Consider the following 142,657-nt stretch of genomic DNA (forward strand, 5'->3'; position numbering starts at 1 on the left):
AGTACTCAAATCACTTGTCTTTGGTACGGTGGCACAATGGCTAGAGTTCTGGGTCTGAAGTCAGGAAGACCCGAATTAAAATCTGGTCTCAGACACTGTGTGACCCTGGGCAAGTCATTTAACTTCTCTTTGCCTTAGTTTCCTCACTGTAAAATGAGGATAATAATAGCACCTATCTCCTAGGGTTGTTTTAAGGATCAAAAGAGATAATAATTGTAAAGTGCTTAGATAGTATCATGGAAACAACAAACATGAGTAGACTTCCTTTGGAAGCATTGATGACAGTTCTTAAGTCTTTCAAAATTATTTATCTCTATACCATGTTTTAGGGAGGAATTTTTATAAGCCAGAGAATATTCAGAGGAGAGCAGTTAAGATAAGGGCCTTGGGATCATGTTGTATGATGATGTATTGAAGGGTTTGAGGATATTTAACCTGGAGAAGAGAAGCTTTTTACACATATTTATGTGTACACAGAGATATAATAGTTATGCTCAAATATTTGAAGAATTATTATGTGAAAGAGAGATTAGATTGGTTCTGTTTGGTCTCAGAGAGTAAATTAGAAGCAATGAGTGGCTGTGACAGAGGTAAATTTAGGCTTGATGTCAGAGAAACCTTCCTAACAATTAGTTATGCCAAAGTAGAATGAGCCGCCTCAGGAGGAACGGCCCCCTTTACTAGTGGTCTAAGAGCAAAGGCTGCTTGGACTTGCTGGCAGTAGAAGTCTCTTCTAGTTCTTAGATTCTCTTATTCTGTGAATGAATGAGATCTCTGAGGAAGAAGGTATGTATAAAGAGGATGGAGGGACAGAGAAGAAAGAATTGGAGAGCATCTAGAGTTAGGGGGCAGGAGTAGTCATAGAAACCAGGAAAGGAGAAGTAAAAAGAAGAGGGGGAGAGCCAGGAAGTTTTACTTATTGGGAAGGAAAAGTTTGAAGGAGATGGAGAAAGGTGACCAACAGTGTCAAGTACCAATACTACTATTACTACTACTACTACTTGCCTGCCTGCCTACTAATATTTATATAGTGCTTCCAAAGGATTGATGATGAAGCATGTTACCCACCTCCTGACAGAGACATGATGAATTCAAGATGCAGAATGACACATACATTTTTGGATGTGGGCAACATGGGAATTTGTTTTGCTTGAATATGCTTATCACAAGGAATTTTTTTTCAACCCCCAATGGGGATTGGGGTGGTGGGCAAGAAAATAAGTGCTTACTAATAAATAAAAATAACAACCACTTCACCTAGAATGAAACACTCTTCCACATGAGGTCTGGCCAGGGCAGAGAACTGCAGGATTATCACCTTCTACTCTTGGATACTGTATAGTCAGTCCATGACTACATTAGCTTTTTGTTTGCTATATGACACTATTGACCGATCTCATCTCATTTTGATCATAGAATCAAACAAGCCTAGCTAGGCATCTAAGCATTGGTTTTGAGTTCTGTATTTCCAATTGCCTATGGCACCTTTCCATTTGAATCAACCTCAAACTCAACATGTCCCAAATGGAAAGAAATTATTTCTCTCAACATAGATTGTCTTCCTAGGTCTCATGTTTTGATCAATGGAATCTCCCTTCTGGTGTACTGGGAAAAGGGCTGGATTTGTAGTGAAGAAAGACCTAGGTTCACGTCTTATCTGTTACAGTTACTAGCTGAGTGATGATTCAGCAAGTTACTTACCTTCCAAGTCTCAGATTCTTCACCAGTAAAATTATAACTATAATACCTACCTTAGAGGGTGGTTGTGGGGGTCAAATGAGATCATGTGAAATGATCTGTAAACCTTAAAGCACTTTAGTCAGCTTTTACTATTATTATTTTTGCTATAACTGTCTTCAAATATTCCCTGTCCTTTATTCTGTCTAGTCTGTTGCTAAGCCTTGTCATTTTTTTCCTCTGATATCTCAAGGGTGACTTCAGAAGATATCTTGCTCAATCTGTATCTGAGCAGGGATCCCCTCCCTGACACTCTTGACAAGTAGTCAAATAGCCTTTGCTTGAAGATCTCTTGTGGTAGAGAACTCACTACCTTTCAAGGCAGTCCATTTGCAGAGGGTTCTAATTACCTGCCCTCTGGAACCAAGAAGAACAAATCTAGCCCATTTTCATGAAACAGACTTCTCACTATGTTGGGCAAGTCATTCCATCTTCCTCAATTTCTTCCATTGTAAAATGGGAGCTGTAATCCCTGCCCTACCTACTGGCCTCTTAGGGATCTTCTGAGGAACAAATGAGATAATGGATTGAGAAAAAGTTCCTGGAAACTGTAAAGCCCTGCACAGATGTAAATGATTATCACTACTCAGCCCAGGGGAAAATGACATAGACTTGGGCTAGAGTTATTGTAAGGAAATCTTTTCAACTAGTTAAGGCTATGTTTCCCCCCTCCCTGCAAATGTTTAAAAAGGGTAAAGGTCTGGAGCCTTTAGTAGAAGCCCCCAACATCTCATTTACCCATTAAGGGGCAGCTGACAGGAGTTGAATGGGGAAAAGCTGGGGCTGATACAGTGGCATTATGTACTTCCCCTTTAAAAATTCCCTTGGAGCTAACTGGGAAGAGAAAGCAGGGGAAAAGAACCAGGAGGGCCTTGAGAGGTTGAATCTGAGAAAGAGGAGGGACCAGTCCATCCCCTTGGAGAGCAAGGCAGAGAAGTAGCCAGAAGGGGAGAAAGAGACACGAGCCAGTCATTACTGGAGGAAAAAAAAATGGATCAAAGGTCAGGACCAATAGACTGCGTCCCTTTAGCGATGTTTCTTTTTAGAATTCTACAATCCTAAAAGCTCAAAGGGAGAAAAGAGATCTCAGAGGGCATCTACTGCAACCCATACCTGACTATGAATCCCTTGGACAATAGCAGAGGCAGCGTGGAGAGTTATGCTGGTTGGGGAGTCAGAAGACCTGGAGCAAATCCATGTGGAACCTTGGGGGTCGCTCTTGGCACCTTGGTCTTTTTCGTATATGAGTGAATAGGAATAAACAATCTCTGAGGTCCCTTACAACTTTAAATCCTATGTCCCCTGACATATGTTCTGCACTTGGTGATGTGCACATAGGAATCTCACTATTTCCATAATCCTTTGTGCAGTTTTTTTTTTTAAGCAATCGGGGTTAAGTAACTTGCTCAAGGTTACACGGCCAGTTATTTCTGGGTGTGGTGCTGAGTATCTGAGCCCAGATTTGATCCCTAGGTCATCCCAACACTGGCGCCACACTGGAGCCAGTGTTCTTATTCGCTGTGCTACCTGGCCGCCCCTCTGAGGGTTTTTTTAAAGTGTTGTTTCCTTTGTATTGCTATTATAATTTATATATTTTTTGGTTCTATTCTGTATCAGTTTCTACAAATTGTACTGAATTTCTTATATGTGATATTACTTATGGCAGAATAATATTGCATTACATTAATATACCATAGTTTTTTAAGGCCATTGCCTAACTGATAGGGAACCACTCTATTTCTAGGTGGTGTGTGTGTGTGTGTGTGTGTGTTTTCCCTTACCACAAAAATTGTTACTATAAACATTTAGGCATACATGAGATCTTTTTCTTCTGTCTTTGACCTCCTTGGGCTATCTGCCCAGTGGTGCTATCATTGGGCTGGATGGTATGTATGAACCGTTTAGTCACTTTCTAGCATACTTCCAAACTGTGGAATTGTCAAAAAAAAAAAGTGAACAAATCACAATCCATGGAGCATTTGTGAGTCCTTATCCTTCTTCTCCAAGATAGCCCTTTAGATACTTGAAGGCAGAGATTAGAACCCCCCACAAATCTTCTCTTCTTCAAACTGCGCATTGCCAGTGTCTGCATCTGACCTTCTCTGGCCTGTCTCCATGTTCTCCGGGTCTCTCACTGTCCCAGTCTTCCACATCTAGACTCATTGTAACTAGTCAACATTCCTCCCCAAACATGGCATTCAAAAGTGAATACAATCATCCAGATATGGTCTGATCCTTTTGTTTTATTTGTTGTACTTTAGAGCTTCAAATTAGAAAGTAAATTTTGTTACTGTTTCAATTTCTTATTTTTCCTTTAAAGAAAAAGTGTATTAAGGGGGTATATCTCTGTTGTTCTTGATTCACCATGCTTGAATAGTGGAACTGCAAACTATCAGAACCAGAAGGCATCTTCTAGATCATCTACTCCAAACCCTCAATTTATAGGGAAATTGAGGTCCAGAGAGGTTATTGGAGTAGTGAATGTCAGACCTGGGAGGGGCTTAGGGAAGCTGATCCAATTAGGAAGTCACCGTCAGGATTCAAACCCAGATTCCTTGACTCTAAATCTTTGAGAGACAAAGCCACCTCAACCATCCATCCTTTCAAAACCATGTAGTGGATGTTGATGTCTGGAATCTTCTCTACCCATCCTTCCTCCTCCTCTTCACTACCCTTGATCCTCTATTTCTTTTGGATTTGCTACAGCTTTACTTTAGTCAGTCAGTCAAAAAACATTTATTAAGGGCCTACTATGTGCTAAGCTGAAGTTCAAGCTGCACATGGAGTGCAGTTATGCAAACACTACATTCTGCAATTATCCTTTGGGGAGTGATTGCCCATACCTCTGGCACTATAAACCATAGCTCTTGGCTCAAAGGAGACAGCAGAGTGGAGTAGAAGGATCTCTGGACTTTTGTGTCAAAAAAATGACCTTTGGCCATATCAAGGAGGGAAAGAAGGAAACAGGCATTTATTAAGCATCTACTAAGTGCCAGAGACTGTACTAAGCCCTTTACAAATATCTCATTTGATCCTCACAACACGAGAAGCAGATGTGATTATCTCCATTTTACAGATGATGAAACTGATCGAGATTAAGTGAAAGTGGCTTGACCAGGTTCATACAGCTGGTAAGTGTCTGAGGTTGCATTTGAATTCAGGTCTTCTTGACCCCAGTCCCAGTGCTCTCCCGAGCCTTCTGGCTGCAAAGGGGTGCACTAGTATTAACTCTGTGTGTCCCTGAACAAGTCATTTAACACCCCTCCCTCCTGAGTATACTCATCTGCAAAATGGTAACAATGATAACATTACTTACTTCACCAAGCTGTTATGAGGAACATTTTGCAAACTGTCCCCTAAACCATCACAGTACATCACAGTGCTCGGAGCTGTTACAAGACGTTACTTGGTGTTACAAGCACAGGGAACTCAGCCAACATGGGGATTTTGTGTAACTGGGTAGGTATTGCCATTCCCTGGAGTCTTGGAACCCTCAGAGAATTCTGACCTTGTTCAGTACCACTGTTCATGGTGCTCACAGACTATGATACAGAGACTTTGTGGAACAGTGAGGAAAGCTTTGCTCTGGGAGGCAGGCCACCTCAATCTACCACTCACTAATCAAATTCACCTTGGGCAAGTCACTTCTCTTTGAGCCTCTTTAAAAGGAATGGGCTGGATGAGATCAACTTACTAGTTCATGTTGTGAGACCCCTTCTTATTCTGCCAGCCTTTACTGACCCTTCATTTTATTCCCTTTAACACCTGATGACATTCTTCTACTCCACTCTAGTTTGTCATCTGCCTATGGGGAAGAAGCTACTTCTTGTCAGATCTCCCTTGTGGAACAGCCTTGCACAGGTCAGGGCAGATGTGCAGGAAACACTGGCTGGACTAATTTCAAACCCATGTCAACCTGAATTTCCTGTAGTTGCTTCTCTTAGCGTTTGGGTTTTCTTAATCACTGTTAATTACACAGCAGAGATCCCCAGCAGGCATCCAGAAATGCTCAAGAACATTAGAGGTAAGCTAAACTTGTCTGAAGTTTCTCAGTCAGCCCTTGGAAAGGACCTTAAAAAACCAGATTAGAATTGGGGAGAGACTTTAGGATACAGGACATAGAATGGCAGAGCTGGAAAGGACCTCAGTGATCACAGGACCGAAAATCTGGGGATGGAAGGAGTCCATCCAGCCTTCTCATTTTACATGAGGAAAGTAGGGCACTGAGAGGTAAGAGGTGCCTCAGCAGGATTTGAACTCAAGTCTTTCTGAATCCAAGTCCAGTGCTCTCTGTCCTACACAATGTCTCACCCAGTCCAACTCCTTCCTTTTACAGAAAGGGGAAATGAGATTCAGCGAAGTGACTTGATCAAAGCAAAACAGCTGATAAAGGGAGGCAGGATTTGAATTCAGGTCTTGTTTCAAAGCCCAGTGACTTTTCCCAGCTCTCTGTGTTGCCTCTAACCTAATTCCCTGCCCCCCAGTGGCAGGGGGAGGGATTTGTGGGTGGAGAGCAGACTACCTGACCTGGATTCCCTGTCTACATGTGTCTTGCCTACGAGTACCACTCTGGACCTAATCCACATAAAAATGTTGGCACTGGGCTATTCCAAATGAAGACAACCAAGGAATCACATCACCAGTAAGTCTTCATTTAAATCCTTTTTAAATGAGCCTAAGCTTCCTATGGTGTTTAATGCATTGTGGTGTGGAAGGAACATTGGATTCGAAGAACTGAATTGGAATCCCACCTCCAGCACATATTCTGTAGAACCTTGTAGCCTCACCTTCCCTATCTGTAAATGGGACATAAGACACAAAGTCCGCATGGGGATGACACATAAAGCAGTGGTGGAAAGAGTGCTGAACTTGGAGTCATGTGGCCCTGAATTCAAATTCTGACTTGTGTGGCCTTGGGCAGTTACTTTCCATCTTTGGGCCCCAGTTTTCTCACCTAGAAAATTAAGGGAGTAGAATAGATTGTCCAGCTCTTCCAACTGTGGCTCTATCACACTATGATCCACTCAATGGGAAGTGGATAGAGAATTGCCCTTCAAGTTAGGAAGAGCTGGGTTCAAGTCCTGCCTCTGACACATACTGGGTGTCTGACCCTTGGACAAACCATTTAACCTCCAGAGGCTCTCAAGAAATTCTTTAAGACAATATGTAGTAGGACAGACTCTGCAAACGGAGTTTCCTTGAAAAGGGCTCCTTACCCCAAAAAATCACAGGTCTGAATTCCCTCCCCCCAAACTTTTACTACCTGTCTCATGAGGCTATTGCTTAAAAAAAAAATGTGGTAATCTTAATGCATCAAGTAAATGTGAACAGTTATCACATCATTACCATTCCTCCCTCCCTTCCATGATCATGATTATTTGTCATATCACATTCTCTACCACCTAAAACTCTCTAGCAATTGTTTTCTTGGCAAAGATACTGGAATAGTTTGTTACTTCCATCTCCAGCTCACTTTACAGATAAGGAAACTGAGGCAAATAGGGTTAAGTGACTTGGCCAAGGTCACACAGCTAGTATGTGTCTGAAGTCAGACTTGAACTCAGGAAGATGTCTTCTGACTTCAGGCCTGGTGCTTTGTCCGCAAAATTCTCTAGTGGCTCATCATTAAGCCAGATAAAACGCCAAGCATGACAAGCAGAGCTTTGCTAGGAGGCAACAGCTCTGGGTTCTTCCAGTAAAAAAAAAACAAACAACAACAACAGATCATTAAACTATATTAAATGTGAGGTTTCATGGATCATGTAGGAATGAAAAAAAAGCTGCCATTTCTAATCTGTAAAGAGGGAGAAAAAGATGTGTTGCTGTTGTTGCTAATAAGTAGAAAGGAAGCTGATGGTTGAGCGTCTGCTTGTAGACGACACTTTGAAGACAGATTTCCTGTGAGAATCCTCCAGTCCAGGTCACTTAGCATTCAGCTCCTATCTCACAAGGTCTGATTCCAACCACCTCCAAAGTAATGGTAGTATAGATGAGATACAGTGCTGGACTTGGAGTCAGGAAGATCTTTGTTCAAATCCAACCTAAGACATTTAACTATATGACTCTGGGCTGGTGGCTCTGCCTGCCTCAGTTTCCTCATCAATAAAATGGGTATAATAGTACCTACCTCCCAGGATCATGATGAGGATAAAATGAAATAAATGTAAATATTTATGGAATACCTTTTTTTTTTCCTTTTTGGAGGGCAATTGGAGTTAAGTAACTTGCCCAAGATTACACGGCTAGTTTTTGTGTGTGTGTGTGGGTGTTGTGTCTGAGGCTGGAACTGAACTCCAGTTGTCCTGACTCCCGGCCGGCACTTTACTCACTGCGCCATATAGCCGTCCCATATGTAATACCTTTTGTAAACCTTAAAATGCTTTACAACTAGTTCATGTTGTAAGACCCTTTCTTACTCTGCCAGCCTTTACTGACCCTTCATTTTATTAATCTGAGGAAGCACTTCATAATAGCCTTTCTTAATCTCCCAACTACTAGTACCTTGTTCTTCCTCCCAAATCATCTTGTGTCTGTTTTACCTATCCCTATATATGATGGGGCTATTATTAGTCCCAGTGCCTAAACATAAATAGGTGCTTAAGGGTTATTGACCATCATCCTTATAAGGGACAAAACAGGACATTTACATGTGCAAAATTACACCAAACCCTTTATTCTTAACAGACCAAGCATGCTTTTAGCTTTCATAACAAAAACACATTGTTGTATGTCCTCTACTAAAAGACCTAATGATTTATTTCTTTGTGGCTTGGAGGTGACTTGGTTTCTCAAGTACATTGCCAGTGAAATGTGTAAGGCCTCCCAAGCTAGAAAGGTTTTGGGTTTGGGGTCAGGGGAAGGGGCTTTGACTACTGTTCTGGGCCCATCTAAGGGTAGAAAGTCTCATCACCAGAAGATTGACCCCTGGGGTCAGCCAGAGTCTCATGCTAAGTCCTGAAGTCTAGTGTGGTGGGAAATAAAAGGTTTCTTTAGGTAATGAAGTATATTTGTGGGGTGCATGTGTGTGTGCATATCTGAACAGGTACCTACGTATGTGTGTATATATGCATACACAAATACATATGAATGTAAAATACTTCAACTGAATCACTGATTGTTCCCTAACCTCAACATATTGTCCTCTACCTTCCATGCAAGTCATTCCCCACGCCTGCCATGTTCTCCCCCTTCCTCCTCAGCAATGCCTTTCAGAATCACATGCTTTCAAGGGGCAGCTCAGATGCTGTCTCCTCTCCTGATGCCTCTAGCTGAAAGTCAACTCTCCCTACTCATATTCTCATAGCCCCCATTGCTAGATCTTGTTGCCTCTAATTCTCTTTTTTACCTTATATAATGCTCCTCTCCCAACAGTAAAATATGTTTCTTGAGGAATGACATACTGGGCCATTTTAAAAACCTTTGTATTCTGGCATGTAATACTTGCCGAGTGGCCAGTTTCATGCACACATATGTAAAAATAACATGTATGTAACTGTCACATAATGCATAAACAAGAAAAATATTTTTGATTATTGGATGAAGAAACCAAGTTTTCTTGTATCCCATTGGGTTCGATTGTTTGGGGGAGGGAGGGATGTAGATGGCAAAGAGTAATCCTAAACATGTGATTCAGAAGCTAGTGGGTGGGTCTTTTGAACATGGAATGTTAGACTATAAATCATAACGTTTTAGCTGGAAGGGGGGAGAGAGATTTCAAAACTTACAATGTAAGGGCTGAAAGTGACTTTAAAATGTAGAACAGCATCACAGCTAAAAGGGCCCTTAGAGCATAGATGATCACAAACAGGAGCCTTAGACCTTTCAGTCCAAACCTCTCCTTTCACATAAGGAAACGAAGGCCTGGTAAAGGGCTGATTTGCCCCCCAACATCACACAGTGGAGGTGAGGCCTCACACTCTTTGTCCTGCACCACTCTCGTCTCCTCCTCCTGTAGAGTAGGCCCTATCACTACACCTGAAGGATCAGGACAAAACAAAGGCTTAGTGGAATTGCAGAGGGCATCATGTGGGCACTGATCTGCAGCATTAATTTTGGAAGATGGGCTGAATGTCATCCACTGTGGAAACAAAAAAGCACAGGAAAGAAAGGCCCAGCCTTCTTGGCTGTCTCCTCCATTGTTTTTCTTAGGGAATGAAAGTCCGCTGCAATGAAGTCCTTTCACTCCAGACCCTTGCCTCACTCCCAGGCCTCCCCCACCCCCTACTGCTGTCCGGGCACATCGCCCCTGGGAACTCAGGGTTTTCCATGTTGCTCTGGAGCTGATCCCTTGGAATGACTCATTAATTGGCTCTTGCCCCTTTTGAGGCCTTCCTTTGGCTGAACTGTCAGCGTTGAGATTTGATGAGGGAGGAGGGAGTGCAGAAGAGTCCAATATAGTCTTTTTGCTTGGAAAAATGAGATGGAAATCACGACCTCATCAGTGGGCTTTGGAAACAGGGATTCTAGGAATTGTAGTGAAATCAGGAGGAAAGAACTTTTATATTCTACTTTTAAAAATTACACTAGGGACACCTGTAGCCCTTGCAAAAGCAACACACAGCACATGGAGATATTGAATGATAGAATTTCCAAGTTGGGAAGGACCCTACAGGTCATTTAATCCAACTCTGACCTAAGTCATGATTCTTATTCTCAACATCCCAATTAAATACTTCCAGTGACAGGGAACTCACTGCCTTATAAGGTAGTCTAAATCACTGTTGGCCAGCTTTGTTAGAAAGTTCTTTCTTATACTAAACCAGAATCATTTAACAAGTACCCACTGTGATCTGACACTGTGCTAGGCACTGGGCGATACAAAGACAAAAATGAAATAAATCTCTGCCCTCAAGAAACTTACAGGCTATCTGAGGGAGAAATACATACATATATAGGGATAGATTGAGAGATTAAGAAAGGCTATTATGAAGATTAAGCAGAAATCTGCCTCCTGGCAATTCCACCTGGGGTAGTCATAGTCTACCTTGAGAGAAGGAAACAATTCCTAATAATTAGAGCTATCCAGTTACAGAATGGGATGTTTTGTAAGGTAATGAGTTCCTCATCAGTACTGGAGTTCAAGTGGAAATACAGATAGGGGTCATGCTTTAGGACTGGACTAGATGGGTTGATGCCTTCTGAGGTTCTAATGATGAAATTCTGTGATTGATCATCTTTTCAGTTACTTGGGAGCGTTGACAGGAAGTATATGAATCCCAGAAAGCAAGAGAAACATGTAAGCTCCTATCCCTATGCAATACGGAACAAAGCATATTTCACAATTTGGACTCAGAGCCCATTCCTAATAGGACTGGTCAAGCCTGTGTAATCTGAAATGTTTCTAGTTCTGTTTTATTAGTTACCATCAGAGGCCCTCTTTAATTAGGGTTTAGCGTTAGCACAGGGGGAATATCAAAGGACAAACACTCCATGCCAAGTTAACTGTCCCCAAAGAAAAAAGAAAAGTCTGCTGCAATGCAAACTTCTTCTAATGTCTTGGGCTTAGAGTTTCCTCCCTCTCCTGGCACCAAGTTCCCATTTGTATTTAAACAACCCACAACTGGAACAAAAGGGTCAATGTCTCATGGGTTGCACAAGAACAAGTCTTTTGGTTGGCTTGCTGCCGATGAACACGTGCCCAAGAGTCTAGGATGAAAGGTGGGCTCAGTCTGGGACTTAGTGCAATGGAGAACAGCTTCACGATGACACTTTTCAAGGTGGGAACTGAGAGGTCGAGGAGCAGGAAAAAACTATGCACATCGGCCCAGAGAGATCAGAAGTGCCAAATGGAACCCTTGCCCAGGACAGAAAGCTTCTCTCGTAGTCCATTCCCATGCTCCTCCCGAGTAAGGAGGTCCACCACTCTCCGGTGGCTCTGTCTTCTCTTGCTGCTCCTTAGGACGGGCAGATGGGAAGGAGAAGGCTTGTTTTCACCAATATTCTCAGTTCATTTTGTTGCTTGTGCATGTAATCCCAGCCAGCAGGGAAAAGGAGGAATGAAGTCTATGTGAGGTCACTTTGAAATGTTTCTTGCTTGAAACACGAGTTTAATACAATTTTGCTTATTTAATACAATTTAAAACAACACATTAATAATAGCTAGCATTTATATAGTGCTTATTATGTGCCAGGCACTGTGCTAAGTGCTTTACAATTATTATGACATTTGATCCTCACAACAACCCTGGGAGGTAGGTGCTATTATTTATCCCCATTTTTACAGATGAGGAAACTGAGGCAAACTGATTCAATGACTTGCCCAAGGTCACACAGCTAGTAAGTGTCTGAGGCTGGATTTGAACTCCAGTCCCCATGCTCTGTCCAGCACATCCCCTGGCTGCCTTAAGTCATTAGCTCTGCAACTACTGCTAAGACTTCTCAAGCTGACTCAGCAACTCTCTGAGACACTGTATCCTGTGCCCTGATCCAAAAAAGTACCTCTGCTCATTTCCATAGTGGCCTTTTTCTCATTGGTCTTTCCTTTAAGAACTCCTTGGTAAATAGGGTTGAGGATGTGCTTATTTATGATGAATGTCCTTCACTCCTGGGGGGGGGGGAGGTGGGGGAGAAGTCAATGGAAGAAATGTAGAGAGTGCCTCTGGGAGGAACACAGCAGAGCTTTAACATAGGTTCAGAATAACATGCAGGAGAGATGAAATCAAGGACTCAGGTAGGGTGGGCAGCTAAGACCAACCATCCAAATCTTCCTTTCCTCCTTCTGTCTCCAGGTTCAATTATTGCACCAAATCACTGGCTCAGGCAGGTGTCACCTGGGCCCTGAGTAGCCATAGGGATGCTGAAGAAGGAGGCTCTTGTGCCCAGGCAGGACATGGGTGTAATAGTGCTCAACCAGGTTTCCGATGCTCACAAACAGAAGCTCTCCCTCGAGGTAAAATCTGGAGTCCTAGGGTAAGAACAAAGACAATGTTCATCTCTGTAATCGAAAAACATTTATTTCTTGGCCTAGATAATTATTCACAAGATAATCCCTCTTATCTATCCAAAGGCAGAAATTGAAGTGTCAGTTTAGGGCTGGGTTAAAAAGTTCTTTTTAAAAAACCTTTAGCTATGGGTGAAGCATTGCCTGTCACTGGCAGATTTGAGGCATAGACATGATTGGAAGGAAACAAAGGAGAGGAAAGGATGAAAAGGGAGGTTAGGAAGAGGAAAGCGACAAGGAAAGGAGGAAAGTAATGTTACAAAGGGGGAGTAGAAGAAGAGAAATGGAATAGAAATGGGGGAATAAGGCTTCTTAGCCTGGGATCTCTATGGATCCAAAAGGGAAGAGGATGGGAGAAGAGGAGGGAGGAAGAGAGGCACAAAGAGGGGAAAAGAGAAAGAAGAAGAAAAGAGTATGTTATCAACAGCAGAGACTTCAGCATACTTTTCTCCAATTCTAAAAGCTGCCCCAGGATCACCTGCATAGCACCAATCCCAAGGACTTCCTTCCTTTGTTCTAGTGGGAGCCCAGACACCAAGGTTTTTATTCTGGCTTGACAGTCATGTGATTTAGGGTAGACCAGTGCTCCCTTCTGCCTTAACTTCCTTAAGCTCTAAAATGGAGAGGATTCCAAGGGTACCTAGTTGATCTATGTGGGCATAATGGGTAAGAGAGGAGACACCATAGGTGTGATACAGCCCAATACAGAAAGAACCCAAAACCCAAGTTATTTCTGCTATAAGATCTTCTCCAAACCCCAGCACAAGAGATCAACAGTTCTTGCTTAAAGCCTGGTCACAGGAAACAAGAGGCCTTGAAATCTCAAGGCTTGTGAACATCTCTCACCTTTTCAAAGATCCGGTAGTTTCTCACTTTGTTAAAGGCTTCATCCCACACAACTAAAACCTGAATTTAAGAGGGAAAAAAAAGGATTATCAAAAAGTCAGTTCATGTAAGTCCTAGAGAGTCCAATTTGTCCACCAGGGTTAAGGGTTTGTAGGAGGAATAGGCCAGGAAAAATATTAGAGAAAGAGCTTTTCCTAAAAGCTCTGCTGCTTTTCCTTATTTTGTGTGACCTTGGATAGAACACCTAACAATTTATATTTGTAGAGAACTTGCAAAATGCCTTCCCTAAAATATCTGTTGAGTTAGTGCCAGTATTATCTCCAATTTAAAAAATGAGGGCATCAAAGTTCTAGGAAATTAAGTGCCCCTGGCCACTTGAGTAGCAAATGCCAATAGGAACAATTAGAACTCAGGTGTCTGGACCTCAGTCTTTTTATTTGTCAAGGGAAGGGTTTGGATGAGATAATCCATATGGTCTCTCTTTAGCTTTGAGATTCTGTGTTCTAGCCTTTAAGGCTGGCAGAAAGAGGCAAAGACTGAGATTTCTGCCCCCTGCCCCATCATGCCCTGCCAACTTTGTTCTTCATTTTTCTTTTTATCCCCTCCAAAGCCTGGATGGCTGGGTCACTAGAAGTTACAGAAAATCGTTTTTGCTCCTAGAAGGTAAGGGGAAAAGCTCATTGCCTTACTATGAATATTATCATCGATAACAGTATTGCCCTATTATATTATAATTGATAACAGTAATAGTATAAAGATTATCTTTCCAATTAGATTAACTTCTAAGAATCTCAGTTTCCCCATCTGTAAAAATGGGGACAACCCACTGTACTTGCCTTCATAGGGGTATTGTGAGAAAAGCACTTTACAAGCCTTAAAGTGAGCTTTAAATTTTGACTATTAAAATGATTAGACTATCTTGAAGAGGCACAGTCTGTACTTTATTTGTCTTTGCATCTCCCCCAGTGTCCAGGCACTCTGAACACCGCAGGTATTTAATAAATCCTTGGTAAATGAACAAATATATTGAATTGACATCTGTCTGTGGCAAGTTACCTTTCCTGCCTTCGAAGAATTCCTAATACAGTAGAGTCCGTCTTGTGGCTGTCCCCTGGGATCAGTGGCTTTGAACAAGCTAAAACAGAAGATGGCAACTATAAGGACTTCATTGAAGAGTTCCAAATGCAGCTTCCTTCCACTGCCCTGCTAAAGCTGAGGAGACAGGCCGGAGGCCCACCTACTGAGTGCCACCATAACATTTTCAGATAGTACCACAGTTGGTAGTTAATACCTTTACTTGTCTGGTTAAAGAAAAACAAAAACAAAAACAAACTAACAAGTGTCTGGAACTTAACAGGACTGTGATACACACTCTCAAATACTATTTTAAAAGTTGAGTTGGTTTCCATGATAATGGCACCATCCCATTTCCTAATCTCAACTACAGAATTGCTTCCCACCAAGGTTTCCTGTGGAAAAAAAGCAGTTTATGGAATTTTCATCTGTTTTTCTTTCCAAAAAGAAAAATGATAGCACCCCAGAGTTGGAAGGGACCTTAGCGACCCACCAAACTATACCTGAGCCTTCATGAATCCCTTCTATCCCTGGCATCCAAAAACAGTGGAAAGACTGATTTGAAGTCAGGGGATCTGGGTTCAAATTGTAGTTCTACCACCCAATACCTGAATGACTTTGAACAAGTTCTATTCACCTTTCTGAGCCTCAGTCCCCTCAACTGTAAAATAAGATCAGGTTAAATAGCCTCAAATGTCTCTTTCATCTCTAAATTTTCAATCCAACCATGTCCAACAAGTGGTTACTCAGCCTCTGCTTGAAGCCCCCCCAAAGTGATGGGAAGGCTAACCCAACGCTGTTGTGTCCACTCTCTAATTGTTTGGAAATTCTTTCATATATTGACTCCAAAATGACTTCCTTACAACCTCCATCCATTCTTCTTATTTCTGCCCAACAGACTAGCATCCCACATCAAAACCTTTTAAATACAGTAATTGGAATTAAGCGTACTTTTCCACTTCATAGGATTCAGTGGTGTTGACAAAGATAGAATTAGGCAGCGGCACCTGAAAGAAAGAGGAAAGCAATGTATACAGTGCCTTAGCATATGCACACATTTAAACACATCCACACTGTTGATAATAACCTCCCCCCCACCTTGGCTCTTATGTTCTGTATTTCACTGATGCATTTATCACATGAGATTCTGTATTACTGGTATTCTGTTTATATCTCATACTCCTACCAGACTGAGAGTTTCATGAAAAATCTCCATCATGACTTTTAAAAATTTTGCACTTCCCCCAATGCCTCACACAATATTCTGCACACAAAGGAAGCGTAATGACTATTTGGCAAAGGTTTTCTTGAATGAATGCATACTGATGATAGAATTCAGGAAACTCATATTCAAACACTTGGGACCTATCCATTTAGTAGTAAATGCTTTCCTCTGACTGCCCCTCCCTACACCATCAATCTATGCCTAACTGCTAAAGGAACCAACTTCTTAGTGAACCATTCCCAGACTCTCCAAACTGCTATCTCCCTTCCTTGAATTTTCACAACTTCTTGTTCATTCAACTCTTTTAGACAATGATGTTCTATTTTGTCTAAATGTGTCTTAGTCTTATTTTCTGTATTAGTGTGTAAATTCATTAGGGTAGGAGATGTGTCTGATTCATTTTTATATCTCCTTCAGTGCTTAGCTTAGACACAGAATAGGTGTCTAAATGTTTGATGAGTGAACATAGTTGTATGTGTGTCACACTCACTCACACACGTCATTTATTTAGAAATTTCATTTTCAAGATTTTCTCTGCTGCTCTATCCACTCTATGAACAGAGACGATAAAAGTTCCCTTTGGATGAGAGGGCAGGCAAAACAGAATAATCTTCTAATGCAAAGCTCTGACTGCATTATTATTCTGCTCAATAACCTTCAGTGTCTCCCAACTGTCTACAGAATAAAGTTGAAATTCTTTAGGCTGGCATTCAAGACTCTCCCTGATCTGGGAGTACTTTACCTTTCCAGCCTTATCTCACATAACTATCCCATCAATCTATGGAACTTGCCAAACTGGACTACTAATCATCCTTTGATCCCATTCTACCCAGCCCAGGTACCATTTCTGGTCTAACTGCTCTGCTAGGAGTGCTGTTCCCTCCCTTTCATGAATAAACTGTACCTTTTCATAGTCTTCATCCGAGTCCTCAAAGCTGGTATCTAACTTAGCTGAGAGTGATGGTTTCTCAAAGGAAAGGTTTCTGAAACTCTGTCCATCTGGTGGGGATCTCCTGGAAAGAACAAGTTAAACTGTGAACACTGCTGGTTACCATAGCTAACACTTTCCCCAACAAGTCCACTTGTAGGATGCCAGAGCTGGAAGGGCCTTGTAGAGATGATTTATTTCAACTCTCCTCTCATTTGGAAACCTGTCCAAGATCATGCAGCAATGTCATGGCAGCCTGGGGACTAGAACCCAGGTCTCCCAGTGTTCTTTCCTCTCCTCCATATTACCTCCCAGAGCAAGAGTCTTCACTGAGTTCTGAGATGGCACATTATATCCCTGGCACTTGTGCTACTAACCACTAAGTGTCCCTTTCCAAATAGTGCCTCTTGCAAAGAAAGCAAAAAACTCCATTTTCTTCCTTCTTTAAATAGGTGCTAGAAGCCAATCTAATGTAAACTGTTTGGAGACAGGTAGGTGGTACAGTGGAGAGAACATCCAACACAGGAGTCATGAAGACCCAAGTTCAAATCTGACCTCAGATACTTACTACGGTAGCTATGTGACCCTGGACAAGTCATTTTAAACTGTCTGCCTCAGTCTTCTTATCTATAAAATGGAGATAATAATAGATCCTGTACTCTCCAAGGTTGTTGTGAGAATAAAATGAGGTAATAATTGGAAAGGGCTTTGTCAACCTTAAAGCACTATATAAATGCTTCCTATTATTAATACTACTAAGGAGAATAAAAAAATTTGCTGTTGAAAACTTGAATTCAAGTTACACTATTTTGATGGCAATCATTATGGTGCAATTTCAGGACATACAATAGGCTTTGGCTGTAGGGGCTATGGATCCAATTCTCTCCTGTGCCTCTACTAGGCATATATGCTCCCTCTACCAATTTAATTAAGAATCCTTCTATGTTGGGGGACGCTAGGTGGCACAGTGAATAGAGCACCAGGCCTGGAGTCAGGAGGACCTGAGTTCAAATCCAGCCTCAGACACAACACAAAAACTAGCCATGTGACCTTGGGCAAGTCACTTAACCCCAATTGCCCTCCAAAAAGCAAAAAAAAAAAAAGAATCCTTCTATGCCTTAATAGACAGGGTTGGTGAGTTACTTTGATTGGGAAAACAAAACAAACAAAAACAAAAAACTTCAGCTAGAGACTAAACTACTGAGGATCAAACAGGCACAGGAAAAAGCAGTGCTATGGGGTGGAAAGAGCACTTGGAGTCAGAAGCACTTGGGCTTAAATAAAGCTTTGAGTTTTCTTCCAGTTTTGACGTTCTGCGTGAGGATCCCTGGGACTCCCAATTCAAACACTAACCACTGTGGGAGTTGAAAAAAGGTCTGTAAGGTCCTTGACTGCTCTCATTCTTGGTGATTCTGTGATCTTGGGTTCCACTGGCTGTTTACTTACTAGTCAAGTAATCTTAGGCAAGTCACTTTAATTTCCTGAACCTCAGTTTCCTCATCTGTAAAATGAAGATGCTTGAAAGTTCTTCATGGAATTACTGTGGGGACAGAACTTTGTCAACCACAAACCTACCATGTACTTCAAAGATCTGAGATTTTTGTCAGAGTGGGTCCACTCAGGCAGATCGTAATCCTTCTACAACATTAGGGGACAGTTTTTTTGAGTTGCTCTGGCAATAATCAATTTATCCCTGGTAGCTATGGCAAGCTTCTCTGAATTTAAGTAGGCTGTTCCCTGCAAGACAGGTGTGCTCCTGGATTCGTAATTGATGTCTTTTCTGCTAGGCAGAACCTGTCAGAACTTGTACTCTACTGGGAAATCTGTAAGCCATAAAGCCCTACACAAACCCATGTCTTCATTATCCTAAGTTCAGTGGGGTTATGAGAGTGCCAACCAACTTCTTGGTGTGGTAGAGGTTTCCATGTGAGAAATAACTAAACTATGATTGTGGTGGGCAGTTATCATGTTTCTGGATGACTATTAACTAAAGTAGGAAAGTCCTAAAGCTCTCTTTATGGTAAATAAAAGTATTTGTTTTTGGAAGGCGGAATTCATTAAATTAAGACATTATACCGAAGATTGGCGTTTAGTCTAGCTTTTTTTTTTCAGCACAGACTTGTAATTTCATTAATGTGGAGAATGCCCAGCATGGAAGCCCCTTCTGCCAGTGCAGACTGGATTAGCACCTTGTCTGCAATTTAGAGCCTCTGAGTTGCCTGGGGTATTGAAGGCTTAAAGTGATTTGGCCAGGGCCAACACAGTCATGCCAGAAGGGGCTTTTAGTCCATCACACCATAATCTCTACACACAAGCAAAAGGCATTATCATTATGGATCACAATAATTTCTGATATATGTCCCATTAATTAAAAAATTAGTTAAATTAATTTATTTCCAATAACTAAAAATATCTAAGTCTAAGAAGTACACTCTGCAAAGTGTTTCTAATAGGCTTCCAGATACCAAATGTTAGCATACCAAATTTTTCTGATTAGAAATTAAATAATGGCAATACTAATTCTTTCAGAAAAACCCAATCAATTATATCCATAGATGCTAAGAATTCATAAAATTTAGGTTAATCATGGTGTACCCTTCCCCTCCTCTCTCCCCCCACCCAGTATAAGAGAATTAATGATGGTCAGAAAAAGATTTCACATTGAAAACATCAGACCATGTGCCTGAAAAGACTACATCCCTCCAGTTTTGACTGAAGGTGACAAGCCTTCAATTCAGAGGGGTGCAAACTTACTGTAGCTGGGGAAGTGAAGGTTTTTCAGTTCTAGGCTTCAGTTCAGGTACGGGGTGTTTAGGTGCCAAGGCTGGTGGCCCAGGCATGGGGTGTTTAGGTGCCAAGGCTGGTGGCCCAGGCACGGGGTGTTTAGGTGCCAAGGCTGGTGGCCCAGGCATGGGGTGTTTAGGTGCCAAGGCTGGTGGTTTGGGTGTCACAGGGGGCACAAACAGTCCGGGTTTGATAGCTTCTTTTATAGGCTGTAACTCCCCCACCTTAATCAGTTTGGGTTTGTTGGCTGGGATTGGAGGGGGCTCAGTCAGAGGTGATCCTTGAAGTGATCCTCGAGGAGACAAGTGGATAGATTTTAACTTGTCACAGCTTTTGGAGGTATTCACAAGATGACTGACAGATACGACCTCAGGAGAAGCTGGTTTTCTGAAACTGGGCATGGGCGGCAGATTTCCCAGAGGTGGATCGCTCTGTCTCCTACTGGGTGAGGAGGACACTTTCAGATTAGGCTCTGGCTTCCAACAAGAAGAGATCACTTCTCTTTTAAGGTCCTCAGGATTGATTTCCGGCAGGCCTCTTTTGGGAGGTGGGGGAGGATGGAGAGGTGTGGAGCACTTGCTGGAAAAAGAGTGTGACCGCTGGGTTTCTGAGTAGGCTGGTTTTCTTGGAGTGGGGATAGGAGGTGGGGGATAAGTTGGTGGATGAATCATGATATCTGCAAAGTAAGAAGCAAACACCCTTTAAAAGAATGTAACTGCCTGGTTCACTCAAGTTGCTATAGTAAAAAGGGCACTGGATGAGAAGCTGGAAGACTTGGTTTGAATTGCAGCCCTGCCATTTACTACCTGTGTGACTTACAAGGTCCTTTCCAAAGTGAAATCTATGATTCTATAAACTCAACAAATTTAAACCCTTCTTGAAGGAGACACAAAGTTTACATGGGACATAGTCTAGTCTCATGGGGCTTAAAGTCTAGCACAGTGGATAAGACACACGGATAACTATGATACGAAATAATATAAAAGTACATTAATGGTGGTCCAAAACAAAGGGTTACGAAGAGATCTGAGGAGACAGATACAGGGTGGGGACAATGTATCAGCAGAGGCTTCCTAGAGGTTACGGCATTTGGATTGAATTTAGTTTAGAGGATAGGTAGGGATTCAGAAAGTAAAGAACAAGGTGAGACATCCCAGGCATAAGGGACAACATGAGCAAAGATAGATGTGTGAGAGACGACTGGGCTTACATATCTGGGGGATAGTTTGGCTGGAGGAACACAGACAGATATATACATACATGTGCATGAATCTATATATCTCTATCAAATAGCCTTATCCTGGCAGGTTTGAAGACTAATAATGATGATGATAGTTAACATTTATATACTACTCTAAGGTTTGCAAAGCACTTGATCTTGATCTCTACCAACCCAGTGAAGTGGGTGCTCTTATTATCCCCATTTTACATTTGTCCCAAATTACTCAGACTCACAGAGGTGGGGAGATAGCTTCTTGGACTTTAGAGATCCATGACCTCACCTACTTGGTGAACAGAGAAGAAATGTGAAGCCCAGAGAGGGGAGGGAAGGTGTCTGCAGATCACAGGAGGACAGCATCTTACAAGGCATCTCACCATAATCCCTCTTTGTGGAGATGAGCGTACCCAGGCCAGGGCCACAGGCAGACAGGGGGCTAAAGCCCAGCTCCCTGAACCCTGCCACAAGTCACCTAGCACGCTAATGCTCTCCCACGCCCGGCCCCCTCCACACTTCACACAGTCTTCTCCACAAGGGCCGCAGGAACGATGGGCATTTCAGATGATTAAGAAAAGGCCAGGCTGATATTTACCTTCAGCTTTCACAGAGTCCGGGCTATCTGGCTCCATGTACGAGTCGTCATCGTCATCATGTTCATAGTCTGTTTACATGAGCATGAAGGGAAGAACATTTTTAATAAAGAATTCAGTACCAATTTTGTGCGAGATGAGACAGACATAATCCCTGTTGTCAAGAAACCCAAGAGTCTAGTACAAGAAAACCAGCATGGATACAAAGGAATAGGATATAAATTAGGATATGGTAAGTGAGTATAAGAGAAGTAAAAAGTGTGGTGAGATCAGATGGAGGGGAACTCACTTCCTGAGGCCCTAAAGCTCCGCGAAGCTTCCTAGAGAAGGCTATATTTCAGCTGAACCCTAAAAGAAGGAGGATCTCACTAGGTGATGGTAGGCAGGTGAAAAAAGGGCATTCTAGGCATGAAGAACAGCCTTAAACAAAGGAAAAAAGATATGGACAATCTTCATTTCTCTGAAGCAGAGAATAAATTTTATCTAGGAGCAAGTAACCTTATCAAGTCAAGTCCTAGTAGGGCTACTGGGCTTAAATCAAGGTTTTAAGAGGGAGTTCAATTTTTAAAATGCTAGCTAAAAAAAGTTTGCAAATGCATGCGCACGCACACACACACTCTCACATACAGAACAGAAGCCGTGTATAGGAATCAGTCATTTCTTCTTTTTTCTCTGTTGCCAGAGGACACAGGATCACTTTGTTTCATCAGGATATACATGCTTCCAGAGAAGGGGGTGAAAGCCCAGAACTCTGAGCTCAGGAGGATTTCAGGGTGTTCAGGAGAGAGCATGTAAGAGAGAGATGGAGAAGGCACATAATGTTCTAAGACTCACCTTCATTGTCAGTGGGATATGGGGATAAACTGATATCTATGGGACGTTCCACAGAGCCGTAGAAGCTATCTGTGTCAGAACTCGAGTCACTAAGTAATAAATGAAGAAAAGAAAGACAAAAGATTTAACACACACCCATAAGCCAGTTTCCACCCCCAAGGAGTTTACAGGCCCAGACAAGGGGAAGTTTTGAACTGTGATATCCCAGATACCTTGCATGCTATTTAGAGGAAAGAGCATTGAATCAGAAGTCAGAAGATCTGGCTCTGACTCCTGACTCTGACCCTGACTAGCTATGTGACTTTGGGCAAGTCAATTCATGCAACTACCAGTTTCCCCATCTGTAAAATGAAGGGGTTGAATTAAATGATCCTTAGCTCTAAATTTCATGACTTTATTTTCCTGTGAACTAATTTACTAGTTGATATTTTTCATGTCACTGCTGTATTATATTCTTAATATATCATCCTATCCATGTGGTCACTCCCTTGCTCAAAAGCCTTTTATGGCTCCCCATAGCTTAGAGAATAAAATCCAAACTGCTTAGTCTGGTATTCAAAACCCTTCAAAATTTGGTTCCAATCTCGTCTGTGGCCCCCTCTTAGACTATTTTTCTATGAAGCATAGCCAAATGATATCATGTAATTTTGTATGATGACATCCCATGCTTTGTCCCTTCTCTGTATCAAGTTGTTGAAATCTATCTCATTGTTAAGGACCTAGTTTAAATGCCACCTCTTCCACAAAGACTCCTGGATCTCCCCAAGATGGAAATGATCTCAAAACTCAGAGGATGTTGCTTATACCGTTATTTCTGTCCAATATTATACTCTCTTTGGTATGAGAATTATTTGTTTCTCTATTTCATCCCCCCTCCCCTCCACTAGACTGGGAGCCCTGTGAGGACAGAGGCTGTGCTCTGTCTCACTCATGTCTGTTTCCCACACAGAGCCCAGCACAAGATCTCACAAGTGCTACTTTAATTCAACTCAACAAATATTTTTTAAACGCCTGCTACAAACAAGCCTTTTGGTTTTGAGCAAGGGATACAACATTGTCCTGGAAAGATCTTGGCATCTACTACAGAGATTGTGATAGCTACTTGATTGTTGTGCAGAATGTAGAAAAAGGCTATTCCTGAAAGGATATATCTCTCTAGCAACAAAGTATAATAGGGGCAAAAGGAGAGATTAAAAAAAGTATTCTCAGAAGATCTGAGGAGGAAGAGGTCACTTTTAGCTAGACAGGAAGTTAGAAGAGACTTCTGCAGAAGGCAGCAACTGACCTAATCCTTGAAGGAAGGGAAGGATCTTGATCAGAAGTGGAGATGAGGAGGGAAGTATTTCAGGCAAGGGAGATGTGAATGTACAAAGGCCAGAGCACAGAATGAAATGGGGACAGAGTTCATCAGTAGCCCGTAGTATCATAGATTTGGAACTGGAAGTGACCTTAAAGGCCACCGAAGGTTCAACAACCTCATTTTACAGATATGGTTAAGTGACTTATTCTGGGTCACATAGCTAGTCTGAGGCAGGATTCAAACTCAGGTCTTTCTGAGTCCACTCAAGTCTCAAACTGCAAAACCTAGTCTAGTTTGAATGTAACAAGGAGTGTGTGAAGGGAAATAATGTGAGATGAGGCTGAAAAAGCAAGCCGGAATCTCACTGTGGGAGCACTAATTACCAGGGAGAGAAGCCTGAATTTTCTTCTATGTGCAACGGGGAGCCTCTAAATGTGTGCTACATCAACAAACATAATGAGGGCAAAATATGGCTTCCTGTAGGAGCACTCTAACAAGCTCCATTTTGGAAAGAATGTGACCAAACCCCCAAATAGTCATTGAACAGCTACATACCTGAAATCTAATGATGGCTCTTTCTTCTCATGGTAGTGGCCTATTTCCTTCCTTAGCAGGGCCATCCAACTCTGAAAGAAGGAGAAAATTAACCTTCTTGTTATAAATATGGATTAAATACTAAATACATACTGTAGGAGGAGACTGGAAGCAGATCATGCAGAGAGGGCCACTAAGTTGATTTGTCTTTGTAGGCTCATAGGGCATAGCGCCATAAAGGATGTTAGGAATTATCTGGTTTAATTCTCTCCTTTTACAAATTATGAACTGTCTTTTGACCATGGAGACATTCTTATCTGAGCTACTGCTTGAAAATCACCTTTCTTTCATCTTCAGAGGAGGCTGAAAAGAACCAGGTTCGGTGCTTCTTGCTGATATGGACAATCTTGAAGGGAAAAACGTTGTTTGATGTTGTTTCTTCAGCTGCTCTCATTACCCTGGGAGACAAGGAGTACAATATCAAGAAAGTGTAGCAATATGATGGAGTGGAAAGAACCTTGGTCTGGACAGCAACAGACCTGAGTTCTAGTCTCAGTTCTGTCATTGACATGTGGTGTGGCTTTTGGTAAATGGTTTAACCTCTTTGTGCTCCCACAAGAAGACTCTGTCAGGAACAACGACCCCTCAAACCAGGATCTCAGAAGTAGGAAGGACCTCAGAGGCAGTCTACCTAAACCTGAACAGGAATTCTTATTATAACGCCCCCTACAAAGGATCACCTAACTCTGGCTTGCAGACTTCTGGTAGAAGTGGGTAATCTACTGCTTTCTGAGCCCATTATGAAGTTTCTCTTTATATCAAGACAAAATATGTCTTTATAACTTCAACCCAGCTCCACATCCTAGGGCCAAGTCCAACAATTGTAATCCTTCCACACAACAGCTTTTTCACAGATGCAATAGTACATGATAACTGTCTCCTAATATCATAATTATCAATGTTAGTGTTTTATCCCCACAACCAGGCTGAGCTCCATGAAGGCAGAGAGAGAGTATCATTTAAAATTTGTAATTTCCTCAGGTTCCAGCACAATGGACACAGCTTTTGATTAATGTTTGTTGAAATGAATGAATACGTTGCCACGTGAAGCTCAGTGACATTTAAGAGTCTGCTAGGTGCACAAATGACTCCATCCAGTTTTTGCTAACAGCCTGTTGCTTGTTCTTGCAAAGCCTCTTAAGTGAAACGGCTGGTGTGGTCTCCCTGCTGGGCTCAACTACCTAGAGGTGGGTCTGATCGCTTCACAAGTTCAAATGACTCAACTTGTCCTCTCAGATGAACTTGTAGACCAACCAGGATGTGGGGTTATTTATAAGAAATTAGGAAGCCAAACAAGAAAAGGCTGGTATTGTTACTTCGAGAGCTGTAAATGCTGTCGGCCCTTTCACAAACCAGTTAAGGGGCTTATGTATTTTAGTACTGCACCTGACTGCTCTTACCTTTTTGTACTTATCATGCCCTGTTCTCCACTTTAGGTCTCCCTCTCCTGGTCTTATCTGTTCCCTCTTCCTTGCCCCTCTATGGACTCTAAGTGCTCTAGAGTACAGATTGTCTCCAGTTCACCATTCTACCCCTTGGATGTTTTACAGGGCCTGGTTCATGGGTGCTTGGTATATGTTTGCTAAATGTTTCATAGTAAGGCTCTGACATTCAAATGGTGCAGCCTTGAGCAAGTCACTTAAGCTCTCTGAGTGCCAGTAAAATGGCAAAAATGATAATAATAATTAAATAATAGTTGATCTTTATATGGCATGTTAAAGTTTGCAAAACACTTCAGGATAAGAGTGCATCCTGATGGCTGTCAGTCCTAGCCTTGGCTGGGCTATCCATTCTCTCCTTAGCATTAGGATGTTCTTCTGCCTATAATTCAGGGATAATGATCCTTTCCCAATACCCATTCTCATTGGGCTGACAGGTTGGGGGTGGGTTGGGAGTGGGTACTGATTTCCAAGAAGGTGCTACATGGGCCTGAGAACTGACTGAGAACACATGGGAACAACTCGGTGGGATGTGGTGTTGGATAGTCTTGTCAGATTTCATAGAAAAGGGGGGTTGGGCCAAGAATGCCTGCCTACCTGCAGGTACAAAGTCAACTCACCGATTATAGCCACTCAGGGAGAAGGCCCCCTGGGGAGACGCTGATGTGCTACTCTTAAAGTAATAAATACATCTCTTGTGGATAATCACAAACCGCAATGGCCCTGGAGACAAAGAAAGGGAAAGTTTATTTGAATATATTTTGCTGATTTAAAACACTCTTTGATCCCAAAACACTCTTTGCCCTTGTCTCCACCTCACATTTCTATATTGCTATAGGCCTGCAAAAGACTTTACCTGGGGTAGTTCATTTGCTCCTCAAAACTACCACTGGAGGTTGTGCTAATGCATTATTTTCCCCATTTTACAGATGAGGAAACTGAGGTTCAGAAAGGTTGACTTTTTATTCATAATTAGTAGCCAGTAAGTATAAGGAGTTAAGAGTCACACTCCACTCTGGTCTGATTCCTTGTCTAAACAAAGGGTCATCAGTCAACTGATATTCATAAGCCAAGTGTTATCTATGGATTTCCGCAAAACAAAAACACCATTGTTACATACATGTTCTTTGTGCAGACCATTCAAAACAAGCAATCCCAAAACAGAATAAGATTCTCTAATTCTATTATATTCCATAATTCTAACAGAATGATAAGGATTCAGAGCTGGAAGGGACACTAGAAATCATTTAGCACAATGCTGTTATTTGCTCAGAGAGTTGTTTATGATAACCAAGAGTCAGGATTCAAACCCAGGTCCAGTCCTCTTCCTAGTTTTAGAGGGCAGCTTACTGAAAGGAAAACAACAGATAATTTGGACACCGACGGAGATCTATCCTTCTTTTTTGCACATTTTTTCTAACACTGCATGATCAAGAGCATAAAATATCTTAAGGGAATGTCACAGTACTGTGGAAAGGGTACTGGATTTACAAGGCAAAGACCTGAATTCGAATCCTAGATCTGGCTACTTATTCTCTGTGTGACGTTATGCAAATTATTCCAGATCTCTGAGCCTCAGTTTCCCCATCTGTAAAATGAGGTTAGACTAACTACTTTGAAGATCTCTTCTAGCTCTGAATCTATGACCTGTCACATGGAAAAAGGAATTATACTTGCTCTGCCTGACCCCAGAGGGCAGAGCTAGGAATAAAAATTAAGAATGCAGAGACAGACTTCAGCTTACAATTAAAAAACAACCCCTCTCCCCTCACAACTTCCTAACAAATGGAATGAGTTCCTTGTCACTACTGGTATTCAAGACCACTTGGGAGGGAATGAACGAGATGGCTTCTGAGCTTTTTTTCTAACTCTGGCATACCAACCACCCCCTACCTTCTCATCATGTGCCATTCTGAGCCATGTCTCTGCAGAGGATGATATTAATAATAAACAATAGAAAGAATTTCTAAAGCACTTTACATACATTATCTCATTTGATTCTCACAACAACCCTACTTTAAAAAAAAATTATCCTCATTTTTGCAAATGAAGAGAGTGAGGCTGAGCCTGTGACTTGACCAAGGTCACACAGCTGGTAAGTGGTGTTCCTGAGTCTAAGAGCAATACTGTGTGTACCATACCACACAGTTGCCTCAAGGATGCAACAATTCTTTGGTTATGAGTCTTTGTACTTGACTAGGCAGGTCCTCAAACTGAATGCACACTCCAGCAATAAATTATACTCAAAGCTGTCTCATCGGTACAACCTTTGAGAATGAAGTGTTTCTTCTGCACCGATGTGGAGCCTTCATGGAAGGACATGAGCTGGGTTCAAATACCACTTGTTTGGGCCATAGTCCCTCTTCTGTAAAATGAAGGCACTGAAATACCCCTTGAAGTTTCCTACTAGCTCTGAATATCCCAAGTGTAGAAACAGTCTCAAACCTTCTCTTTTTGGAAATATTAAGAAAGTATTTTCAAAGGATCCTGGTCTGCAGCCTTTTCAACTAATGGGGGCCGGGGGACGTGGCTAGGTAGCACAGTGAATAGAGTACCAGCCCTGGAGTCAGGAGGTCCTGAGTTCAAATCCGACCTCAGACACTTGACACACTCACTAGCCATGTGACTTTGGGCAAGTCACTTCACCCCAATTGCCCTTCAAAAAAAAAGCAGAAAAAAAAATATTAAATCAACTAATCGGAAATCTGTACTTGGCAAACAATGTCTTGCTCCCCTCTCTCTGACTAGCCCAGCAAGAACCTGAGTTAGGGTGCTAACAGGACAAAGACTAGGGTAAGAGGCCCTTGACTGATTCACCTAAGAGAAGTAGCCTCTTTCCCAAGGCTGTGAAGGAGATAATGACTTATCTATGAAAAGGAGGAAGTCTCTTTGATGACCTCAAGTAACCAGGTTGGAGTGTGTAGCTGGAGGGCCCTTGAAGAGAGTGATCACAGAGGGACTGAGTGGCTTTAAGAAAATAACTCTCCATGAATGTACCCTCAAAGATTAATTACTGTTCTGTTCTATGAAGCAATATTAATTTTTACCTGATCCTTTTACCTGAACTGTTTCACTGTGTTTTACTGTAATGGGAAATTCCCCTTGTTCAAAATTCCTGTAAATGTTACTTCAAAAGTGTGTGGTGCTGGAGAGATGTCTCCAGCAAGAGGGGACTCAGCCAGTTTGGACATTCCTCCCACTAAGCTAGAAAAATGCTTGGATAAGAATAACAATAAATTAACTAAAATGGTTTCTGCAGGGTTTGTACCTGCAATGCAAAGCACAGTATTAGTGTGTGTGTATGGGGGGGGGGGGTCCTTCAATACAATAGATACTTTATGTTTATAAAGCACTTAACACTTTTCAAAGTACTTTCATAAACATACTCTCATTTGACCCTCTTAAGGATGATCTTGAGGTAGGCAGAATAGGAATTAGCACCAACATTTTAGGATGAGGGATTTGAGATAGACACAAGTCAACATCCCACAGTTTAACAATAGTAGCTGAGTCTAAACTGGAAAGCAAAGTCCCCCAATCCTCAGTGCTAGCATGCTCTCTTGCTATGTCAGGTTGGCTCCGTGAATATCTCTAGACTATTCTGATGGTACTGAGGCCTACTGTGGGAAAGGGTGGGTGACTGGAAGGGCTTTAGGAGGCATAAAGGGAAAAGAAGTGCAAGAACTTACATTTTAGCAACTGCAGCTGGGTACCACCTTTCTTGTGAAGGTATCCAGACTTGACCACTCCCCCAGGCATCGTCAAGAGGTTCTGAGCTCCAATGGCCTTCATTGGCACAGGCCAGTGCTGCTCCTCTGAAGCCATCAGGCTGAAAATAATGGAAAAGAATGAGCTGGGTTTGGGACTTGGAGAAAAAAACAAGGAGAGGGAACAAAATTGAATGTACTTCTGGAAATAACAAATAAGATCTAGCAGTGTCTCAAAGATTCCAGGAAGTATATAACATGGCAGCTTTTGGGAAAATCCCCAGGGATTTAAAAAAATTGTTTGCTTTTGTAATGGCTTTGTGGATATTCAGATATTTAAGCCCTTAATATGAGCTAGAAGAACATGACTAATCTAAACTTTAGTGGCACCAACTTTATTAAAACATCTTTATTTCTTCCATCTTCTCCATCTATCCCAATTCAACAAAATATGAAAGATCAGCTTTTTGCATTACCCCTTATATTTCTGGTTTGCTTAATGCATCAGGGCTCCTTTTGCTCTAGTGGCTAAGAGGAAGCACTAATGACCACTTTAGCTGGCTGTCTTAACAAAGAGAGGCAGTGTGGAATGAGATTGCCAAGTCAAAGGACTCCAGCTGCCTGGGTACATTGGACAAATCACTTCTCTCTTGGTTTTTTCTGTACATTAAGGGGTTTGGGCTATTATTTTGGGAGGAGGGGTGTCAGATTAGTGATTTTATTGGTACCAGGAACTCCCTGAGAACAACCTCCTTTGACCAATGCAAATACCTGCTCTGCAATTTATAGTCTCAAAGAACCATCAGGGACACTAAGATTAAATCATCTGCCTATATTCATTGAGTCAGAGACTAAGCTATTTTTAAGCTTCCTTTCAGTTCTAAATCGTATGATTCTATATTACCATACATATAATGCTTTACAAAGCACTTTCTTTATAGCAACATTCGAGGTAAGTGAGCAGCCAGGTACATTGGAAATGATGGTGGATCTAGAATCAAAAGACCTGAGTTCAAATTCTGACTCTGACATTTATTATTTATGTGAATTGAGAAGCATTTATTAATGTCCTCCTACGTGTCAAGCATCTTACTAAGAGATGGGGATAAAAAGAAACATAAAAACAGGTCCCTGGTCCCAAGGAGCTCACATTCTAACAAAAAAAAAAAAATAGTGGTTTCTGAAACTTTGACGGAGACTTTCAAATAATTGGGGGAAACAAAAATCCTTTTGCTTTATGAAATGATAATCCAACTATCTTCCAGCTAACAGTTATACTCCAGGGGAGTATGATAGGAAGAAATCAGAGTTTGCAAAAAGTAGAGGATTTCTTGCCCGTTTAGAAAACTACTCCAGTTCAGCAGGAGAATGCTTACTACGCTCTCTTGGAAGGATACCTGTAGGAGGTGTATATTAGATAAAACACACTAGACACCTCTTTTCTCCTCCTCTCTGATCGCTACACAAGATCCATCACAGCAAAGCACTCCCCACTATGGCCGTCCATGTCAATGACAGCTGCTTAACTGAGAATCATGGAACCATCCTTTCATCTTTGGTAAGCTTCAGGGGACAGCAAGAGCATTTCCCTGAGAATCAGTTTCATCTGTCTGATGTGGCACAAAAGGTTCCTCTTTCTTTTCCTGGCAGTTAGAATCAGGATTACTTACTAGGTTGGGTGGGGGCATGGAGAATTAATCAGTACCTGTCTGCCACTCAGCCACAACCCTGTGACAGAGGACTGGTCTGAAATGCTACCTTTTTTACGTGAAAGAAAACCTACAGAGGCTAAAGGGATCCAGACTGACCAAAACACCCTAATAAATCATAATAGTGATAACAATTCAAGTTTCCATAGCGTTTTAAAGATATGGTATTTCACTTACAAAATAACTATAAGGCAAGTAAGTGAAGGCATTATTTTCCTCATTTGACAGGAGGATTACGAGGCTCAGAGGAGTTAAATGATTTGCCCATGGTCACACAGCTGTAATTGTTAGGAGTCCAGACTTGAACTAAGGTTTTATCTTCCAAAGGCCAATGCTTGTTCTACTATGCTCTTCTCCCCATTGACTGCTATTAACAAACCATTCAGAATGCAGAGACTGGGGGCAAAGAGGTTACATCTCATTGGAACACACTCCCCCCCCCCCCCAAAAAAAAGAAAAAACAAAGAGATACCAGCCTCTCACACACATACATACACACACACACACACAGCAAAATATGTGCTGGGTTAGATTTAGAAGATGGATAATGAAACATGAAAAGGAAACACTCCTCCCTCCCTCCTCCCAACCAGCCCTGTAGGAAAAGGCGAGGCATTTGTTTAACCCTCACTCCCAGTTCATCATCGGCTAAAAAATATGAGCCGGACACAGAAAGGCTCACATTGATATTCCAAAGAAAAGGAGGGGCTGCCTGGTTTGGCCAGATAAAGTCCTCTCAGCAGTTCCATGTACTCATGGCACACGTGGCCATACAATGGAAAGAGGCTGGGTCTCCATCCTGGTGCACTGATTTTATTAAAAAAAACAACAACAACAAAAACAAAACCCCGAGTATCCCTCTCATTCCTCAAATAGGTTAAAAACCACCCAGAGGTTTGGGAGCTTGGTGATCCTCAAGGCATTTAAATTCCAGGAAGACACAGAAACACAGAGCATTTACTTTCCTTTGTTTAGGAGAGGAAACCAGGAGGCGTGACCTGCATGACAAGTAACTTACTGCTCCCAGGCACCGTCCTTCCTATCCTGGACATGAAGGCAACTTGCACAGCCCTCGGTCGTCTGCTTCTTGGAGGAGCCGCCTTGACCAGTTCTCAGCCTCTCCTTACACCTGCAGGCTTCCAGGTCTCCCTCAAAGCTAGCCCCAATTCCTGACAGTCTCTTCAATGCCTCTACTGCTTTCTGACCCTTAAGGGTCCAGCCTTCCATCTCTCCACCTGATTCCCTTGCCTCCAACTGTTCAATGTTTTCTCCGTCCCAGAACAAATCCTCTGTTCAGCTGGCTCTTCCCAAATCACCTCTCGCTGGAGACTTCCTTCCTTTATTTCCTGGCATCCCCCGCTTCTTTTCTCAAGTAAGCATTTCTTGCTCTCTTACCTCCCTCCTCTCTTGCCAATGCTGCCCCCCAAAGTGGATGAGCACATCTGCTCTCTTATTTCCCTAAGGAATGCAGGGCTTTTCTGCAGAAGCCACCTCACAAGGGTTTTGACTTCAATGTGATTGTTTTTCTCCCCCTGCCCCACCCCCACCCCAGCTCTCCCACCTCCCAGAATTTAGATGAAGAAAGAGGAAGCTGAATCCATTGGGATGCTAGATGGCAAGCTGAGAGGAGGCGACAGCAGAGAAGTGATAAAGAAAGCATGAAGCAAACCAGGGAAAAGGAGGCAGCCTGCAGACCAACCTGGTGGGGAATAAACAGAGACAAGGTGGACCCTATTTATGAGCCAAGGTATCATTTGGCTCCTGAGACACACAGTGATAGACTTCAGCAATAGCAGCTATAGTTATAAGTCAAATGAACATGTTCTCACATGTACTCAATGCAAGCAGAGTTTTTTTTGTCATTTACAGATTCTTTGAGATACACCCACATCTATCAGTAGTAACACCTTTAAATAGAAGGGATAACACTCTATTCATACACTGGGTAGTATCAATACACACCCAACATTCAATAAATATTGAGTTCCTACTGTATACCATGCCAGGAGCTGAAGAAAACAAAGATGAAACAAGGGGATTTTTAAAAAATTCAAAACTACAGATTGTTAGATGTAGAAGGCAATTTAGAGGTCACTCAGTCCAGTTCCCTCATTTTGTAGATATGGAATCTGAGGCCCAGAGAGTTAACTATACAAGATCACACAGCTAGGCAGCAGTTGAGCTCAGCTTTAAAGCTCAGTTCAAGCCCTATCTCCCTCCAGGAAGTCTTTTCTGACTATGTCCCAGCCCACAACCATTGAGATTTCCTTTCTCTAAAGCTCTGATTATCCATATGAATCATTTGACATAGAATAATATATCCTGGAATGTTGTGTTGTTTTTTTTTCTAATTTAATTTTGCATGCCATTGTACCTCTGACTAGGCTCATGAACTCCTTAATAATAAATTCCTTATATTTCTCCCTATCCCCCTCTGTGCTATTGTGGCAAGACCCTGTATACATTATGTACTTCATAAATAAATATCTATGGAATGAATGGATCTTGCAAAGAGATACATAAGAAACCTATCCTTCCCCCCACCACCCTCCAAGCAGCTGCTGTTCCTAAACAGCTGGAGATAAAACTCTTAACTCCTGCCCATACCCTTCTGAAAAAGTCGAAGTGACAGGGGTTCAGGTAGAGATGCTCCAAACCCTATAACCACCAAAGGCAAGGTGGCCTTCTGTCATTGCCAGACTGCCTACTTCCTTAAAGTCACCTGATATATAGTAATTAATTAAATTAAATTCAGCAGTGAGTAAAAATGGAATTTTGGAGCTGAAAGAAGCTCAATTCTCTCATTTTATAGATTGTAAAACTGAAGTTCAGAGAGGAAATTACTTTTCCATTGTCACAGAGCAAATGACCTAGCTGAGGTGGCACTGAAACACAGTTCCTCTTTGACTCACAAGCCCAGCACAGTTTCCACTATAGCGAAAGCCTCTCGTCACATTTCTGAATGATTTATTTCCTAGAAAATTCCCATGTTGTCTCCCTAATTAGAGTTTCTTGAGAACATGTACAATTTTTTGCTTTTTTTTGTAGCTTCAGTGCCTAGCAGTTGAGGCAATGTGTAGGCAGGCACACAGTAGGTGCTTAATAAACACCTGTTGACTTGTAATAATAAAACCAAAGGCTGCAGAGGTGAAAGAGATCCTAATGATTATCTAGGCCAGGGGTCTGGTGAAATCTCAGAATAATGCTTATTACCTACATGTCTGTCTCTTCCTGACCCCATGTGGCATTTGATTGGCAAAGATGCTGGAGTGGTTTGCCATTTCCTTCTCCAGCTCATTTTAATTTTACAGATGAAGAAACTGAGGCAAACAGGGTTAATGAGTTGCCCAGGATCATACAGCTAGTAAGTGTCTGAGGAGTGACTTGAACTCAGGAAAATGAGTCTTTCTGACTCCAGACCTGGCACTCACTGTACCACCTAGCTGCTCTATTTAGAACTGAAGGAAATGCTAAATTCCAGTAAGAGGTTAGAGAGAGATGTAATTTCCCCTCTCATCTGACTCACAGTCCCCCTGAAATCTCTCCATGGACACTGGGTTAAGAATCTCTGTTCTAGGACAATTCCATTTTACACACAAGGACATTAAGAACCAGAGAGATTACCCAGGGTTACACAGGCAGCATTGGACAGCCAGGATTCCAAACTGGGTCTTCTACAGCTTGTACTGTCTCTTATCTTGACAGTGCCTGAGACAAAGTAAGTGTTTACTAAATACCTGTTGACTGTCTGACTAGACTGAGTTCAAGTCACAACTCCATGACTTATTTACTAGCTGTGACCTTGAGCAATTTATTACCATTGAGACCTATAGACTTACTATACTTGTAAAATGAGGAAAATAATGTCCTACCACTTGGCTCACAAAGTTCTCCAGAAAATACTTTAAAAATCTTAAAGTGCCATAGGAATGTGAATGTGTATTCTACGTGTCCTGTATTTTACAGTTTATCCCAGTGGGTAGAGTGCTGGAGTTGGAGTCAGGAAGACTTGAGTTCAAATCCTGTCTTGTATATTTTGAAGCTGTGTGACTTAGGGCAACCTCTTTCACCCTCAGTTTCCTTATCTGTAAAATGGGAATAATAACAGAACCGACTTCTAGGGTTTTGAGGTAATATGAGATAATATATAAAAGTTCTTTGTAATTCTCAAAATACTATAAATGCTAGCTATTATTGTTATTATTCTTGCCATTTCATGCCTCTCATGTGACTGACTTCACATCCCTCAGAGGTAAGGGGACAGGTGATATTACAGCCCTTTAACAAAGGAAGAACTGGGGCTCTGAGAAGCAGCAAAGTGATTCGTCCAGAGAAACATAATTTATTAATGGCAGAGCTATGACTGGAGGACCAGAAAAGACTCAATCCTTGTCTGTAAGACACATAACCAAAATAGAAAGGAACATATCCTACAAAAAATTAATAATAACTCAAAGAATCCTTAAGTATCAACCTTGGCACATAATACCTTACCAGCAGAGAGATTGGGAAAGGGGAAGAGGAAGAAGATGGAAAAGGAACCACATTAGACTCAGGAGAGATGGGACTAGTCATGAACCCCTCTATTTCCTCTGGCTGTGCAGTTAGGCTGTGGGCTCCTTGAAAGCAGAGACTACGTTCTGCCTGTGCTTAGCACAGTACTGACATACAATAGGTGCCTAAGAACTATTTACTGACAGTTCACAAAAGAGAGGCTATAGGTCCATCAGTCCACCTGAGAAAATCGGTGATGGGATCTTTCAAGGTCCAGCTCAAAGCTTCCTCCACTCTAAAGCCTTCTGTCCACTTTTAGTCTATAGATGTCTCTCCCTCTGAACTTCTAGTGATCATAGGCTATACAAGTCATTTATTTCATTTTACTGTAAATAATTATGATTTTACTTTATTTTGTTAATAAATAACCAATATTGCCAGTGTCTGGTAACACCCGAGGGGATTGAACTTTTCGTGCATTTATGCTGTTTCTCTACAAGTAGTACAGCTAGAAACTCCTTGAGGGCCATGACTATGCCTTGGTGCACACTCAACAAGATGCCAAACAAGATGTCTTACCACCAACAAATGCTCAGGGAACGTTTATTGAGTGAATAATAATAACAACAGCTCATGTTTCTTTAGCCCTTTAAGATTCAACAAAGCATTCTGCTCAAAACACTCTTGTAACGTCAGTTCTGTATGTATGGTTTATATCCTCATGTTACAGATGGGGAAAATGAAATTCAGAGATTAAATGACCTGTCCAAAGTCATATGGCAAGGAAATAGCAATGGTAATATTTTCTAGTCCTCTAGTTTAAAATCCATTTTTTACTCCATGCCACTTGTGGCAATTCAAATAATTCTGAAAGACATAGTTTCTGGATAATTTAAACATTTTAATAAAAATAAGGCCGGCAGATTATTAATAAAAGGATGATCACTTGACCATCTCTCTTAGACCAAAGACAATCATGGGGACTCAGAACTTATATGATCTTTTGGAACAGTGGTGGCAATCAATTCTGATTGGTTAACACAATAGGAGGTGAACTATATTACAATGAGAGAGAATTGGAGAAACTATCTCTATACTCAGACCACCTCCAGGCTGGGGCTATCTAGGCAAAAGGATCTGTCTCCATCCAAGCTTGACTGAATGGAATTCACCTAAGACTAGAGAATCCTTGTAGGTTGGGGTCAGGTAAGATAGAAAGTAGTTTAACTTGACTTTCAGAGACTAAGGTCTTAAAAATAAAAAAGAAGGGGGAACTCAGAATCTCTCTGGATCATTAGTTATTAACAATGATTTCTCTCACACCTCAACAACTTGCAATACGATACAATAACAACAATAATCAACATATTGTGCTAAGTACTTATACAAATATCATCTCATCTGATTCTCAGGTAACCCTGAGAAGTAGATGCTGTTATTACCCTCATTTTACAATTGGCTCAAAGACTCCACTCACTTAGACACCTGACTGTGCTACACTTCCCAAAGCTCTTGCATTACTGCTGCTTTCTCTGAATAAGATAAAGTTGAACCTTCCCATTGCCACAAAACAACTCTGGTGGTTAGAAAACAGCATTTGGAAGATGTAGCTTAATTGAGACCTTCCCAAATTCCACTTTGTCGCCAATTGGCCATCTCAGAGCACCAGGATGCAGTGTGGGAGGCTGTTGCCACCCAGGTGAAAAGTTAGACCCAACCATCCAATCCATTCCCCACTCTCCCTCTTCACACAAACTCCATCAAATTACATAAGGCCTGCTGAGCTGAACCTCTAACTGTAAGGCTTTGCCTTCCCTAAGTTAAGAGAGCTGAATTTGGCTGTCTTCAGAGGCTGCTCTCCAACACAAATGTTCCACAAGGAAGTGAATCCCTGTTTGCTGAGAGGACTCTAAAATCAAATTCTCACACGCAGTCCACCGAGCCGTGGCTGCCCTTCCTTCCCAGGCAGCTTGCCTGGTTCTAGAACAGTCCTCCTCGATGGGGCCTTGGGATCCTGTTATATTCACATCTGGTGATAACTCAGCCCAAATTCCATGTGGCAGCTAACGCTGCAGCTGTTATTTGTAATCTGATTCCCGTAAGAGGCAACCTCTTTCTGAAAAGAGCCAGGATCTGTCACAGCACAAGTGATCAGAAGACCCACTTCAACTTAACAGAAAACTTATTAAACACCTACCATTGTCCAAGGTCTGGTGCTCCACTTGGGGATACAAACCTGGGAAATAACACACTCTATACCCTCCCGGAGTTTGCTATTTGATGGGGGAATGACCAGTGCAGAAGATGACTTAAGGTGGGGTGTGATCATTGGGACAAAGGAGTGATCCAGAGACAGGTCTCTAGGAAAATTTGGGGAGGGAGAGGATTGGGGAAGATTTTATGGAGGACAAAGGAATCCGAATTGGACTCAAAGGACAAAATGGTTTTCAATAGGCAGACATGTGGAAAGAGTAAGTTTCAAGCATGGGGAATGGACTATGCAAATGAATGAAGGCCAGAGAAGAAATGTCTAAGATTAGAGAACAGATAGCAATCTAATTTGGCTGGATGATAACATGCATGTGAAGCAAAATAAAGGAACAAGGCAGGAAAAATAGAGGGAAACCAGATTATGGGAGGGGACCTGAAAAACCATGATTAGGGGCTCGCACTTTATTTAATAGGTAAATGGAAACCATAGTGGGGATCTGAGCAGAGGAGTGACATGGGCAGACTTGGGAAGATAATTTTGGTAGTCACATAAAAATGATGGACTAGAAAAGGGGTACAGTGATGAGAGGAAAGGCCCTTAACCTCCAAAAATGAAACTCCATTGAGTATGCCCCTGTTCAAGAACCAGGATGTCATCAGAGATGCTACTGGAGATGTCACTTCCCATGAATTTCTTGGTGCGCTGTTATGATGAGGAGAAAAAAGGGGGAAGTGGCATGAGACACAGCCCCAAACACCCAGTATTGCAAAGTATGGGGGGAAAAACAAAGCATGATGGAAATTCAATTGCTTTTGCACAATAACTGCATCATTTTGTATTTGCAGGCAAATTCAGTGAATCTTCCCAAGTCAAAGTCTGAGAGTTTCTTTACAGTGGGACTGACTTAAAGAAAACAAACAAAAATCAAGATTCTGCCCTTGGTCCTGACTGGCACTCATCTCCATTTTAATGGTTATTTAACTGATGCCACTTGAATTCCCAATCATAGGGAAGGTGGTACTGGTACAGTACTAAAGGTAGGTGGCACAGTAGTAATAGCTAACATCTATACAGAAATTTAAGGATAATTTTGCTAGCCACGCAAATGATGAACTGGGGAAGGGGTACAGTGATGAAGTCCCATCACCACCAAAAGTGAAATGTATCCACGCACCAATACAAGATTCATCCATTTATCCCAGATGAGATTTTCATCTCATGTGATCCTTCGGTAATCCTATGAGATAGGTACTATTTTTATCCTTACCTTACCTGTAAGGAAACTGAGGCTGGGAAAGGTTAAGTGATATGTCAAAGGTCCCACCAAGTATATGAGGGAGGATTTAAACTCAGAATCTTCCTAACTCTACTTCCAACTCTGTTCCCACAATACCTTGCCCTGGAGGGAACTTGAGGAAACTCCAGTTCCACTGGGGGTAGCAAAAGAGAGATTCACTATCACTTCCTAAAGTTAAGTTGGTGGATTCTTATTCCCCCTCTACCTTTGTCAAGTTCATTTTTAGAACTAGAAGAAACCTTAAAGATACATAGAAACTAGGGAAACCTCTAAATTGGTGAACAGGAAAAGCTACCATATGATCAGACACCAAGTTTGCTGAGAGGACTTTAAAATAAAATTCTCACATGCAGTCCACCAAGTCATGGCTGCTTTTCCCTCTCTGCCTGGTTCCCCAATGGAGCCTTGGGACCCTGGTATATGAGAGAATTCAATCCAAGGTAGTAGGAATTCTGGGGAGAGGAGAGGGTAGAAACAGCAGGGATAAGAGGATGCAGGGCTTTCTGGAGTAGGACGCAGGGTTTCAATTCAAACCATTCCTTGGGGTGGCTAGGTGGAGCAGTGAATAGAGCACTGGCCCTGGAGTCAGGAGGACCTGGGTTCGGATCCAGCCTCAGACACTTAACACACACACACACACACACACACACACACACACAAACCTAGTTGTGTGACCTTGGGCAAGTCACTTAATCCCAATTGCCCTCCAAAAAATAAAACTTCAATTCAAACCATTCCAAGGGATGAGCACATCAAAGAGGGACAAAGTGCCAGGATGCTGCGGCCAGGTGCTGTCTTCCGCTTTTGCCAAGGAAAGAGGACAGGTGCCCATAGAACTACAATCTAAAAATATGATAAGTACATAGGGGAAGGGCACAATTGAGCTGAATATAATAAAGCACAGACCACCATTTGTGAGAGGAAGTTTGGATCCAAGCTCTCCCCTAAACTGGCTGTGGGGTGTGGATCCCATTCTCTTCAACTAAAAATGGCATTCAAAAGATCATAGCTTCAGAGCAGGAAGAGACCTAAGAAGTTACAGAGTCCCACTGCCCCCCTCCTTATACATACATATAGACACATGTACACACACACACAGACACACCACTGCCATTACAATTTTAAAAATGAGGAAACTGAAACTAAGCTATCACTCTTTGCAGATAATATGATGGTATACTTAGAGAATCCTAGGGAATCAAGTAAAAAACTACTTGAAATAATAAATAATTTTAGCAAAGTGGCAGGATATAAAATAAACCCACATAAATCATCGACATTTCTATATATTACTAACAAAGACCAACAACAAGAGATAGAAAAAGAAATTCCATTTAAAGTTATGTAGACATTATAGGGAATTAATGAAAAGAAATGCTAGGGAAGGCGGCCTAACCATAACAGATCTTAAGTTGTATTATAAAACAGCAATCATCAAAACCACTTGGTACTGGATAAGAAATAAAGGGGTAGATCAGGAGAATAGGTTAGTTACACAAGACACAGTAGTCAATGATTATAATAATTTACTGTTAGACAAACCCAAAGACTCCAGTATCTGGGATAAGAACTCACTATTTGACAAAAAAATGCTGGGAAAAGGGGTGGCTAGGTGGCACAGTGAATAGAGTACTGGCCCTGGAGTCAGGAGTCCCTGAGTTCAAATCTGGGCTCAGACACTTAACACAAAACTAGCCTTGTAACCTTGGGCAAGTCACTTAACCCCAATTGCCCTAAAAAATAAAAAGAAAAAAATTTTTTAAATGCTAGGAAAACTGGAAAATAGGATGGCAGAAACTGGGCATAGACCAATGTCTGACACCATACACCAAAATAAAGTCCAAATGGGTACACAATTTAGATATAAAGGCTGATACTATAAACAAATCAAGGGAGTAAGGAATAGTTTATCTGTCAGATTTATGGAGAATGGAGGAATTTATGACCAAACAAGAGGTAGAGAATATTATGAAATACAAAGTGGATAATTTTGATTACATTAAATCGTAAAATTTTTGCACAAACAAAGCCAATGCAACCAAGATTAAGAGAGAAGCAGAAAATTGGGAAAGAATTTTTACAACTCTGATAAAGGCCTCATTTCTAAAATATACAGAGAACTGAGTGAAGTTTACAAGAATATAAGTCATTCCCCAATTGATAAATGGTCAAAGTATTTGAACAGGCAATTTTCGGAGGAAGAAATTAAAGCTATCTATAGTCATATGAAAAAATGCTCTAAATCACTGTTGACTAGAGAGATGCAAATCAAAACAACTTTGAGGTACTACATCACACCTATCAGACTGGCTAACATGACAAAACAGGAAAATAATAAATATTGGAGAAGATGTGGGAAAGTTGGAATACTATTTCATTGCTGGTGGAGTTGTGAGCTGATCCAACCATTCTGGAGAGCAATTTGGAACTATACCCAAAAGGCTATAAAAATGTACATACCCTTTGACCCAGTAATACCACCTCTAGGACTGTATCCCAAAGAGATCATAAAAATGGGAAAAAAGGATCCAAGTGTGAAATATTTATAGTAGCTGTTTTTGTGGTGGCCAAGAACTAGAAATTGAGGGGATGCCCATCAATTGAGGAATGACTGAAAAAGCTATAAGAAATGATGTAACAGGAGGACTTAAGAAAAATCTGGAAAGACATATGAACTCATGTTGAGTGAAGTGAGCATATGAGGAGAACATCATACATAGTAACCACAGTGTGCAATGACTGACTTCAATAGATTTAGTTCTTCTCAGCAATGCAAGGACCTAAGACAATTTCAAAAGACTCATGATGAAAAATGCCATCTACCTCCAAAAAAAAGAAATATGGAATCTGAATGCAGATTGAAGCTGACTATTTTCTTTTTTTGTTTGTTTTATGTTTTTCTTTCTCATGGTTACTCCCATTTGTTCTAATTCTTCTGTACAACATGACTAATGTGAAAATATGTTTAATAGGAATGCATATGTAGAGGAAGGGGAGGTGAGGGAGAGGGAGAAAATTTAAAACTGATGGAAGTGAATGTTGAAAACTAAAAATAAATAAACAACAAAAGAAGTAAAGAAAAGAAAAAAAATAAAAATGAGGAAACAGAGGCCCCAAAGTTCATCTACTTTGCCTACTTCATCAGTTTGTAAAACACGTAAAGAGTAAAAATGGGGTAATAATACATGTGAAGGGGCTTCAATAATTCTTTAGTAGAATATTCAATATAAGGACCGATTATTTTTCTTTTTTAAGTTCCCAGCAATAACTTGGTGGATGGATTTCTAAGACAGGAAGGTTTAGATAAGCTACCCCTGGACCCATGAGGCCAGGAGCTTCAGGGAGTAAGACGTCACATCTCTCAAGTCTAGGATCTGAGTCAACAGAAACTTTGAACCAGGTCCGTGTATGTATGTCTGTACACACACACACACGTATATGCATGTGCACATGGAAATGCACACACACACACACACACACACACACATACAAAACTGAAATGAGGGTTCAGGAGGAATTGTGTGGGTCAGCTGGCCAGAAGCTTTCTGTAACTCTGCGGGGGAAATGCAGTCCCACAGCTGAGCACAGGACTTCCGGCTCAGTCTCACCATAAGAAAGTAAGAAAAGAACACCTCCAGCCTTCACTGAAGGGAAGCCACAGTACAAGTCCCTCCCCTGACCACACTGCAACTGAGGTGAGGAAGCCAGCATTGTCTGGGTGAGAAGTTGGAGAAGCTCTGGTTCCACTGGGGAGTGAAAAGGAGAGAATTACTACTGCTTTCTAAAGAGTTAACCTGGTGGCTTCATATCCCCCCCTGCCTGTCACATCCGTTTTTTAGAGCTAAACGAAACCTTAGAGATGCATAGAGATTATAGACACCTGCAAAACTGCAGGACACCCCCCCCACCCCCACCCCTCACTTTGGAGTGTTAGACTTGGGATTAGAAAACCCAATTATAGACCTTGAGCCAATCAATTTCCATCTCTAGACCCCAGTATCCTCAGTTATGAAGGGTAGGGATTAGATGCCCTTTAAGTGCCACCCCCATCCCCAAATTCAGATACATTTAATGAGTGATGAGTCACAAAGAAGCAGTCAGGTGGAATGTCCATTCCACATGATCTATTGGTAACCGTAGTTCATATGGACCTCTTGCTTTCCTATCCCGAGATTCCATCCCCACCCTGCTTTATAGAATCTCTGATAGCATTTGTTACTTGAACCCATTCAGCTCAACAGCTTTATTCTCTGTGAAGTTACCCCTGATGCTCCGTCATGAAGAACTAATCTTCTCTTCCTTCAAATGCCTAGAGTATTCTATCCTTTCCTGTGGAACTTGTCACATTCTGCCTTGTCCTATAATTATCTGAATCTATACCCACTGCAGATTTCCCGAGGACAGAGACCAGGTGCTATCTGAATGTTGTATACTCCTACCCATTGGTTAAGAAAGATCTTTCCAAATGAACTTTATGTCACCCACAACATCTTGCACTTAGGGGCACTACATAAATGACTTAAAAAAAAATGAACTGATTCACTACCATATGACAGTAAAAGGTCTTAAATTATTTTCTAATTGATTCATGCTAGTCTTTTCTCCCCCAGAAAGGAAAGGCAAGGCCAAAGTTGTATTCTCTGGGCTCCCCACCACTTGTGACACTTAAAGGAAAAAGTGTCACATCAAAAAGACATCCTTGGGTTCCACTTCAGACCATCAGATTAGCAAAATGACAAAAAAAGGAAAATGACAAATGTCGAAGGACTGTGGGAAAACAGGTACATTGATGGTGAGCTGTGAATGGGTCCAACCATTCTGGAAAGCAATTTGGAACTATACCCCCAAAGTCACTAAACTGCATATCCTCTGACCCAGTGATACTACCACTAGGCTTATATAACTAAAGAGATCAAAGAAAGAGGAAAAGGACCTACACGTGCAAAACTATTTGTAGCAAATCTTTTTGTTGTGGTAAAGGACTGGAGGTTAAGAGAGTACTCATCAAGTGAGGAATGCACAGAGAGAAGGAAAGTCAGTGGGAAATCCAGATAGACAGGAAAACTTAGAAAAGATGTTGGATGTATTATATGGTTGGAGAGAGAAGCAAGCTGTATGTGGTATAAAGTCATGGTTGCTTAAGCGGTCCTGTTCTTTTCCTGTTCTGCTTTTTACTTAGAAGTGCTTATTTTATTTGGTATTTAAGATCAGAATAGAGAAAATAAAAATAAGAAAAAAACAAGACATATCAAGTTAAGGTGGGCTGTGAAAATTTAAGAAGGGAAGTACTTTTGGGAAAAATTTGTATGCAACTTTTCCCTGACCCAACCAACAAGCCTAAATATGGCTTCCTTCCTTTCCACCAAAAAAGAGAATAGGAAAAAAAAAAGTTATAGGATAGAGCACCAGACTTGGAGTCTAGAGACTTCAGTTTGAATTCTATTCCAGAACATATTAGTTATGTGAATCATGTGCAAAATGGGAATAATACACTCTACCTCCATCACAGGACTGTGCTGTGAAAAGCACTTTGGGAACCTGAAACTGCTATGTAAATGGAGTTAATATTGATGTGATTTTTCTCATTTAGAAAGCTTCTAGGATCTGATGGTAAAGGGTGCCCAGACCAACCCAAATGGAGATGGTGCCCTTCTTTTGGCTCTTCCTTCCTACCTCTCCTTGTAACCCTCCTGTGCCACCACAAAGACTCTAGACAGAGTACTCCATTTTAGGTAACATTCCCCCAAAAGTGAAATGAAAGAGAACTGTCCTTGACTCCAAATTTAGCTCTAGAAACACTAAAGCTGAAGTGCTCCAATCCCTTGCTGAGGAAGTCAATCAAAGTACAGCTCACAAGAGCCCCACAAATATGGAGGCAGCACATTAGGGTGGAAGACATGGTGGGCACTGATGGATGTGGAGTCAGAAGACCTGGGTTTAGAGACTCAGTTTCTCATCCTGAAAATGGCAAAAGTGTTGACACTAGCTATCTGAAGTGGCAGTTGTAGAGAAAGTATTATATAAGCCTCAGATCCCTATAGAGATGGAAGTTACCATGACCATAGAGACCTGCCCTCTTATTCACAACTGACTTAAATTACATTGGCTGGGTTGGCTGATGGAGGAAAAACTCTGCAGCTCTATAAAAATTCCTGCCAACCTTGAGAGGCCTTAGTTCTATCTGTCAATAGTCCAGGGAGATTTTCTATACAATCCAGATGTGAGGGCCATTCCCTTTTGAGAGAGGTTCATAAAAAGTTAGGGGAAGGAAACATGCTTTGGTTGCTATGTGACATTTCAACTCATGAGTTCACAGATTTAGATATAAAGATAGACAGATAGATGGATGGAAGGGCCCTTAAAGATCATCTAATCCAGATCTCCTAACCCCATTTAGCCAACAAGGAAAATGATGCTTAGACCATGACTAGTCCAAGGTCACATACATAAGGGGCAGAGTTGGGATTTGAATCTAGGTCCTCTGACTCCCAATACAGTACTCCATCTACAGCTCAACTCACTTTTGATTTCTAGTGTACTACCTGCTCTTCTAGAAATTATGATAAAAGCTACACTTTTCAAGGAAGAGGGAAGCACACGCAGCTTAAGTCACAGCAGGTCTTAAATCCCATGGATTTTATGGATTTGTGAGAGCAAAACAGCACAGGATGTGTAGCAGTAAATATTCATCCATTGAAATAACTGTTTTTAGTCCAAAGACACCCTCACCAAGATGTGGGTTTAATATTCATCAAGCTGGAGTCCTCTATAGTGAGAAGTGTACACATAGTCCATTAATGGTATTCTGACAGTTATTAGTCTCCTTGGTGTTTTGGGTTGTACCTATGTCCATCTATCTAGCACTTTACTGCTAAAAAACATTTTACTAACTCAGAGTGTTACCACAACTCATGAGGCAGGTAGTATGAGCACTATTACCCCCATTTTATAGAAACAGAGGCTCAGAAATGAACTGACTTTCCTAAGACCCCACAATTAATGAGGGATAAAACCAAAACTTGAACTTGGGGCTCCTGATTTCATGCCCAGTTTTATTTCTACTGGACTATAAGCTCCTTGGGGGCAGACACTATGTTGTTTTTCACCTTTGTATCCCCAGTGACAAATATAATCTATTGCCCACTGAAAATATTTAATAAATGTTGAATTGAATTTGGACTACACTACAATGGGTACAGTATGTCTGGATCTAGAACCTTATTCTTAACCAGTACCGCTAGGTCCCAATTAATTTGGATAATGAATCCACATGAAGTAGTACCATTATTTGAATCAGAACTGGATATTTCTATTGGGCTAGAACCAAATACCGTATTTGCATATAATTATACTTGCTAAGTTTTATATACAATTATATTTTATACTATTCAAAATATAATTATATGTAAAACATGGTAATCGGTTCCATCCCAATGGAAATATCCAGAGCAGATTCAAATAATAGGACCTCTTCACGGAATTCATTATTCACAGAAATTGGGACGTAGCTGTATTCCAGAGGAACTTTGTGCAAATCTCTTCCTCTTTTTTGGGCCTCAGTTTCCTTATTTGGGAAATGAGAGGGTTGGATGAAATCACTGCTAAGTTTTTTTTACCACTCAAATATTATATAATCCCATTTCAAATTCCTAATAATTAACTATGCCTACATTTCAGTTTCAGAAAGTAGTGAATTCTTCCATCTTCCATCATTGGAAATCTTCAAGTGGATAGTAGATAACTATTTGTTGGAGATTCCACTGAAGAGAGTTACTAGTCAAGGAAGGGTTAGACTAGATTAACTCTGAGGTCTGGCCCTCTACTACTAACCATCAGAACATGGGGGTTACTTATTTCATTTCTCTGAGCCTCAGTTGCCTGATCTGTAAAATGGTGATGGTAACACACCACTCAACTTTCAGGGATACTGAGAAGAAAGCACTTGATAAAATTCAAAGTGCTATGGAAATAAAAGTTACTTGTTTTATCACCATTATGCTCATCACTGTTTTAATCCAACTTAGAACAAGAGCCTTGGATTCCTGGTTTCCCACCCGAACTGTGCTCTCTCTTCACACAGTTGCATAAGGCAGCATGCTGTACTGGAGAAAACCCTGAAGTCAGAAGACTGGAGAGAATTCTGGCTCTGCTTCTTTCAACTTGTGAGAACTTAGGCAAATCAATCTCCCTGGGCTCCAATTGCTGATCTATAAAATGAGGACGGATGAGGCAATCTCTAGAATTCCTTCCAACTGGAAGTTCTATGAGTCCTTTGACCATAAAGATGCATCTTAAGGCAAATGTTATTATAAGTAGGAGAGAGAGAGAGAGAGAGAGAGAGAGAGAGAGAGAGAGAGAGAGAGAGAGAGGGTTCTTGTTCCCCAAGACACTAACCTGAAAGTATTTACTCTACACATGGCTTTCTTGCTGTAGGCTGGACCCAATAAGTATTTTCTTTGTATCGATGAATCCATCAATTTCTCAGAGTCTTGGAGAAGAGACAAGTGAGGGCATCCCCGATTCTCCTGTGGACTTGACAGGCCCACATGCCACGAAGTTCCCCTCAGGGGCTCCCCTAGCTAGGTTTTGGTCAAGTTGGGCTGTTGAGCAGTGACTAGTTTCCTTTGCTCTCTGTCTGACTTCCTGTTGCTCAGGGGGTATAAGGGAAAGGGGGCGGGGAGGGCCACTGGACAGCCTCACAAAAAGCCCCACATTTCCTGACTTTTCTCAGGCAGTGTGAAGAATCTGAAACTTGAGAGAATGCTGGCAGTCAAGGGCTAGGTCATTTCTACTTATGTAGAAAAAAAGAAAAAACTCAACAACCCCATAGCCAAAATCCAAACAGCTTTTGACACTTACTTCATTAGAAGAGTGGGGGAGAAGGGGGGTGGGGAGATGGTCAGAAAAGGCCAAAAGTTAATAGAGATTATAAACAGCTTTATAATGAAATGATAAAGCCATGGATTGAAACCCTAGTATTCAAAACTACAACCAAATGTTTCCCATTCTCGTTTTGTTTAAATATCAACCAGCTTGCCTTACCATATTCACTATTTTCCCCCCCATAAAATGAAAGTGAGTGGGAAGGGGAAATTGGCTAAATCCTATGCAGAGATGAACAGTCTGTCACTCATTGCTAGTTCCCAAACAGTAAAGTTTTAAGTGCTTTTCCCCCAACCAAACAACCAAACCACTCTATGTGAACCCTCAGGAAAAAGCCTTTAAGGAGAAAAAAAAATGTGTCTGTCCATTTATCTAATCCCCATATGACATTCTTTTAGGAATTTCATAAGCTAAAGCCTATCAAAAGGCATTAAAATCCTTCATAACCCATCTCCCTCTTATCTTCCTAGTGTTCATATACCACAACTTATTCAGTCATTTCCCAATTGATGGGCATCCCCTCGATTTCCAGTTCTTTGCCATCACAAAAACGAATTGATAGAAATATTTTTGTGGAAATAGGTCCTTTTTCTTTTATTTTTTAAAATCTCTTTGGGATACAGATCTAGTAGTGGTATTGCTGGATAAAAGGGTGTGCATAATTTTATAGTTCTTTGGGCATAGTTCCAAACTGCTCTCTGGAATGACTGGATCAGTTCACAACTCCACCAACAGTGCATCAATGTCCCATCATCCTCCTCCCTCATAATCTCTGTAATCTGGTGGCACTGCCATTTTTGCTGTTCCTCAAACAAGTTGTCCCTTGTGTCTGAAATTCTCTCCTTCCTCATCGCCATCTCTTAGCTTTCCTACCTTCCTTCAAGTCCCAGACAAAATCCCATCTTCTATAAGAAATCTTTCCCAATTGAACTTAGTGCTATCCCTCCTTTCTGTGGATTACCTCCAATTCTCCTAGTACTGTGTCCTGTTTATATGTTGTTGTTTACATGTCAATTCCCCTATTAGATTGCAAGCTCTTTGAAGGTAGGAACTGGCCTTTGTATTCCCAGTGCTTGGCACAGTGCCTGGCATATAGTAGCTGCCTAATTAATACTTGTTGACTGACATTAGTAAAACAAATTTTTAAAAATTCTATTAGAGTTCAGGAGAACCAACTTGATCAAAACTCCAGACTGCAAGAATCTCCCTACAACAACTCTGACAGACTCTGCTTGAACACCTTTAGTAACAGGGAGATCAGTCCCTAACAAGGCAGCTAGGTTCTCTGACACCTTTGATTGTTAGGAATGACATAAATATGAGCCAAAGTCTTCTGTCCTATAAATTACACTCATTAGTCCTGAGTAACAACCACTCACATTTCTTTTTTGGGGGAGGAGGAAGAAGCAATAGGAATTAAGTGGCTTGCCCAGGGTCACATAGCTAGTAGAGTCTACAGTCAAATTTGAACTCAGGTCCTCCTGACTCCAGGGCCAGTGCTCTATCTACTGCACCACCTAGATGCCCCTCACTCATATTTCTATAGCACTCAAAGGTTTATAAAGTCTTTATACCAACCCTAAGAGGTAGAAAATACAAGTATTGTCATTCTCATTTTACAGATGAAGACACTAAGGCTCAGAAAGGTTAAGTGATTTGCCCCAAGTCACTTGAATAATATGCACTGGATCTGGGATGTAAATACAGCTTTAATAACTTCAAGTGCAGGGTTCTCTCTGCCACACCAAGTTGAACAGAATAAACCTTCTTGACTTCCACATGAGGGTAATTCAAGTAGATGTTTGAAGAAAGTTATCTTGTCCTCCCTTATACCTTAACTAACCAATCACAACCTCTAGACCCTGGGCTAACAAATACTGCCTTACCATGTTAAAGTGATGCATCAAAAGATATTAAAAGAAAAAAAAGATATAGCCCCCACTCTAGGCAGCTTAGCGTCTAGCGAGAGAGGCAAGATGTATACACCTAACACAGGTAAGAAGGCAGTACCTCAGTTTGGCTTGGGAGCCACAGGGTCTTGTGTCATTGGACTCCTGGAGACAGTGCTAGCCTAGATATGGTAGGCTTCTCCCCTTCTCCCCAAGCCCTCATCACACTGCATGACTGGGTTCTGGGGCACTTTCCCACCTCCACTTCTTGACCCCCGATGGCTTGCATTTCTCGAGTACAGAAACAGAACTCAAGGACAGGTCCACATAGGAGACAGGGAGTAATAAGATCAAGCCCTCCCCTGCTGGAAGAATGACCTAATCCTTAACCCCCTTCCACCCATCTTTCAATGCTCTTGGAAACTCATAAGGATTTTACATTTCTTCTACAAGTTGAAGATTTCTGTCTTCTAAACTCACTCTATCAGCCAGCACACACCTTGTAGGTGCAAGGACTTTGGTGAGAACATCCCCAGCCATAAGCCAGCCCAAAATCTCCCACCTGTCACAGCAACTCCAGCTCACAGCTAGGGTACCCTTAGTGCTCCCACCTAAGAGCAGAAAAATGAGAAGTAAATTAAAACAAAACACCCCACCCCCAACAACTCTGCAACTAAATAAAGATCTTCAGGGCAAAAAAGACACTAAGGCAGGAAAGGGTTCTTTCCACCAAAGGCAATAAATGAATACCTGAGGGGGGAAAATACCAGATTTGGGAGATAAAGAAAGAAATATAAACATTAGTTTATGAAAAAGACCCCCACCTTCCCCCAGCCCCCTGACATATCTAATAACTTAAGTGGAGAAAATTTCCCACAGTAAACCAGATTAGACAACACTGGTGCAGTGGAAAGAGTGCTGAATCTGGTTTCAGAGGACCTGAGTTCAAATTTTAATTCTGTTCTTTATTCCCTGTGTCACCGTAGGAAAGTCACAGCCTCTCTGGGCTTCAGATTCCTCAACTATAAAATGAAAGTGTCAATCTCAATGACCTCTAAGGTTCCTTCCAATGATAAATCTATGATCCTAGTCAGAGAGAACATATAGGATCCTAGCAAGGCAAGACTGATCCTAGGCTTGATTCATCAACACAAAACTATAAAACTAAAGCATTACAAAGACAAAGGAAAAATTATCTAATTGTTAGGAAAGGAAAAGTCATTTAAAGAAATGCTCATAGGAGCGACACTGGGCTTTTCAAAAAACATCAATGAACAAATGTCAAAACTTAACAAAAAAAATTTTTTTAAGTATTTTTGAAAATAGGACTGAACCTCAAAATCATGTGCCCTGAAAATGACTGTATTATTTGAAAACAGAATCAATCAATAAGCATTTATTAAATACTATGTGCCAGGCACTATGCCAAGCCTTGGGCATATGAAAAGGGAAAAAAGCAAAAAACAGTTACAACTCATCAATATACTTATAGGTTAACAAAAACATCAATATGCTTTAACCCTATTACTTTTAGCTAAAATGTAATATGTGGAAATGTAAGAATGTTGTATAATACTGTCTATAGAAATAACTAAATTAGGATATATTATTAAAATCAGCACTAAAGGGTAAAGAACACTAAAAATCTGTACCTATCATTTTAAAAGGCACTTACCATAGATAATGAATGATGGAAATAGAGTAGGCGGTGGGGAGGAAAAAAGGGAGTCAACAGTGCCAAAGGCAAAACCTCTCTAAACTAAAAAAGATTAATCTTCGGGGAAGCATATGAATGAACAATTAAAAAAATAAAGATGCTTCTTCACATTGTCCATTATTCACATATTTTTAATACATCCATAAAGTCCAACTCCAATGGCTTATTGTGATATGGAAGTGACCCTCAAGTCTGAAAGACTATTCTAGTGGGAATAAAGCTTGGACTAGCAGGCATCATTATGCTTTTAAGCTATTTTGCTATTAAGCTAGTAGCATTTTACCACTAAGCAGGTGGCATCTGCCTTCCAAGAACCAGCTAAGTGTAAAAAAAAGCTCAACACCTGTATATCCACAGTAAGCCATGAAAAATAAAACTACCAAGTGACCACAGTTCTGTAGAGCTCACTTCCACTTCAGCAATGACTGTGTCAGTGGTGATGAAAAAGTGGGCAAAGGAGGCTCAGAATCTCATAGTTTGGGGACATATTTTATAAATACCAGCTTAATTACTAGAATTCTAAATGTGAGAACCTTGTCCAATGACTAGCATGATGACTTAATACTGGGGGGGACTGAATCCTACTGATATGAATATTCTTGCCACAAATAAATGAAACCAGAAGACAAAAGGAAGATTCAGCTAAATGGAAGGATGCCTGGGAAGTTCTCCTTAGAGAGACAAAAAATAAATTTGCTTGTGGGTCGAAAGGTAACAATATACAAAAGTATGAGATACTTGCTCAGCTTGTGCTTCAATGCTCAAGAAAAATACATTTTCAAGAAGACCACGAAGAAGATCCTTGTAGCTCTAATAATAACAAAAATAATAATAGCTAGCATTTCTATTGTTTTAAGGTTTGTCAAGAGCACTTAACAAATCCTATCTCATTTTATCCTCACAACAAACTGAGAAGTAGGTGCTATTATTAGAGGCAGTTTCCTCAACTGTAAATGGTGGGGCTCTGAAGAGGATTTTATATATATATATATATTTTTTTTTTTAATTTTTCAAATGATTTATTAACTTCTGATTTACATCATTAATTTCTGCCAGATTTTGAGTTACAAATTTTCTCCCCGTTTTTCCCCTACCCACCACCCTAAAATAGCAGCCCCACAGGATATCTCCTCCTCCAATCTGCTCTCTCCCATATTTTCTCCCATATCCCTTTTTACTTTTCCAGTGGATCTCTATGCTCCAGTGCCTGTATATCTTATTTCCCAATTACATATAAAATAGTATTGATAATAGTATACACACACACACACATATATACATACATATTTGAATATTTGATTTTAAAACTTTGAATTCCAGATTCATTCCCTTCCTCCCTTGTGACCCACCCTTACTGGGAAGATAAGCAGTTCAGTATAGGATGTACATGTGTGGCTAATGCAAAACAATAACACAGCAGATATATTGTAAAAGACTGACTAAATTTCCCTCCCTCCTATCCCACCTCCCACTTGTTCTGTTCTTGAAGAAGATTATATGAGGTATTATTTGTAAAATGCTTAGCACAGTATCTGCTATGTATGCAGTAGGCACTATATAAATGCTAATCCCCTTCCCTATTATTATTATTCTTAGATGGAGAAACTGAGGCAGAAAGCAGTTAACTGACTCGTCCAAGATGAGGTGTATAAAGAAATTCTGTGAAAAACTTGAAAAGACCCTTGAAGTTAAATCAAGATATGCTATAATATTCAGCAGATTTAGTGCAAATGTGGGCATTGTAGCAGCAAGCACCCCAGCGTCTCCAGGGTGGCTGCCAATACAGGTTCTTGGATCTGCTTTGATAAAGGAAAGCAACTCAAAATGGGTTAACAAGCTTACTTTAATCAGTCAAATATGTATCGTTTACCTAGTTCAGGGGGAAAAGGTCAGCACACTGAACTTCTGAATATACAGACAGAATTATCAAGACAGAGAAACAGATCAAGTAGACAGTTTCCAAACTGTCCAACCATTACATCCATACCAAATCAACATCCGGGTTTTTCAAAGCCAGGGGGCTCTCAACAATGGCTTCCCAGAGTCTCATCTGATCAAATCACAGAACACTTCTCAAAGTGAGCCCCAAAACAAAGCCTCAAATCAGGGTTTATATAGCCTTCTCCTGGCTCAGAGAATGTAACAACCTTCTGGACCCACTGGCCAATCAAAAAGTATCTACTGAAAAACAAGCCTCCCACCCCAGGCTCCAGGTGCACTTTAGCCTAGGGGCAGGGAAGATCTTAAAAATTTATATTCCCATTACAGGCATAAGGGAAGACAGTGAAATATGTTGGAAAATGGGCTTAAAATTGAGAAATTAAAGTCATCAAAGGCTTGGAGACTTCATAGGAGCCTTACACAAACATATCACGAATGCTTTCTTTAAGAAGAGAATCAATAGGTACTAGACATGGGAAACATCAAATTACACCTGCTCGCCAAAGGTATATATCCATGTCTTGGGGGATGCCTAGCAGAGAGTCCAAATGTCGGGGGAGGGGGGGAAATTCTCCTATACATAGCCAGGTTCTCCTGATGCTTGTGTCTGTAAATGGTATTAAGTCCCAGCACACTGCAGGGCTTTCCAAACGAGATCAATGATCACTTAAAAGAGTTTAGACTAGCTTCATAGAAAAAACCAACTAAGATAAAGAATCTTTATTGTCCAGGCTATGATCTGTAGTTGAATGGGCAACCCAGAGAGTTGGTCCATCTATCCATCCATCTAAAGCCAGTGAGCAGATCTTTTTCATTTTGCATCTGGATTGTCTTTGAGAAATAAATAATTATTTTAATGACCCCAAGCTTCTCCCTGAAAGAGGGCCAACTTTTTTCTTAACACATGTAACTTCTAAATCAGATTTGTTTATTTATTTAACACCAGTCTTTTCCCAAAAACCACCCCCATAATTGTATTTCACATTTTAAAAGCTATGTATAACTACTTCTACAGTGACTACAACCTATAGTATATACCACTTTCCATTGTTGTAGCTTATCATTTGTTGATGGAAAAATACATGGATATACTTTTAAGATATTAAAATTAGGGGCAGCTAGGTGGTGCAGTGAATAGAGCACTGGCCCTGGAGTCAGGAGGACCTGAGTTCAAATCCGGCCTCAGAAACTTGACACACTTACTAGCCATGTGACTTTGGGCAAGTCACTTAACCCAAAGTGCCCTCCAAAAGTAAAAAAAAAAAAAGATATTAAAACTAACATGGTCCAGGTGTAGTTGACTTGAGAATGGTTGCCTTTCAGTTCTCTTCATTTGCATTTTTGTAAACATTGCATGGGAGAGACTCATGATGGAAAATGCTATCTACATCCAGAGAAAGAACTATGGAGTATGAATACAGATCGAAGCATACTATTTTCTCTCTCTTTTTTTCTTTCTCATGGTTTTTCCCTTTTTTTCTCATTCTTCTTTCACAATGTGACTAATGAGGAAATATGTCTAATAGGATTGTACAGGTATAGCCTATATCAGATTGCATGCCATCTTGGGGAAGGAGGAAGGGAGTGGGAAAAATTTGGAACTCAAAATCTTATAAAAGAGAACGCTGAAAACTCTTTACATATAATTAGAAAAAAATACTATTAAATGGGAAAAAATGCTAAAAAAAAAAAAGTGCTATATAAACATCAAATGCTACCACAATCAAATCCACAAAGATGGTAAAAAAAAAAAATGGAAAGGGGTGGCTAGGTGGTGCAGTGAGTAGAGCACTGGCCCTGGAGTCAGGAGGACCCGAGTTCAGTTCCAGCCTCAGACACAAAAACTAGCCGTGTAACCTTGGGCAAGTTACTTAACCCCAATTGCCCTCCAAAAAGCAAAAAAAAAAAAAAAAGGAAAATTTCCATGTTCAGGGGCTATAGGAAGACAAGCATACTAGATGACTGCTAGTAGAATAATATATTGCTCCAACTGCTCTGGAAAACAAGCATCATACAAGAATAGCTCTAAATTGTTCATAACTTTTGACCCAGAAATCCTTTACTGGTATACTCCAAACAGATTAATGACAAGAATGATGGGAACTTACATTCAATCAATAAGCATTTATTTAGTGCTTATCATGTGGCAATCATTGATCTGGTAAGTGCTGGGGACACAAAGAAAAAGCAAAAAGTCTCTGCCCTCAAGGAGTTTACATTCTAAGGAGGAAGACTATGTGTACATAAATAACTACATGCAAGATACATACACCTAGCAGCATTATTTGTAATTGCTATACCCCTTCCACCCCCCAAAATGAAGAAACTGTCAAACCAAAAGACTTGCCCAACAACTGGGAAATGGCTGAACACATCGTCGTATGTGACTAAAATGGAACATTACTGGATTGTGGTGAATATAAAGAATTCAGAGAAACATGGGAAGATTCATGTGAAATGATGTAAAGCAGACCTTCTAAAAGGGCAACACACAGGAAGACTACCGCAATGCAGACTGGAACAAGCTGGAACTAGAGAAATAGTTATAATTAATGCATACCCTTCCTTTCTGCTAAGGACTGGGAAGTTAAGAAAGGCCTAAGTGTCATGTGCAGTGAGTTATAATCACTCTAGTTTTGTTGAACTGTTTTGGGGGCATTTTGTATGTCTATGTGTGTGTGTGGGGGATGGGTAAATGCTGTGAAATGTTTATAGTGTCCAAATAAAATGATCAATAAAAATTTTATTTAAAAATAATGGAAATAGTGTGTTTTCCCGGGGGAAAAGGGAAGTTGAAACATTTGTGCAAGGTCCCTGGGTGAGTCAATCACCCTTCAAAAACTTCCCAAAATAGAGGTGAAGATGAAGCAGAGATGAAATGAGAAATCCCACTTCCTTTTATGACAAAAATAAAAAGAAACACCAGAGAGAATCTTAGAAAAAAGGCAATACATGTCATTTTGGCATGTTAGATGGCGCCAGTCCCATTTTCTTGCCCTATACTTTCATTTCCAAGGTGGGATGTGAATCAAATGAAATTCAACTTAAGTTTTGTAAAAAAAAAAAAAAAAAGACTTTACCACAGAATGTTAGAGTGGAAGGGGGCTTAGAAATTATCTGCTCCATCCACATTATTCTACAAACAAGGAAACTTAAATCCAGGGAGGCGAAGCTCCTCTCCAGGGCCACACAACTTCAATGAAAATATTTAAACTATTTCCAGTTAGTTACATGCTAATTTAAGTACTACTTTAAGTATATGAAAAGATCAATGTCAATACTCTCTCTACCAAGGTTGATCACACATCTCTCCACAACATATCTGACTTAAGTAGGCTGGTCTTTGAATCAAAGGTCTATCAGTGGCGGAACTAACTTGAAAAGAACTTTTTTTTTTAAAGCAATTGGGGTTAAGTAACTTGCCCAGGGTTACATGGCCAATTATTTTGTGTGGGTGCTAAGTATCTGAGGCTGGAAAAGATCCTGGGTCCTCCCGACTCCCGGGCCCGGCACTCTTACTCACTGCGCCACCTAGCCACCCTGAAAAGAACCTTAAAAACAAACACACACCCAAATTTCATTTCCCCCTTTGAAATTCCCAGGGATTTGTACAGTATCTTGTGAGGATTAGTAAGAGTATTTAGCTTATTTACTGTAAGAAGCACTAATAGTATTATCATTATTGTTACTATAAGAATAATTTTACTAGGTGGCTGAAGTTTTTGTTGATTTAAACTGTTTGTCTAGCTCTGTATAAGGCTCTGAACTGAGAAGAGAGGAGGAAGATTAAGAATTCTGTTTGATACAATTGCCTAAGAGCAAGGACCTTGCTCAGCAAGTTACTTATCTGACTCACTGTTTATCAAGCTCTGGAGCCCAGGAGTTTCCAGGAGTGCCAGAGACTTGAAACTATGTTTCTCCCTTTCTATGAATGAATCAAAAAATGTATTTGTTAAGTATTTACTATGTGCTGAACAATGTGCTCTGTGCTTAGTGTTTGTATCCATAAATAGAAGAAGACATTCTCTCCTCCCCAGGAACTCACATTCCAATTGGAAAAGACAATACCTATAAAAGAGTTCAGGTTCAGACAGTGTTCTTAGGGTGTAGGCCAGATGCAAGTCCCATGGATCCTTAGGGTACCCAAGTCTGATAACAGTGTCCAAGGGTCTGGAGGGCACCACGTCAGGTAGGTGGAAAAGGTCCAGAGGGTCTACTTACTTGACTGAAATAATTCTCCCCCAAGTTATCAATAATCTGGAAGATCATTAGGATGTAATACAATGGCATATGGGGAGGCTTGCTGCTCCTTTTCTATCTCAATGGAAGGCTTGTAGCTAGCTGGTGGCTCCCAGCTATATATAAATGGCACAAAGAGCGTGTCCCTCTTCTTGCCCACTGCCCAATGGGGTTTAGTCTCTTTTGGACCAAGAGAGAAGGGGCAAAGTGAAGACAAAAAGGTAGTATGCCCTGCTGGTAGCTCTTCCCATTGATGACCCCCATTCCTAACCCCCACTCTGGTTCCCAACACTTTCCTCCTTACTGATTTCAATGATGAATTCTTGCAGCCAATTTCCTCTTATCAATTCACTTATAGTCAATTTCCTTTATAAATAATAAAAGGACTGGACAAGATCAAAGGATCATAGATTTAGAGACAGAAGGCACATGAGATAGATATCATCTAGTCCAAACTATACATTTTTCAGTTCAGAGGTTAGTGACTTGTCCAAGGTCACAAAGGTAGAAAGTGGCAATCAACCAATCAACAAGCATTTATTAAACACTACGTTCTGGGCAATGTGCTGAGCTCTAGGAATACAAACAAAAAAATAAAAACACTTCCTGCCCTCAAAGAGTTTACATTCTAATGGGGAGATAAAATAATAATAATTAATAATAGTTAACATTTTTGGAGTTTTTACAAATTGCAAAATTCTAAAAATATTATTTCATTTTATTCTCACCCACTTGGGAGGTAGGTGTGTTATTATTTTTCCCATTTTATAGTCTGTAACTGGAATAGGCACTGGTTAAGTAAATTACTAAGGTAGCTAATAAGTGTCAGAGGATAGATTTGAATTCAGGACTTTCTGACCGCAAGTCAAGTTCTCTATTTCACTGTGCCACCTAGTGGCCTATACCTGTTCATACAAGATACATTCCTCAGAGTAGATGGGAAGTAACTTTAGAAGGGAAACCACTAACAGCTGTAGGAGGTGGGAGGGTGGGAGAGAGCCTGGGGATATCCTCCTATAGAAGGTAATAGATCTAAAATGAGCTACAGATTCTAAGAGGCAGAGGTGAAAAGGGGGGATAAATATTCCAGGAATGTAGGACAAGCAGTGCAAAGAAATTGAAATGGAAAACAGAATCATGTGTGAAGACTAATAATGGATTGTTGCGTACATGGAAGGTAGTAAGGTTGGAAAGGTGGGATGTGGCCAGGTAGATAAAACCTTTAAATAACAAAAGAAGATTTTATATTTGATTAATTAGTAGAGGTAACAGAACATTTACTAAGTATCTCCCACATGCCTTGCCAAGTACTCTGCTAAGCATGAGGCTACAAATAGAAAAAAACAAAAACCATACCAGTCTCTGTTCTCAAGTTCAAACTCTAACTAGGGGAGATCACCAAGTGCTCACCCTTCTTGACCTCTTGGTAGCATTCGACGCTACAGACCACTTTCTTCCAGATACTCTTCTCTCTTCTATATTCTAAGGTTTATGCTAGCTTGGTCACTTTCATATTTTATGTTTCCATCTCCTCAGATTCAGCCTACTTCCCTGAGGAAGATATTTCTAGCCTCTCTCCAAACATTGGTAAAGAAGGTGAAAAAAAGGGAAACAAATGGGAATGGTGATGGTAGAGGCCATGGAGGGAGGGATTCTGGAATTTTTTTCACTATTTTGGAAGGGAAGATGGGATATTTAAATGTCTCAATACATAACAGACACAAAATGTTAGATCTGGAGTCAGGAAGACCTGAGTTCCAATTGAGCCTCAGATATTTAGTTGTGTGACTCTGGGTGAATTGCTTTACTATTTGCTGGCTTCAGGTTACTCATCTGTAAAATGCTGCTTCCCAGGGTTGCTGTGAGGATAAAATGAGAGGACATTTGTAAAGTGCTTTACAAATCTTAAAGTGATATTCCAATGCTAGCTAAAGGTAAGAAACCATGGATTTTCTGAAATGCAGCAATAACTCACGAAACACTTCTAAGCACCCTCCCTGAAGGTGGACTGGCAAAGTGCTTTTGTGACACTTTATTATACTGAAGGACAAAGATGATGGCACTGAAGAAGAGTAGAAAGACCAATGGATTTGGAGTCTCAGGGTTTGGATTGGAATCCCAGCTTTGATACTTACCATTAGGCAAGTCACTTTCCCTCTCTGGGATTCCATTCCCCAGTGTGTAAAATGAGAGGGTTGAACAGGATGATCAAAATCCTATGTTACAAAGTAAGTCACACCAATAAACACAGTCCTTTCCCCTGAGGGGCTGACCTGAAGTGACATGTTATGATGGGAGAGGCTGCTATGGAAGATACTCTGGATCTGCATTTGGTGAGAATATTTTCCTGTGGGAGGAGACTAACCCTCCATTCTGCAGAAGCTCATCCTTCTGCAGAAGCTCATACAGCAAGAATACTGTAGCAATGTTATATTTCTACAAATGCTTAGACCACCAAAATCTCTGAAGAACTAAAGTGTTGAACAATTCAAAGGTTAGTGGGAAAATGAAGTATGGGCCTTAAGGGGACTGTTAGAAACAGTCATTTCAAGTGAAAATTCTAAGAGGTGAGACGAGACTTACCCAGCATATAAATGTCTGCAAACCTGAACCAAGGTGAAGCACTAATCAATAATCTTGTCTCTAAAAGGAAAAGAGAAAAAAAGGCATTTACTTTAGGGTGAAGAGATCCCCTAAGCTACATATAGTGTTGGACTCATTTCAAGGGTAGGAAGAGAAAAACCAAATTTCATACAGTCCTGAGGAATGAGAATTTCAAGAATTCAACCCAAAATCTGGCATTGCTTTGTGTAGCAAGGAGGAAGGAGTTTCCTTGGCATTTCAGTTTTTTTTTTCCTAAAGCAATTGGGGTTAAGTAACTTGTTCAAGGTTACACGTCCAGGTGTTTCTGGGTGGGTGCTAAGTGTTTGAGCCCAGATTCGATCCCAGGTCATCCCGACTCTGGGGCCGGTGCTCTTACTCACTGTGCTACCTGGCTGCCCCTTGGCATTTCAGTTTGACTCTCTTTAGATGAAGAAGGTTCTAGTCACCTGACCTTTCAAAACACTGAAAAATGTAAAAATTCTGGCCCCTAGAGTCCATTACCTACTCCAAAGTACAGTAAAGATTACAGAACAAAGTCAGGAAACAGAAGACATTGAAGTGTCACTGCCAACATCCTATCTCCTCCCCTCCTCCCCCCAGGTTAAGTGACTTGCCCAGGGTCATGCAGCTATTAAGTTCAAATCTGAGATCAGATCTGAACTCAGGTTCTCCTGATTCCAGGGTCAGTGCTGTATCCATTGTTCCAGCTAGCTGCCTCCCAACCTCCCAACATTCCATCCTTAAAGCAGGGATTTTGAACATTTTAGGTGTCATGGACCCCTTTCATAGTTCAGTGAAGTCTATGGACCTCTTCTCAGAATAATTTTTTAAAAGTATGTGATAAAAACCATGAGATTATAAAGGAAACCCATTACATTGAAACAGAGTTGTCAAAATATATTTTTTAAAAGTTCATGGACTACAGGTTAAGAAACCTTGCCTTAAAGCAATTACCAGATTTATCAATGATAAGCCTAATATAGACTTCCTCAGACAACAAAGGAATATACCAGCTTGGGGGAAAAAGTCATCAAAATAACCACATTTTATTAAAATTAGGCTCAGTGTTATTAGACTCACTTAATATGAAATAAATAGAGGTGGAGAAATAGAATGCCTAGGGGTACAGAGTGCTGGCAGATACACCTTGACTCTAGAAGGAGCTAGGAGGTACAGTGCATAAAGCTGGAGAAATCAGGAAGAGCTGAATTCAAAGCCAACCTCAGGCACTTTAACACCGTCACAATCTAACTTCAACTCACCTTTCTGGTATTAAGTGACTCAAAAATGCTTGTGTGTGTGTGTTTTTTTGTTGTTGCCGTTTTTGTAGGGGGAAAGACTGGGCAATTGGGGTTAAGTGACTTGCCCAAGGTCACAAGGCTAGTAAGTGTTAAGTGTCTGAGGCCAGATTTGAACTCAGGTCCTCCTGAATTGATGCTCTATTCACTGAGCCACCTGGCTGCTCCTCAAAAATGCTTGTTGATTTCTAAAGTATTACTGGAAAATGATGGATTGATGAATCATAGGCATAAAGAAGGGGAAGCGTGGAGACACATACAAGTATTATACCTTCCCCCCAAATGCAGAGAAGCTGATGATGAACATCTTAATCATCTCCACCTTAAAGCCATGTACTTTAATTGTCTAATATCAACTTAATTTTGTTTCTGTTTTCAGTTTAATTTTTTAGAAAATGAACAAATATCTGTTTTCTCCCTCCTGTCTTCTCTCCTCATTGAAGAAAAACAAAACCTTTGTGATGACTATGCAATCAAGCAAAGCAAATTCTTAAATTGACCATGTCCAAAATTATATGTCTCCCTGCACCCTGAGCCCATCAGGAGGTGGGCAGCAGGTTTCACTGTGAGTGCTCTGGAAATGGCACTGATCAGAGTTCTTAAGTCTTTATGATGTCATTATATAGGGTGTTCTCCTGGCTCTGCTCACTTCATGCAAATCTTCCCAGCTTCCTCTGAAACTCTCCCCTCCATCATTCCTTACAGTACAATAACATCCCATTACATTCACATACTATAATTCATCCATCCATTCTCCAATTAATGGGAACCCCCTTAGTTTCCAGTTCTTTGCTACCACAAGAAGACAGCATCCACTTTCATTCACATCAGCAAGCTGCTGAAATTACTAGTTACTGAATTTACAAGATACTGAAATGTACGTACATTTCAGTGACATGAACAGCAAGTCAAGAAGCCCTTAGCAGCAGCAGCAGCAGCAGACAGGCAATTTCATTCCACACAATGTTTAACCTACTTAATCAACTAGATTCCAAGCTCCTCTGAAGGCAGGAACTACATAAGTTAGTCCTATTTGGGGAAGAGAGGAGATTGTCTTTTTTTCCCTTCAATTTCCCCCCACAAGCTTCTTGACACAGTGTGAACTTTAAATAAAATTTTACTAATGTCACCAACATTTTATTTTCACAACTGCAAGTATATTAATAGATTGATAGGACAATAATAATGATAGCTTAAATAAATAAAAAAAATAAAAAAATAATGATAGCTATTTGTATAGTTATATATTATTTTATTTAAGCTTCAAAACAACCCTTTAAGTGCTATTATTTTTTATCCCTTATCATCCCTGTTGTACAGATGAAGAAACTGAGGTGAAGAAAGATTAAAAAGCTTGCCCAGGTTGATACACCTCGTGCTTTAGGTAGGATCTCTATTCAGGTCTTCCTGATTCCAAGTCCATCCATTATACCATTGGAGCTTAAAGACTCATGGAATGTGTGAGTTGAAAGGGACCCTAGAAGTCACCCTTCCTCATTTTACGTGATGAGGCAGCAAGGTTGCACAAAGGTTAAGTGCTTAGACCAAGATACCAAATTAGTGCCAGAGCTTGCATTAGAAGCTACACACTGTGACCCGCCTCTGCCCCCCAAGTCCTGTCCTTCTTCCACTGAACCAAGTGGGAACTCCACTCCAAACTTAATCTTGGTTACTAATCTGATACTGAATGTGTACATCATGAGTTTAGTAACCCATAAAGCCACAAGAAAACAAAGATGCTTTCAGGATTTACAATTCAGTTTATTATTTAAAATCTATCATATTTCCTCTCTTTTTAATTGAGCAAGAAGAAAACTCTCTCCCGAGTCTCAGTCAGTATATCCCCCCTATTTGCCTGTCTGTCCCGGCATTCCCATCATATTTTCCCGTGGACTGCAAAGGGAAACAAGAAGACCATTAACTTCCAGGATCTGTTTTTTACCTGAGTTACTAATTAAGGCACCTTAAAAATACCCAGAGTAAACACTGCAATGCTTGGAGATGGACAAGTTTAGAAACAGGTGCATGGTGCCAAAAGGGGGACATGTTGCTCTTTTGTGAAAACAAGAAGTTAAAGCCAAACCTCATCTCAGTTTCCTTTGGCAAGAAAGACCTCAATCTGATCACCCTGGTTGTAACTCCTCCCTGAATGCCTGCACACTCATGCTTGTGGAATGAATCCTAAGATACGGTGAACTTAATTTCTTTTGATCTTTATGGAAATAATAAGGTAAGAATGGGTGGGGGAACCACCAAGGAAGACATTTAAAGTCTCCTCAGCTCTGAAGTCTTGGTAGTGCTAACCAAAATAGAAAACCCACCAACTGACATTACATTCTATAGGTCCTGCTAATATCAGCCCAATATCAATTCTAGAAAATGTTATTAGTTTTAGAGAAAAGGACTTATTGCTGCTGTTATTCTTTATTATTATTATTGATGTCTTTTTATTTACTTTTACTTAAGAGATTGTGGAACTGAATGTTGTAAAATTCAGTTCCACAATTTCTTAATTTTCAAATTTTCCCCCTCTTCTCCCCCCCCCAGAGGCATGTAATCAAATATAGGTTCTACAAATACCTTCATGTTGAACATTAGTCATGTTGTAAAGGATTATAACCAACAGGCTGAACAATGAAAAAGAAGGGATAAAACAAAACAAAACACAAACGAGAGAGAGCAAATAGTTTGCTTCAATCTGCATATTCTATAGTTCTTTCTCTGGTTCCATCATGAGTCTTTTGTGGTTGTCTTCTAACCTTGCATTGCTGAGAGGAGTCCAGTCTATCAAAGTCAGTCGTCACAGATATGATGTGTCTGTAATTGTGTACAAATTTCTCCTGGTTCTGCTCTCCTCACTCAGCATCAGTTTATATAAGTCTCTCCAAGTTATTATGAAGTCCGTCTGCTCCTCATTTCTTATAGCACAATGGTATTCCATTACATTCATATGCCACAACTTGTTTAGCCAGGCCTGCTGTTATTCTCAATACCATCGACAATGTGGGGGTAAGGGGTGGCCAGGAAAGAAGACCGCCCCCCTCCACACACATCTACACACAAACCCTGCACTTTGGAAGCGCTGCAAGGGAAAAAAGTAAGGAGTGATTCCTTTTCAAGAGCTAGGGTCTTCCACTATGGTTACCTCTCTTCTCAACTGTAGGACATGACTTTTTCTCCAAGATTGCTTGTGGTTTTAAGGCCACCAGGGTCATGGCTAGATTAGCTATCCAATGGCTAGACACCCTTTAATTCTATCAAATTGGATGAGTAGTATTTATAACTCCTTTATGGTGGTCCAATTTCTAAAGTAATGAATTCCTTTTAAAAAAAAAAAAACTAATTAATTAATTGATTTTTAGTTTTCAGCATTCCCTTCCATAAGATTTTGAATTCCAAATTTTTTCCCTATGTCTCCTCTCTCCCCACCCCAAGATGATGTGTAATTTGATATGGGCTCTACATATACATTAATATTTAACCTATTTTCACATTAGTCATATTGTAAAGAATTAGAACCAATGGGAGAAACCATGAGAAAGAACAAAAAAAAAAGAGAGAGAGCAAATAATATACGTCAATCTGCATTCAGACTCCATAATTCTTTTTCTGGATGTGGATAGCATTTTCCATCATGAGTCCTTTGGAGTTGTCTTGGATCTTTGCATTGCTAAGAAGAGATGTCTGTCAAAGTTAAGGGATGAATTCTTTATATGGCCAGTCAATCAATAAGTATTTATTAAGTGCTTGCTGTGTGCACTGTACTAAGTGCAAATCTGTTGCTTCATTTTTTTCACCCCTCATAATTAGGAATAGGCCCACTCAGTGTTTCACGCTTTTTACAATCTGTGAATGCAGCCAGCATGTGAAAGTGGCAGACCTTTAGTGTTTCTGTTAGCTGACTCACAGTTTATGACTTCATCTGGGGCTGTAGGGACTCAATTGATTATAACCGCCTATAATAAAACAATTAATTTTCTCAATTTGCTGAGGAGAAAACTGAGGCTCTGAAAGGTAATGTGACTTGCAAATACTAGTTATGTATCAGCATTAGAATTCAAATCCAAGTCTACTGACTCCAAGACTAATGTTCCTTCTGTGGTACCATTGCTTATACCAATAAAAAAAAAAAGCAAAGTGTGAATTTTCAAACACACACATGATATACAGACCCAACAGCCTAATTAGTAAATTCTATTATCTCTGGCTTGGACTATTACAATTACCTTTTAATAGGCCATCCTTTCTGTCACTCTCTGTTCCCTCTAAACCATCCTTTCCACTCCTGTTAGCTTAAGCTTTTTTAACACAATTTGGACCATATCATTTCCCTTTAAAACAAATAATACTCTACTCTGCAGCCAAATTGGCCTATTCTCCATTCTCTCACATATATGCTCTGTGCTCTCTGGCTGCTGTGTCTCTCATGAAATTCTACAAGGCTGGAATGACCTCTTCTGCCTCTCCTCCTCCTTCATCAGCACCTATCAAACTCATACCTGTTGCTTAAATGCAACCTCTTCCATGGATGGAAGAACCTCTTGATGCCCCACTCCCACTCCAAAGCAAAAGAGATCATTCCTTCATCTGAACACATGCAGTACTTTGTACTTGGTTTATGAAATTTAACTATAATACAAGACACAACGTGTACTTTGTGCCCCTGTTCTGTATCCTGTTATAGTCCAAGTTCTTGGGGGAGCCAGATAACAACTGTGTTCTACTTATCCTACCATCCATCCCCAGCACCTAGGACAGTTCTCTGCTGATAGCAGACAGTTAATGAAGGTTGCTTGAATGACTATGTATATCTGTGAGCAATGCTCCCTCATGATCACTAAGATGTCTACCAAATGTCTTGGTATATGAGCAGATTCTAAAGATCAAGCTGGATTCTATAGAAGCTCCATGGAGACCTCATTTCAAAGGTCCTGTTATCTTTGTGGTCTCTATTACTCTACTTGATGCTTTCACTTTATTAGCTTTAGCTCTAGGTTTTGGAGCTCAGTGCTCATCTACCTTTCTACTCGATGGGTAATTCTACCCACGTAAGCAGGACATGCACACTCTGCAATGAGAAAAGCATGCTCCCCTGAGGATGGTCTCTGTTTGTTTTCAAACAGAAGTTGTTTTTGGTTTTAAACTCACAGGAGCCAGAGGGAATTTGTTTTCAGCCTGAAAATGGCTACAAATGCCACACAAATACAGAAAACTTGTAAAAAGGAAGGCTTTGGTTGTTAATACAGAGAAGCATCTTTCAAGTTTTTGTCTAGCCCACTTAGTATAAATATAACATCAAATCCCATACTTACATACCTGAGAAATATGGAGCTCAGAATTTTTAAAAGATTCCTTTGGATATCATCATGGAGACTCAAGAGTGAAGTGGTCTGGAGGTGATCATGTCAAAATTCATGTATGCATGTGTACCTCTGTAATTGAATCTCTCATTTCTATGGCATGGAGGTGACCTTGGGATCTTGGAGGTCATGCCAACAAAATGCATGACACTGCATTTCTCTTCATCCCAAGCCACCCTCCACTCAGCTAACAGTGGTTTTCCTGAAGCACAGTTCTGATCACATCAAACCCTACTCATTTAATACTAGTAGCTCCCTATTATCTCAGGGTCAAACCTAAAGTCCTCTGGCATTCAAAGTGCTTCAGCCTGGCTCCTTACCTTTCCAGTCTTTTTCATTAATTCCCTCCATGTGCTCTATAATCTAGCTACACCAGCCTCCTCGCTGCTCCTCAGACACAAGATTTCATGTCTCCCATCTCCATGTCTCTGCTCTTAGAATGTTCTCCCTCCTCCCCTCTGACACTTCATTTTCCTGGTTTCCTTCCAGAGTCAGCTCAGACCCAACTTCTGCAAGAGGCCTTTCCTTGGGTCTGTCCAGCAGTTAATGGCTTCCCCTTTGAGCTGACCTTCCACCTCCTCTGTTATGTATCTAATTATTTACATGGTTTGTCTATCTCATTTGAGTGTGAGTTCTTGAAAGCAGAGTGTCTTTGTTTCTGTTTGTATCCATATTCCTAATGTTTAGTACATACTAAGTGCTTAATAAATGATTGCTCTATCTACCTATCAATCTGCCACCTTCATTCTCTACCCTTCTATCTTTTGTTCGGTCACATCCAACTCTTCATGACCCCATCTGGGGTTTTCTTGGCAAAGATCCTGGAGTGGTTTGACATTTCCTTCTCCAGCTCATCTTACAAATTGGACATTGAGGCAAACAGAATTAAATTACTTGCCCAAGGCCACACAGCTAGCAAGTATCAGAGGTTAGATTTGAGTTCAAGATGAGTCTTCTTGACTCCAGGACTGGCACTCTCTTCAAAGAGTCACCTAGCTGTCCACCCTTCTATCTAGTTCTTTTCTTATATCTGAAGCACTAAAAGGATCTCATATCTGGAGCAGAAAGGTACCTATGAGGTCATCTAGGTCAACTATTTCATTTAGATAAGGAAATGAGGGCCAGAGTGTTTAAGTGATTTGTCCAAGGTCACACTGGTTTTAAATGGCATAGGATGAGGCCAGGGCACATGCAGCCTTCTAGATCCCAGGGGAATGACCTTTTGACTGAATCCAAGTTTTACACAACAAATCCTTTTATTAGGGGAATTTGTTCCAGGAAGTTTGGATTCAGTCAAAGGGCTACACTTGAGGACGTAGGGGGCCATATGTGGCCTCAAAGTCAGAGGTTCCCCACCCCTGGATTAGGCTCTTAAGGAGTTCACTTCCCAAAGAGTTATCAGGGACAATTGCAGTGGAATAAATATGGGAAAATTATCTTAAAATACATGGAAGGAGATATCTGAGGAGAGTGGAAGGGTTGGGGTGGTTAACCTTCCAATGTGGTGCTTGAACTCCTGTCTCCAAAGATCAACAAAGAAGGGGCGAGAACTATAGATAGATACCCTATTTCCCCTTCAAGAATGTAAACTCCAGGGAGATAGGAACTAGGCATTGTGTCCTACTAAGTATCTTTGAATCCCCGAGATTGGCACAGAGAATCCCCAAGATTGGCATAGATTTAGAGTTCGTCATGGCATACAGTGGGCTTGTAACCATACAATCTAATATTTACAGCTCTATGACCCTGAGCAAGTAAATGAAACCTCTCTGAGGTTTTTGGGCTCCTATGTAAGGTTCTCCCTGAATTCTTGGTTGCACGCATCTATATTGTCCTAATATTAGGTATTAACAATACTCTATAAGGGTGTCTTAGTTTCATAACAGACTATGAACTCTCCGAGGGCTGGGACCATGTGATAGCTAAATCTCTGTGCATGGCAGGTGATAAATGCTGGTTTAATTGATATGAATCCCTCTGTGACTGAGAGTTGCCTCACCAGTAAATTGGAGATAATAATATTTGCACTTCCTCCCTCACAAAACTGTTGTGAGGAAAACACTATGTAAACCTTAAAGCAGAATAAAAATGTGAACTCTTATTTATAGCTACTTAATAAATGTTTGCTGAAGTTGAGGGAGGCTGAGGACTGTGAATTACTGAACAAAATCAACCAATTAATAATAATAATAAGTACCTACTAAGAACAAAGAACTGTCCTAAGTACTGAAAAGTAAAAAGTGAAGCAATTACTGCCCTTATATTCCCAGAGAATGGAGGTACAGAGGAAAAAGTGAGGACCTGAGGAGAACCTTATTCTAACGGTAACTATTTGATCTTGAAAGTAGGTGTGAGTGTGTAGGGGAGTGCATATTAAAACCATAGAAGGGAAGGTGAAAGAATTCTGTGTGAGTAACATGAGTATGTGTACGAGTGTATGTGCGTGCATGTTCAGAGAAAAAGGACTGAAAAATATTCCCAAGAGGGCAAGAGTAATAACTTTAAAGGTTTACAAAGTGCTTTACAGACAATGACCCCATGAGTATGACCCCAAGTGTCCGCTCCATTTCCCAGATCAGAAAACTGAGGTTAAATGATTTGTCTATTGCCACACAGTAACAGAAACCTCCTTAGTCACCCACACTTGAAACCTCGAAGTCATTTCTGACCGCTTCCTCTCCTTCACCACCACCTTTTTATCCAATCATTCGCTAAATCCTAGTGCTATTCTATTCCCCCCTTCCAAAGTCTCCCTGCCTCCAATCTCTGGCCAGTCCAATTCATTCTTCCTTCAAACAGCTGACAGGATAATTTTCTTAATGCAAAAGATCCTAGGCAAGGCATTTAATCCTGTTTGTCTTAGTTTCCTCATTCTCCTGCTCAGAATCACATAGCTAGTAGGTGTTTGAGGCTGGATTTGAACTCAGGTCTTCCTGATTCCAGGTCCAATGCTGTAACTACTGTCTAACAGCTGTTTCATGAAGCCTATTCAGCTGCCTGATTCCATTTGCTCCCCAACTTAATCTGTTTAAACTCAATTCAACAAGCATTCACTTTTTTCACAGTAAGTTTTATTTGTATACTCATTGTTAGCTCTATAGTGTATTTTACTTGGGTATAATTTACCGCTCTGGTTGGTTTCAACTTCATGGATGCCCCTCTCAGGATAAGCTCATCACTTCTGAACTCATCACCCTGCTGCTAACTCAAGCCTTGATTGACACCACCAGCCTCAGCCACTCTCTTTCCTCAGAATGAAGGGCTGGAAGCCAGAGTGCCAAACTCTTCCCAATGCCTTCCTTTATAAAGGGCAAAAACTGGACTCTCAGCTTACTTCACTTTACATCTGCTGTTCTGTCTCCTTTCAACTTCATGGAAAAAGATACTCCCTGGTCTCCTGTTTCTCCTCAGTTTCCTGCCACCTTTTGTGTATTGTTTCCCCTTTAGATGATAAACTCCTTGAGGGCTGGGACTTTCTTTCTGTTAATTTCATCTCTAGTGCTTAGCATAGTGCTTAGCAGATAGTAGGTGCTTAATAAATGTTGATCAGAGTGTATAGAATATATATGTATATACACAATACATGTATATATAGACACACTATGTTTATATATGTATGTAATACATATTTACATATAATGCATGTATGCACATATATGCACACACACACAGACCTAGCAGGCAAGAGCAATTGCCAAGTTAAGGAATTGGAATTCTGTTCACATATATTTTATTGAGGTCTTTGTTTCAAATAAAATCTATGTGGATTAAAGAATTAGTCCACTTGGCTAAGCACAAATGCATTTGAATTTTATAACGGAGACTCAAATTCAGTCAACCCTTTCCTGTGATTACAAACATAATTAAGGCATAAACAAAAGCTTATTCCTCCTAGCCCAGGTACCACACAAGTTTAGAGCAGCTGTGTTATAATGGATAAAACACCTGACATGGAAACAGGAACCAGGTGACTCCAGGTCCAAGCATTTGTCACTTATGAGCTATTTGGTTGAAGTGATACAAAAAGTCCCTTTTTGTAAACCTCATTTTCCCCAATCTGTAAAATGGCAGGTAGGTGGCACTGTTGGTAGAGCACTGGAACTGCAGTCAGGAAGACCTGAGTTCAAATCCAACCTCAGACACTTCTGCCACAGTTTCCTCTTCTGTAAAATGGGGATAATAATAGCACCTTCGTCACAGTGTTGATATAAGCTCATTCTGAATGTTTCTGATGCTAGTTCTTACAGATCATAGTACTTTCATATTCATCCTCTTTACTTCTGTGCCTTTTAAAGATGTACGGTTGGCCAATAAAGTCCCTAGGCAAGCCCCAGTCTCTTTGAAGGCTCCCCTTTTCTTCATCATTAGAATCATTTGTGTTTGCATGGTTGGAATTTCTTTCTGAGAGGTCCCTGTAAGCCAGGGGATCCTAGCTAACCTTTCATGCATTCTACATTAAAGACAAATTGGGTTACTAGTTACTCCCCACTCTCGTCTTACCCTCTCCCACCTCTATATCCAACTATTCACACAAAGCCTAGAACACACACTTTGTCTTCATCATCACCTTCTGAGAGTCTCTCTTCCTTTAAGTCATCAGCTTCTCTAAAGGCCTTCCTCCCCCTTTCAGCTGAAAAAGACCTCTCCTTTGCACCCACCACATTCTAACTTATACTATGCTCGTACTGTATTCTAACCTGGACTATGCTTATACATGTGCCTAGAGAGGTCATGTGGCATGTGGGAAGAGCACTGGACTGGGAGGTCAAGAGACATCTAGGTTCCATCTTTCCTCCAGCACTTACTAGCTCTGTGACCATAAGCAAGTCATATAATTTTTTTTAAGCCTCAATGTTCTCATTACAAAATGGGGGTAATAATACCAGGAGGACTCACTTCAAGGAGCTTGTATGAGGATAAAATGAGATAATATATGCATAAAGCATGAAGTAAATCTTAAAGCCTCTATAAATGTCAGCTATTCCTATGAGGATGATCTAACTTCCCCTCCATTAATTTACTGGATTATAAATCATGGGGTCAGAAGTGGTATCCTGTCAAAGCCCTCAGAGCCAAAGCAGAGTGCTTTGTATGTCATAGGTTCTTAGCAAATTCTTATTCTATTGCATTGTTGCACTGGGTGGTAATGGAAAGTCTCTTCACTGGCTGATTGGGAAGAATACCTTTCCACTCTCCAACCTCCAAGCTTTCACATGGTTGACTGGAAGCAGGCAGAGAATATCTGCACATGTTCAATGCATACATATAACCCATTAGGAAGGGCAAGCGTGAGCATGCTCCATTTCCATTACCTAATGAAAATCTGACAATTACAGCTATCCAAAAGGAAAAAGAACTGTTTTAGAGGTACTGAGTTCCCCACCATGCAGATAGTCCAAGCAAAGGCTGGATGAACACATATTGGGTAGACTGTAAAGTGGATTTCCCTCCAGGTATGAATTAGGTCATATGATCACTGAAATACTTTTCCAAGTATGAAAATTTATGATTCTGAGGAGAAAAAGGGGTCAAGAGGATGAAAAAGAGAAAGAAAGAGGAAAAATGTAAAAGGGGAAAAGAAGTAATTGAAACAGGAAAGAAAACGCAGGAGAGGAAAAAAGGGAGGAGAAAAGGGAATGGAAAAGAGAGGAGAGAATGGAGGAGAAAAGAAGGGAAAAGAGAAGACAGAAGAAGAAAAGGTAAGAGAGAAGAAGGGAGAAGTCAGGAGAAAGAAAAATTGGAGAGGAGTGAAAAAGGGAAGTCAGGGAAAAAGAGGAGAGAAGAGGGGAGAGATGAAAAAAGAGAGAAAAGAGGGGATAGAGAAGGAAGAGAGAAGAGGAAGGCAAAGAGGAAGAGGAGAGAGAAGAAAGGAAAGGGAGAGAAGGGGGACAGAGAAAAAGGGAAGAGAAGATGCATACAAGTGGCATTCCTTGTGAAGATACTTTATGGTTAGGAGTAATAAAGCTGAAGGAGCTGTTCTCATTCTAAGTGGGGAAGAATGGGGCTCTTTATCAGCTTCAGACACAAAACCCAATTCACAGCTGTTTGCTTCTTAAACGAATAACTAATCTCCCCTGTTTTTCTCTCTTCTTGGAACTACAAATGAGCAGAGTGGCTGTTCTCAGAGAAGATGATGTTCCCAGCATGGGAATGGGACAAATCTGACATTCTTCCCATGCTCGCTATGTCAAGGCAAGTGCACACACAAACACAGGCCAATTTGTTCTGGAGGGAGCTGAATGAAAAAGTGGCCTGATGGGAAGTCTGCCCCTTTGGGGAGCGTGGCGTAAAGGGCAGAAGGGGAACAAGGCCCCCACACAATTTGGGGAATAGGTCTCACGACAAGGAGAGACACAACATTCTTCATGCCCTGATCCCACTGTTAAGTTCCTCGCCAATTAAACACTGTCAGAAAAGGATCCCCATTTCCCAAAGTCATTGCAAAATAAAGTATAGCTGGAATGGGAGAGAGGGGAAAGGGTTAACCAGTGATAGTCTCTAACTAATAAGAACAGTTCACATTTCTATAGAATTTTATGTTTTACAAGGCACTTTTCCTCATAGGCACAGGCAGCGCAAGTATTATTAGCCCCATTTTACAGATGAGAAACTGGGAGGAGATAAATGGGCACAAACACCCCCAGAGGAAGAAAGCTGGATTTGAGACAGAGAACTGGAAAGCAACGTGAGATGCTCCTCAAATCCCACCTCCTCATTCTATAGAAGAGGAAGCAGGCCCAGAGAAGTGATTTGTTGAAGATTCCCTAGGGCATAAATCACGAGCTGAGATTCAGATCCAAGTCTCCTGACTCTAGATTTGATGAGCTTGCTACTACATAACATTCAGATCTGGGGGACTGGGCTACCTCATGTCCAAGGGGCCTGCTGGCTCGTCTAGACAAACATGAGTCACTTCGGCTCAGCTCAGTTACCAGAGAAGTAGCCGCAGGAAAGATCTGAGCCCCGTGATACAGGAGGGGCACTTCCTCAATTGGTACTCCCTCAATCAAGGGTTATTAACCTTTTATTGTTTCAGGAACTCCTTTAATGCCTGGGGCTAAGCCTATCTCTGAAACAAAGATGGTAGTGATGGAGAGAAGGGCCAGCCCTCTTCAATGCCCTCCATTTTGGCCCCTGAACATGCCCCACACAGCCTCACCAGCACCAATGCCACCTAATTATCAATAATGGGCAGTCAGGTGTTGAAGTGGATAGAGTGACGGACACATCTTCCTGAGTTCAAATCTGGCTTCAGCCATGTGACTCTGGGCAAGTCACTTAATCCTGTTTGCCTCAGTTTCCTCATCTGTAAAGTGAGCTGGAGGAAGAAATGACAAACCACTCCAGTATCTTTGTCAAGAAAACCCAAAATGGGGTCACAAAGAGTCAGACATGACTGAAATGACAAAACAACAATTATCAATAATGACAAATTAAAATATGAAGCTCTCTCTTCCCTTCACAGCCAAATTCCTAGGGGGGAAAGTCATCTATGAACTTTGCCTCTACTTCTTCTCCCTTTCCAATCTGGTTTCCGGTTTCACCCCTCAACTGAAACTGCTCTCTCCAAAGTAACCAAGCAAGTTGTGATTGCTAAAGCTTTTTTCTCAGCCCTTACCCTTCTGGACCTCTCAGTAATTTCTGACAACTTGACCATCCTTAGTTTTTAAGACACTGCTCTCTCCTGGTTATTCTCCTACATGTCTGACTTCCCCTGTGTGTTAGATCCATCTTTTAGATTGTAAGCTCCTTGAGGGCAGGAGCTGCCTCTTGCCTCTTTTTGTATCTCCAGTGCTTAGCACAGTGCCTGAGACATAGTAGGTGCTTAAGAGACTTATTAATTAATATAGTTATATTATAATATTATATATAATAATATATTAATAATAATTGACTGATTTCAGTCTCCTTGACTGAATCATCATCATCCTAACCCCAGCATGTGGATGTCCCCCATATCTCTCAGGCCCTTTCTTTCTCTACAATCTCCCATGGGTTCAGTTATCTCTATGCAGGTGGCCCTTAGGTCTTTATGTCCCGTCCTCTTCACTCTAGCTTTGGACATTTCCACCTTAAATGGAATATGTCCAAAACAGAACTTCCTCAAACCTACTCCTTCCCAATCAGCCACACTCTTGTGCCTTACCCCATCCCATGTTTAACCCTGTGCTAAGACTCATCATCTCTACCTCTATGTTCAATTCAATAAGCATTTATTAAGCACCTACTGTGTGTTATATAATGTACTAGGCACTAAGAATGGAAATATAGAAAAGAAAACATTCCTTGCTGTCAAGGAGTTCAGATCTTACTAAGTGTTTAGGAGATGAAAATAACATGTATAAAGATAAATAAATACAACAAAATATATGCAAAGTGATTGGAGGGGAAGAGTTAACAATTGGGGGACAAGGAAAGCATTGGAAGTGACACTGAGGCAGAAATGGTGCCAGGGATTCCAGGAAGTGAAAAGGAGGGAGGGGCACATGCCAGACACTACTGAGAACTTGAACAAAGGCATGGGAAGTGGGAGATGGGTTCTCATATATGAAACTAGTAAGGAAGCCACTTTTGTAGAAGGTACAGTGTAGTAACAGCTAGCATTTATAAAGTACTTTAAGGTTTACAAAGTACTTTACAAATATTCTCTCCTTTGATCTTCACAACACTTGGGGGGGTACAAAAATGCTGTTATTATCCCCATTTTACAGAAGGGGAAACTGAGACAGAGGTGAAATGACTTGCTCAGGCTCACACAGCTAATGAGTGTCAGAATCTGGACTTGAACTCAGATCTTCCTGCCTCCAGGTCTAGGGCTCTATCCACTGAACTACCTATCTGCCATCACGAGGATATGAAGAGAATGGATGAGAAATGCCTGGAAAATTAAGTTGGAGCTAAGTTATAGAGGTCTTTAAATGTCCAATAGAGGCATTTGTATTTGCTCCTAGAAGCAACAGAGAGCCATATAATCTTCCTGAATGGTGGAGTGACATGATCAGACTTTCCTTTTGTGAATGAGTATGAGTTTGGCAGCTGGGTGGAGAGGTAGGTATAAAGAGGAGAGAGACAAGGAAGCTAATGCAACAGTATAGGTGAGAGGGCTTATACTAGGGGTGTATGTGAGTGGAGAGGAACAGATGGATGCTGGAAATGCTGTGGAGAGCTGACAAGATGACAAATGTTGGCTATGGAGGGTGAACAGAGACAGAAGAATTGGGAATGATTTCAGAGTTGTGAACCTGGGTGACTGGAGGATGGCAGTGCACTCTATAGGGACAGGGAAGATAAGAAGAGGGGAAGTTTTGGGAAGAAGATACTTAATTCTGTTTTCAAGATGATGAGTTTGACATGTCTACGGGACATCCAAGAAGAGGGGTCCAGCAGGCAGTTGGTAAATTTTCCCCAACTACAGCACTATTGCCTTAGTTCAGGCCATCATCTTCTCTCACCTAGACACAGCAATGGTTTAAATGGCCTCTTAGCTTTCTGTATGTCCCCTTTCCAACTCATCCTCCACACAGCTGCCAAAATAATCTTCATAAAGCATAAGGCTGATCATGTTATTTCCCTGTTCAAAATACTTTAAAGGATCTCTATTGACTAAGATAAAACACAAATGCCTCAGCTTGTCATTTAAAGCCTTTCCTGCATCTGACACACATATGTGGTGTGACTTTGGGCAAGTCACATAACTTTCCTGTTTTTGAGGCAACTCTCTAAGACTAACTTTGAAGAAAGGGCACCAGACTTGCTTTGGTAGAGGGGATTTTGTCATTTGGGAGTTTCCTGAAACATAAAATCATAAGTCTAATTCCTTATCCTTATCTCACTATCTGGCTCCAGCCTGTTCCCAGGCTTATTAAACATTTCTCCCCTTCATGCATACAACCCACCTAACTGCTGTTCCCCAATTCCACACTCCATCCCCCATCATATGCCTCTTCACAGTCTGTCCTCCCTTCTGGAAATGAACTCTACCTCTAAGAAGTCCTAACTTCTTTCAAGGCTCACTTCAGATGAGTACCATCTCCTATAGGTAGCTTTTCCTCATTCCCTTCATGGTGAATGCTTGCTCACTCTTCATCTTCCTCATATGGTCATGCATATATAAGAATATGGACTCTGGAAATGGAGAATTTGGTTTCAAATCCTCTTCTGGCATTTAGCATCTGTATGATGTTGGGCAGATCACTGCCTCCCTAAGCCTGAATTTCCTCATTTGTAAAATGAAAGGGTAAGAACTCAGATGACCTCTGAGTTCCATTATAGCTTTAGATCCATGAGATTTGAGCTATGGTATTTGTTTACATGTGTTTCCCTCTTGCCCCCTACAGCGGTTCCCACTTCTCCTTTCCCATTAGAATAGCAACTGAGGAGGAAATAAGGAAACTATTTCGCCCAATTATATCAACAGAATTGGTAAAAGGTGAAATGGATGAATATTTAGAAAAATATAAAATATTCAGAATCATAGAATTAGTTTATTTAAAATAATCCAATCAGAAAGACGCTGAACAAGCCATATATGCACTTCAAAAGAAAAGTCCCCAAATGTAAATGGATTTATATATGAGGAATTTTATCAAACATTCAAAGAATAATCAATTCCAATATTACATAAACTGTTTGCAAAAACAGAAAAGAATGTATCTTTCCAAACTCTATGACACAAATATGCTCTTAAAACCTAAACAAGGAAAAGGCAGAGAAACTATAGGCAAATATCTCTAATGAATATCAATGCAAAAATAATGCTATTAGCAAATTGACTACAACATATTAAAAAGATTATTTGTTAGGACTAGAGAGGATTTATATTAAGAATGTAGGATTTGTTAAATATAAAGAAAATTATAGACATAATAGACCATATTGTGTTTACTAGGAAAATTTAAATAGGAAAAATAATTTTTAAGAAATTTTGAATGTTGAAAAAACATTCAACAGAATTCAGGATCCATTTCTGTTAAAAAAAAACAACAACAACAACCAAAAACCAACACTAGAAAACACAAGAATAAATGGATCTTTCTTCAATATGATAAATGGTATCTATCAAAAACCAAGAGCCAACATTATTTGTAATGGAGAACTAAAGGTCTTTCCATTAAGATCAGAGAAAAGCAAATATGTCCATCATCACCCTTATGTTTTCACACAGTACTAGAAATGCTAGTTACAGCAATAAGACAGGAAAAAAGTAATCAAAGGAATAAACATAGACAAAAAGAAAACAAAATTATTGATTTTTGTAGATATGGTTGTACATCAAGAGAAAGTCAAGAGTTAGATAAAAAATTAATTGAAACAGTAACTTGCAAAGTTGCATGACAAAGCAAATTTGCATAAATCATCAGCATTTCTATATAATATCAACAAAACCAGAAAGAAGAGGAAGAAAGAGAAATTCCATTTGAAATAACTACAGAATACATAAATCACTTGGGAGTCTACAAGGAATACACAGGAACTATTTCAAAGCAACTATAAAGCATTCTTTACAGAAATAAACAACTACTGGAAAAATATTAAAAGTTCTTGCAATAATAAAAATGGTAATACTACCAAGTAAACTATTAATGGGTTTTTAAAAAATGGAATTAGAAAAAATAATAGCAAAATTGATCTAGAGGAACAAAAGGTCAAGAATCTAAAGAGAAATGATGAAAAATGGTGGGAAGGAACAGGGTTTAGCGGTACCAAATCTCAAACTATGTGATGGGGGTTTGGCAGATGAAAAGATCCCCACTGGTTTGCTCTACCTGGGAGATGGCTTCTGAGAAAGGAGTAAGGGCAGTGCCCTGGAGAGATCTAGACTAACCAGTACCTCTAAGGAATCCCCTTTACAAAACATCTTGACCAGTGGCCATCCAGTCTCTGCTTAGACCTTAGGTCAAGTCTTAACAGCTCACTGTTTACTCCCTTCTGTTCTCGGCTCATTCATCTCGACATCTGTAAATGTCTGTATGTTCTAAGGGACCCCCAGTTCTGATATTGTGTTCTAAGGACCCTTCTATCATTTATGTAGCCAGAACTGTCAGTGTCCTTGCAAAGGCGATAAGTCAGAGCCTCTTTACTTCATTAGTATCTAAAGCGACTCACCAAATCCAGTGAGAGATGATGTGGTGGGGGAAGGGCCCAAGGGCTTTCTTCCCCTCTGAAGCCATATGGTGTCAAGAAATGGCCTGAATTCTTGGCTCTTTCCATTTGAGGTGACAAGCAGCCACTCCATCTCTAGTGATGAGCAACCTCATTTCTTTAGACAGCATAGAGGATAAAGTGCTAAGTTTGGAGTTAGGAAAACCTAAGCAGCAGACACTTAATAAATGCTTATTGATTGATTGAAGACCTGAGTTCAGATCTGATCTGGGACACTTTCTGGGTATGTGACCCTGTTTGCCTCAGTTTCTCCAACTGTAAAATGGGAACCATGAGAATCAAGAGATATTTGTAAAAGGCTTAGTTAGCATAGTACCTGGCACATAGTATATGCTATAAAAATGTTTATTCCCTTCCCTTCCCCCTTCATAGTTTAGGCAGCTGTTAGGAAGTTGGCTCTCCATAGAGGGCCAAAATCTGCTTCCTTGGAACCTTGCCATCCCCGCCCCCCCCCCGCCCCCCAACTGATCCTCATTCTGACCTCAGACATCAAGTCTCATCCCTTCACCCCCATGACAATCCTTCAGATACTTGAAGACAACCAGGGAGATTACTCAATCCTGGCACCATTTTTCCCAGATCATCTCAGAGTGTGAGTGAAATAAACTAAATAAAGAGAAAACATGTTTCAACATCCTGACTTCAGCCAAATTCCCAGCTGTGCTGGTATGGTAACCCCACCAGTATTTTGAAAATCTACTGCCAAAACATAGCTTTTAAGGTACAGTTTGCAAGTCATTTGTGAATCAAATGAGATAAAAGTATGGAAAAAGCTTCGTAAACCTTAAATCTATATAAATGAGAGCTTTGGTCATTATTGTTCTTCCTTATCATCTACTTTACCCAATTTCTAAAGTTCCTATTTCATCTGTTCTCAATTTTTCTGCCTTTTGTAGCAAAATGTCTGGCTTCAGCATCACTGTAACCCAGTCAAATGACCCACTTAACTGTCTAAATAAAAATCATTATTTCTTTCTCAATTTCTAAGGTTTGCTTAGAAGCTACCTCCAAGCTACATATGACCTCCTAACTTCTGATTCTATGCAAGGATTCACTTTTCTAGTTTTAATGTTTGAAAAGCACTGCCTATGTCAAAAAATTTTTTTAAATTCCTAAATCTATGACAAGAAGAAATAAAAATGACAGAAGCTATTATTTAATATTTCTTCCTGGAATGATGCCATGTTTTTATCTTTTCCTTCTCTAGCATGTAGCATAGTATTCTTCTTATAGTAGGTTTCTAACAAGTGTTAACTTGTTCAATTCAACAAAGTATTCATTTTCTAGTATACAGGGCTGATATACCCCTGCCCTGCCCTACCTATCGAAAACCCAGGATCATCTGTCTGGATTTGCAACAAGGCTTAGCTTGCATTTAGGAAGATGCATATGATATTGAAAATACAGTCACATTTGGGGCAACTTGGGTGACTCAGTGCAAAGAGTACCAGCTCCAGAGTCCTCAGCCTCAGACACTTACTAGCTGTATGACCCTGGGCAAGTCACTTAACCCTGACTACCTCCAAAACAAAAAATTTAAGAAAATATACTCACTTCCCATCTCTGGACCTCAGTTTTCTCCTCTGTAAAATGAGAAGATTAGACTAATTGGGGGGTTCTTACTTTTTTGTGTGTGTCACTGACTTCTCTGGCAATCTGGTGAAATAAAACCCACTGATCCTGTCTCAAAATAATGTTTTTAACATGACTAATGTGAAAAATGTTTAATAGGACTGTTTGTGTAGAGCCCATATCAGATTGCATGCCATCTTGGGGAGGGAGGGGGAGAAAATTTTAAACTTATGGAAGTGAATGCTGAAAACTAAAAATAAATTCATTGGAAAAAAAGTTTTTGAATAACTGAAAGAAATAATAAATTTCTGTTGGGTCAGTGAAAATACAGATGCAATTTTTCTTCCCATTCAAGTTCACAGACCCTCTGAAATGGATCCATAGATTCCTGGGAGTCTGGACCCCAGGTTAAGAACCCCTGGATCTCTAAGACTTCTAGTTTTATCATTTAGTTTATTTTTAACTTTTGAAAATAAATTATGTACTTAATATATATGTACACTATGCCACAGAAGCACAGAATTTCAGAGATGACAGGCACTTGGGAGCCATCTAGACTAATCTGCACCTTTAAGAAATCTCCCATTACAATACACCTTGGACCAGTGGTCATCCAGTCCATGCTTGAAGACCTCAGGTCAAGTCTTAACAGCTCATTGGTTACTCCCTTCTGCTCATTCATCTCTCCATCTGTAAGTATGTTCTGAGGGTCCTCCCACCTCAGGCATTCTGTGTTCTAAGGGCCCCCCCAGTTCTGGTATTGTGTTCCAAGCCTGTCTAGTTCTGACAGTCTATGCTTTACGGGCCCTTCCAGTAATGACATTCTAATGCCCCTCCCAGCTCTAACATTCTGTAACTACATGTATGGGCAGGTTTGGGCAGAGGGGCAAAGTCTAATGGGTTTGAGGGTTATGTTATTGTTGTTATTACTGTTTATACATAATGGCTTTGACAGGAAAGCTTACAAAGTTTTTATCAGTAAAGTTTTGCTACTATCTGCTTGGAAAATATGCAAACTTGGGTAATTGAGACACTCATTCTTTCCAAAGTGAGAGGCTGCTTGGTTTCTCTCTCATAGCTCAGATAGAAAGTTAAAGATAGCTAGGGGAAAGCACAAGATTGACATCAAATGTAATCAACAATGAGAGAGCTGCTTAACCTTCAGGTCAAAACAGAGAAGGAGCAGGATCTCCGGATGATCTTACCCTCCCAGGGGTTCAGTCTCTTATTTTGAATGACACACACACACCTTGTAACAGCACTTTTGAGAAACGTATCCTGTTTACAATGATGACTACACATTCCCTGCTTGGTCACCTTGAATTAAGAAAAAAAGAGGTACTCAAACTCCTCTGTTCTCCATGCTAGTCAAACCACATCTGCAGCACTGGGTCTGCTTCTGGGCAAGATATTAAAATACATCAAACCCAGAAGAAAACAAGCAGCAGGGAACTGAAGACCATGCCATAGAAAGATCATTTTCAGAAACCAAGGATATTTAATCTAAAGGAAAAAAGGCAGAGTTTGGGACAGCTGATTTCAAATATTTGAAGGGCTGTGTTGTGGAGGGAGGATTAGATTTATTCTACTTGGACCCAGAATTAATGAATGAGAGTAAAAGGGAAACATTTCAAAGATTCCCTTCCTTCTAAGAAGGGGAAAAATTTCTACTTTTATTTCTACAGAGGGGCAACTTAGGCTAACAGAGGGGAAAGAATATGTCCCAAGTCTCATCATGAGTTAAACTTAAATCTCGTGTTTACTCCCTGACTTTAATTAAACAAATAATTATGAAGTTCCTAGTGTGTGTTGAAGAAAAAGAAAACATGGAATGGTGCAAAGATTCAGTGGGTTCATGTACTTGAATGGGAATACAATTATCTTTAGTTTCATGAGACTTTAAGTGAAATCTAGCATTTCCTTCAATTATTTAAAAATGTAATTCTGAGAACGGGTCTATAGGCTTCAGCAGACTGCCCAAGGGGTCCAGGACATAAAAAAAGGTTAAGATTCCCTGGCATAGTAAACAGAGTGCCCACCTCAGTGTAATGAAAGCTCTGGTGCAAGTCTAGTCACTGACATTTTACCTACTGTGTAATCCTGGGCAAGTTACTACATTGTCTGCTCTCCCCAACAAGACTCTAAGGTTCTAAGATCTACTGCATTGGTAGAGGGAGTTTCCTCACTAGAAGTTCCCTAAATAAATGAAATCACAACTAAATGAAATCACAACTCTGAGCCAAGGGGGAGGAAATGTGCCAAGCACCAAGTTAGTTGTGAGACACAAAGAGACAAAAATGAAATAGTCCCTGGTCTCAAGGAGTTTACATTCTGAGGTCTTTCTATTGAAACAATTAATATCTGAACTTTATAAATTCATTCAAAAGTTGGAGCTTTAAGAATAAAAATTAGTCACTACCTTAACTCCAGGCACCAATCACTCTGCAACTTATGCTATCTGATTTACCCATCTATACCTGAAGTTCAAGGTCACTGGTCTTTGGACATTACTGAGCATATTCAGGTCACAGCATAGGTATCATTAAAAAGGGACTGATGGGGAGACTAGGTACACAACAGTAACATGTTTATTTGCTGTTACACTAAGAAATTATTCATTTAGGGTACAGTTGAGTATACTCAGGGAAACTGTTTTCCTCACCAATAAACCAAACTTTAAAGGTTACCATCTAACAATGCTGAAACAACTCAGATCAGACATTGGGGGGTGGATTGTTTTAATTCACTTTACTCTAAGCTGCTTATGTAATACTTGCCAATCATTCAAATGGCCAACATTTACTAAGCATATGTGAGACCCTGTTCTGGGTAATATGGGAGAATAGCCAATAAGGGTTAGAAGAACTCCTAGGTGGGAGAAGTCACCTGATCATCAAGTCTAGAAAGTGGTCTATAAACACAGATCCCTCAATATGACCAGTTGGCATCAACAAATATTAGAGATGGGCATATTGTAGAGGAACACCTCTCCTGGCTAATACTGATGATTACGCCTACTCAGGGGTAGTCCAAAGTCACTCTTAAGTTACTCTAATCATATCCATTCTACCTTCCTCTAACATGCCAAGATGCTAAAAGTCAAGCCAGGCCAGGACCAATTCTGTAGCACATATACAAGGGGCAAGGAGCCCTTGACTGATCCACCTTAACCAGATTAGGGGAGTGATCTACCTACTAAGAGAAGGAAGGAGTCTGTCTGATTGCTTCAGTTAATAGAAGTATCTCCAGATCATTTTCACCAAGCTTGAAAAGAGAATCTTTACAGAGAGTAGTCAAAGAACGAATTTATGCTTTTAGGAACATTATTCTCCGAGTGTAAGCCAAGTTAACTGACTATTTTTCTATGATGAAGCAAGTTGTTATCTTCATTTTCCCCTGAGTACTGTAAGTTACTGTTTTATCTCATTGTGGAATTTTGTCTATCTTCCAGGAATGTGATCATCAGAACTCCAAAATGGCTTATGTCAGAGAGAGATTTTCAAAGTCATGGGGTGGCTTTCTCCATCTTTGGTTATTTTTCTCTCTCTCTAAGCATAAAATCTTAAAATAATCAAAATTAATTAAAATTTTTTCTGGCAAACTTATGCCTGAAGCAGGATGGCATTTCCCTCCACACTCCTCTGAAACTAACTGCTCACTGTAACCATTTCACATAATGTTGTGTTTTGCTGAGGAACCAGTTAATGGGGTATGCCTACAAACACGCATTAAAAATGAGTCCTCTAGGCAATCCATCAGCAAGCATTTTTAAGCACCTACCACGCACAACCACCGTGCTAGGGCTGATAGAATAAAGACAAAAATGCTTTAGTTTCTGCTTTGAAGTTCCTCCTTTCCATGTTAATGGGAGATAACAGTGACATCCCTTTCTTTCTAGAAGAAATCTAATGAATGATCTGTGCTATCTCATTTAAACACAGAGCCGGACATCAACATAATAGCTGGCATATTGGCTAGCATTTATATACTATATACTAGCTTTTCTGCTAAGAGTTTTACAAATATTTTATTTATCATTTCTAAAACACCCTCTGAGGTAGGTGCTGTTATTATCCACATTTCACAGTTGAAAAACTGAGGTAAAATGACTTGCCCAGGGTCACACAGTTAGTTACGTGCCTGAGGTTGCATTTGGACTCAGATTCCTGACTCCAAGCTTAGTACTCTATCCACAGAGCCACCTAGCTGCCTCAACTACAGAATCACTTAAAATGGGTTGTTGTTTAGTCAGGTTCAACTCCTTGTCACCCCATGGACTTTGTTCAGAGGGTTTTCTTGGCAGACACTGGAGTGGTTTGCCATTTCCTTCTCTGTTTTGCGGATGAGCAACTGAGGCAAACGTGGGCTGAGTGATTTGCCCAAGGTCACATAGCTAGTCAGTGTCTGAGGCTGGATTTGAACAGGATCGCTTCCTGGTTCCAAGCCTGGTGCTCTATCCTCCACCACCACGCTGCCCACTTCAGGATAGTTTTTATTAGTGGATTCTTTGCTTAGTCAAACACTGATTTTAAATTTTATTATATAGAGTATTACTATTATCTGGGATAGGTTCAAAACCTGCCTCTGATGATTATTACCTGTGTCACCAGGCAAATCATTTAACATTGCTAAGCCTTGGCTTCTTCAGCTGTAGAACGAGAGGGTTGGACTCCAGTCTCTAAGCGTCCTTTCCGGCTCTACAGCTAGGATCCTCTGGAAACCCTGAGCAGAGTGAACAAGTGTGACAAAGGCAAGATGCAGGTAGCTAAGCATTCGAGCGGGCACTACCAGCAATGAGCCTCCCAAGCTGGAGGAGTCTCACTTCCAGCAAACGTAGGGGAGGCAAAGGGGGTTTAGCGGCGACCTGTGAGAGCGTGTCTGGCTGCTGAAAGTGAGAGGCACGTATGTCCAGCGTGTATGTTCCTCCTCTTTTTTTTGCTTTTTGGAGGGCAACTGGGGTTAAGTGACTTGCCCAAGGTCACATGGCTAGTTTTTGTGTTAAGCGTCTGAGGCTGGATTTGAACTCAGGTCCTCCTGACTCTGGGGCCGGTGCTCTATTCACTTTGCCACCTAGCTGCCCCTTGGTCCTCCTCTTAAGAGAAAATTGAAAAGACTGGAGAAATGTGTCTCTACTTTCAAGGCTATAGAATAGAATCAAGTATTCCATGAATAAAGGGAGTGTTTTAAGTGGAGGAATAAAGGAAGAAAAGGGATGTGAAAAGGTAGAGGGAATTCTACTCTGGATGAGAAGGGTAGATGGTGGAATAGATTAACATAGGGAAGGACTGGAAGAAAGACTATGAAACATTTGGAGCTGAGAGGGGTGGACCAGGACCCTCGTAATCATCTTCATGTGATCCAAGGAAAGATCCATGGTGCCATCAGAAGAGTGTTCATCCACTGCTCAGAGAAAGAACATGGTGACTGGTGAGTCGTTCCTGAGAATTAGTGGCACAGCAAGGGAATTTATCTGTCAACCTGGCATAACCATAAACAACAGAGAGATCTGATGTTTTCCTGAGGGACTGGACATGGGAAGGGAAGAAGAGTCACTTGAGACTTGTCAAACCTGATAACCACTGTCCACCACAGGCAATTCACATGGCAATAAAAGGATAGCACCAGAAGGAACCCAGGGAGCATTGCTGAGGATCATCAAGCCCTGGACAAGAAATGGGGCAAAGGGTTGTTTTGACCATTTTTGTTAATTGAAGGTTAGGAGACTGAAGAGAAATGTCAATTTGGAAAGTCAATAGGAGTTTAAGAAGGTTATTTCTAAGGAGAGGATCGGATTTCCGGACCACAATTTAAAACATAGAAATAATGTATGGCTGGCTTGGGACCCAGTACACCTAATAGACGGGCAGTAACAATCTCTTTGGGGCAGCTAGGTGGTGCCATAGTCCACAGAGCGCTGGCACTGGAGGCAGGAAGACTCATGTTCCTAAGTTCAAATCTGACCTCAGATACTTACCACTGGTATGACCCTGAGCAAGTCACGTCACCTGTTTGCCTCAGTTTCCCCATCTGTAAAATGAGCTGGAGAAGGAAATGGCAAACCACTCTAGTGTCTTTGCCAAGAAAACTCCAAATGAGGTCAGGGAGAATCAGACATGACTGGAAAAAAAAAAAACAAAGCCCTATTTGCCTATTAGGAGTTCTTAACCTTTGCAATCTTAGATGCCCATGAAGAAGTAATTTGACCTCAAGAAGACTCTCTGAACCTTTTGTAAAAAAAATTAGGATTGAAGTAGCAGGATGTTTTAGGAAGAGTTAGAAAATGCTAGATTTGGAGTCAGAGCACTTAGGTTTAATACTGGCTCTCTGAGTCCCAGCTGCCTTGTGTGTAAAGATAAAAGGGTCAGATAAGTGGTCTTCAAGCTCCTTTCCAACTCTGAATCCTACAATACTATGACTGTCACAGGGGTGGGGGTTGGGGGGAGAACATGGATGTAAGAATCAGTCAGGGAGGAAGGCAGAGGAGTAGTTCTGGTGTCCCCTTGGATGCCAGCATGTCACCCTGCACACTGGAACCCATTAACCTGAACATTCCACCCACTCCTTCTCTGAAAAGTCAGCCAAGGAAATTAACTTGCATTACTTCCTGCTTCTTAGTTAAGGTGGGTGGGGGACAGAGCCCAAGGAGGCTAGTAAGCTATTAGTCATACAACCAAGCAGACAGAATCCTAAGGTTAGGTTGAAGCAGCAGGCGAGCACTGAGCTGAATACTGGGTGCCCAGCAATTCCATGACACCAAGAAGGTGCCACTTGCTACAGACCTCAATCACAATTATTGTCCCTTGCAATTATCTGTTCTGTGTGTTTAAAATCATCCACGATCTGGCTCCTACCTTTTTAAAATTTCTCTCACTACTCACTTTCACATACCACTTAGTTAATAGGTAAATGTAGAGAAGTAACCTCACTTCCCTGAGCCTTGGTTTGCTCACCTACAAAATGGGAATGATGTGCCTCACTGCACAAGGTTACCGTGAGAAAAGTGTCCCTTCGGACTTTAACCTTAAAGTACTAATATGAAAATATAAGTTATGATTGAGAACAAAGCCTCTGTGTGCTCAACTATAAAATTCAACTCAGAAATCATACATTTATTAAACATCTATCCTGTGCAAAGCACCGGGCACACAAAGACAAAAAACCTAATGGCTCCTGTTCTTAACTAGTTCATTTTCTCCTGGGTAGAAGGGAATACAAACTCTAGAGAGTTAAGTCATATGCAAAGCCAGCTGGGATAGAGGCACAGGAAAAATCTAGGCAAAGCCCTCTAGGAAGCTATACGGAGGGAGAGAACACTCTCTTCTCAGGGAAACCAAGGAAGGCTCAATGAAGGAGGTGGCCTCTGAACTAAGCCTTGACAGAAGGGGAGTATTCTGAAAGGCAAGGATGAGAGGGCTGAACCTTCCAAGCACTGGGTAAGGGCATGGAGCAAAGCTGGCTACAAAAGCAAAGGGAGAAGAGTGGTAATGTTGATCTGGGAAATGCTAGTGGTTCAGTTTGGCTGGACAGGCAGTACAACATTCAAAAGGAACTCGTGGGAAGTAAGGCTGAAAAGGCAGGTTGGATGTAGATCATAGGATATCTCAAGACTCCAGCCTGAAGAGTCTGCACCTTATCCTTTAAGAGAGAAAGAGGCAGACACCCACAGTTTTTGAGGAAGAGATGGAGTCATGGTATAGGAGGAAAATGATTTGGGCAGTTCTGTGACAGATGGATTGGACAAGGGGAAAGAATGGAGTAAGGAGAGAGGATCCATTAGAAAGCTCATAAAATAGTCAGGGTCAAAATTTAATTTAATTTAATTCAATAAATATTTATTCAACACCAGCTGCATGGAAAGGCTAAGAGCTTACATTTTATTGGGAAATAAATTTCCAAATCATGCTGCTTACACTTTGGCCATCCTTTCCACCCTCCTCCCACTGGAAAGCTGGGTTCTGAGAAAGAAGCTTTCACGTTAGCTTACATGGAACCCGTCCCATGTCACTCTCTGACTCTTCCTACACCCAACCATGAGAAAACAGCCTGGTGGCCAGAGGCTGTGTTCTGTGAGCACAGACTGTGAGACCCTCATGGCCTCCTCAGTGTTACAGTGAGCCTTTGGAGGAAACTTGAGTGGAGAGTTAAGTGTAAATTATACACACATAGTAAAGTGCTGAACTGTGTAGTGTCAATGAAGGCTTGATAGCATATATGATAATACAAGGCACAGTGCTCAAGTCTGAGAATTCAAAGGTGAAAATGACTATCAAGCAAGTGAAATCATCTCCTAAATGAAATAAGGAAAAGGGCACAGAGAAAGCTAATAGTGCTCAGCATATAGTAGGCAGCCTGGTATAATACAAAAAATAAAAGTAATTGCCATAGAACCAGGAGACTGGAGAGGTTTAAGTCCTCAGACACAAACTGGCTGAAGGACCCTGAGCAAATCTGCTAACCTCTTTGGGGTCCTAAGACCAGAATTTACAGAAGAGCATATTTTGTATTGGGAGAGGAAATCCTCTCCCTGAGTTTCCTACACCAATGAAATCACAGGTACAGAGAAAAAATATTTAAGGTATAACAGAGTGATGGAGACATTTACTGGTGGAAAAAAGCCGCAGTGTCTCCCTACTGGAGACTCTGGAAAAGACTGACTCTAACATTGATGTTAGACTATGACTGACAAAGTAGCTCCACCTATTCTTAAGGAACTCCTAAGGAAGGGCAGAAGCCATAGCCCCAGTGTGTACTTATGGAATAATACGCATTTAAATACTTATTGGGTCAAATAGAGTAATACAAATTATAATATAAATTCAGAGGAGAAGTCCAAACAGAGAAGGATGAGAATTCAAGTTGTCATGTGGCTGACTCTTTGTGACCCCATTTGGGGTTTTCTTGGCAAAGATACTGGAGTGGTTTGCCATTTCATTCTCTAGCTCATTTTACAGATGAGGAAACTGAGGCAGAGTGAAGTGACTTGCTGAGAGTCACACGGCTAATAAGTGTCACATCTGAACTCAGGAAAATGAGTCTTTCAGACTCCCAGCCCAGCACTCCATTCACTATACCACCTAGACAGGGATTATTTCTAGTTTGGGGGGAAAGGAAGAGTGGGCACTGGAGAAGACTAAATGGAGAAGCTGGCACCTGAACAAAGAAGGCTCTATGGGAACAGGAGGTACCAAGTCAATTCAAATATTTTTTAAGCTTCTATGTCCAAATCAATGTTAGACATTGGGTATAGAAGACAAAATCAAGATACAGTCGTTGCTCTCAGTGCAGAAGTGGGGAAGGACAGTACAAAAAAGAGTAATACAACTTGGCTAGAGTAAAAGTCCACAACTATTTCTATGGGTTTCAATAGCTCCTTAAGGTTTACAAAGTGTTTCCACGGCAATTTTGTGAGGCAGGAAGTGAGAATATTATCCTCAGCTTCACATCACCCCTCACCATAAGATCTTCCTTAGACCCTGAAGCCTTCTTCTCTAGGTTCAGTCTCTGTCTCTTGTCCCTTTCACTGCTAAATGCCTACAGTTCCCTACTCTCACCATCTGTTTTCTCATCATCCATTCACTAGTCATTTGACTGATCAGTCCCTTGATTGTGACTTCTGGCACCCCAACTGTACTGAAACTGTTCTCTCAATCAATCAAAAAGTATTATGTATATATATATATATTATATACCAAAGAGAACATATAAATGGGAAAAGGACCCACATGTACAAAAGTATTTACAGCAGCTCTTTTTTGTGGTGGCAAAGAATTGGAAATTGAGGGGATGCCCATCAATTGGGGAATGGCTGAACAAGTTATGGAATATGAATGTAATGGAATACTATTGTTTCATAAGAAATGATTAGTAGGAAAACTTCAGAAACACCTGGGAAGACCTGCATGAACTGATGCTGAGTGAACTAAGCAGAAACAGGAAAACATTATATACATAGTAATAGCAACATTGTACGATGACTGATCTTGATAGACTTAGCTCTTCTCAGCAAGGCAATGATTTAAGTCAATTCCAAAAGATTCATGATGGAAAATGCTATCCACATCCAGAGAAAGAACTCTGGAGTCTGAATGCAGATCGAAGCATGCTATTTCCTCTTTTGTTTTTTTCTTTCTCGTGGTTTTCCCCTTTTGCTCTTATTTTTCTTTCACAACATGACTAATGTGGAAATAAGTTTAATATGATTGTACATGTATACCTATGTCAGATTGCAGGCTGTCTTGGGGAAGGGGAAGGGACAGGAGGAAAATTTAGAACTCAAAATCTTATAAAAATTAACGTTGAAAACTAAAAATAAATTTTAAAAATTTAGAACTCAAAAAAAGTATCAAACACATTTACTATGTGTCAGGAACTGTACCGGGCTCTTGGGATACAAGGATAAAAATGAAACAATCCCTGCTCTAAAAGAACTTGCATTCTATTAGGTCATCAATGTTCTCTTAATTACTACATTCAATGGCCTCTTCTCAGTCCTCACCCTCCTTGACCTTTCTGCAGCAGTTGATTTTGGCAGAGAGCTGCATGGGTTTGTTCCAGTGGCCTCTCACACTTGATACATCCAAAATTAAATTTACTATTTTCCCTCCAAAATCTCCCGTCCTTTAGGCTTCCCTATTTCTGTGGAAGGTTCTGCCATCTTCCCACTGAGCAGGGATTGCTGCCTTGGGTTCATCTTCAACTCTGCCCTCTCCCTCACCCTCCACAGCTATCCAGCTGCCTAGTCTTTTTGTCACTGCTGGTCTTTGCTGTTCAGTCATTTCAGTCACATTTGATTGTTCGTGACCCATGGGGTTTTCCTAGCAAAGATACAGTAATGTTTTTTGCCATTTCCTTCTCCAGCTCATTTTACAGATGAGGAAACTGAAGCAAACGGGGTTAAGTGCCTTGCCTAGGGTCACAGAACTAGTAAGTATCTGAGGCCAGATGTGAACTCAGGAAGATGAGTCTTTCTAACTCCAGGCCCAGTGCTCTCTTCTCTGCGCCATTTACCTGCCCCCTATTTTTTTTTTTATCCTGAAGCAATTTTTATTGCTACTTTTGTTTTAACACCACCTTTATTTCCAAATATACCCCCATCCCTCCCTTATCTAATGAATCATCCCTCCTAAAGAAGAAGAAAGAGCATTCCAGCAAAACTGAATCAATACATCAACTAGCACACATAATCATTCTGACCCGTATCACCTCTCTCCTGGACTACTGCAGTAACCTTCCCATTTGTCTACTTGCCTTCTCTAATGCAATCTCGCACAGGTACTAAAATGATCTTTCTAAAGCACAGGTTTGATTATGTTACTTCCCTGCTCAAGGATCATCAGTAGCTCACTAATGCCTCTGGGGAAGAACCCCGCCCCCCCCCAACTCCTCATTTTGAAAATTTCACCATCTGGTTCTGACCTACCTTTCCAACCTTATTTCATATTACTTGCTTTTATGTATTCTATTTCAATCAAACTGTATTGTTTGCTGTTCCTTATACTTGACATGTTCTATTCTAACTCTGACTTTGTGCCAGATTTCTCCCAAACCTAGAAAATACAGCCTTCTTATCTCTGCCTCTTATAATTCTTCACTTCCTGGAAGGCTCGGCTTTCCTAGGGGAAGTACTGCCTCATTTCCCTAGCTGTTAGTACTTTCCTTTCCTCAAATGATCTTGTCTTTTTTCACTTGAATAAATGATAGAGCATTTAAGTGCTTTCTATATGCCAGACACTGTACCAAGCCCTGGGTACACAAACATAATGTAGAAAAGGTGCTAGGAACTCAAACTAGGGTGGCTGCCAGCAGCAGGAAGGAAAAGGGATTTGTCTTGTCAAGGAAAAATTTATTTCCCTTTTCCTACAAGAGGGCTTTACCCGATGGATGGAAGCAATCTGGACCCATCTGCAGGAGAGGGGTGTGCACAGATTTACAAAACTAAGCTGCTTCCTCAAGGGCAGGTTTCTTCAAGTAAGTCTGAGCCTTTTTCTTAGTCATCCACCATTTCGACCAAATCATCTCTTGTGGCAGCAATTCAGGCCCAAAATAAGTCTTTCAATTTTATCTGTACAAAGGCATCATGGCATGTTAGAAAAGATTAATGAATTTATTTTTATTTTAAGTTCATAGGATCATAAGTTTTAAAGCTGGTAGGGACTTAAGTCCAACTCCTTCATTTTACAATTTGGGAAACTAAAGCCCAGAGATTTTGACTTGGTTTTGCCACTTACATAGACATATAACCTTAGTGAGCTGCTTAGATCTCTCTACAAAATGAAGAACCTGAACCACATGGTCACTAAGGTCCCTTCCAGTTCTAAATCCTATTCCTATGTAACCACCCAGGACTGGTCCCCTCTTCCCCCCACTTCCCCAATTCCCATCAAGCACTGTCAGGCTGGGTTTGGGGGGAGGGGGTATAATATCCTATTACTATCATTTAAAATCCCTCATCTAGCATGCTTCCAACTGATTATCAGCCAGTCAGATTTATTTAGCTTTGTTATGATGGTACAGTAAGAGGAGCCAATACAAAAAAGTTCTCCCCAAAAGTCTGTGACACCCTCTCCCCTTAGACATGCAGGGTCCCTGAGGAGAGGTGGCTCAACTCAGAGAGCTTCTTTGGCAAAGGGGAAACTCGTAGTTCCTGGTTAGACTTAAGTTCCTCATGAAGTTCCCCTTCGGTGTATGAAGCTCTCTGCTGGGCTCCAAGGTTTGGTGTCCACATACAGTCTTGAAGCAGCTGTGGTGTCTAATTTGCCCTTGGCTCTCAATGATGATATTGCCACTTGCCAATGTTGTCCTGAGGACAATGTTACTACCAGGAATGAAGAGTCCAAATCTTCTGTCCTTTTGAAGTTCACAAAGTCATCCTCTGATCAAGGGGGAAGAAAAGAGACAGAGAAGAATCTCCCCTTTTTCCCCCACCATGAGATTCTGTTTCAAGGGCTTGGCTGGAGCTGTTAGACTCTCAGGCTGGCCAGCCATTTGAATTCCAAACTGGCTTGCTATTTTATCCAAGCCCCACAGAACACGACTGATTCTCTTCAACCACCAAAAGAGGTTTCCTGTGTGATTTCCATTCAATTTGTGTTATTCATACCCTTAATTGACTGATTCTATAACTTAAAGGTGTTCTCACCTCATAGAGGCATCTGGGAATAGAGCATCTTGCTAATTACATTTGATCGGGGTTTAAAGAGCATGGAACATCCCTATTATCCTTGTCGTATAGAAGGAGCAATTGTTTAAGAAAGTTGGCAAAAAGAGGTGTTCAGAAAGGGGAGTACAAAGATGCTCTTTCAATAACCCCATAAAAAATCACATTGTGCATTTGAACAAAATAACCTAAATATCTACCTCCTACTCTTTTGCTGAAAAACCACTCAGGGAAGGAATAACTTGATATTATTTTCTGCTCCTTAGATGCAGTGGGTGGGAGACAGAATCCAAGGCATTTTGTAAGCTGTTAGTCATCCAGTCAAACAGAGAAGTGTACATTTCAAGATTATAAGGATGAACTGCACCACCTGGCTCCTCAGTGACATATGTAGCTCTGAAAAGATACCAGCTAGGGGCGACTAGGTGGCACAGTGAATAGAGCACTGGCCGTGGAGTCAGGCGTACCTGAGTTTAAATCCGACCTCAGACAACTGACACGCTTACTAGTCATGTGACCTTGGGCAAGTCACTTAACCCCAATTGCCCTGCCCTCCCCCCTCCAAAAAGCAAAAACAAAAAGCAAACAAACAAAAAACTTGTACTCAGTCAAAAGTAGCACTCAAGGACCTAGAAGGCCACATGTGGTCTCAAGATCACAGGTTCCCCACTCTTGGTGCAGGCTGTTGCCTGGGGATGTATCTCTACCAAGATCCTTTCCATCTTTCACTGCCTAACTCAGGTACAGACCACCCCTTCCTCCTTTATTTAAGCTTCCCCTGACATATTCTTTACCCCCAGCCCCCAACTAGAAGTGATCTCTCCTTACTTCAATCTCTTAACCCACTGGTTGGACCTCTCCTATGCATCGATAGTATCACTGCATTTTACTTCTTCCCTCTAAATAATAATCCAAGCAGACATTTAGTTCTTAAAGGTTTGCACAGCACTTTCCATATATGCTCTTATGTGATTCTTACAACAACATCATGAAAAAGTTACTTTGGGCTAATTATTAGATATATTTTATGGGACCTTTAGGTCCAAGTAGTTAGGTAACTTCCTCATGACTAGTCCCATAGAACAGTTAAGTGTTAGAAGCAGGATGTGAATACAAATCTCCTTTGGCTACACCAGGGGTTAACCTGGAGTCTGTGAACTTTAAAAAAAACCCCAACTATTTTGATAAATGTATTTCAACACAACTGCCTCACAGTGTAATCCCATGTGTTTTATTTTATGCCTTTAAAAACATTATTCAAGGGGCAGAGGCAAGATGGCAGAGAAGAAGCACAACCTCTGAGCAGCTCCGGCTTCCACCCTCCCCAATCCATGTAAAAAGGGGACCCTAAACAAACTTTGGAGCTGCAGAACCCACAAAATGACACAGAGAAGCTAACCTCCCACTGAGGACAGCCCTGCAGGCTAGCAGGAATCAGCCAGCGCAGTGCTCTGGGAGCTGAGCCCAGGCAGCTCCCCCCTTCCCCCCCAGGTTTTAGCCCCAGGGCAGGCCTGACTAGCCACCGACCTGAGGGACTCCAGATCAGCAACAGCTGTGGCCATTTCCAGAATTATCAACACATAGATGCAAAGGACAAAGTGAGAGATCAGTGCAGTCTGGACTTTGGGACCCAGTAGTTGGGAGTACCTCGGCTTTTGCCCCTGGGGCGAGAAGCCCCTTGGATCTGGATTGTAGTCTAGGGTGGAGGTCCTGGGGTGTGTGTCCAGCTTGCCAGAGTGTGTGGAGGTCTCAGAGAGAGCACCCATCTAATACCTCCGGCAGTTGAAAAAACCCCAGCATTTGGGATGAAAGCTCCCCTGTCTGGTGGCAGAGTCCCACTGTGGCAAAAAGCCCAGGGGTCAAGTGACTGAGGGGCGACATGACCAGGCAAAGGAAACAAAGCAGACAGAAGATTCCAACATTGCACTCCTATTTTGGGGACAAAAAGGAGCAAAGCGTGGAACAGGAGGAAGACAGTGAAGTCAGAACTCCTACACCAAAAGCTTCAAAGGAAAATATGAGCTGGTTACAGGCCATAGAGGATCTTAAGAAGCAGATAAGAGAAGTGGAGGAAAAATTGGGAAGAGAAATGAGAACGATGCAAGAAAATTACGAAATGAGAGTCAATAGCCTGACTGAGGAAAATAACACCTCAAAAAACAGACTAACTCAAATGGCAAAAGAGGCTCAAAAAGGCAATGAGGGGAGGAATGCCTTAAAAAGCCGAATTTGTCAGATGGAGAAAGAATCTCAAAAGCTCACTGAGGAGAATCATTGCTTCAGAATTAGATTGGAGCAAATGGAAGCTAATGACTTTATGAGAAATCAAGATGCTGTTAAACAGATCCAAACAAATAAAAGAATAGAAGGAAATGTGAAATATCTCATGGGAAAAACCACTGACCTGGAAAATGGATCCAGGAGAGATAATTTAAAAATTACTGGACTACCTGAAAGACATGATCAAAGTAAGAACCTAGAAATCATCCTCCAGGAAGTTCTCAAAGAAAACTGCCCTGATGTTTTAGAACCAGAGGGAAAAATAGAGGTTGAAAGAATCCACCGATCACCTCCTGAAAAAGATCCCAAAAAGAAAACTCCTAGGAATATTATACCCAGGTTCAGGAATTCCCAGATTAAGGAGAGAATATTATAAGCAGCCAGGAAGAAACAATTTGAATATTGTGGAAACACAATCAGGATAACCCAGGATCTGGCAGCTTCTACACTGAGGGATCAAAGAGCTTGGAATATGATATTATGGAGGTCAAAGGAGCTGGGATTAAAACCACAATCACCTACCCAAAAAACCTGAGTATCATGTTTCAGGGGAAAATATGGTCATTCAGTGGAATAGAGGACTTTCAAGTATTCTTGATGAAAAATCCAGAGTTGAATAGAAAATTTGACATTCAGATACAAGAAGCAAGAGAAGTATGAGAAGGTAAACAGGGAAAAGAAATCATAAGGAACTTATCAAAGTTGAACTATTAACATCCCTACATGGAAAAACAATAATTGTAACTAATGAAACTTTTCTCAGAATGAAAATAGTTGAAGGGAATATAAATAAATAAATAAATACACACACGTCTATATATGAGGGTATATGGGCATATGAATACATATGTAAATGTGTGTATATATGTTTACAGGTATACTTAGATAGAGGGCACAGGACCAATTTAACAGGAAGGGATGATACTTAAAAGGTGAAATTAAGAGGTGAGAGAAGGAATATAATGACAGGAGATGGGGAAAGATAGAATGGGGTAAACTATCTCATATAGAAGAGGCAAGGGAAATGGTTACAATGGAGGGGAAGAATAGAAAGGCAAAAGGGAATGGGTCAACCTTATTCCCATTGAATTTGGCTTGGGGAGGGAATAAAATACACACTAAATAGATGGTATCTCACCCTACAGGAAAGTAGGGGTGAAGGGGATAAGAGGGAAGGCAGGCTGGGGGGCGGGGAGAGAAGTTGGAAGCACCCACTTTTGAAAAGGCATGGGATCAAAGCAGAGAATAGAATAAGTGGGAGGTGGGATAGGACGGAGGGAAATATAGTCAGTCTTTTACAATATATCTACTATGTTATTGTTTTGCATTAGCCACACATGTTGTACAACCTATACTGAACTGCCTATCTTCCCAGTAAGGGTGGGTGACAAGGGAGGAAGGGAATGAATCTGGAATCCAGTTTTAAAATCAAATGTTTAAATATATACATATATATTAATACTATTTTACATGTAATTGGGAAATAAGATACACAGGCACTGGGGCATAGAGATCCACTATGCCCTACTGGAAAAGTTGAAAGGGGTATGGGAGAAAATATGGGAGAGAGCAGATTGGAGGAGGGGATATCCTGTGGGACTGCTATTTTGGGGCACTGGATAGGGGAAAAACGGGGAGAAAATTTGTAACTCAAAATCTGCTGGAAATGAATGATGTAAATCAGAAGTTAATAAAGCGGGGAGGCCAGGTAGCACAGCGAGTAAGAGCACCGGCTCCAGTGTCGGGATGACCTGGAGATCGAATCCCAGGCTCAGATACTTAGCACCCACCCAGAAACACCTGGCCGTATAACCTTGAGCAAGTTACTTAACCCCGATTGCTTAAAAAAAAAAAAAAGAAGTTAATAAAGCACTTGAAAAGTGAAAAAAAAAAGAAATGCTTTACTTCAATAAAAATGTATTTATAAAAATATATGTAAAAAAAAATTATTTCAAGAAGGGTTCCTTTGGCTTTGGCTGACTGCCAAAAGGGTCCAGGACATCAAAATGGTTAAAAACCCTTGAACTATACCATATTGACTGCAAACTCCTTGAGGGCAGGGACATGTTATTTTCTATTTTTGCATCCCAGCATCAAGCACATTCAGTAGTCACTTAATACTTGTTGAATACTGAATAGCATCACATTTTATTGTACACCTTCTTGTTTTCCAATACTGGCTTTTCAAGTTTATTTTTTAACTTAAGACTCTAAATAAGTCCTCTTCAGAGATTTCATCATAATGCACAGATTACCTTTGTTTGTATAACTATATCAGAGAAGGGCTGTCTCTGGTAGGGTCAACCAAATTGGAAAGGCTTCAAAGTAGGACTACAAATCTGCTGTCCAAGGACTAGACTGGCTAAATTTGGAGATTCATTGCAGTGTTGGCAGCAATGATTAACTGTTTTGGCTACAGTAACTTATAGAGCGAAGGACTGAAAAGCCTCAGTGGAATGAATTAGCACAGTAATGAAATCACGAATCATCCACAGATCCCAGAAGATCAGAGGTGGTCTTAATTCTGAGGATAGGTGAGAGACCACTTATCAGGTATGCTAAAGTAGAGATTCTCTTCATATATGGATTGGACTAGATGGCTCCTGAGGTCCCTTCCAACTCTCAAATTGTGATTCATTTAAGTACTGAAATACAAATCAATATAAAATAACTTTAAGGAGTCATGATGAAGTATGCTATCTGCCTCCAGAGGAAGAACTGATACTATCTGAATACATACTGAAGCATCTATTTTTAACTTTTTTTCTTTCTTTCATTTTTTTTTTTAAATCAAGTCTTCTCATACAAATTGACTAATAGGGAAATGTTTTACATGACTGCACATGCATAAACTATATCAAACTGCTTACTATTTCAGGAAGGGGAGAAGGGAAGGAGGAAAGGAGGGATAGTTTGGAACTCAATTTAAAAAAATGTTTAAAAAGCTGTTTTAACATGTAATTTTGGGAAAATATTATATATAAAAATATAAGACAACTTTCAAAGAAATTTACAAATTTTTAAAATTACCGACTTTTCCAATATTCTCTTTGTAACAGTTTCCCTTCTTTTCTTACAGAAATTTCATCTCTGAAATTTTAGAGAGTTTATGCTCCCTCAGGTCAAGGCCAATGTCCTTTCTCTAACTGACCCCACACAAAGGTCATCTGGTGAAGCCTTTGAGAAGAGATGACTTATCCAAGGTCACAGTGACCTTGGATTAATGGAATAGGACTGAGAGTAGTTTTTAATATAGACAATTCATGTTTTGGTTTCTACTGATCTCCTGGATGAAAGGAAGAAGAGAAAGAGAAAGAAAGGAAGGGGGAAGAAGGGAGTGAAGGAAGAGACAAATATCATCTCATTTGATCCCCACAACAACCCCCGGAAGAGGGTGCTTTTATTATATTCATTTTAAAGTTGAGGACACTGAGGCAGACAACAGTTAAGTGAAGTGCTCTGGGTCATACAGCTGGACACTGAGGCCAGATTTGAACTTGGGTCTCCCTGACTCCAGGGCCAGCACTCTACTACACCACTTAGTGGCTTCTATATAGGTCTTTCTACATTTTCTTGTAGTCTTTATATTTATTTTTGACAGCTCTATAACTTTATACTACATTATTATACCATCATTTATTTAGTCATTCAACAATTGTGAGGACATAAATTGCTACCACTTTTTTTTTGCTATCAAAATAAATTTGTATGAAATTTTTACTTGTCAACAACCATTTACTACTGACAGTCTTTACAACTGAAAACCCTACTTTAATATTTCAGTGGATTTGAGGTGTCCCTGATGTGAATACCACCTCTAAAGACACAGCTGCATCCTATCTGTGCCTGACCATTCCCTGTGACTTGCTTACAAACCCTGCTAATTGCTGGAGATTGCATGGATAGCACTGGAGCCGGAGGGCTGTTCATCCATCAACCTCTCTCTTACCCAGCCATACATTTCCTGATGATCTCCCCTCTGCTACTTCCCCTGCAAAATTCTTTGTTTGGTCATTGTGTTTTGCAGCCTGTGGACTCCCACCATAGGATCACAGATGTGGAGCTGGAAGGGCCTTCCCAGGTTATCGACTCCAACCCCACCCTGTCACAGATAAGAAAAATGGGGCTCAAGCTGGTTACTGTCCAAGGTCACACAGGGTAGCAAACTTAAGGAAGTGGGATTTGAACCCTTTTCAGAGTCAGCGCTATCTCCACTATACCATGCTGTTTCCCCTTCTAGGTGTATTACCCTTTCGGAGACCTTCAACTTTAATTCTTTGAAGGTTATGGTATTCTCTGACTTGTAGCCATAACAGAATATTGTTAAAAAAAAAAAAAGATGAACCTTTGGAAGAGAAACTTGGGGTCATTAAAAGCACAGTCCACTTTCTAAAAGACAGTGTAGGCTGCTCTCTTTCTCCTTTCCCAACTCTGGGCCCAGCTCACTTTCTATTTTCAATGTCTGTCCAAGAGCAAACATTCTTCTCTAGCTAGCATCCTTCTCTTTCCCATTCTTGGCTCCCTCCTTTTAGGCTCCAGTCCCAACCTTCCTAAGGATATAGATGGCAGAGGGCATCCACAGTAGAGAATTCAGATATTCTTCTGGGTCCATAGCATGGTTTAGGTTAGGAAATACAGCTAAGAACCTAATGACTCACTAGGTACTTGACCCATAGTGCCTTAATCTACTCATCAGTAAATGTCTGAATATGGAGGGGTAAGGCTATTGGCTATTCCAGATAATTCTGGAAACCTGGATTCAAGCACCTTTTCTTGTTGAGGTCCTGAGTTTCCTTGCCTAGAAAAATTTAGACCAGACACTATGGCCCTTCACAGTTGTGACATCCTATGATGCTATGATTAATCTCAGCTCTCCCTACCACAGAGCTAAAATGCGGTGGGCCAGTGTAAATGTTAAGCTAGACACAAGTGAAAAGTGTTATTACTATTATTAAAATGTCTGAAATTCAAAAAAAAGGGGAACAAGGAATTCACTTCTTCCCCTGAATCAGCATTAGGGAAGTCAGAAGGGTGAATCAGTATGGAAAGGGCTATATTACATCTTTCAGGACACAGAATAACCTGCCTCAAGTACCATCTAGATGTACAAAATGGCCACCAAGGTGTCGTCCAACTCTGTAATTCCATGTCAGTATTGGACAGTGGAAAGAACACTGGGCTTGGCATCGGGAATTCTCATCCTGACTTTTTGAGCTAGAAAAACTTAAACAAATCATTTGAATTCTCCATCTTCCTCTGCCCAAACAAGAGGTTTAAACTAGGTAATGCTAAGTTTTCTGCCATGTATGACAGGCATTCTTAACCTAGGATTCATAAACTTGTTTGCTTTTAAATATATTGATAACTTTATTTCAACATAATTTGTTTCTTTTGTAATGCTATACATTCTTTGTTTTATGCATTTAAAAATGTTATTCTGAGAAAGGGTCCATAGGTTTCACCAGATTTCCAGAGAGGTCCATGACACACAAAAAAACTGTTAACAACCTAAATCACTTCAGTTTAAGCCTTAAAGCTTTAAGCCTCTGTTTATTCATCTGTGAAATGGGAGTACAACTATTTTCCTTGCCTATCTTAGAGGGCTGCAGTGAGGTTTGGACGACACTGGTGTGAGAATCCCAAAACGTAAGAACTAAAAGGAATGGGGATCATTTCATCTAACCCCCTCATTTTACAGCAAAGAAAACTGAGGCCCACCACATAAATAATAAGAAACTGAGCTGGGATGCAAACCCTTCCCCCAAGCCCTGTTTTCCCAAAGAAGCCTGTAGTGAGCTCTCATTTTTCTGACCTCTTACGGGTTTTATAGCTCCTGGCAGGTCAATCTCCTCTATATTCTCTTCTATTTTTCCTCCATTCCACCGATATGAGTCACGTTTACTAGAGGCTATAAGCATCCCAAGGGCAGGGCAGGGTCCTCTTCACTGGTTTGTCCCAGACTATGAGCAAAGCCTTGGTCTGCTGTTTCCAAGGTATGATAGAAAAAACATAGGAAAACACTTTGTAACTATAAAGTGCTATGTGAATGTGAATGGTTATAATCAGCTTGACATTTAGAACAATCAGAAATATTCTGAAGCCTTTTAACAGAGCTGGGCTATGAATTAGTGGGTGACCCACAGAAAGACCACTCTAAGAGGATATCTGGGCTAAGTGTGGACTGGTACACACCCTTTTGGGTTAGTCCCTGAAACCTGGCATATTACTGGAGCTAGTGGTGATTAGAGAATGTGCAGGTACAACTGAAATGAGAAGAGATCCAGGCCATGGAGAAAAACAAGGGCTGAGACAGTCTCTGAGATCAGCCCCATGGTTCCTCCTGCCCAACCCTCCAAGAGTGTAGATGAAACAAGTCACATGTAGAGGATATTTTATGCTACTTATGGGACACATAAAGCAGAAAAAGTGCTTTACATCCACTAACCCATCACACAGCTCAGTAAGAGACAGACCAGGGAATGTCCTGAATAGGTGAAAGAACTAAGTGCCAGGGGAATGACTGGTCCAGGCTTACATGGTTAATAAGTAGAAGGTCAGGGACTCAGTCTAGGTCTCTGGCCTCCAAGTCCCGGGCTCTTTCTATAATGCTACCCTAAACCAAATTCCTCCCTAAATTATTATTTTTTAAGCAAAATTCTAAGCCATGCCTTACAAGGCTTTAGACCAGAAAAGACAAGATGGCAGGCAGAGGACAACATAGCCATCTATATTCAGATATCTGAAGGGCTATTTGACTAGATTTTTATTATTTGGCCATAGAAGTAGTACCAAGATCAATAGCAAAAGTTTGAAAAAGGAAAATTTCCCAACAATTACAGCTCTTAAAAAAAAAGGGGCTATCCAGGGAGGTTTCTAGTGATTGAGAGCTAGAAGGGGTCTTAAGAGGCCATATAATCCAACTCCTTTATTTTACAGATGAGGAAACTGAGGCCCAGAAGTTAATCGACCAGTCCAAGGTCATATGAATAGTAGGAGAAGTAGGAATTGAACCTAGGTCCCCTGACTCCAAACTGTATTCTTTTCACTTCACCATAGCTGGAAAGCTACTTGGGAATGTCACAAAAGTGATTTCTGTTGAGGTAGAGATGGGTGGAGTTCTATGAGGTACTTTTCCTATTCTGAGATTCCAAGTCTCTGTCAACAACCTGCTTGCTCTGAACACTGGTTGGCTTCTTTGTACTGAGGTCATTAGTAATAATAAAAACTCATACTTGAGTGGCACTTTACAGTTCACTGAATACTTCCATTATAATAATACTGACAGGTACATAGGTCCAAGTATTACAGGCACTGAAGAAATTGAGGCTCAAAGAGGCTGACTCAGCCAAGATCACACACAGCTCATTTGTAAGTGTAAGAGACAAGATTAGAACCCAGTTGTCCTGACTACAAGTTCTGTCCTCTTTCTACTCCACCAAGCTTCCTCTCTTCTAATTATTAATAGCTGACCCATATAAGACTTTGAAGTTAACGTTCCCTTTCCATGCCTTATCTCATTGTAACCTTACAATAACTGAAGGGGGAGGTGGTATCTTTAGGGGCTTTGTAGATGAGGAAACAGGCTCAGCAGTAAAATGACCTGTCTCAGGTCACTGTCCTGCTAAGTAGCAAAATCCAGGAGGGACTGGAAATGTCAACATCTCCCTCCCTCTTCAGCTGAGGGAAGCAGGGAAGGGAGAAGGAAAGAGGGAGAGAGAGAGACCTTCACAAGAACAATGGTTCGCTAGCCTTTGCTTCAAGCTTCACCCTGGGTTGTGGGTTGGAGTTTTTTAATACCTGAAATTTACCCAAGGACATATTTCACTGAAATTTAACCAGAAAGTCAATCTGGCTCCACTGGTACATAGCCTACTCAGACCGTAAATAGGAAAATACCTTCTCATTCCTAGGGGGAAACAGACCCAAGACATGAAGTAAAACTATTCCCCACCTACCCCAACACACACACACACACATACACATACACACTCATTCATTGCCCTTTTTAAAGGGCTGCTTTGATTGTGGTGAAACCTGCTGGAGGAAACTACTTTCTAATGAAGGGTGTTTTATGACAAAATTGCTTCAGAGACTACCGTTGTCCAGTCATATGGGCTTGTCAAAGAAAAAAAGATTAATAATTCTTCTTTACAATTTCACTAATGTTTAATGTGAAAGTATATGTAGAGCCTATATCAGATTACATGCTACCATGGGGGGACCATAGGGGAGGAGAGGAAGGAGGAGAAAATTTAGAACTCAAAAACTTGTGGAATTGAATGTTGTAGACTAAAAGTAAATAAAGAAAACCCAAAATGGGATCCCAGGGGAAAAAAAAAGAAAAAAAATTAATATTGTACTTCATGTTTAGGCAGAAATCTGTTAGAAGCAATTTTTTATTAATTTAATATTAATCTAAATTCAAACACTGTTCTGATTAGAGAGAAATATCCAAATTAGCAGAGTGCCCTCATGCCCTCAGACATGTTTCTAACACTTTTTGAAGTAACATTTATAGGAATCTTCAACAAAGCATATTTCACTTATACAGCTTAGAATTAACGTTCTGTTTCAACTAACAACAAAAGTTACTCAATTTTCCCTTGAAAATTCCCAGGAGAATCAATGTTCTACAACCACTCATCGCCCATGACCACTTCTCTCAAGGGCTATCCTCAAGCTGGTCACAAGTGATCAGTAGAAATTAAAGGGATCTCCTTCCTCTGAGGATACCCTAACCTCTTCAGGAGAAGACAGGTACAACCCTAAGATAGGTCATTACTCCGATTAAGGAGAGGATGGAGGCAGGTAATGTTTTTAACTTCTCTAAATTAGATTACCACCCTTAGTCCATTTTCTGGGGTTTAAGATATCCTTTTTGACTTTTTACACACTTTGCAAAGAGAAAGGAGCTAGGCATAAGAGGGGAGAAGGGAAATAAACATTTATATAGCACCTACTGTGTGCTGGATAGTACCAAGCACTTTACAAACAGTACCTCCTTTGATTCTCACCATAGTCCTTAAAGGTAGGTGTTGTTATTATTCCTATATTATAGTTGATAAAACTGAAGCAAACAGAGGTTAATGACTTGCCTAGGGTCACACAGTTAGTAGGTATCTGAGGCCTGATTTGAACTTAGGAAGATGAGTCTTCCTGAGTTCAGTGCCAGCACTCTATATAATGTGTCACCTAGTGGCTCCCATGCCCTTGTTACCACACCACTAACTAACTATATGATCCCAGGCAAATACCCATCTGACCTTCAGTTTCCCTTCTGTAAAATGAAAACAGGGTAGCATCAGTGTACCACCAGGTAAACAGCCAGGGCCTGCAGCCCCTGGCACAAGAAGCTTGAGACAGTGCCCCTTCCACAGGGGTAGAAGAGATCAAATTTAAAAGAAAATGGAAAAGGTCAAAAGAGATGAGCAAAAAGGACAAAAAGAATCTCACCATACAAAGCTATTATAGTTACAGGGAAGATCAAGACACAAACTCAGAAGAGGACAACGATGTCAGAACATCTATGGTCAAAACCCCAGAGAAATATGGGAAGTGGTCTTAAGCCCAGAAAGAACTCATGGAAGGGCTCAGAAAGGTTAAAAATCATATGAGGGGTTGAAGAAAAACTGGGAAAAGAAATGACAGTGATGCAAGAGAATTATGAAAAAATATTAAACAGCTTGGAAAAACAAAACAACTGCTTAAACAATAGAATTAGTCAAATGGAAAAGGAGATACAAAAATCCACTGAAGAAAACACATTAAAAAGTATAATTGGCCAAATAGAAAAGAAAGTACAAAAGCTAATTGAGGAAAACTACTCCTTCAAAGTTAGAATCAAGAAAGTAGAAGTTGATGATTCTATGATCAAGAATCTGTCAAAAAAATTCAAAAGAATGAAAAAATAGAAGAAAATGTAAAATACCTCATGGGAAAAACAAATGACCTGGAAAACAGATCCAGGAGACAATATCAGAATTACTGAACTACCTGAAAGCCATAATCAAAAGGAGGACCTGGACAGCATCTTTCAGGGAATTATCAAGGAAAACTGCTGATAGAGGGCAAAATGGGCATTGAAAGAATACAACAGGAAAGAGAACCCAAAATTAAAACTCCAAGGATCACTATAGCAAAATTTTGGAACTATCAGGTCAAGTAAAAGATACTGCAAGTGACCAGAAAGAAACAATTCAAGTATTGGGGAGCCACAATCAGGATTACACAGGATTTGGCAGTTGCAACATTAAAAGATTGGAGGTCATGGAACATGATATTCTGGGAAGGTGGGAAGGCAAAGGAGCAAGGACTCAAACTAAGACTCAATTACCTGGTGAAGTTAAGCACAACATCAAGAGGGAAAAAAATGGTCATTCAATGAAATAGAATGTCAAGTTTTCATAAAGAGAAGGCCAGAATTAAACCAAAAATTTGATCTCCAATATCAAAATCCAAGAGAAGCATAAACAGGTAAAAAGTGAAAAGAAAACATAGGGAATTCAATAGAACTAAACTGTTTACATCCCTAAATGGGAAGATAATACTTGTAATTCTTAAAAAATTATATCACTAATAGTACAACTAGAAGGAATACTAGAGGGTATGGTATAAGGCAAATTTGTAGGAATGACATAAAAAATAATTAAGGGATGAGAAAGAGTAGTACACTGGGTCCAGAAGGAAGGGAAAGGTAGAATGGGATAAATTATTTCACATGAAGAGGTACAAAAGAGGTATTGCAGGGGAGGGGAAGATGGGAGGGAGGGCCATGGTCATTGGTTGAATTTTACTCTCATCAGTATTGGCTCAAAGAGGGAATATATATATACACACAATCAGCTGAATATAGAAATCTAGCTTACCCCACAAGAAAGCAGGAGGGGAGAAGATTAAGTAAAGGAGTGGATGAACTGACAGAAGGGAGGAAAGATAGGGGGGGTTGCAGATAGAAGCAAAACACTGGTGATGAGGGAAAGGGTGAAGGGAGAGAGAAGACAAACAGGAAGAAAAATAGAGAGAAATACACAGGAATCATAACTGCGAAAGTGAATGGGATGGGGGACTGGCTAGGTGGCACAGTGAATAGAGCACCCGCACTGGAGTCAGGAGGACCTGAGTTCAAATCCAGCCTCAGACACTTAACACAAAAATTAGCCATGTGACCTTGAGCAACCCCAATTGCCCTCCAAAAAAAAGATAAAGTGAATGGGATGAACTTTAAATGAATGGGATAAAGTGAATGGGATGAACATAAAATGGAAGCAGGTAGCAAAGTGGATCAAAAACTAGAATCCTACAATATGTTATTTACAAGACATACAGTTGAGCCAGAGAAACACACATAGAGTAAAGGTAAGAGGCTAGAGCAGAATGCTTCAAGTGAAATTTTTAAAAAGCAGGGGTAACAATCCTGATCTCAGACAAAGTAAAAGAAAAAAACAGACCTAATTTAAAGAGATAAGGAAGGAAACTACATCTTGCTAAAAGGTACCATAAGCAATGAAGCAATATAAATACTAAAAATATATGCATCAAGCAGTATAGCATCCAAATCTTAAAGAAGTTAAGTGAGTTCTAAGTATGATGAAATGTAAAATAGATAATTTTGACTATATCAAAAAACCCAACCAACTTTTATACAAACAAAACAAACACAAGCAAGATTAGAAGGAAAGCAGAAAGCTGGAAAATAATCTTTACAGCAATTGTCTCTGATAAAGGCTTCATTTCTCAGATATATAGGGAACTGAGTCGAATTTATAAGAATATAAGCCATTCTTGTCAAAGCATATGAAATGGCAGTTTTCAGAAGAAGAAATGAAAGGTATCTGTAGGCACATGAAGTTCTCTTAATCACTTTTGATTAGAGAAATGAAAATTAATGTAACAACTCTGAGATACCACCTCACATCTATCAGGTTGGCTAATATGACAAAAAAGGAAAATGATAAATGTTGGAGAGGATGTGGGAAAATTGGGACACTAATATGCTGGTGGAGTTGTGACCTGTCCAACCATTCTGGAGAGCAATTTGGAACTACGCCCAAAGGGAAACCGAATTGTGCATACACTTTGATACAGCAATATCACTACTAGGTCTATATCCCAAAGAGATCATTAAAAAAGGGAAAAGAAGCTACATGTGCAAAAATATTTATAGCACCCCTTTCCATGGTGTCAAAATAATAGAAATTGAAGGCATGCCCATCAATTGGGAATGGCTGAACAAACCATGGTCTATGAATGTAATGGAATACTATTGTGCTATAAGAAATAATAAACAGGCATATTTCAGAAAAATCTGGAAAGACTTGTATGAACTGATGTAGAGTGAAGTGAGCAGACCCAGAACACTGTACACAGACAGTACCAGCAAATGATGATCAAGTATGACTGACTTAGTTTTTCTCAGAAATACAATGATGCAAGACAATTCCAAAACACTTGTGATAGAAAATGCTATCCACATCCAGAGAAAGAACTGATGGGAGTCTTGAATGCAGATTGAAGCATACTATTTTCACTTTCTTTGTTTTTTTTCCCATTTGTCTTCTTTCACAACTGTGACTAATAAATAGGGAGATATGTTTAACATGATAGTACATGTATAACCTATCAAATTGCCTATCATTTTCAGAAGAGGGGAGGGGAGAGAGAGGAAGGAATTTGAAACTCAAAATCTTATAAAAATGAATGCTTGGGGTGGCACAGTGAGTACAGCGCCAGCCCCGGAGTCAGGAGGACCTGAGTTCAAATCCGGCCTCGGACACTTAACACAAAAACTAGCTGTGTGACCTTGGGCAAGTTACTTAACCCCAATTGCCCTCCAAAAGGCAAAAAAAAAAAAAAAAAAAGAACGCCAAAAATTTCCTTGACATTTAATTGGGGAAAAAATACTATTAAAATGGGGGGAAAAATGGATAGTAATACCTACCCTACTACTACCATGAGCTGGTCCAAGGAGCTAATTAAGTAATGGGTAACAGTAACCAACCTAAAAATTTACATATTGCTTTCCTGGATATTTTAAAGATATAATTATAGTTATAATTATCCTAGACATATGTCTAACTGGCCTCTGCTTGAACACTCTCATTGAAAGGAAGCTCATTCTACTATATATACACAATCTACTAATATCTATTGAATAGCTTTGACTGTAAGAATCCTAATATTAAGTCAGAATCAAAACAATGGAAGGTCTTGAGAAAGGGAGTGATATGGTCGGACCTGTGCTTAAGAAAAATCACTTGGTAGCTGTGTGGAGAATAGTATAGAAAGGGGGAAAATGAGAGGCATGGAGACCATTTAGAAAGCAACTGACAGAATCCAAGAAAAGGGGACTATGGGTATGTTAGCAGGATGCGTGTGAGTAGGGAAAAAAGGGAGCCATGTAAGAGATGCTGTAAAGGCAGGAAGAATAAAGGAGACCTATTTATTAGTCACAGTTGTGAAAGAAGACAAATGGGGAAAAAACAAAAAAACAAAGAAAGTGAAAATAGTATGCTTCAATATATAAATAAAGAATAAAGGAGACTACATATGGGGAGGGAGGGAGAATAAAAAACAGAAAATAACAGATATTGGAAAGAATACAGAACTACTCAATTCCTATTTTGCTTTTATTTTCTTTCCTAAGAAAAGCTATTATTAATCTAATAAGGACATAACAAAGATGGTTAATACAGAATTGAAATCAAAGGAAACAATGAACACTCACACTACCTTAATGACTTCAAGGAATGAGTCCTAAATAAACTACATCCTGGGAGATGGAAAGGGTTGACAGACATGATTCTGGAGATACTGTCAATGATCTTCAAATGACAGTAGGAAATGGGAGAGGTGCCCAGAATTAGAGAAGGGCAAATGGTTTTTAAAAAGATCAAAGCAACTGAGGTCCACAAAGAGTAGTGTCAAACTCAAGGGGAAACTAAGTCACTAATGGGTACATAACGATCCATACACCAGCATATTGACTTAGTTTTAAAATGTAGTGTTATTCATGTTTTATAATATTTTAATTTATTTTGTTAAATATTTCCCAATTATATTTTCATCTGGTTAGGCTGCACTCATGAGTGTTGCTGGCTACATGCCACTTCCTCTGTGTTTGACACCTGGGGTGTAGAGTTTAAGCCAGTGAGCTTGATGTCAATTCTTGACAAAAATCCTAAAATGTTTTATCAAAGTTTAGATGCTTAGTGAACATCTCAAAAAAGGAAGCACTAAGCACAAAGAGTGGCTTCAGCAGCAGCAGGTCATGCCAGACTAACCGTGTTTCCTTTTTTTGTGGGGGGATAGGGTTACTAGATTTGTAGATGACGGGAACTCTATAAATATAAGGTCCTTAATTTCAGTATTTGACAAAGACACATTATTCCTGTGAGTAAAAAGAGATGTGGGCTCCCTGACAATACAGTTACATGTACTAGGAGCTACTGAATGATCTTACACTATATTCTACAAGAAGATCCAAATGGATACATGACCTAAATAAATACAGAAAGATCAAATTATTTTTAAAAACTAGAAAAGAACGGAAGGGGGCACTTTGCACAACTATGATTGAGGGGAAAATTCTTAACTAAATAAGGGATGAAAATGATGATGAAAGACAAAATACAATTTTTGTTCTATCAAATTAAAGTTTTTTCATGAATAAAACCAATGTAACTAGAAGAAGATAAATTGCAGTTATTTCGGGAAACGGCAAATAGTTCTAATAAAGATCTGATACCCAAGATAAAGAGGGAATTCAGAACTAGAGTCATTCCCCTAGGTCTTCTTTTGTCTCAATTCTTACCTTGCCCCAAGTCACTGAATGGGCATTGCCTCAGGCAAACTGAGACCTCAGAAAGACTTTTATTTAGAAAGGTCAAGGTCATGCACTGCATCCTGAGCTATACCAGTCATCTGGACTTTTGTCTTGCCACTGGACTTCAATGACATTGAAGGAGAGAATGAGGTTGACATGTTTGTGCAGCTCTTCCTCCCTTAAATGCAGTTCATGAGCAAGTCAAGACATTACCTTCATGATGTCATCTGTCTTCTTGGAAAATGAAGGACAAAAGACAAGTAGTAAAAGGATATGACTAGGTAGCTTTCAAAAGAAGAAATGCAATCTCTTAAGAACCATATAAGGGAAAGCTATAAATCTTTAATAATATGAGAAATGTAAATTTTTTAAAGTCTGAGATTTTATATCAGTCATCAAATTGTCAAAGGCAACAAAAGAGGAACTATGGGAGGGGCTATAGAAGACAGGAAGACTAATGTATTCTTGGTAGAGCTGTGAACTGATCCAACCATTCTGGAAAAGTCTGGAATTATACCAGAAAAATCACTAAATTGTATGTACCCTTTGACCCAATGATACCACTACTAGGCATGCATCCCAAGAAGGTTACACACTTAAGAGAAACATCATATGTATATATATATATATATATATATACATACTATTATTTATAACAGCAAATTTTTATAGTAGCAAAGAAATGAAGGCAAAACTGGTGGCCATCAAATGAAGGATAATTGACTAAGCTGTGGTGCATTAATATAATGTAATATCATGACATAAGAAATTGTCAATGGAAACATTCCAGGAGTTTGGAAAGATCTGTATGAAATGATGCAGGAACTGAGACAATGACCTCAATAATGTCAAGAAAAGCAATAATGGAAAAACTCTCATCAATGCAGTACCCAGTCAGGATTTCAGTAGACCCATGGAAAAGAATACTTCCAGACTTTCAGAAGAGGTGGTGATCTACAGGTGCAGAATGAGGCATACACCTTCAAACATGGCCAATGTGGTGATTTGTTTTGCTTAACTATGCTTCTCATGCTACAAGGTAGAGTTTCATTGAGGGTAAGGGAAAGATCAGTCATTGGCAAGTGATACAGATTTCTTTTAAAAACTTTTTTTTTCATTGAAAGAGTGGTTCTGGGGCGGTTAGGTGATGCAGTGAATAGAGCACCGGCCCTGAAGTCAGGAGGACCCCGAGTTCAAATATGGCCTCAGACACTTAACGCAAAAACTAGCCATGTGACTTTAGGCAAGTCACTTAACTGCAACTGCCCTCCTCCCCCACCCAAAAAGGAAAGAGTGGTTCAATGTCAAAATAACAGCTTATATTTATATGACACTTTGAGATTTGCAAAGTGTATTACAAATATCTCATTTTATTGTCACAATAACAGAAAGAGGCAGGCGCTATTATTATTATTCCCATATGATGAAAATTCCCCGATGAGGAAACTGGAGCAGAAGTTATGTGACCTGTCTAGAGTCACACTGCTAGTAAGAGTCTGAAGCCATATTTGATCTCATCTTCCTAACTCCAAGTCCACCACTATCAACTGAATCACTAGCTGCCCAAATTGTAGGGAAAACTATAGTGGAGTGACCCAGGGATCTTTACCAGACCTTTGCATTACTTTAATATCTTTTTAAAAAATTAATAATCTGTATGAAAGTGTAATTATCATGTTTGCAGATTACCCAAAATCTGAATAGCAGAGCTAAATGTCCAAATCCAAACAAAATTAACAGACTAGGACACTGAGCTGAAACAAGGAAAAATTTAATAATGATAAATGGGCAGTCATAATGTGAGTTCAGAAATCAACTTTACATTTTAAGAAGAACATTGGAAAGTTACATTGTATGAAAGAGCCCTGAGACTAGAGCAAAGAATACCAGTTGCAAAAAAGGTAATAGGGTTTAGCGTGTAGAAGATAGAAGACTAAGGGACATGGGGAATGTAATAACGAATGTCATTTGCCTGTTTGACCTCAGAAGTTAGAAGTAGGAACAATGGGTGGGTGGAAGTTGCAGAAGCAGATTTAGGCTTCCTGAAAGGGGAAACTTCCTGCCAATTAGTTTTCCAAAAGTACAAGTTGCTGCCTCTGGAAGCAGGTTTCCCCTCACTGGAGATTTTCAGGCAAAGGCTAGATGCCCACTTTTAAGGATACTGTAATGAGGACTCTCAGCCAAGACTCAAGATTCTGACTGCACAGAAACTCCAAGATTGTTTAACCATCAAGAACAGGACATACCAATGAATAAAACGGGAAAACAGTCGCCCGGGGAAAGAGTTTTGTAGCTTTTTGCATCATTGAATATCAGAACCAAACTGAAAAATCCAAATGGACTCTACTGGGGAGTAGAAAAGAGAAAGAACTGCCAGAAAGTTAACAAAACCATTGAGTACAGGCAATGTAGAAAGACTACCTTTAATGAAATTACCTTACAGAGTCCCAGACTATTAGAGTTAGAAGGGGTCTTAGTTGAGACAATGTTAGGGTTTATTCTGCCACACTAAATAAAACTCCCAAAATTGTGAGGAAATTTGGCTAACCTTCCAGTACTCCAGATTATAATTGTGCCAAGATACCCTCCCTATCTGGGAAATATTCAGAAGGATATCAGAGTGCTTACAATGAAAAGATTCCACTTCCATGCTCAGCCAAAGGGTAGTGAGTGGCATTCCAGGTACCTTCCTGTCAGAAGAACTTCATGGATTTGAAGTTGAGCACTGCCCTCCCCCCCCCACACACACAACTAGCCCCTGAAATCCTCGATTACCCAGGAAGCAAAGAGCTTAGGTAGCACCCTGTGATAAAGGTCTCTCCCACTCCCTCCCCTACTCTAGCTCATCCATCCATCAACTTCATTTCCCACTCCTTTCATATCTCAGTCACCCCAGTGAGTCTGTGCCTACCACAGACACAAAGCCACCATGCTCCAGGCCATCCTCCATTCAGCCACCAAGGTAATTTTCCTAAAGTAGAAGTCTAACCATGTCACAGCCCTACTCAGTGGCTTCCTATCACCTACAGAACCAATTATAAAATCTTGTCTGGCATTCAAAGCCCTTAGTGCCCACCTAACCCTGCCCCCCTTCCAGTTTTTAACATCTTCCTTTCCACCCACTCTCATAGTCTTCCATCCAGTGACACCAGCCTCACTGCTCTTTCTGGAACCAGCCACTCCATCATTCTGCTTCTGGCATTTTCACTGGCTGTCCCCATGCCTGGAATATTCTCCTTCCTCATTTCCACCTCCTTGATTCCTTGACTTCCTCTGAATCCCAGCTAAAATTCCACCTTCTCAAGCCCTCTTAACTTCAGTGATTTTCCTTGGATTACGTCTGAATTACTCTGTATACAGCTTGCTTGTACATAGTTAAAATGCATACTATCTTCCCTACTAGATTGTGAGCTCCTAGAAGGTTGTTGTTCAGTTGTGTCCGACTCTTCATGACCCCATGTGGGGTTTTCTTGGCAGAGATACTGATGTGGTTTGCCATTTCTTTCTCCAGCTCATTTTACAGATGAGGAACTGGAACAGAGTTAAGTGACTTGCCCAGGGTCAAACAGCTAGTAAGTATCTGAGGCCAGATTTGAACTCAGGAAGATGAGTCTTCATTACTTCAGGCCTGGTGCTCTATCCACTAGTCACCCAGATGTTTTTGTTTTGCTTTATGTCCCCAGCACTTAGCACAGTAGTAGGTACACTGACACACAGTAGGTACTTATGGAAAGCCTCAGCACCTTTCGCTCACAAGTCCACTTTGGGCTCAGCCATTAACTAGCAATGAGACCTTGGGCAAGTCATAGGAATTGAAAGAGACCTTAGATTTCACCTAAAACCTAATCCAATCACTTCACTTTAGGAAACAAAGATCCAGGTTTTGACTTGCCCTGAGGCCACCCAGCAAAAGTAGATGAGCTAGGATTCAATTCCAGGAGTTACAGATGTTTTTTCAGTCCCAGTAAGACTTCCTGTACCCTCCCCACCCTCATTATGAATAAATTCTAGAATTTACCAGGTATGTGCACATAAGAAATAGATATTAATTTTTCATAAGGAAAACTATTTGGTACATAGCTTTTTTTTTTCTTCACTAGCAGTACTTCTAGAATATTTCAATAGGATAATGTAGTTATCTACAAAATATTCTCCATGTCCCCTTGGCAGAATTCTATACTTCCTGGAGGTTCAAGTACCCTAGGCTAGGAAACTCTCCACTACATTAAGCCCCAGTTTCTTTACCTGTAAATTGGGAGTAATAAATCACTATTTCCTGGTCCTCCTTAATGCTAGTTAATGGCTTCCTGATCTCTAATTTATCCTCCACATATTTTGTTTATACATATTTCCTTGTATGTTCTCCCCTCCTCCCCTATTATACTGTAAGTTCCTTGAAGGCAGAGACCATTTTTTGCCTAGCTTTATATCTAGAGCTTAGTATGATGCCTGAAACATAATAGTTGTTGTTCAGTCATCTTCAGTCATGTCTGACTCTTCATGAGCCCATTTGGGGTTTTCTTGGTAAAGATACTTGAGTGGTTTGCCATTTCTTTCTCTGGCTTATTTTACAGATGAGGGAACTGAGGCAAACAGGGGTAAGTGACTTGCCCAGGGTCACACAACTAGTAAATACCTGTGACCAGATTTGAACTCAGGAAGATGAGTCTTCCTGACTCCAGGCCTGGCACTCTACCCACTGTACCACTTAACTGCCCAGATAAAGTGCTAAAGAAAGTCAAAATCGCCTATTTTTGCTCAAAGGGAGAGACAGGAGATGGCATGTACTAGATGAGTCAAACTACTACCAGTGCCCTGCCCCTGCCCAGACTTCTAGCCCCACTTCCAGTAGTTCCCTCCCAGCAGCAGGAGCTAGCAATGTGCTTTCCTCAGGACATTCCTGTGGGGTAAATGATTTGAATATCCTTATCCCCATTTTACAAATGAGAGAACTGAGGCTTGGAGAGGGGAACTCATTTATCCCAATTTGGCAAAGCTCTTTAAATGCTAATGTTCCACATACTGACTTCAAGTCCTGCACATTTTCCAAGATGCTGAAACACCTGGGTCCCCTATTTGATCCTCTCCACTATCTATATCTGAACAAAAGTCTACATATTTGTTTCCTATTTGAAATACAGAATGTCCTCCTGGAAGCTAAGAGTCTGCCTGCCACAAGACGAAGGTTTCTTTCTAAACCTCTGGCATTAGTTACAAAGAGCTATAGACTTGGAGTCTGGGCACCTGGGTTCACATCACTGCTGTTTCTTCATGACCTTGGATAAATCAGCCTTTCTGGGCAGCAGTTTCCATATCCAGACCAGAAGGATGTTGGACTAGATGACCTCTATCTCTAAATCCATCATTCTCTAAGCCTTCTCTTGGGCCAACTACAAAATAACAGCATTATATAGTATTTTTAAGGTCCCTTCCCACCATATCCTATGAACCAATAGCTTCATTGAGATCCCACCATATGCCATCTCCTGCCTCTCCCTTTGAGGAAGAATAGTAGCTGCTTTTGACCTTCTCTAGCACTCTATCATGGGCAGTAGGCGGTACAGTGGAGAGAGTCCCAGACCTGGAGTCAGGAAGACTCATGTTCCTGAGTTCAAATCCAGCCTCGGGTACTTACTAGCTATGTGACCCTGGGCAAGTCACTCAACCCGGCTTGCCTCACAGATCTGATCGGGTGAGAATTGAGGTATGCAGTTACCTAGTGGAGAACACTTTAGTAGGCAGAGTTAGAATGGGCAGAAGCAGAAAGCACTAAAGTTGGGGGACTGATGGTTAGTACTAGGACACTACAAGTTAGGAGTTAGTAAATAAACATTCAAGTGCCTACTATACACCAGGCACTGTACTAAGTGCTAGAAGCCATACATACTACCATCAATCTTAGCCTCAGAAAAGAAGAGACCCTTCCCCGCCCCTTTATTGCAAAGGCGTTCTACTTCCAAAACTCACATCTCAGTAAAATTCAGCTACACTGGGAATAAAATGGCCTTTTGTGGGCTGCCCTGGGACTACAGCCATAGCTCCAAATCCTGTTGCTAGGGGAACTGTGGTCCAAGTTCCAAACAATTGACTTAAAACAAACTTTTGGAACATGACCTGTTCCCACGTTGGGGTCTACAGGCAGTACTGATCTGCAGCAATGCCTTCAAAAGTTTCACCCACTATATTATTCTTTTCTTAACAAAAACTCAGCAAACCCAAAGCATAAGCTACTTAATATTCTGTACCCAGCCCAAGGCTCTTCACTGGGAGGGGGTGGAGTAGGGGGTGCTGCTTGTGGAAAAACCCTCTGAACTTCTTCCAGGTGCCACATAAAGATGTCATTATTGCCTATTTTGATGAGACATGCAAGCCAAGGGCATAGTTTCCGCAACTGGTTTCAAAAGAGACCAAACACATCAACTGCCAACTGCCTGGGCCTCCCCTAAATAAGACATGCTTTTCTTTGGGCCAAATCCCAGTCCACAGAACTAGACCATAAGGGAAGGGACCTTGGAGAAGATCTGAAAGACAACCTAAATAGTATCCCTGATCCTATTTGAAGGCGAGATCTTCAGGAGCAACATTGAGCTCCCAAAGGGCAGGGGTTACTGTTACTGAGTTCATCTGAAAGACTGAAAATAAATATTTTACCACTCATTTCCCCCCACCCTTCTTTTAACATTTCATCTCTTTGTTACAAGAGATGGTTTGCTGGGGAAGTAAGGGGTGGGTGGGTGGGTGGGTGGAGGGAAAAGAAAGGAAAACAAAAGGCATCAAGTTTTAAAAAGAAAGAAAATGAATTGTTCTGAGTTTTTAAGAAAATAATACCCAGTTTTATTCGGTCCATTGACCGCACTAGTAAAGTAATGCCCATCCAAATGGCATGTGAAAAGCCGGTCAGTAGCTGTAGTTAATGTTTTCCTTTTCCTCAAGTTACCTTGTATATATCTGCAGACACGTTACATTTCTGTCAATGAACTAGTCAGGGGAAGAACCTTTTTGTCTTTATACCCCCAGGTCCAGCACGATACTCTTTGCCCAAAGTAGAAGCTTTAACAAATATTTGGGTTTAACTCAATCCAGTTCAATGCCCTCAATTTACAGATAAGCCAACTGAGGTTCTGGAGGCAGAGATCGGGGGAGGAGCAGAACTGGGATTCAAACTCTGATCCCATATGGACTTCCTAGTCCAGGGCAGAAACAACCCTTCTGGGGATCTCAGTTGGAAAACTTCAGTTCTTCCCTGCTCCAAGTTCCTTACAGTTTTGTCTGGCATGAAATCCCTGCAATTAAACCTGGCCTGGTCCAAACGTTCCCACCCTCATTTGACAAATGAAAAAATTGATAATAAGAGCGGCTGTTCCTGTAGCTCACCTCACAACCCTGTTAGGCTTGGACAGAATTTATTAACCAGATGAGAAGACTAACATTGCTGAGAACTCTTATTTCTAGGCTGTCTGGGGTCATGGAAAGAACACAGGACCCCTGGATCCAGGAGACCTAAAGCTTCTTGTCAGGGTGCTCCTGGGCAAGCCACTTACCCCAGTCTCTCTGTAGTCACTATTTTCCTAAGCCTTCATTTTTTTCATCTGAAAAATGGGGACAATCATACTTGCACTACTTAAGTGAACTTTAGTGAACCCATTTTATAAACTTAATGTACAAAGGAAAGATGAACTTACAGCACTTCGGAGCTAACAAAGCATCAATCTAGGTATCATTATTCCTAAGTAGCAGATAAGGAAAGTGGGACTCATAGAGGAGAAATGACTGGCCTAAGATCACACAATAAAGAGAAACAACGTTGTATGGAGGAGAGAGCGGTGGTGTCAGAGGACCTAGATCCGTACCAGAGTCTAGGCTCTGTGAAGTGGGCAATTGGCGTTCCCTTTTGGGACCTCAGTTTCCCCATATGTAAAACGAAGGAGTTGGACTAGATGATCTCTAATGCCCCTTCCAGCAGGAAAATCTGTGGCAGATCTGGGGCTCCTAGGCCGGGGGCTCTTTCCGTCACCACACCCGCTCCCGATTGCAACACCTGGATTCGTGAGAGGATGGCATAGAGTGACATCCCAGGCCCCAGGCGTCCAGCAGGCGTCACCGGCCCGGCCCGGGACACTCACTCGCTAGCTCCCAGCACCCGCCTGGGCCGAAGAGCGTCCGTTCCCCCCAAAGCCAAGCGGCCCACGAGCCAAGGGGGGGCGTGCCTTACCAGGGGTGAGGCAGGGGGCTCAGAGGCTGAGGGCACCTCCTCATCTCCATCGCTGCTCCGGGGGGGGGGGGGGGGGGGGGGGGCGCCGCCCCCCGCGGGCGGGGGGGGGGGGGGGGGGGGGGGGGGGGGGCCGCGGTTCAGCCCGCGCGCGTACTCCGCAGGGGAGCTGCCGGCTCCTCATGGGACGCGAGTGGGCGTGGGGACAGGAAGCGCACCTGGCGGCGCACGAGGCAGCGAGCGCACCTAGGTTGGCCCCGCGAAGCAGAGTCGGTAAGGAGCAGGCAGCCTGCAGCCCAGCTCCTTCTCCGGCTCCGGCTCGGGCTCGAGCTCGGGCGCCTCCGCCTCCCACCCCGCCCAGCAAGACGCGTGCCCCCGCCTCCCTCCACCTGCCCCAGCCCCTGGCTCCTCCCACACCCACTCCCACTCCCCCGCCTCCTCCCTTAAAGGCGCCCTCTTTTCCCTTTTCCCTCCTCCCATGAGCGAAAACGAAATGACTCCCACTGCTTTCTTTTACCCCTCCCCCACCCCCTCAGGCAAATCGAGAGGGACAAACTTAAATTTGCATAAGCATTCGACTTTCTCAATCACTCGCATATCCGTTAGCTCACTAAATTCCCCGAAACCGCCAAGGATGTTAATACTCTAGGTTTAGACAGAGAACGTTACCCGGAGGCAGCTTGGAAGAGTGGGAAAGAGTAAGGAACGAGACCCAGTAGACCTGGATTCAAATCCTGGCTCTTTGCATTTCCGAGACTTTGGGCAAGTTATTAATCTCCTCCAGGGGGCCTGTTTACTCTTCGGTAAAACCTGGGGGTTGGACGAGATCAAATCTAACGTCCTTTCTAATTTTCAATCTAGGATCCTAGAAACTGTGCTATACACAGGTAATAGTCCCTTGCTTAGTCCCAGAGAGGTAGGAGGAGAGGAAGCCTGGTGTAGAAGGAAAAGCAGAATGTCAGAAATAGAAGGATAGCGAGGGCATCTGGCCTGAGAATACCTGACGGGGTATGGGCCAAGCCGAGACCTTGGCCCCTTCCCCTGAAAGAATTTGGGTCCCATGTGTTTATGGGCCCTGGAAACCCCACCTTGAACTCTCTCCAGAATTCTTGAATTTTCCCTCTTGGTTAAGTCTCTGGCTTTTGCCTGAGGCATGGACTCATCCCAGTCAACTGGGCTTTCACTGTAGCCTACCAATTCTCTGTAATCTCCCAATTCTCTGTTACCCCTAACCTAGGCCAGCCGTTACCTCTGGATCTGACTACTTCTCACCCTTGATCCTACCTAGACCCCAGTCTCCCTTGGCCACGTGGTGCAGGTCCCTGGCATTCCCAGCCCTTTTCTATTACCTCCCAGTCACCGCAGACTACTTGGCCACTCCTAGATCCTTCCCACAGTCTTTCTGTATATAAGATACATCTTCCTCCATTAAGGTGTTGGGATTCAATCTGGCCCGCTTGCCTGTACAAGCGTCCCAACCCGCAAATATGGAAAATTTTTGGAAGCACACTCACCCTCTATTGGTGTTTTCATAAACCTTGTCTTTGGCTGACAGAAGGCTTGGGTTGAATTTATTTGGGCAGGCCCCCAGTGTTGCTATTTCGGGGTCTCAACATACCCCTTCTATACACAGCATGTGGTCATCCAGTCTCCACCTGGAAACTTCTTGTGCTGGGAATTCACTTCCTCCCAAGGTAATGCATTATACTTTAGGAAGCCTAAATCTGCCTCCGCAATTTCCACTCATTGCTCCCAGTTCTGTCTTCTGGGATCTAGTGGAAGATTTAATCATCCCTTGTGGTTACAAAGAAACCTGGGAAGACTTGTATCAACTGGTGCAGTGTAAAATGGCCATAACTGGGAAGACAATTTCTAGGATCACAACTTTATAAAGAAAAACAACTTTCAGGGGTGGCTAGGTAGCACAGTGAATAGAGCACTGGCCCTGAAGTCAGGCGGACCTGAGTTCAAATAAGGCCTCGGACACTTAACACTTACTAGCTGTGTGACCTTGGGCAAGTCACTTAACCCCTACTGCCCAGCCTTCCCCCCTCCAAAAAAAAAGGCAAAAGAAAAGAAAAGAAAAACAACTTTGAAAGAGTTAAGAATTCTGAACAATTCAATAACTGGCCATGTTTCCAGACAACTGATGATAAAGCATGCTACCCACCTCCTGGCAGTGGGGTAATAAATTCAAGATGCAGAATAAGACAGATGTTTTCAGAAACAGCCAGTGTGAGAATTAGTTTTGCTTAATTTTGTACATTTGTTACAAGGGTTTTGCTTTTCTTTTCTTTTTCAATGGGGGGTGGGGGGGGGATGGAATGGAGTTGGAATAAGGTAGGGAAAAGATCATTATTGAAGAATTTTTTTTAGTACATGGAAGAGAACAGAAGGAAGGCCAGAAAGAATCACAGACAAACAAGGTAGCTTTGAAATTGTATATTGAAAAAAAAAAGAAAGTTATATGTTGAATTTATTATGTATCTGAAAAGAAAAACAAGCTGTAACATAATATTCCTTTTTTTTTCTGTTCTACTACTTACAATGGACATATTTATTTTATTTGGCATTAGTTAAATTCAGAATAAAATTTTTAAAAAGAAAGCCTAATCTGTTCTCCACAGGGCAGTGCTTCCAATTCTCTGAGAGAGTGATTTTCTTCTTTCCTCCCATAAGTCTACTCTTCCACAGGATAAAAATACCATTCCCTTCAACTGATAATCTTGTGGCATGGCTCCCAATCCCACCACCACCCTGATCACTCCCCTCTGGATTGACTCATTCCAGTTCTCATTCAGCCCACACACAAGGGAAGGTATCTCAGAGCTGTTTGACAGATGAAGCAGTTAAGGTGCCACACGTAAAAAGTCTTGCTGAAGTTCACACACCATAAACTAAGGCCAAGCACCTTTAGAGGAAGGCTCCTTCGATTGTAAATGAAATAAATGATCCTATCTCTGTGATTTACAGCCTGCATGACCCTAGGTAAATCACTTAAGACTTTTGGTTTTCCTTACCAAGGAAATTAGTAAATGAGAGGGTTGGATTAGACAGACTCCCAGCTCTAAATCTATGAGCCTAGGATCTACAATCATATGATCTGGGTGCAAGTGCTGGCTCTTTCACTGCCCCTCTGACTTAGGGCAAGTCCCCTCCCCTTTCTGTGTCTTCTGTAAATGAGGGGCTAGACCTCGAAAATTCTTTCCAGCTCTGACCTTTGTTCTAGGATCCCTTTTTTGTTCTTGTGATTCTGGTCAGAATGTAAAGTATGTCAGTCCTTGGCTGTCTTTTCTATGTGAGTCTACTGCCTTATGTCCCTACTTTCATTAGAGCTTACTGGTGGGAAGTCTAGGAGATTCAGGGTTTATGGATCAGTGAGTGGACTTATCAACAATCAGTTGATAAGCATTAAGGACTTTCCTTATGTCTGGCCTTGAAGCCTAGGAATACAAATAAAAGCAGAAAGATAAGATACCAGGCCCTCAAGGAGCTTACAATTCTAATGGAATGAGAAAACTAATACAAGGAAGCTGAAAAACTGGGCTGGGTAGAAAAAGTCATGTGGAGATGAGTCATGTCCAGGGCATCCCGGAGAGGAGTGAAGATTGGATTGGCCTGGACTTCCTCCTTATAATGAAGGTTCTGGGAGGAACCAGACCATCAAAAGGAGAGCCTACGGAATAGGAGGGAATTTTTTTTTTTTTTTGCTTTTTGGAAGAGGAAGGGAAGGTCAATTGTGGTTAAGTGACTTGCCCAAGGTCACACAGCTAGTAAGTGTTCAGTTTCTGAGATCGGATTTGAACTCAGGTCCTCCTGACTACAGGGCTGGTGCTCTATTCACTGCGCCACCTAGCCACTCCCAGGAGGGCATTTCTAATGTGCAGTTCAGGAACACTCATACTCAAAAAAGGTTGGGAACCATTGTTATTGACTTAGTGTAGAAGGGACCCTAAATTGTGTTATAATCCACATTTAGGTAACAAGGATCTATACTGGATAACAGTTGCCATTGTTAGAGGGCTTTAAGGCTGATGATGCATTCGTGCAATGGTCCCGGTCTACTGAAACTGCTGTTGTTCAGTTGTTTGTTAGATGTATGTAATTCTTTGTGACCCCATTTGGGGTTTTCTTGGCAAAGCTAACTGCCTTTTCCTTCTCCAGATCATTTTACAGATGAGGAAACTGAGGTAAACAGGATTAAATGACTTGCCTAAGTTCACACAGCTAGTAAATGTCTGAGGCTGGATTTGAACTCAGGTCCTCCTGACTCTGCATTCTATCCACTTCACCATCTAGCTACTCCCTTACTAACTATGGCCTGGAGCAAGTCACTCCAGAAAAACTCAGTCAATTCATAATCTCTCCTGAGGTACTAGGACCCATGTCAAAATCTGTATATTTTTAGATTTTCCTTGCATTGACCAAGGAAATTCATGGATCAGAGTAAGAATAGTAGATAAGTCAGACAAGATTGGATTTTTAACTAAATTCATGGAACTGTTGCAATGAATACTGCCTCCTACATCTCCTTTTCAGTAAATGCATCCAAAAGAAAAAAAAAAGAAATTTCCATTTGTCTCATCAGATTTCATTTCTAATACCCTCTATTTCTTTTGTTTTGTTTCTCTCTCTTTTTTATTTTTTAGTTTACATCATTCATTTCCACAAGATTTTGAGTTACAAATTTTCTCCCCATTTTTTCCCTACCCACCACATCAAAACAGCGATCCCACTGGATATTCCCTCCCAAAATCTGCTCTCTCCCATATCTTTCCCTGTCCCCCCTCCTACTTTCCAGGGCACGGTGGATCTCTATGCCCCAGTGCCTGTGTATCTTATTTCCCAGTTACATGGAAAATAATAATAATTTTATATATATATATATATATATATATTAAACATTTAATTTTAAAACTTTGAATTCCATATTATTTCCCTTCCTCCCTCGTACCCACCATTACTGAGAAGATAAGCAATTCAATATAGGTTGTACATGTGTAGCTATGCAAAACATTTCCATATTGGATATATTGTGAAATTTCCCTCCATCCTATCCCACCCCCCACTTGTTCTATTCTCTACTTTGATCCTGTCCCTTTTGAAAAGTAGGTGCTTCCAACTTCCATCCCCCCCCCCAGCCTGCCCTCTCCTCCATCATCCTCCCCCTCATCCCCTTCCTCCCTACTCTCCTGTAGGGTAAGATACCCTGTTTAGTGTGTAATACCCTCTAAGAGACCTCTATAATTAGAACTTTTTTTCTTTTCCTAAAGAATAAACCATCCCTAATATAACATGTTAAGCAAGTACCAAGCATGTGACCACACATAATCACCATTCCATCTTCTTCCTAAAAAACAAAAACAAAAAACCCACATACACATCAACTTCCACTTGGGTCCTATGAGGCCTGGAGGAACTAGGGAACTCTCCTTCCTTAAAAGGAGATTTTGGGGAATTTCCCCTTGGCTGAGGTCTGGGACTCTCTTGGTTGAGCTGTTACCTCATTCCAACTGAGAGGGCTTCTTCCCTCCATTTTATCAGGGATAAATTCCCCTAAGTATACTTTCCCTTATGTATTTGTTTGTTTTTGCTATGCTTAAAAAGCAGAGGGGCAGATTTACAGATGGGGTGGCTAGGTGGCCCAGTGGACAGAGCACAGGGATCGGAGAGTCAAGAAGACCTCTTCCTGAGTTCAGATTTGGCCTCAGACATTTATTAGCTGGGTGACCCTGGGCAAGTTGAGTAATCCTGTTTGCCTCAGTTTTGTCATCTGTAAAACGAGCTAGAGAAGGAAAGGGCAAACCACTCCAAGATGTTTGCCCAAAAAAACCATCCTGGTCTAAACATCCTGGTTTCACCCCACTACCTTGCTCTGGCTGATAAAACCTGGTTTTATCCTGTCTCATTCATTCTACCAGTTTCAGCCTGCTATCTCAATATAACCAAAGATATTTTCCTAGACCTAGTCTGAGTTTCCTCCACTTTTCACTCCCTTTTCTTTCTGTGTGATGTCATCTACTACTACTACCACTACCACTACTGCTACTATTACAACAACTAACTACAACTACTACAACTATTATCACTACTCCTTCTACCACCACCACCATCACCACTACTACTAATTCTGCTACTACTACCACTACACTACTACTACTACTACTACCACCACCACACCACCATTGCTACTATCATCTCTGTCCAGGTCTCCAATTTCCTGCCTATCTGGACTATTCACCATTCCCTTTTCTATCCTGCTCTCTTCTGTCTCCTCCATAGCATAGTAGCAAGGCCACTTTAGTTGGACTTTGGAATCTTGGTTTGAATCCTGACTCTGCTACTTACCTATACAGAGAGTCAGGAGACTTGAGTTCTGTCACCCAAATCAGCCACTGACTAGGGATGTGACTTTGGGCAAATCATCAAGAAGAAGTGAAAGGTTTGGGGTGACAAGGAAGAATGTAACCCAAACCAGAACCATCTTCTACACACAGTGTTTCCTGATCTTCCCAACTGATAGCACCTTCCATCCCTAACTCCTTTGTATTAATTCTGTATATATTATATTTTTTATATATGAATATTTTATCTTCTCTTACCCCCCTCCTACCACCCCCATGGGAGAGGCCAGGAACCATCTTCTGGAAAAAGACATTCTTTGCTCCCCTCACAGCTGGGTGGGAAATCACCTCTTTTGATTGGCCAGGTAGTTGGAGTGGGCCATATCTTCAAAAGGACTGGCAGATCTTGTCCACCCCCAGTATAGACACTATGAACTACATGAGGTAACCCTCTTCTCCCTTCTCCTCCTCTCTTTTTGACCCTAAGGCCCCATGAAATTGACTTGAGGTTTTGATCTGGTTTATTTCCATTGTCCTTTTTGGTTATAGGTGTAGGGGATAGAATTTCCATTGGACCCAGATTCAGCTATGGTGACCTTGAGGACAAGATTCCAGGCAATTTGTTGCATCCTGCCCAGCAAAGAAGCCCTAAGAAGCCAGAGTGCCTAAGACTCAAGCCCAAGGCAGGGCATTGATACACTGGACTTGGAACTTGGTGAGACTTTATTGTACAAGAACTGAATTAAGCTTGAACCTAAAATTCCCCTTCCTTCTTCAAGGGTGCAGGGGAGAGCAGTTTATGCCCCCATGGGTTGGGGGAATGTTTGTCTATTTGTTCTTGCTTTGTTTTTTTAAATAAATATTCCTTCGTAAAAGCTAATCTGACTGTGGTTAAATGGAATGGTAGCACAGAGGACCCCTAAAATTGAGGGACCACAATCAGTTGGAACAAATGGCCAAGAGATTAGGTACCCCACAATACCCCCTTCTTTGGAGTATCCTAGAACCCTGGGGGAAAGGGGGAAATGAAACATAACTAACTTTCACATAGTAGGGGCCAGGGTAATACCTGTTATATTTGGATTGAAAATGATTTTTTATAGAGCCTACTATAAGTATACATGTATTCTGTGCCTCTTTGATGATCAATACCCAATTAGACATAAAACAGGGAAACAGATGTGTTGTAGAGGAAGTCATGTGAGTGTAATCTATGTATTCACATCTCAGGATACTTCAAAGCATACTGACCCAGTAACTTGGTGCACCATGGATTCAATAAACAAATACTTCCCAGATGTGACCTGGTTTGTTATGTGTCATGATGCTATGCTTCCACACAGGGATAGTCAGACCTCCAGCTATTACCTATCCATCTGGTAGCTCATGGGAAAAGATCTGGCTCTGGCAATTACCCATTTTCTCTTACGTGTAAAGGACCAAGCAATTGGCTTGGGTGGAGTGTATCATGTTAGCTTACTAAAGGGAGGTTTCTCCACAGAAACCAAAACATTCAAAGACTTGCCTTTGAGCCTAGGACTGAAGTTGAATAAGATTCCATGCCATCAGCATAGTAGGCCAAAGTTGCTATGAATCTTCAAGCTGGAAGGGACTCTAAGGTCAGTCAATCAGCAAACATTTATTAAGCACTTACTATGTGTCAGGTATGTGGTATGCATCAGGTATCTGGTCTGACCCCTTTCCTGAGTAGGAACTCTCTCTACAACATCCCTGACAAAAGGCCCACGAGCCTCTGCTCAAAGTCCCCCAGAGATGGGCAACACAATGCTTTCCAAGGCAGTCTGTTCTACTTTGGGACAGCTCTGACCGATCAGTCAGAAAGGTCAACAAACGATCTCTTACTATGTCCTGGATGCTGTGCTAAGGAGTAAGGATACAAAGAAAGTCAAAAGACTGTCCTTGCCCTCAAGCAGCTCATACTCTAATGATGAAGGAGAAAACATGTGAACAGCTCAACACAAACAAAATATATACAGGCTAACTTGGAGATAATAGTAGAAAGAAGGCACTAGCATTAAGGGCAACCAAGAAAGAAAGCTGGGATGCTTTTCCTTATAAAGAGCTATAATTTCCCTGCCTATAACTGCTGCTCATTGCTCCTAGTCATTAGCTGAGATCCTTGAGAACAGGGACTGTCTTTCTCCTGCCTTTGTATCCCCACCCTTTAGGACAGTGCCTGGCACAGAGTAGAGGCTTAATAAATGATTGTAGACTTGTTTGTTGACTAATTCTGCCCTCTGAAGGCAAATAATAACAAAAATAAAAAAGTAATAATAATAACATTTATGTATAAGGTCTGCAAAGTATTTTACATGTGCTATCTCATTTGATCCTCACCTTTTTATATTATATAATTTTATCCCCCTGTTTACATGTTAAACAATTTTTAACATTTTAAAAAAAGCTTTGAGTTCCAAATTCTCCTTTCTTTTCTCCCCCCTCCCTGAGAAAGTAAGTAATTTGATACAGGTTATACATGTGCCATCATGTAAAACATTTCTGTATTAGTCATTTTGTATAGGGAAAGAAAGAAAGAAAGAAAGAAAGAAAGAAAGAAAGAAAGAAAGAAAGAAAGAAAGAAAGAAAGAAAGAAAGAAAGGGAGGAAGGAAGAAGGAAAGAAAGAAAGAGAGGAAGAGAGAGAAAGAGAAAGAAACAGAGAGAATGAAAGGAAGAAAGAGAAAGGAAGGAAGAAAGAAAGAGAAAGAAGGAAGGGAGGAAGGAAGGAAGCAAGGAAGGAAGGAAGGAAAAAAGAAAGAAAATAGTGTGCTTCAGTATATATTCAGACAATATCAGTTCTTTCTCTGGAGGCAGATAGTTTGTTTCATCATGAGTCCTTTGGGACTGAACTAGATTATTGTATTGCTGAAAATAGCTAAGTATTTCACAGCTGATCATCATTACAATGTTGCTATTTCTGTGTACAATATTCTCCTGGTTCTGTTAATTTTACTCTGTGTCAGTTCATGTACATCTTTTCAAGTTTTTCTGAAACCATCCTGCTTGCTGTATCTTATAGCACAATAAGATTCCATCATAATCATATACCACAACTTGTTTAGTCATTCTCCAGTTGATGGGCATTCCCTTAATTTCCAATTCTTTATTTATATAGCACATATAATTATATATATATATATATATATATCAAGAAAAAGAGTTGCTATAAATATTTTTTTCACAGCCTTTTCTAATCTGCCTTTCCCATAACAGACCTTCAAATATATGGAGACAGCTTTCATTTCATTCTTTCACTTCCCAACTCCAAAAGTCTTCTTCAGGCTAACTAACCCCACTTTCTTCAACAGAATCTCCTGTGACACGACCTCTGAAGCCCTCACTATCTTGATGACAACATTCCCCCTTAAAATGTATCATCCAGAACAGGATGCAGTACTCTTGACCAGGGTAGAGGAAAGTAGGACTTTCCTATTCTGGATAGTATGCTTCTTAGGGCAGTCCAATATCTAATAATTTTAGATAATATATAATTAGATAATAACATAATCTAATAATTTTTTGACTGCTGTGTCACAGTGATGACTCATATTAAGTTTACTGCCTGAGTCCAGACTAATCCTCCATCTTGTTTTCCTAGTTCAGAGATAAATAAATGAACAATAATGATGGAGGGTGGTTTCCCTTGATACATCTGGAGGGGAGAAGGCTACTATTAGCCCTCCAAGGCAATGGAGCTAATGATTCAGTCCAAAGCCTTCCAGCTCCCCAGTGACTAATGCACCAGCTGTCCCAGCATAGTCAGGCGGATGTCAAATCACTAGAGTGGTGAGGCCACAGACACCAGATCTCCAAGGTATCCTGTTGAATAAACAACAACATTGTCTCAAAAGATCAGAACTGACTTCTAGTGGTCTACACATGAGGCAGAGATGAAGAAGGTGTCTTTTCAGAAAAACCTTCTGACCCCCACATTCTGGGTATCTGTGGGAAGCCTTTGGGAACAGTGGCAGTCATGTTGATAGCAGCACGATGGTAGGCTCCAATGCCCTCCCACGTAAATTGCTGCATCAGACTCCTAGCAGGTTTTCCCCTCCCCCCCATTCATTTTGTACACACTGTCAGAGTCTTCTTCTGCAAATGGATCTGATTCCAATTCATACACAATATGAATCATAAGGCTGGAAGGGATTTAACCAGCCAACTGGACCAATGTGTGCCTGACAGAGAATGGCCTCAACAATGCCAGAGACCAGTGGTAATCCATCCTCTGCTTTCACACTACTGGATATGGAACCTACAGAGTATGTAACAAATATGGTGACCTGGAGATCCTCATTCAAAGAGGTAAAGTTGGTCCCATAAACACTTGGTGGAATTAGGGCTCAACATTATAATATGGCTCTGGAAGGGTATACTTTATTCAAAAGGAACAGAGCTCAAAACCCTGGAGAGTAGTTGGTAGTGAGCATTTGGGTAAGGATTAACAGCAATAGAAATGACAACCTCCATTAATAGCAACTTAGACACATTACCCCCTGGAGACAGTCCATTCCACTTTGGCCCATCTCTAATTATCAAAAGATCATAGTTTTGGAACTGGAAAGTCACCTTGTTCAACCCTCTCATTTTCTAGATGAGGAAGCCTAGACCTATCGAGGTTAAGGGCTTGGTCCAAAGTCACACTGGTTGATAGAGCTAGGATCTGAACCCAGGTTCTCTGACTTTCTGTCAGTCAGGGATTTGAAAGAACAGAGACAAAGCCAGAGTGACTTTAAGTGAACCACAGGATTTATTGATAACTTCCAAACCACCAGTGAAATACTCAGATCAGAATAAATGTGCCTCTACCTCTCCAGCGTCCTTGGTTCCAACGTCCTCGGTCTCTGTTTTGGTCTCAGAGTTAGAAATAAGGCTGCTCTGTACTTTGGGTAATTGACTCTACTCAGACTAACAGATCAATTCAAAATGGGCCATGCATGTCTATGACCTATATAGTTTTATGCTAAGGAAGGCTAGGGCAACTGGAACCAACCAGGGACAACTGGGTGGCACAGTGGAGAGCACTAGCCCTGGAGTCAGGAGAACCTGCATTCAAATCCAGCCTCAGACATTTAATAGCTGTGTTAGCTTAGCCAAGTCACTTAACCCCATTGCCCCAAATAAACAAACAAATAAATCTGCACCAACCTAGAGTAAGCCTTTGCTGTCAGAGGCTTCATTTGTCACTTTAGCCATCTCTAGCTCTAGAATCTAGAAATATCTAGAGTCTAGATGTTTCCCTTTCTCTTCTGGGAAAGGGGCTTGGACTGAGTAGCCTACATAAAATTCCAAATCAAGGACTGCTTCCATAACATCACATTGACCCCTTTATAAAAAAAAAAAATCTTTTCCCCCCAGTTACATTTAAGGATAATTTTTAACATTCCTTTAAAAATTTTTTTTGAGTTTTAAATTTTCTCTTTCCCTCCTTCACTTTCCCCCTCCCTGAGATGGTCAGAAGGAGTGATACAAGGACACTCTCAAGGTCTCTCTCAATAACTTTGGAATTGATTGTGTGACATGGGAGACTGACACGGGACCGCTCAGCATGGCATGTCTTCATCAGAGAAGGTTCTGTGCTCAATTAGCAAAGCAGAATTGAAATAACTCAAAGGAAATGCAGGATGTGCAAATTTGGAGAATCTATCCCAAATGTTCATACAGACTATTTGTGCCCGCCCTGTGGTAGAGCGAGCATTCCGAGCTCATATTGGTCTGATCAGCCACAGTCGGACACATTGAAACTTGACTTTAGCATAGTGATATCATTTGATCCTCTTTGAGAACAAAGGACAACAACCGACTAACCAACCAACCCTGAGAGAGTAAGCAATTTGATATAGGTTATAATGTTCCATCATGCAGAACATATTACCATATTACTCATGTTATGAAAGAGTACACAAACCCAAAGGAAACACATACACACACACACAAATACAGAAAGTGAAAAATAGTATGCTTCCATCTGTATTCAGACTCCATCAGTTCTTTCTCTGGAGGTGGATAGCATTTTTCATCATAATTTCTTTGAAATTATCTTGGATGATTGTATTGCTGAGAATAGGCAAGTCATTCACAGTTGATCTTTGTTTAAGGGTATTTTTGTTTATTTGTTTTTTGTTTTTGTTTTGGAGGCAAGGCAGTTGGGGGTAAGTGACTTGCCCAAGGTCACACAGCTAGCACATGTCGAGTCTGAGGTTGAATTTGAACTCAGGTCCTCCTGACACCAGGGTTGGTGCTCTATCACTGCACCACCTAGCTGCCCCTTTTTGTGTGTATTTAAGTTTCTCCCCACACAGTTGATTGTTGTACAGTATTGCTGTTACTGTGCACAATGTTCTCCTGGTTCTGCTTACTTCACTTAGCGTCAGTTCACATAAGTCTTTCCAGATTTTTCTGAAATCCACCTGCACATCACTACTTTAAGCACAGTAATATTCCATTACAGTCATATATCACAACTTGTTCAGCCATTCCCCAATTGATGTATTGCCTCCTGTTTTAAGGACATTTCCCTTACATTGGGTTGGAATTTGACCCACTACTGATTTTCTCCATTGCTCAAAGTTCCTCTTTCTAGGACTAAGCAGAACAATTGTGATTCTTCCTTCATATGCCTTCCCTTAAATTGTTCAAAGTCAGCTTTTATCTCTCTACTCCCCAACACTTTTCTTCCTTAGATTAAACTTTCTCTGCTCCTCATGTATTACAGTCCCTCCTCCTCTTGCTATCCTGTCAGTCCTTTCTAGACTCACTCCAGTTTGTCTATAGACTACCTAGAATGTGGCACCCAGAAGTGATCCACGTGTGGTCAAACTGCCCAGAACTGAGTACAATGAAGCCGTTGTCTCCCTCATTCTGAATACCATATCATGTCCCCTCAATGTAATCCTTTGGTTTGGAGACTATCTCGTTACTTTGTTAATTCTTCTCCATTGCTTGTTTATTTAAATTTAGTCAGATGTTAAAAAAAAAATATATATATATATATATAATGCATGAAAACAATTATATGCAAAGTTACAAACATATAAAATGTCCATAAATCACTAATTACCTGAAAATTTTAAAGACTAATTTTCTCTGTACGTTATGGATTCTAATAAGTTCATTCAGTTCATGTTGAAAGCCTAAAAACAGAACAAACAACTTTTTCCGTGGGCTAGGTATTTGAGATCTCGAAAAAAATTAATAATACACTGGATATTCCTGGTGACACTTGTTCTGAGCAGAATTTCTAGTTTACCATATCCAATATTTACTGATTTTGTAGATTATCTTTCCATTGAAAGATAATTATGATATATAACAATGATACCTAATAATTTTCTTTATGAAAAAGTTTCCACAACTTAAAAAAATATGCTAACTCTTATTAGACTTGAAACCCACTAAAAAAACAACTCAGATCTTTTTCATATGAGCTGTTGTCTCCCTATCCCATTCTGTAATTGTGAAGTTGATTTCTTAAACCTAAATGTAAGACTTTACATTTATTCATATTACATTTCGTCTTATCATTCTAATATGGTAAAAGCTCTGGACAAATTCTCCTAGAATAAGGCTGACTACATTTCACCCTCAGGGTTCTAGGTGCATCCCTAAGGGGTTGGTTGGAGTATTTCTTCTCTAATACTATCACCCCACCCCTTCCCATTTCTTAGCCATCAGCGATTATCATCCCAGTTCCATTTAACCAATGAACATTAATTCACTTTTACAAAGGGATATTTACTTTGAAGATATTCCATGAACAGAAGTATGAACATTCTCCTGACTCTCCAACACCTTGGAACACTCTGTCCTCTATACCTTCTCGGTCTCTGAGGAGATTGGGCTCCAAATGTAGACAGATTCTACATAGCATTGGTCCAATTGTAGACAGATTCTACATATTTTTGGTCCTGCCAAGTTTACTACTGTGGGACTGACTCTATTTTATGGATTCTATTCCCAAACTCCCAGATCTTGACTGGCTCACTCTCTAACCTTCTGAAACTCACAGAATCATAACCACTAATTTCTTTTACCTTAAATAAAAGAACAAGCACTAAGGCAAAGAACTGAAGTCCTTGGTCAGGGTATACCCTTTGATGGAGGGGGGGCGGGGGCAAAGCCTTTGCCCTAACAGCATAGTCTCTATTCTCTCACTGGAACTCCAACCAGCAAGAAGAAATCAGTTGAAGAGAAGGCAGAGTTCCTAGTCAACTAGTGCCTGTTAAATGCTCCTCTGTTCTTGCCAAATAGTCACAATCAATCAGAAGTACTCCTATTTACCAAGTGGTGAACAGACAGAACCAGTTTTAGGACATCTGTGCATGCTTCAAACCTCTCCAAGGTATTTCCATTACAAACCATCAAAATTCTCCTTAAAATAAGCTCCCAGGTTTCTTCCATGTAGAAAATTGTACCAGCAGCACTCTTCAAAAGTTTATAAGGGGGGAGGCTTGTGGCCCAGTGAATAGAGCACCGGCCCTGGACCTGAGTTCAAATATGAGCTCAGACACTTAACACTTACTAGCTATGTGACCTTGGGCAAGTCACTTAACCCCAATTGTCCTGCCTTCCTCCCTCCAAAAAAAAGCAAAAAAAAAAAAAGTTTGTAAGGACTGGGCTCAGAGACCAGTCACTTATCATACTAACTTGCTAAGATGATAGGATTAGGTTTCCAAAACTCTTCATCTAATGTCTTTTTGTGTCCAGGTGTTTATACTCTTATGACAATAACACTTATTTCTCCTGTCATTGACTTACCCAAATGCTCCCTACCATATCCTCCCCTTGACTTTGTATTTTGTTCCTTATGAATAAAGCATATCCTTCCAGAGCCACAATGTGGTAAGTTCCAATCCCACCAAGGTTCAGTAGTATCTATGGGGTCAAATCTGCCTCATCATATGAGGACCTCCAGTTCACTCTGCTTATTAATAATACTTTGGCATTTGTGCATCTGAAGCCATGGGATTTATATTGCTGGCTTCTCTTTGTATCTTATCTCCCATTAATTAGTAGGTCTGGACTTTCTTCTGTGTTATACCTGCTACTGTTGTTGTGTTGGGACTTGGTAGATCTATATGGGCAATTTTATTGATATATTTTGATGTTACATCATGGTCATTCACTTATATTACCCCTTTGCCATTGAATCCCCCCTCTGTAACAAAGAAAAACAGTTAATTAAACCTGACACAGAGTCAAGCCTAACAATGTATACACCTTTCCACACTGGCAGTCCCCTGACTCTCTCCTGAGAGGAAGGAGGTATAATAATGATAGTCCTCAAAAAGATAATACTTGAAGACAATGGACATACACTTACTCTCCCATGTCTTCTCTTCTCCAGGCTAAGTATCCCCAGTTTCAACTGGGCTTTCTAGGGCAGATTTTCAAGTTCTCTCACCATTCTGGGCACCCTTCTCTGGATGTCTTCCAGCTTGTAACTTCCTAAAATGTTATGGGATGCATTACTGCTGATAAGATCTCACCAGGGCAGGGTAAAATGGAAGTATCCTCTCTCCTGTTGTGAATGCTTTTAAACACCAACTCATACTTTTGGGAGCTTGTAGTCTGTTAAAACCCCAAGATTCCCCCCCCCCCATTAGCTATTATGTAATCATATCTCCATCTTCTCTATACTGTCCTTATGGAATTGATTGTTTGAACCCAAGTGTGGAACTTTACATTAATAACTATTAAGTCTTGTGATGCAATTCAACAAACATTTATTAAGTACCTATTAGATGCAAGAAATCATGACAGCTGTAGCCCACAATTTTAATCAGTAGAGATCCAAGTTCTGATATAGAACATTTTAGTTATTCCTTCCAAATTCATTCCATCTACAAGTCCATCTATAAGCGTGGCATCTATGGCTTCATTCAAGTCATTAGTGAAAATGTTGTATAGCCCAGGGTCAGTGACAGAACCTAAGGACAATCTAACTGAGATTTTCCCTTTAGGTTGATATCAACCAACTAGTTACTTATTTAGGCAAAGATTTAATAAGCACCATTTATCATGTCCCTAATAAGTCTCCTCTCAGTTAAGCACCATCTATTATATTTACTGGTCTTCATATGGCATGATTCCCAGCCCTTTCACCATCTTGGTCACCATTCTCTAGACAGAGGAGAAGCTTGGAATGTTGCCTAATCTCCTCCCTTCCTAGGAATCAAGATGAGAAAAGTAGCAGATGACTATTTAGCTAGTTGCTCCAGGTCAGACTTCTAGGATTGCGATGATGATCATTGGGGGGGGGGGGCGGAGGAGAAGAGGAGGGGTGTGTGTAGATAAAGATATGGCAATCTCAATAAATTTTAATAATTATTTAAATAATTTAATATAGAATATGTTTCTATAATTTAACTCTTAAATTTTAAATCATGGATCTCTATTACATACAACTTGCTTTTTAAAAAGCATATAGTAAATTCACACATTACTTTCAAATCTTCTCTTGCACATTTTAAAAAACAGTGATGTTATTCACTGAGGAAATTATAGACTGGTGGTATCATAGAAGTAGAAGTATCCTGAAATACCATCTAACCCAATGTCCTCATTTTGTAGAGGAGGAAACTGAGGCTCATAAGGTGAAATAATTTGCCCCAGGATGCTCAGGGTTAGTGGTGAAGCTTTGACTAGAGCCCAGGTTTCCTAATGCCCAGTTCAGAACAATTCTCTATGATGCCATTTATATGTTTATTAGAACCTACATTTGTCAAGAATCCCAATTTCATTGCAATTACTTATAATGGCTCCTCAGAGACCCATTTGTCAATTTAATAATGACAGACACAATATCATATTGGTCCATCTTGGATTAAGTGGAAGCAGAAAGACAGATGAGGTATTGGTTGTTTGGTATGACCTTGAAAGTTAGATGAATGACCCATCCATAAGTGTCAGGGGCAAGCTAGGAAAGACTTCTCCTAGGAAAGACCTTTCTCTCTTCCATTCTCAAATCCCTGCTTTTGACTTTCAATGCAACTCTCTTCTTCCTATTAATCCCTGAGACCTGCTAGGGCTCATGTTGATTACTAATACAGGGTGATATGAAAATGTTGTAGTGTGTGGCTACTTTTTTGACTGAATGGAGAGAAATTAATGAGAAATCGTGCTTCTTGATGCCTTTTCTGTACCAGAAAAAAATCCAGGTGGCCTGAGTGTTGTTGCTGTTGTTGCTGTTTTTCAGGTGTGTCTAACTCTTCATGACCCCATTTGGGGTTTTCTGGGCAGAGATACTGGAGTCGTTTGCCATTTATTTCTCCAACTCATTTTACAGATGGTGAAACTGAGGCACACAGGATTAAGTGACTTGCCCAGGGTCACACAGCCAAATTTATCTGAATGCCTGAGGCCAGGTTTGAATTCAGGTCTTCCTGACTCCAGGTCTGATACTCTATCCACTTGTGCTACCTAATTAGCCCTATGCTAGTTGTAACCAATTGTAAATCTATGGAGATTCTATAATAGGATTAGATTTATTCTGCATTCAATATGAGGAAAAGAGTCAGAGTTGCCTGAAAATTGTATAGACAGCCATTGGAAGGTGTCATAGTAATGGGGATTTGAAGATCTTCCCTGTCTCTTGTATTGGCAAGCAAACAGGTACTTAGCACCTTGTTTCAAGTTCGGGATTGTATCAAGAATTAAGATCCAGAACTTGAGAATCCTACAGTGGGAGGAAGTTGCTGATGTAACAGGAAGGGGCAGAACAGGGAGGAGCTAATACCATATATAAGGAAAAGCCCAAGCTAAAGAGCCAGAATTGCTGAGGGAAGGAGGGAGACAGAGACAGAGAGACAGAGAGACAGAGAATGAACTGCTGGGATCCTGGGAGCTTCTGAGAGCTTCTGCGAGTTGGGAGCTTCTGGGAGCTGAAGCTTCTGGGAATCAGCAAGAACTTCTGGGAGCCAGCCAGAACTGCTGGGAATGAGAACTGCTGTGAGCCAAAACTGCTGGGAGTGAGCAGCATGGTGGCTGAGCTCCTACTGCTGGAGAGAGAGAAGAGAACTGAGAAGTGAACTGAGAAATGAGAAGAGAGGAGAACTGGGAGGAAGCATAGCTGTGGTGCCAGTACTTTGTCTATTCTGATTTTACTCCGTCAGATTCATCTGTTGATAAAACTGAGAAGAGAACTGAGAAGAACTGAGAAACTAGAAGAGAGGAGAACTGGGGGGAAGCATGGCTATGATGCCAGTACTTTGTCTGTCTATTTTGATGTTACTTGGTCAGATTAATCTGCTGATAGAGGACATTGCTGTTGTTACAGAAGCCCTGGGACCTTACTGCTGATTCAGAAGCCCTAAAAGAGGATTTTCTTGTTGTATATTTACAGAAATCCTGGAGGAGGGTCTTACCGATGTTCTCAGAGGTCCTGGGAGTATGCTGATGATTTGTGTTGATTCCTCAGACCTTGTTGTTGGGTCTATGTTGATTTCACAGGCAGAAAGTGAATTGATGATGGTGCCGGTAATGTGATTGAATGTTACTGTGGCTTTGTTAGGCTTTATCTTCCCAGGAACAGAAACTGTGAAGGACTTGAGGTGGGCTAGACACTGTGAGCGTCAACACAGAGCAGGAACTGGACAAGAAGTTGGGAGCTGCCTGTCTTAAACCCAGGTGACAGTTGGATAGATTTGGGCAGCAGCTGGGACCATGGAAGAGGAGCCATGGAAGCTGAGAGCCAGGCTTGAGTCAAGATGAAAAGACCTCTCCTTGGGTATTTAATGCAAACTGAGAAGATCATGATTTACTGTGGCCTAGGGGTGAGAGGACTTTGTACTCTGTATCCTGTACTCTTCAGGATGATTGAATTAAGGATGATTGGCAACTAATCTTCAATTAAAAAGAAAGATTTTTTGACTAAGACATTAAGACAATGGGACCTAGGGGTAGAGATCTCTGACATTTGAACTTTGTGTCCATTAAGGAGGTTTGCCTCCTTAAGGATTGAGTTAAGGACTTACTGAATGATTGTACTTTGTGTCCCTTAAGGAGGCTTGTCTCCTTAAGGATGATTGAGTTACTGAATGATATCTTTTGCTTAAAACTATGTGACCACTTAAGTGAAAACTATGTGGCCACTTTAGTGATAAGTTAAGTATAACATTGTGAATGCTGTACTTTGATTTTTGTCAATGCTTTGTCTTAGTTTATTATTGAATAAATAGAGAGTTCACTATATTATGTAATCAGAATCTTGAAGCTGTTTACAGCAACAATCCTCTGAAAAGCTGCTCATGTTTGGCTTTATTAATAAATACATTCAAGTGAAAACTGGATGACTATTTATGAAGGATTTGCATGTATTTAGGGTTTGAACTAGTTTCCCTCTGAGATTCCTTTCAAAACTAGAATTCTATAAGAAACATGAGCCACTGATGCTCAATGTTTCTTGGTTTTGCTTTATTAATTGACTTATTTTTAAAAAATTTAACAAGCATTTCTTTTCTCTCCAACTCTCTCTACTTCATTGGACAAAAAAATGGAAACCCTCATTTAAAAAAAATGCATAGTCAAGCAAAGTAAATCCCCAAATTCACTGTTTCCAAAAATGTATGTTTCATTCTACGTTTTGAGTTGATCTCCCCTCTCTCTTTCAGAAGGTGGGTAGTATGCTTTATTTTTGGAGTTGTGGTTAGTCATTACATTGACCAATGTTCTGAAGTCTTTCAAAATATTTTGTCCTTACAGTGTCGTTATTGTATAAGTTGTTCTGGTTCTTCTCACCTTACTCTGTATCACTTCATACAAATCTTCCCAAGTTTCTCTGCTCCCATCCCCTTCTTCATTTCTGACAGCACATAGTCTTCTATCATATCCATATAACAGGATTTGTTTAGCCACTCCACAATTGAGCCTTAGTTTCCATTTCTTTGCCAGCACAAAAATAGCAACTTTAAACAAGATGTTCATTCTCAAGTGTGGCTGGTGCCTTTCCCAAAAGATACTGGTTGCTTTCTGTGTACAAATGTATTGGACAGGGCTTTAAACTTAGAGACAGAAGACCTGAGATCTTGTCTCAACTTTTATAGGAGTCACAGCTGGAAAGGAGTTTAGAGATCATTTAGTATAATCACCCATTTTGCAGGTGAGGAAGTTGAGACACGCTCTAACCTGTATAACAATTGACAAATCACTTGCCATTGTTAAAAAAAAAAAAAAGATTGAACCATATAAGGTTTTTTAAAACTAGAGTCAATAGATAAACTTTGTAGGGTCCATGATCTTGGGACAGGAAAAAATAGGCCTTTAATTTCACTAACCACTAGCTGAAATTTAATTTTTTCTTCAATTGTGGATATAGGCAATAAATGTTATGACATGGGGTCCACAGGCTTCACCAGATTGCCAAGGGGATCCATGATACAATAAAGGTTCAGGATCTCTGGACTAGATGATCTGAAGGTACCCTTATCTCTGACATTCTGTCTTCTAGAGCTGCTTAAGGCAAAGGTATTACCACAACTGCTTGGGATCGGCACAACAGCTTGTACCAGACACAGTTGAGGAGAGACAAGTGGAAAGATATGGAAGTAAATATGGAGGAAACATACTGGTTCCCAGCATGTCCCTGACTTCCCACTTGCTCCAACGCTTTAAATGACTCCAAGTCCAAACTACTTGATAATTTAAAGGTAATCCACAGGACATGAGCCTGTTTCCCTAGCTGATCCAAACTCAATTCCTATGTAACATGGCTCTAGTTTCAAAAACTTTTTGTGCCTAGTCCAAAACCTAGAATCAAGACTGATTGAACAGGCATCTGATTACTTGCTTGAGTGGGAAAGGTGACAATTAAGAAAACCACTCAACCTTATCATTACTTATTGAAGCTCCTGCCCCAAGAAGCCACACCTTTTTAAGTTACCCTATTAATAATCCTCTTCCCCCTCAAAGGCATCATCAATCAGCCTACGAAATGGCTGATTTTTCTATTTTAAAAAGCAAAACACCAGCGCTGCATTTCACACCCAGGGCCCCCTATCGATATTTGAAAGTGACAGTTTCTATTTTGGGTGCCTCACTTCCTTACCTGAGGCTAAGTAAAGTTACCACCCCCGGATTTAGGTGTTTGTGCCAGGGTCTGGGGGTGGCTCTGTTTTGTACACAAAAATAACTTCTGGCTGCCCACTCCAGCTTCTCCCAGGTTCACATGACCTTTAACAAGACGCAATACCCCTGAAAGAGGAAGTTGAGGTGAATGTGCTGTGTGAGGGGGAGCAAGAAGTTTCACTCCCCACTCCAAAGCCCATGATTCACCAAAGTTTGGACTGGAAGCCTGGGACTGAGCTCTGCTGAGGTAGGTTGGGCTAAATAAGCTCTAAGATGCTTGGCACTATCATCCTCATCTCTTGCATTGGTGTAGTGTTTTAAGTTTTACAGAGTACTTTTTTTTTTTGCTTTTTGGAGGGCAGTTGGGGTTAAGTGATTTGCCCAAGGTCACATGGCTAGTTTTTGTGTTAAGTATCTGAGGCCAGATTTAAACTCAGGTCCTCCTGACTCCTGGACTGGTGCTCTATTCACTGTACCACCTAGCCACCCCCATAGAGTGCTTTCTTCACAACAGACTTCCTCGGGAGGTAGTGTCCCCATTTAACAGATAAGGAAACTGAGGTTCTGAGATAGAAAGTGATTTGTCCAGGGTCATACAGCTAGCCAGGGTCAGAACCCTCAAACCTAGGTCTTCTTTTCACTCTACCAAACTGCCTCTCTTTTATTGTTAGAACTATAAAGAGACTTAGGAAACATTTAGTCTTACTTCCTGATAGGATCATAGACCTGGAAAGGAGAGTAGAGGTCATCTAGGCAGCTAGTTGGTGTTGATAGAGCACTGAACCTGGGGAAGACTTGAGTTTAAATCTAGCCTCATTATACTTACCAGCTGATATAACTCAGAGGTTAAGTTACATAACCTCTACCTTCCTTAGTTTCCTCATTTGTATAATGATTCATTGCCTCTAGCACTGTTCCAATCTACCATACTGCTTCCCTAGAGCTGAAAGGGACCTTAGACATATGAGTCTAGCAACATCATTTTACAGACCAAAGAGGGGGAGTACCTTGATCCAAGACACATAACAAGTCTGTAGAGGGGGCAAGATTAAAATTCAGGTCCTCTGACACCAAATCTGGTGCTCTTTCCAAAACATCACAGTTGCTTCAAATTTCATATGAGAACAATTATGGTATTTTGTTGTTGTTCATTTGTTTCAATTGTGTCCAACTCTTTTTGACTCCATTTGGGGATTTCTTGGCAAAGATACTGGGGTGGTTTGCTATTTCTTTCTCTAGGTCATTTTACAGAGGAGAAAACAGAGTCAAACAAGGTTAAGTGACTTGCCCAGGGTCACATAGCTAGTAAGTGTCTGAGGCCAGATCTGAACTCAGGAAGATGAGTCCTCCTGAGTCTAGGCCCAGTGCTCTATCTACTTTGCCACCTAGCTGCCCCTAATTATAGTATTACTAACTTCCATTTCTCTAGTGTAGGGGTGACCTCAAGGACACAGGTTCCCCACCCCTGACTAGAGCTTTACAAAATGCTTTCTTAGGATATTGAAGTATTATTATCCTCATTTCATGGATAAAGAAAGAAGAGAGAAGATTGCTGAAGCCCAAAGAGAAGAAATTACTTGCTTAAGGTCATGCAGTGAGTTAGTGACAGAGAGATCTAAGACTCATATCCAACTCTCCTGACACTTCCCATATCCCATCCTCTGCCCACCCCAGTGCTGGCACATCAGCCACTTGCTCTGTGTCCATTCATACTCTCCAGTTTGGTCAAGGGCTTGAGTTAGGAAGGCACATGGGGTAACCAATTGGCAGACTCCAGAGAAATGGCCTGATGAGGGGGAGAAGAGGGCAAATACAAGAGCGATTTGGGGTAGCAGGTCAGATTATAAAAGCAGCTAATCCCTAGGAGCTTTTGTTAAGGTCGGGGTGAAGTTAGAACAACAGCTGGACTGGAGCATGTGGAACAGGGTCTATACCAGGAGTTCAAGGGTAAAGACGAGATGGATGGTCACTGGGGTAGACAATGTTTCTGTGAACCACAAAGACTTTCATGGTATTCTCTCCCTAGCTAGAGCTTACTTATTGACCTAGATGGAAACAGCTTTGTAGAAATCCTTGAAAAATAAATGGAAGTGACTCATCAATGGAAGCCCTCCTACTTATCCACTAGTGTCATTCATTAAGAAGCAAAATGGAGGACTCAGTCTCTGCCAC

General features: G+C 40.8%; 1 protein-coding gene across 5 annotated transcripts; it reads right to left on the bottom strand.

Moving 5' to 3' along the window:
* Positions 1 to 11,072: 11,072 nt before the first annotated feature.
* SH3BP2 (SH3 domain binding protein 2) lies at positions 11,073 to 119,396 on the bottom strand. Of its 5 annotated transcripts, none has more exons than XM_069070875.1 (14): positions 119,063 to 119,396; positions 60,181 to 60,240; positions 29,199 to 29,338; positions 26,130 to 26,232; positions 24,351 to 24,468; positions 24,032 to 24,102; positions 22,177 to 22,265; positions 21,345 to 21,413; positions 19,504 to 20,209; positions 16,726 to 16,834; positions 15,548 to 15,603; positions 14,579 to 14,657; positions 13,523 to 13,582; positions 11,073 to 12,640 (listed from the first exon to the last, which is right to left on the bottom strand). In XM_069070875.1, exons 3-14 carry the CDS (start codon positions 29,332 to 29,334, stop codon positions 12,503 to 12,505), a joined length of 1,734 nt encoding a protein of 577 aa, XP_068926976.1. In that variant the 5' UTR covers positions 29,335 to 29,338; positions 60,181 to 60,240; positions 119,063 to 119,396; the 3' UTR covers positions 11,073 to 12,502. The 5 variants fall into 5 exon arrangements, with proteins under 5 accessions (XP_068926976.1, XP_068926983.1, XP_068926967.1 ...); XM_069070882.1 differs by lacking the exon at positions 119,063 to 119,396 and adding an exon at positions 101,842 to 102,011; XM_069070866.1 differs by lacking the exon at positions 60,181 to 60,240.
* Positions 119,397 to 142,657: the final 23,261 nt, after the last annotated feature.

Source organism: Petaurus breviceps, unplaced genomic scaffold (genome assembly GCF_028583685.1).
Source record: "Petaurus breviceps papuanus isolate PSGF00001 unplaced genomic scaffold, PetGlider_PUasm1.0 140, whole genome shotgun sequence".
Taxonomy (NCBI): domain Eukaryota; kingdom Metazoa; phylum Chordata; class Mammalia; order Diprotodontia; family Petauridae; genus Petaurus; species Petaurus breviceps.

What these genes read in the sequence shown, in the direction of transcription:
- SH3BP2 (XM_069070850.1), bottom strand. Translation starts at nt 32,152, where the DNA reads ATGGAAGGCTGGACCCTTAAGGGTCAGAAAGCAGTAGAGGCATTGAAG. An exon ending in CCAGCTGCAGTTGCTAAAAT is followed by an intron (nt 26,233 to 29,198) that starts GTAAGTTCTTGC and finishes CTTTGTCTCCAG; the next exon opens with GGCCATTGCGGTTTGTGATT. An exon ending in GAATCCTATGAAGTGGAAAA is followed by an intron (nt 14,658 to 15,547) that starts GTACGCTTAATT and finishes CTTCTGTTTTAG; the next exon opens with CTTGTTCAAAGCCACTGATC.